The sequence below is a fragment of the Megascapheus bottae genome, chromosome X (genome assembly GCF_031878675.1).
Source record: "Megascapheus bottae isolate mThoBot1 chromosome X, mThoBot2.hap1, whole genome shotgun sequence".
Lineage (NCBI taxonomy): Eukaryota > Metazoa > Chordata > Mammalia > Rodentia > Geomyidae > Megascapheus > Megascapheus bottae.
In genome coordinates this window covers 100,951,656-101,095,834 of record NC_143547.1, presented here as the reverse complement: position 1 = coordinate 101,095,834, position 144,179 = coordinate 100,951,656, and the positions used below count along the sequence as shown (strand labels likewise).

Below are 144,179 nucleotides of genomic sequence, written 5' to 3'. Positions count from 1 at the left end.
AAAAAGCTGGTAGTTTTTAAAAATCCAGCAAGATTGCACATAGGAAGAAAGATCATACCCTGATTTCAATTCTGCAAGAATGTCTTTGTTCCCCTGGTTTCTTTTTATTTACTCTTCCTTCATGAAAATTCTCAAAAGAGGCTGCACTTTTCACAGTTTTACAGAAAAAAAAATAGTAAGAGTGTAAAGCCCTAGTTTGCTACAATTAGAATAAACTAGAAACCCATGTCACAGCGTTCAGCCATCTGAATGTTAGAATGGAGGAAAATACATTGATCTAGAGAAATAAATAAAATTGCATAGCAATTTTAAATATGCATACCTTGAAAATAAAGACTAGTAATTAAAACTCTTTAAAAAAAGTTGGTAATTTTAGGCTTTTATATTGCAAACATTAGTAACATGAAAGGAATTTCTAGATTTTAGAAGTGAATTCTAGATTTTTTTCCAATTTGTCTAAAAATAATAAGTTTGAAGACCTAGATCACCTGTACTGGTGCTTTTTAAGAAGGTTAGTATGCCATAGTTATGTGTAGATATTGACTTATTTCACATGGGTTGGCTTAGATTCTTCAACTGGTATTTCTAGGTGGATCATGTTAGACAAGTCACTTAGTATTATCATGCTTTAGTGCTGTACTTTTCTCACTTCTTCAGTGAACATATATTGTATGTCAGAGTTCTTGTAAAGATTAAATAAATACATAGCCAACATTTAAAAAAATATAGTTCTAACATCCTTATCACAATGTTCAGGATGAGTTAAAAGTATCTTTGTCAAAAGAGCTATGGTGATTTTGATGTATATGACATTTTAAGAAGCACTGACTGCTATACCTCTCATGAGCCTTTCAAACCTTATGGTAGTATTCATTACTCTATTATAAAAGGCAACCAGAGTCACAGTCAATGGAAAAATAGTTCTGGACAATGAAAAGCATAGGAAAAAGTTGATTAACCTGGAAGAGGTCAGTGAAGGAGAGAAGTACATAGAAATGAGGACACACATTACTTTCTTTCTTTTTTTAATAATTTTTATTGTGATTAATAGAAGGGATACATTATATTCACCAGATAGAAGGTGCATAACTTCACAAACATTGATACACTTTCTCACGACATGGTCCCCATTTTCCTCCCACGCTCTTCCCGCTTATCCTGATTTTTCCCCTTCCCTATCCAATTTCAAATAGCCAATTAAGCACATATAAAATATATCAGATAACAAGGTGAAAAATTGTAACAATATGAGATAACCAAGGGATGGCAAGAGATGAGCGATAACATACTATATTAAGGACAACAGTCATTCATTATATGGCTTTTGTTTCCTTATCCTGGAGGTCCTTACATTTAGTGTTGTACTATTGGGGCGAATGTCTCTAGATTTTGTTCTATTGTAAATCTCTGCTAGGAGAGCCCAAGGTTTCTACTAATTATGACAAATGAGGGAGACTATTGGGCCTATGTTCATTTGAGTCTGGCTTACTTCACAAAGATTTTTTTTCCAGAGCTGAGGACTGAACTCAGGGCCTTGCATTTGCCAGGCAAGGACTCTTCCGCTGAGCTAAATCCCCAGCCCCTGGCTTACTTCACTTAATACGATTTTTTCTAAGTCTTTCCCTTTCCTTACAAATGGGGCGATGTCATTTTTCTGACAGCAGCATAGAATTCTATTGTGTATAAATACCACATCTTGTTGATCCATTCATCTACTGAGGGACATCTGGGTTGGTTCCATATCTTTGCTATGGTGAATAGTGCTGCAATGAACACTGTTGTGCTAGTGGATTTAGTATGCCCTAGTTTCTGGATGGTTGGGTAAATGCCAAGTAGTGGAATTGCTGGGTCATAGGGGAGCTCTATGTTTAGCCTTTTGAGGCACTGCCACACTGCTTTCCATAGTGGTTGAATGAGTTTGCACTCCCACCAACAGTGTAGTAGTGATCCCTCCTGGCCACATCCCCTCCAGCATCTGTTGTTATTAGTTTTCTTGATCCTGGCCATTCTAACTGGAGTGAGGTGGAATCTTAGAGTTGTTTTGATTTGCATTTCTTTTATGACCAGAGATGTCAAGCATTTCTTCATGTGTCTATAGGCCATTCTTATTTCTTCTTCAGAGAAGACTCTAAGTTTTTGGCCCATCTTTTAATGGGATGGTTGTTTCTTTGGAGATTAGTTTGGGAGTGATTCAATTTTTTGAGCTGTTGATATATTTTAGATATGAGGCCTTTATCTGTTGTATGTTTAGTGAAGATCTTCTCCCATTCTGTAGGCTTCCTAATTAATTTACTAGCTATGTCCTTTGCCATACAGAAGCTCTGCAGTTTAATGCAGTCCCACTTATCCAGCCTTTCTCTAATCTGTTGTGTTTCTTGGTCCTTATTGAGAAAGTTTCCACCTGTGCCAAGGAGGCCTAGTGTGTCTCCTATTCCTTCTTGTTAAAGTTTTCAGTGTATCAGCTTTTACCTCGAGGTCTTTACATTATTTCCATTTGGGATAAAACCCAAAAAATAGCCGGTTCAAAGAATAGAGCTCAATAAAACATTGAGGCTTTTGTGGCAGAAGTCTTTTATATACGTCCCATCCAGGATACAACATTTAAACTACACTGGGCCCTCCTCCTTAAAGGAGATGAATCCAGAATGAGGATGCAGAAATCAGCGCTATATAACGCCGGAGTTATGTTTGCATTTCTGCTTCCAGAGATTACAGAGACTATGTTATTCACTGCTGAGCTAGTAAACATTGGTGGTCCTTACTTATCCTTGCAATATTCCACTTCTCATTAACTCTCACTAAACTATATCAAACTGTTTTTAGACACATGTACATGAATGGAAAACTAACAAAAAATGGGACAAAATATTTGAAAATCTTCCATGTGAAGAAATGGTTTCCCTCATTCGTCATAAAGAATCCACTTTTAATACTAGCGTCCCATGATTCCTTATTTTGGTCTCCACCAGTGGTAATATCTTACAGAACTTTATTACAAAATCAAAATCAGACATGGGTATAGCACTGTTAACTGGCCTCTAAACCTCAAATACAATATATAAATGACTAAAATTTTGAAGGGAAAATGAAAACAATACAACCAGAAATAGGGTAAATGTTAAGGACCAGCTTATTACCAAAGAAAACTTGGGATGGAAAATGAGCACAGATAGAGAGTTGTAGATGAGCCATCACGAAAGCACACATGAGCCATCACTACCAAGTTTTCAGAAAGGCTAAAGTGATGCTTGTGACAACAAATGTTGCAGAATGTGGGGGGAATCACCTCACTTGCACATCACCATCATGGATGAAAAATGATGCAGCCATCCTCGGAAAAAATGCAAAGGACTTTCTTATAAAACTCAATATTTGTTGAACTTGCAAACAAGCAGTTTTATCACTCACGTTACCTCACCAAAATAAGAACTTATGGCAACATAAAATCTTGCACATGAATAGTCTATCATCTATATTCATAATAATTGAAGACCCCAAAGAACTAAACTTTTCCTGCTACAAATTTTGATATGTAACTATGATTGAATACTACTCAGTCACTCAGTGAATAAATCTGGAGTACATCACTCTGAGTGGGGAACGAAACCACTTTTCAAAAGATTATATACTGTGTAATTGCCGTTATGTAATATTCCTTAAAGGACAAAGCCTTAAAGATAGCGGCTGTCAGGGATAGGAGGCGAGTGGAACCATAAAGTAACAGCACGGGAAAATTCCTCTTTGGAGAAAGAAAAATTCTGTATCTTGATTATGATAGTGATTACACAATTTAAGAGTTAAATAGATGCTCAATATGGAGAGAAAGGCAGACACAGAGACACAGAGAGAGAAATAGAATATAAAAACTAGTTAAGAGTCTGGGCGTCTGGACTAGTGCTTGCCTCGCATGCACAAAGACCCAGGTTCAATTCTTGGCTACCACATACATAGAAAAAGCCAGAGGTGGTGCTGGGGTTCAAGTGGTAGAGTTCTAGTCTTGAGAAAGTCCAAGGACAGTGCTCAAAACCTGAGCTCAAGCCCCAAGACTGGCAAAAATACCATAATTAACTAGAAATCAGACCAGTACTCTTAACACAGTATTATACTACCAGTCTCAACTTTGATATTGTGCTACAGCTATATTAGAAACCACTATAGGGTAGATTGATGAACTCATAATACTCTACTATTATTTTTTCAACTTATACAAATTCACCATCACTTATAACTAAAGAATTGACAGCAACAGTAGCTAAAAGAAATACCAGAGCAATCATATTTCCATCCTGCTGTGAAGGGTAAATTGATGCAACAATTAGGCCATGCATCTGAAGTTTCCCGCAACTTATGCTCTTTAAACAAGTAGGAATGCAATTTTATGTTAATAAGATATTTGTTTAAAGATATGTGAGAAAATAGTCACATAATAGTACTAATTAGTTAGAAATGACATTTAATGTTGGACTCATGTGTAAAGAAAAACAGCCCTATAAAGGATAAAACTTCAAGTAATCAATGAAACCCATAATTTTTGGCAGGTATTTTTATTGTAATTAATAGAAGGGTTTACAGTTATATTCACCAGTAGAAGGTACATTACTTCACACACATCGATACCCCTTCACATGTTTTTGTCCCCCGTTTCCCTCCCCAACTCCCTCCCCTCACCTTTTTCCCCCCTTCCCTTTCCTATTTCAAATAAATAATCTAAAACCCATAATTTCATACATGTGGAAATGGTAGGTAATAATCTCAATATGTAGCCACATTTCCACTATAAAAATGGAAATTATACCTAAAGATTCCCTTGGGATACTTATTTCAGCATAAAAATTAAAATTATGAATGCAATTCTAGTAAAATACTAAAATGCTCATCAAATTTATTTCTACGTGTTAAAATGTCTAGGAAGTTTCTTTACCTGCTACTGAAATTTCCTAAGTATTATATAATAAGCATAAATGACTTTGCAAAAAAAGTTATGTGTATATGCTCACATATATATACATATTTAGTACGATCTAGCTTACTGTTTCTTACATGTATACATGTTTCTACTAAATGTAAATCTGGAAGACTTACATGTTCATGCAAATAAAGATAGGGAACAAGGCTTGAAAGGCATTTGTAACAAATCCTTGCTCTATTCCCCCATTGCTAGTCCATTTAGTGGAGGACAAGTCTAGCTTAGGCAAGCTGAAAGTAATTGAAAGAAGTCCCACGGAGAAAATATTGTTTAATTCATGATCTTTTTACTGAAATGATATAACTGAGACGTCATAACAAACTTGCATCCACACAGCATTGTGATACAACTGCTCCCACAAAAGAAAAAACAGCAAAATTTAGGGAAAATTCTAATATTCTCCAAACTAATTATAAAACGAGGACTTGTTTTAATCAGTCAAAGATTCTCACTCATTAAATTGTACCATGAAACTGTGTAATTATTTCAGAGGAAGAGAAACAGCATCATTCCAAATTACATCTCCTCCTCCCCTGGTCCGCCGCCAGTAGTTGGGCTTGAACCCAGGGCCTATGCACTTCCCCTGAGCTGCTTCTGCTCAAGAGTAGAGCTCTACCACTTGAACCACAGCAGCACTTTGGGCTTTCTTTTAGTACTTTACTGACGATAAGAAAGAGTCTCACAGACTTTCTTGTGCCAGCTGCCTTCGAACTGTGATCCTCAGATTTCAACCTCCTTAGTAGCCAGGACAGCAGGCATGAGCTACTGGTGCCTAACCAAAATAAATCTTAAGTGAATTAAAAGAAGCAAACATTCTGTCCTGAATGAAAAAGAACTCATAGCTAAATGTAATAGATTAATAAGTAATATTCAGATATTTACCACCTACTATGCTGAGTTTTTAATGCATTATTCCATATAATGGTCACATCAAAGTTATGAAGAAAAAACTATTTTTTCTCATATGACTAACAAGGTCACTGTGTTTTTATCCTTGCAAATAAAAATAACTTAGATATAATTTGTCCACATTATACAGGCAATGAAAGCATCACAGATAAGTAGGTTCAGTTGCCCAGAATCACTCAGCTAGCAATACAGAATCCAGTGTCCATGTTGGAGCTACACTCTGCATTGTGCTCTCTTTTAGAAAGAAAGAACCACATATAAATGTATTATTCCAAATGCTGCAAATAAATCTAATTTTTAAAGTATGTAATAAGCTAGCGACCTCTTAATAACAAATGTGCTAAAATGTAATTATTTATAATATCTAAAGCGAGAATAAAATTGGGAAGTAAAACAATAGAATCCTAGCCAAAATAAATATCAAGAGCAGGACATAAAATTAAAATTAACCAAACAGAAAATGTATATGGGCAATGATGATGTACTGTAAGAGGGTGAACTTGGCTAAAGCATTAAAAATAGCTCTTTGTGATTAAAGTATTATTCAATCAGTTACTTTGGTTTTATGTTTATTGTTTTTCACATTGCTTATAATGGATGTTTATTAGTTTTATACTGCAGGTAAAATAAAAGATAACCATCTTACCTAGTTGTCCTCTGCAAGTTCACACTGTTTTGACAAGTTTCTCTAGGTCAATATTCATTTGCTTGATAATGCTCTTTCTTGAACATGTACAGTCAAGTAAGAAGTAAATGAAATAAGCCAGTGTGAGCTTTGCACACATAAAGGTATGCTAGGAGACATAAATTTACTCTGCTTAGTCCTATCATTTTTTTCTTTATAGGCTATCTCAGAAATCTAAATCTACTTAATGGTCTTTAGTAAGATGGTTAAAGGCAGTTAGCACATACTGCCTCTGATTGCCTTTTCTTTTTCATTTTCTGGTTTTTGTGTGCAGTTTCTCTTCTTCCAATTGCTTTTATGATCAAAACATTTGACACAATCAGAAATTGGCATGTGGAGAAATTCCATATAACTTTTGCCCAGTATTCCTAGGTATATTTTTATATAAAATGATAGTATGATATCACAATCAAGATATCGATGTTTCTATAATCTACACCTCTTATTCACATCCCCTCCCTCTCTGTCAGGGTGTAACTATTTTTCTTTCTTGGCAAAGCCATTTCTTAGCTTGTTTTGAAGAAATCTACGCTGCTTTCTATCAGGGTCTCTGCTGGAGATAACAATAGGAATATATACATTCAGTACAGATTTGCTCACTGCACTTGGTGAAGATGGTTCTAATGACATTAATGACAATAATGATGGCATCCTCCAGACGAAAGCAACAATGACAGTTAATCTTCCATAGGAGCATACTATGTGCAAGGCACTATTGGAAATGCTTTACATAAATGAGATCATGTAATCTCCATCTCTATAAAGTGCACATATAGGAATAGCATTTACAATGTTTTTTTTATTTTTAGTGTGTGTAGTGTGGTATCTGTGACCCTTGTTGCATAAAAAAAGCTTCTTCTGATGCTGAATCCAGTATTCATGGGGTCTTAATTTCGATTTGCTTCCCTTTACATACACGTGTGTAGCTCCAATAGAAAGGAGGAGTTAAACTCTGACAATTGTAGGCATATCCTTGGATGCCTGGTCCTCAAAAACCATATGAAGCGAACCCAGGTATTTTCCAGTTGCCTCTTGGTGAGAGGACTTTGTGTGTACAGCTGGAAAAGAGTGACAATCTCAGCATGTTCACATGTGCATGTAGGACCTTCAACCCAGCACTTATTCCTTCTGAGCTTCAGTTTCTCCATCAGTATCCAAGACGACTGCTAAGGTAGTAAGAAATAAAGTACCTGATAATCAATTATGGGTGATATTGGTAGGACCCATTTTCTTTCCAAGGCAGTAGTGTACAGCCACTTTTTTAGCCAACCAAATTCTATTCTCAAGAGATCATGCCTTTAAGGAATCATATGATAGTTATGAGATGGCTCTTAAATTTTTTAATGTTTCTTTAGAAGGGTGCTTATTTGCTGGTTTAACTGTACAATGTTATTTCTGAGGACTTTGTTGTCTGCTTTAGTCTGCCTGCTGTTCCTGCTCCTTGTAATTAGCTCTTGGGGAAAACTTCACAATCTTCTGTCCTTGATCTTAAGCTTACCTTTTTCCACTATATCCTGATGATGCCAGACTCAGAAACACAAGAGTCTCCTATTTTCTCTGTCATGTGGAATCTGAGGCAAGGGAGGAGATAATTACATGAAAGATATTGGCAACTACTGGAGAAAAAATAAGCATTCAAGAGGAAGAGTATGGTATGGTAAGAAAGGATTCTGGGCTTTTGGATATAATCAAAGTATGTTATATGCATATATGAAAACATCACAGTGAACCTCATTATTTTATACAATTCATATGCACTAGTAATAATAAAGAGATAGGGCTCCATGGAAAGTGCTTGCCTCATAACAGGTGTACTCTTGAGGGGAATTCTGAAATCCTGAATCCTTCATTTCCTTGCTCCAGAGATCACGAGATACTGTTTTCTTTACCATAGGTCCAAAGTGATTGTGCCCATAGATGATGGTGTGAAACCTCCTAACCTGTGAACCAAAATCAACCTTTTACCCTTAGGACTTGATTACCTCCAGTGCTCTGTTATAATAATGCAATGAAGATAAAGGAAGATTCTTGGTTTCATTTCTCACTCATTCACACTTGTTTTTCTCTTTATACTCTTTACCTCTCACTCACCAACCTCCCTTATCCCACCTTAAGATGGGGTGTGTGGGGGGGGGGGGTTCTGCAGCTTGTACCTGAGCATTTTTGCTCAAGTTTACTGCTCTACCACATGAGCCACAACTCCACTTCTAGGTTTTTTGGTAGCTAATTAAAGATGAGTCTCAAGGACTTTTCTGCCCAGGCTGGCTTTGAGCAATGATCCTTAGATCTCAGCTTCCTAGGTAGCTAGGATTACAGGTGTGAGTCACCAGTGTCCAGCTGCTCTTCAACCTTTACTTTCTCCTCTATTCTTTAGTTATCTGAACATTTCTCTCCTGCCCTGTCCTCTCCTGTCTATTCTCTCAGCCTGCATATCCAAATGATAGAAACGGATGAATCACCAAACAATATGTCTTCAGAAGTGTGAATTGAATTGTCCTATGTAAAGTCTCTTAGACTATCTGGAAGAAGTGTGGGAATATTCATTCCTCTGTACGCAGGTATACTCCATAACTTTTATTTCTCTGTTTTTTAAGCAGCATTTCAAGGCCATCGCACACCCCTTCCTTGCACAGCCAGAGGGCAAAAGTCATCTTCAGTGACTTTTTCTTCCCATTTGTCTCGTGATTCCCCCAAGCTCAGGTGGCTCTTTGCAGTTGCTCTCCCATGTCTGTACATAGTTTGTCTTTGTATAGGAGTGAGTGTGTGTGGTGAGTGTCTGTGCTCTTCCACGTTCTAGTTTCCATAGATGATGGCTGTCTGAGGAAGATGGTGTATGAATTAAACTGGATCTCTATGGCCTAGGTTTTGCACATACCAGAAACTGCATGGTATTTAAATGATTGATTATATATGCAGTTTCTTAAAAAAAAAAACTAAAAAAAGCAGCATTTCACAATTTTCTTATAGATTCCATAAATGGGTACTTGATTTGTCTTTAATTCCTGTGTTTCATATTCCACCTCATTAGAAAATGTTCGAATTATTTTTTCTTAAAGTATTCATACCAGCTTCTACTTTATTGAAAAGTATATATAATTTTGTTTGGTTTAAGAAAATGATTTCTTAATAGCCAATAGACACACCTGGACTTCTGTATCTCTAAGAATATATAAGATCTTTCCAAGCCTCTTATTTACATGCGGTTTTCATGTCTTCCTTTACTTGTGTGCCACTCCTAGGACTTTAACTCAGGGCTTGTGTACTACCCCTGAGCTTCTGTGCTCAACGTTAGCACACTACCATTTTGAGCCACAGCTCTACTTCCAGTTTTTTTTTCTTTTGAGTAGTTTATTAGATATCAGACTCTCACAAACTTTCCTACCTAGTTTAGCTTTGAACCACAATCCTCAGATCTCAGCCTCATAATTAGTTAAGATTACAAGCAGCATATACCATAGGCTGCCCAGTGTTTTAATAGGAATTTTCTAGGGATTTTTCAAACAGGTCAACTAGTGACAGTTTGTGTGGATAGTATTTTGGAGGGAGGGACTATAAGACCATCATCCCCTTCTCATGCCTGCAAGGCTTCTGAGTTTCCTACCATCTAATAATTGTGGGACAGCTGGATCTGAGGAATTAGGTGGAAATAGAAATCTATTATTCTTACTTCAACAGTTTTCCTTGAATAAACACTCATAATAGCAAGACTTTGATTCTGAAAGAGTTCATTTTGGCAAAAATGTCCATTAACTACTATATGGCTATTCTTTCATTTTGTGATATCGTGTGATTTTCCGAAAGTAATCATGTATTCCTGATATGCACTATGTTGTCATTGCAATGATTTAAATGCAAAACTACTCCAAAATTAATGTTGTAATAACTTTAAAATGTGGAACAATTTAGAAGAGATTAGGCTTGGAGGCTCCTCTTACACGAATGGATTAATTCTCCTTTTCCTTTTGCATTATTCCATAAGATGGCACAGTAAGAATTCCCTGGCTATATTCTGGCTCTTTGGCTTTATCAGTCCCTTCTCAACAGGACCAAAATTCTGTTCTTTATAACTTTAGTCTCAGGTATTCCATTGTAGCAGCAAAAAACAGACGAGGATACTCATGATGATTTATCTTTTTTATATACTGTGGTATACTATTTGCTAGTCTTTAGTTAGACATTTTGCAGTTATAGCAATGAGCAAGTTTGCTCTTGATTTTTGTTTTTTTCAACTACTTTTTGTTTTTCTCTATCAGTATCAAAAATATGCTTGCCCCATGAAGTAAGTTAGAGAATTTTCATTTCTTTTCTCTTTTATAGAATTCTGGGCACAGCTGGTTATTTCTCAATTGTGTATCTGGTAGAACTTGCCAATGAAACCATCTGGACCTGGAGTTTTCTTTGAGGGAGGACTTCTGTTTAATGATTTAACTCCTTTAATTGCTATAGGACCACGTAGGTTTCTTAATTCTCACCAAAAGAATTATATATTCTATTTTAAATGTTTACCTAAAATTTCAAATTCATTAGCACAAAATTGTTTATAATTTTTATCTCCTTAATCTGAAGGATTTATAGTAATATTCTTTTTACTGCTAATGATGGCTATTTTACAGGATGAATATAAAAATACGGGGCCGGGAGTTTGGCCTAGTGGTAGAGTGCTTGCCTAGCATTCATGAAAACCCGGGTTCAATTCCTTGGTACCACATACATAGAAAAAAGTTGGAAGTAGTGCTGAGGCTCAAGTGGTAGAGCTCTGGCTTTGAGAAAGTCCAAGGACAGTGCCCACGCCCTGAGATCAAGCACCATGACTGGCAAAAAAAAGAAAAAATACATATGATTTGTCTCTAGAAGAAATTTTATTAGGACAGCTAAAATTTTCCTAAATATATCTAACTTTTAAGATACCAATGCTTATTCTCATTCTAAAGTGGAGTATTGTTCGACTTACTAGAATGCTGTATTTATGTTCCTATTTCTAAATTTTTATTATCTTTAAGTACTTGTATAAAGTAGGTAACTCTCAACAAAACAGTTTGTGATTATAATGAATCTTGATCTGTGTGCCCCTTTCAGAATTCTCAGCTCCCTTCCACCCACCACTTTCCCTTTTCATAACCTCTGGTACAGACAATGAATTCTTGCCTGTATTCTTTTCCTTTTCCTGTTTCATGTGCCTACCCCTCTCCCCTAGTCCCCACCCTCCTCCTTGGAAGTACTTATTTGTCTTTGCTGATTTTATTGGGCTTTGGCTTTGTCTTTCTACAAAATTATACTGAGTTCTCCATAGAGTCTAGTAACTTCAGTCATTTGTAATATTCCGTTTTACATATGCATCAGGTGAAGATATCTAAGGAAATTATCACTAGCCAAAGACTTATTGAAAGACTTTTTAAATTAGTATTTTTCTAGAAATGATTTTTACTATTCCCCCCAGTCTTCTTTCCATCCTTTTTGTGCCACCTTGCAAACTCTATATTCTTACAATATTTCTCTGATTGCCTGTCTGTAAACCTACCAAGAGAGAGCTGTGCTTCTGCTACTACTTTTACTTGTAAGGCTCCCTGCTCTTTTCTGTTTGCCAGACTCCAAACCATTCTTTTTCCTCCTCCTGACACTAGAGAATTTCTGTCTTCTCCCCTGAGTAACATCTAATGTTGTATTCACTGTGACATGAGTTCAAGGAGGCAGCAGAAGAGACTCAAAATGAAAACAAGTAACATGGAGATTTGGGAGATGTAGTCTGTAAAAGAAACAGAAATTTCATCTTCTCAAATTGTTGTGTCAATGTGTTCTGCTCTGGGTATCTGGAGGCAATCTCCCTTTGGAGAGAACTGTGTGCTTCTGACACTGACATAAGAATTTGAAGGTACCGGTTATTTGTTTCTCAAGCTACCTGAACATCTTGCTCTTTGAGAAAGTTTTGATGCACAAGCAATATCAACATCTGCTTCAAAGATCTCTGCTGGAACTGCAGTTTCACACAGCCAAATTGCCTATGTTTCTATCAAGGAAATGGCGATTTATTTTATGCAGCCATCTGCACTCTAAGTAGGATGTTTTGTCATTTGTAGTGTAGTTTTCTGGCTTTTTTTAAAAGATAAAATTTGATGACTTCATAAACAATTTATAAAGTCAATAGAATATATATATACACACATATATATACGTGTTCAAATTTATGAGTAAATGTTTTCTACATTGTTTACAATGTCACCATGATGATAAATATTTTGTCCTACTACCTTCTCCCAAATTTCCCTCCCCCATCTTCACTTGGATCTGAACATTTACACTTTGTGGAAAAACAAGTTCATAAACTCCACAGGGCCCATATGCAGTTGCCTGAAGACGTTTTGTGGAACTCAGCTTCCTTTAATGAGACAAACTGGAGACACAATATGCTCCCAAATGTGATTCTTCTCTACCTTCCTACCACCCAACCCTCTTCCCAAAGAAGCAGTTTGCCATATCACTTTAATAAACACTATCATCCCGCACAATAGAAACTTTTCTACATCTTTTATATTGGCTTCTAAAAACAAAAGAATTGTTACAAATTACTAGTGCTCCAGAATATAATTTCAAAGGATAAAAGAGATTTGAAAATAATCAATTTATCTTTGAAAATGCGACTGATTGTTGAAAGAAATTTACTTAGTATGATGAGTTTTATAAAGTTTTGCAAGGATGCTGATTTGTAAAGAAAAGACATGAAATCCACACTAACAACACATCATCTTTCATTTTCCTGGCAATCTCACTTACCTAAAATGGAGTCATAAAAGAGAGGGTACATTGAGCGACCTGTAAACAGCCCTAGTAAATGTTCCAGAGTCCAAACCTCAGAGCTAATGGACTTTATTCATAGAAAAGTACTTCACCCATAGTCCGTTTCCTCCCACGTTACACACAATTATATCTGGCTTTCCAGTCCATTGCAGATTAGAAGCAGCCAATTAGAATGGAGGAAGGAGAAGCCAAGGGAGAGTCAGAAATATTATCATTTGGAGACACCAACCTAAAAATTCACAGCATTCAGAATTGGGTAAAAAGCTCTTTACACTTCCACACCCATGACAGCACACTGTTAAACCCAGTGCAATCATCCATGTTCACAGATAACTTAGACTCTCCAACAGGATGCACTATGTTCACGGTTCTCTCTGTGGGAAGACGCCAAGTGAGTAATATATTTTAAGGAGATTTCCATCCTGAATGATTAACATTTTAAAACATAGGGACTGGGCAAGTCTGAATGGCTCATTGAAATCTGGATTACTGGAGTTACTTCCCAGCTAGTCTTCTTCCTCCAGTCTCTGTACCCAACCTACAACTTGTCACCTGAAACAAGCCATCCTTTTGGTTTTTGCAAGATTAATTTGCCTAAAGCAATAGCTCTGATAAAATTAACTGTGCATTTAGGAATCTCCAAGGACTCTCCTTTGCCTACCAATCAAACAAAAGACTCAGTTTATTAAAGACATTCCATAGTATAGCTCCAATCCACCTTCCAGATGTTTTTACTCTCACCCTTTTCAAATATACTTCCCTTTAGCCACTTAGTAGTTCTCAAAGATTCTGGATCACCACTGGACCAAATTTAGTCCCCAGAACTCAATATAAATCACGATAGTAAGGACCATAGAATGTGTCTCATTAAAAGTACAGCCCTCCTCTCAACAGTGAGGGAGGACAGGTTTTTATGGAAAGCCACAGACCAAGGTCTTCTTGATGTTTATGCTAAGGCCTTGGATCTGTTTATTTTCCTATGTGTGCTATTGCTTTTCTAAGTTGTATTCCTTGCTATAGTGGGTGCTTCTTCACTCCCATGGTCAGCAAGATAAGGAAAGGAGTTGGGGTGACCTTGCCTGCAGCTGTGAAGAGATGATTGACTTTCCTCCCACAGGGAAATGGGGAAGAGAGAAGGGCAGGGACAAAGAAATAGAAAAGAAATCTATTGAAAATGTACTAACTGAAAATATGCTTGTGAGTAAAATGAGGCAGTTAATGGGCTGAAACTATATTTGGAAGCACATTTAGATGTCGGTTTCTGTTTCAAATTTCTCCTGGGAATAAGGGAATGATTTCTAACACCACTTGAGGATATCCTCTGAATTTATTGGTAGCTATAATGATGGAATATGAAACAGTCTAATATTCTAGATCTTGTTATAGACCAGGGTCAACTGAGAGGGCAATCCATACAGAAGTGTCTAAAATTAAAGCTAAGTATTATTATTTTTCTTTTTGTGTTGCCAGTCTTGGGGCTTGAACTCAGAGCCTGGGTTCTGTCCTTGAGCCTCTTTGATGGCAAGGCTAGCGCTCTATCACTTGAGCCACAGTACCACTTCCAGCTTTTTCTAGGTATTTTATTGGAAATAAGAGTCTTGTATACTTTCCTGCTTGGGCTGACTTTGAACCATGATCCTTAGATCTCACCCCCCTAAGTAGCTAAGATTACAGGCATGAGCTTTGGGAAGTGAGCTTGTGGGAGTTTGTGTGTGTATGGAAATGTTCTGATGAGACCCTTACTGTGGACAATTTAATACACAGCCGTAAGGAGTGTTGACATCTAACAAAAACCATGTTTCAAAGAGTAATCGGGGACAAATAACTTTGCTATCATTACAAGTAGATGCCAGAGCAGAAGTACAGTACACTACTAGAAAAACTAGACTCTTGTCCTTTCGTTTCAGTCATCAGCTTTATGAGCCCTCTGAACCTCATCCTCTACTGCCACAACTTAAGGGAAACGTATGTAAGTATTTAACTGTGACACACTTCTGTCTCTAAACTAATATTCATTGTTCTATTTAATCTTAGTTATAGAACAGTAAAGATAAAGTGCAAGAACAGCACCAGTATAAGCACAGTTTCCCAGCTTGGAGCCTGTGTTCTAATAACAGCCAGTTGAATAAGGGCCTCCTACTCCCTCCGGTTTCAATAAACAGCAACAGATAATATACAAGATCTAAAGTGCAGATACATTTCTCTCTAGGGACTACTGAATTCAGAAAGCAGAGGAATCAATGGCTCAGAGTAGTTAAAATATACTACATAGCTAGGCACTGGTGGCTCATGCCTGTAATCCTAGTTACTCAAAAGGCTGAAATCTGAAGATTACAGTTCAAAGCCAGCCCAGACACAAAAGTTCGTGAGACACTTATCTTCAATTAATCACCAGAAAACTGGAAGTAACACTATGGCTCAAGTGATAGAGCGATAGCCTTGAGCTGAAGCATTCAGGGACAGTTCCCAGGCCCCATGACTGACCAAATATCATATACATATGATATAACATATCATCATATGTATAAATATATGTATATATATGATAGCATAGCATGGTGTTATACTTTTACCATATAAATTAGATATTGCTTCTATTGCTATGTAGTGTCAGATTTACTCAAATATATTAATATTTAATTTTTTATTATCTTTTAGACTTTTTTCCATCTCCTAGTCACATGGTTATTTTGAAGGATTGGAATTTAAAGGTGATTTTGTAGCTCATACTTTTGTACTTTTTATTCCTTTTATAAAGAAATAAAATTATAATTTATACTAAAAGTACTCAAAATCATCATTTATAAACTCAAAAGTAAATGAGGAAGCACCTTTGGGGATTATCTAATAACATTTAATTTTACATTTAAGAAAAGGGAAGGCCCAGAGCAGATAAGATACACAGTTATAAGCTCCAAATTACAAAATTAGGAAAGTTCTAGACATGAGCTTGATTTTCCTGTCCCTCCATTCCAGGTTCAATCCAATGACAATAAAGTGTCCATGTTTATTATACAGAAAAAGGCACTTCTCATTCTCCAAACCTACCCATGCTTTTTTTCTACAATATCTGATTTTTATTGGCTTCCATGCAATGATTTTTAAGTTTTTATCTCAAAGACATTTTAACTGCTTCTTTCTTTGCATACAAATCACTGCTTTCAAGAATAATGTGGGAATGTTCTTCAGAAAAGAGACAATTGGCAAGTCTTTTGTACAGCTACTAAAGATAGTAAAATATATATTCTAAAAAGAAAAAAATCAAATGTCTAAGAAAAAGATCTATATAGTACTTCAATCTGACCATTTTGAAGTTGGTTTCAAATAATGATAGCATACTTTACCGTTTACATAGCGCTGTTATATCCATTATCTTTGGGATCCTCATCAATCTTGAAGTACGACTTCAAAAATTATCATTGCTTCAGAGAGAGATTCGCTGAGTACTGGTGAAGCAAATCTTCCCTCTTATACTAATTCTATTTTTGTAATTTTTCACTGTTGTGATGATTACCATCATCTTAGAGACTTATAGCTCTATCTATCTATCTATCTATCTATCTATCTATCTATCTATCTACCGATCCATCTATCTATCTATCTATCTATCTATCTATCTATCTATCTATCTATCTATCTATGTCTATCTCTGTACCTATATATATAGATCTTACAGGTCAGATGCCCAAAACAGGTCTTACTGTGCTAAATGCTTCCGGTCAGTCTGTTTCCTTATCTTTTCATGCCCTTTCTTCATCTTGAAAGCAAGCATAGTGTCCTCCTAAAACCCTCCTCAAATCTATCTGATTCTGACCTTCTCACTTCCTTCTTAAAAGATCTATGTGCTTATATGTATTCAGCCCACCCTGATAAAATCAGAATACTCTCCTTCTGTCAAGGTTTGTTACCTTTACTCACATCAGCAAAGTCCCATTTGTCACTAATTGAGTGGCTTAAAGCCACAGACATTTCTTTTTCTAATAGTTCTAAAGGCTGGAAATATGAAATTAAGGCATGGACCTTGATTTCTATGCCTCCAAATTCTTCCTTTCTTTTTCTAGGTTCTCATCCTCACAGGTGGTAGAGGTCACATTCTGGGGTTAGGACAGAAACATATCTTCTAGGAGGACATGATTTAGCCTGTGAGGTAACACATATACAGATTATTGATTAGAATGTACAAGTGTGTAGCAGGGCATTGATTGGCCTTTCAAATTTGGATTGTCTAGCAGCTCCACACCCCCACAGCATGGAGACCTTCAAGCTTTCAGTAGAGAGAGAAGCACAGTGAGGTGTTCTGGAAAGAATATTCCCTGTTCTGTAGTGAAATCTGGACTCCAGTCAGCCTGGGATCCTTGCAACTGCTCAAATAACAAGAAGTTCTGAAAACACCATTAAGGGTGGTACGAGGCCAAGAGTTTAGTCTAGTGGTAGAGCGCTTGTCTAGCATGCATGAGGACCCGGGTTCGATTCCTCGGTATAACATACATAGAAAAAGGCAGAAGTGGCACTGTGGTTCAAGTGGTAGAGCTCTAGCCTTGCGAAAGCCCAAGGACAATGCTCAGGCATTGAGTTCAAGCCCAAGGACTGGCAAAGAAAAAAGTCTGGTGCATCAAAAGTGCAGACAAGATGGTATTTGTTATCATGTATCTCCTATCCCTGAATTTTTAAGAAAGGGAGAAAAAACAAACCCTTCACTTTATATAATTTCTCCTACCTTTGGATTCTACCTGGATATAGGAAACATGGCTTCTGCCTAGGAAGATTAACAAAGCAGCTAGATTGTGACCACAGCCTGAAAAGGGGCCACAAGCATATTGAGTGTTCTATGTAGATCCTTGTCATCTGCTCCTCCTTTCCCTTTATGGTTCTTCTCCTAAACCTGGCACTTGGAGACCTCTCCAATCTCAAGGAGGCCTTGAGGCCAAGGGCTAGGGGACTTTAGTGGAAGTTTTGGTCTCATACTTATTTTTAAGTTTCATATATCTTTTGTTTCTTTTCTCAGATTTGAGGAAAAATGGTAATAAGATTGTATGTATTTAAAATGCACTTCATGGAGTTTTTTCTTCTTTTTTTCTTTCTTTCTTTTTTTTTTAACAGTAACTGAGGTTTGAACTCAGGGGTTGACACCTGCTAGGAAAGTGCTCTACCACTTGAATCACTCTCTTTTTTTTCTTATGTTGTCCAGTCTATGCCTGTAAGTATTTGGTGATAGGTATGTAGTACGGTATTACTTAAGAATGGGCTGCATCTCACTGTTAACCCGGAATATCCTTGAACAATAATCCTCCCAAGGAGCTAAGACTAACATATCTGTCCATGCACATAGTTACCACCTGGTGGTTAAAAAAACTAAAGCCGAGCATGGTGGCTCACGCCTGTAATCCTAACTACTCAGGGGGCTGAGATATGAGGATCAAGGTTCAAAGCAGCCAGGGTACAAAAGGATTTGAGACTGCTATCTCCAGTTAACCTCTAGAAAATGGAAAGTGAGGCTTGGCTCAAGGGTAGGGCGGTAGCCTTGAGCTGAAGAGCTCAAGGACAGCACCTAGGCCCAGAGGTAGGGTGGTAGCCTTGAGCTGAAGAGCACAAGGACAGTGCCCAGGCTGAGTTCAAGCCCCATGACCCACAAAAGAAAAACTAATTAAGATGTATTACAATTAGAAGTTATGCAGTTTCATGTCTACAAGTCACATTAATCATCATCACCCACCTGCATACCTTCAGAAACATTTGGAAGTGTATTCACTTTGAACAATTTCTCCATTCTCTATTCTAGTTTCTAGAGGCTATATATGCCATCATGAAGTATTTGACTTTTTATACCTGGCTTCTTAGATAAGGCCACTTATCATCCCTGATGCAACCTGCTACAAGGGCTATTGTGTGCTGTAGTGATGGACCTCAGCTGGGGACATTTAGCCATGTATAGATTTACTACTGTCCTAACCGTGCTTGGGGGCGAGGGGGTTGCTATTCTCATGTACAGCTTACAGGCCAAACACGCAGCTAAATATCATATTGTGCACAAGACAGATCCCAAAACAAAGAACTAAAATGTCCACTGTGCCCAAGTTAACCAAACCTCATTTGTCGGCCACACTCTCCCATCAGAAGAGTGTCCCTCTCAACCTAACCTGCCTCCAAAGGTCTCTGTCTTCCTCTGTGTGAGAAACCATCACTTGCCTTTTGACTTTGAGTGCCATTTACTTCTCTCCTGTTCAAAATTGCCAATTCAAGGCAGAGTCTTCAAATTGATGATTTCAAAGGTTTCTCCCTCTGCCATGCTGTGTGGCTCCAGCCTGCCTGCAGGGTCAACAGATGAAGTTGTGAGGACTGCTGGCCTCCCTGCATCTAATCCTGAGCCTCGGCAGCCACAGGAAAGGTGGCAAAGGTTCAATAGCAGTAGTTGGCAAGAAGCACAGTAGTGGCCAGGCCCAGCAATGCCTCTGCATGCGCTGAAGTCACTTTAGTAAATCTCTGCTATGTGGTCAGCTTTGCAATCAGGACAAAGGCCTCTGCTGTGTGTGCATTCCGAAGACTTGGAAATGCAAAGCTCCTTTGGAGTTCTTTGCTGGATCATTTATTCAAATGACTGGCTGGGATCCTTTTTACTTTAACTTCTGTTTATTAATATTGGTAGATTAATCTGGAATTCAATGGCAGTGAATTTACATGGCAGTAAAGTATAAAGCAGAACTCTGGATCTAGGCATTGTGTCTGAGCTCTTCAACTCAGGCCATCACTCTAACCCTTGAGCCACAGCATCACCTCTCATTTTCTAGTGGTTAAAGAGAAGAGCCTCACAGTGGTCTTTAGTGCCCAGACTGGCTTTGAACCAAGATCCTCAGATCTCATCTTCCCAAGTAGCTAGGATTAAAGTTGTTAGCCACTGTGCCCAGCTAGATGTGTCATTTTATCTGATGTAAAACGGCTTCTGCATTGATTAGGCTCTAGTCAGAAAAACATAATAAACTACTGATCAGTTTTGTTAGGTTAATGAGTTACTAGATAATAATTACCACTCATCAATTATGTAACTAATTAATTCATTATCGGGTAATACTTGGAAACTATGAAGTGCTGAGTTATATTTAAATGTTTTGTTTAAGCACAAACTTAATTCTGTACTAAATCATCAGGTTTCTATGGTTTTGTTGGCCATTATTAGGTTTGCCAATCAAATAGCAGCTCTGCTTTAGATTTCATTATTTCATCCTACAAGACCAGGTAAATAAAATTAAATAATGAGGTAATTTCTATGACATAAGGAGCTCGACTCCCTAGGAGGGTGAAGTGATGTCCCAGTCAGTCAATGCTACACTACAGAACCCATCTGGAAACCTCTCCAGTCTGTGTTACGGATATGAGCTGAGAAAATGACAGTACCATGTGCTTATGCTGGCTAAGGATTCACAGCCAGCATTCACTAGACTTGGAGACCCAGGTTCTTACAGAACCTTCCTGATGCCTGTTAAATCTCACGTCCAGAGGAATCTCTGCATGCTTCTGTGTTTGTGCCTCTCTAATTTTTGAATGTTCACTTAATGCATTCCAAAAGCAATGGGGACCTCTTGGACAATGAAAACCGAGTACTTACTGTGGTTGACAGGAAGCTTCATCTCTACTTGTTGATTACTGTACCTGGCTCTGGATCACAATGTGGCTGAGACTCTTTTCAGAAGTATCCGTGCTCTTTCTGACCTGTATGCATACTATGTGGACATTACATGTATAATAGATAATTTGTAGTATTTTTCTGGGTCATATTTTAATTTGTGAACTTACTATCAGACTAACTCTAGGGGAAATTATTCATGTGTGAAAGGATACATGAAAATAATTAACCCATACTTGGAAATGCTCTTGACAATAGCCAAAAAGGAATGGGAATATAATCTAATTGTTCAAGAGCAGAAGAAAGAAAGAAACCTACAGTTCCACATCTTACAGAATAAATGGACTGAACCTATATGTATCAACCCAAATACATCTGTCAAACAGTGTTGAGTGAATTCTGTAAATTTATACATGCAAAATGCTATAATTTACATATCTACATATTTACATTCCTGGGGATTGAACTCAGGGTGTGGGCGCTATCCCTGTGATTTCTGTTCCAGATTAGTGCTCTTCTATGTAAGCTTCACTTCTGTTTTTGTCTTGGGGGTGGGAGAAGAGTTATCAATTACAATTAAGAGTCTCCTGCATTTTCTTGCCCATCTTGTTTCAAACTATGATCTTCAGTTCTCAGCCTCCTGAGTAGCTAGGAATACATATATGAGCCACTAGTACCTAGCCAAAAAAATACTATTTAATATTATCTCAATTAAATACATTTGTACTTGGAAGGCAATTTCAAGTATGCAATCTCATTAATAAAGACAAATGTTATCCAGGCAGCAGACGCTCATGCCTGTAAACTTAACTACTCAGTTCCTGGTCAGGAGCTCTGTTCACCTGGGAACTTTGGGGGATGAGAATTAGTAGAGCTAAAAGGAACAGTGGCAGAAGTTGAGTCAAAATTATGATGACCACCAATCTCACCATCTTTCCAGGATTTCATAATTGCTGAACTCTATTACATTTCCCTCAGGGCTTTAATTATTTTGTTCAGCAGATATATTTTTGTGTATATGCTCATCCTTGGGCTTGAACTCAAAGCCTTGGAGCTGCCCCTGAGATTTTGTCTTTGAGGTCAATGCTCTACCATTTGAAACACACTTTTTCTTCCTCCTTTTTGGTTGTTAATTGAAGAGTTTCAAGGTCTTTCCTGAAAAAGGCTGTAATCCTCAGGATCCTCAGATCTCAGCCTTCTGCGTAGCTAGGATTACAGGTATGTGCCACCAGACCCAGCTGACCAGAAGCTTTTAGCAGAAGTGATACATGAGATCTATGTCCTCAGAGTGAGAGAAATACAACCCTAAATGTGCTCTTTCATGTATTACCTGTCTAAGGCTCATATCTTATTTCAAAAATAAAATGCAAATTTAGAATCTTAATAATTCATAAAATATTTTGATTCATTACCCTCAAGTAAAACATACGTTGCAGTTATGCTATGCTTATTGTATATTATAGTTTAGTGATACCTAAAGTAATATTTCCATTAGAACATGGGCAGGGAATTAATGACTATAGGTTCTCCAGTTTCTTACTAGATTTTGTAGACTTTGAAATGAGAAACTAAGAAGATGCATGGTGAGCCATGAAATGTAAATTTCTAAAAGTTCCCCACTTGACCCTAGTGTAAAGACAAGTTTGAAAATTATTCATTTGTATTATCAAGAAAATAAGTGCTTGACATCTAGGACTCTCCTAGCAGAGGATTACAATAGCTCAAAACCTAGGTACATAAGGTCATATAGGATGAGACTAAATGAAAGGATCTCTAGGACATGGAAACAAGAGATTTATCTTGTGTGCTTGTTGTTCTTAATGTACTATGCTATTTCTCTTCTCTTTTGTTGCCCTTGGTTAATCTCATATTGTTACTGTATCTGACTGTGTTACCTGGTATATTGTATAAATGTTTATTTGTTTATTTGAAATAGGAAAGGGGAGGGGGGAACAAGATGATTGAGAGGAGGTGGGAGGGAGGGAAATGGGGACAAAAACATGAGAAGGGGTATCAATGAGTGAGAAGTAATGCACCTACTACCTGGTAAATGTAACTGTAACCCCTCTATACATTACCCCAACAATAAAAAAATAAAATAACAAAGAAATTTACATCAATGTTTTTAAGCTATTGTATAATCAGTTAAACTAGGAATTATAGAAATTACTCTACATTTATAATATCAATTCCTCAGACTACCCGAAACAAGTGATTTTTCAGTACAGGACAAAATTTGAAAATCTATTAACAGGGACCAGGAGTGTCCTGGGACCAGGGACGAAGGACCCCGACACAGGAGTTTGGCCTAGTTGTAGATTGCTTGCCTAGCATGCACAAAGACCCCGGTTTGATTCCTCGGTAGCACATATATAGGGGAAAAAAAGCCAGAAGTGGTGCTGAGGCTCAAGTGGTAGAGTTTTGAGAAAGTCCAAGGACAGTGCTCAGGCCCTGAGCTCAAGCCCAGATCTGGCACAAAAAAAAAAATCTATTATCAAAGAATATACGTGCTTGGACTACAATCCTATTCCATCATTTCTCCAAACAAATGTTTGCAATAAATAATTTGATGTATTTACTGTAGAATTAGAGAGGCAAGTGGTGAAAATACTTTATCAGAGTGTCCTGTATCTTTTCTAAAAAAATAATTTAAGTGATCATTCAGTGCTGCTTATACAAAATGTCACACAAAAAATTTCTTAAAGTGTTTCTACTTTTGTTTAAGTCTAAAGGAAATAGAGCCAACAGTGAGCTAAATTGAACACTATTGAGTAGAAAAGTCATTCCTCATTCCTGATACCATTATCTCATTCCTTCTAAACAAATTGTCCTTTCCAATTTACATAGTTATTTTGTTCCATTTCCTGTCATGTAATATTATAAACAGCTGTAAGTTAAGAAAGGACATAATTCATAAGTTAATGAATTGGCTTTCTTTCCCTTTTCTCTGTTCAAGATAAATGACAGAAATTAGTACACTAAGCAATAATTATATTCAGCATGTGAAAGTCTCACAAAAGTGTGCCATGCTCTTTATATCATTGCTTCATGGTATGTTCTCACCAAAACACAGATAGCAATATATATATATATATATATGTATATAAAGTGTAAAATGTGAAGTCCTTTATACAACAATCCTATGCACTTATCCCACAAAATAAATCAATTTAGACAATGTCCTTTACGGTTTCCCGGATCTTAATGTCTAAACATATAATAGCAAATGTATATTGTAAACTAGAATTGTATTTCACATATTGCTCTGCAGCCTGCTGCTGCTCTTAGATCTCAGTGTGAATGTTTCTATGCAGTATTTGTGAATTCATATCATTCATGGCAACTACATATGTTCTCATTACATGGGTATCAGAATTCATTTCACCAGCTCTCTACTGAGCACACACTCTTACAAAGAACAACTCATTAAGTTGTTAAGTACAAGTAGCTCAAGGCCTTGCAATGAAGAAATGTTTAATATTAATGAAGGAGAAAGATAAAAAGATGGTAAGAGCTCAATGAATATTACTTTAAAACAACTGTAGACTCACAACACATCTTATATATGATTGATTTTTATTATCTTTATTGTACAAGGGGGTTACAAATCAACATGTGAGTCTATGAGTGCAATATACTTGATCAAAGTCAAGCCTTCTAGCATTCTATGCCCATCTCTTATACCCCTCTCATCCTCTCAATTTTCCTACTTCTATTTTCTTACATGTTCATTAAATATTTTTACTACATTTGCCTACTGTTCCTCTCTTGATAAGGTCCTGACAGATCTTAAATGGACATTTTCATTAGTTGGTTCTAATGCATGACACATTTTTGAAAACTCCCTTTGATACATATAATCAAAGCAAGGCATTATTCTTAAAACCAGCTCAATATACAAGTTTCTCGCAGTTATCTGCTGAGTTGCTCCAATGATTTTTTTAAAAAGGGGACCCTGTTTATTAAATTGGAAGACTTGGCTCTTTTTGTAATCACTGACTGACACTGTGATAGTTGAAGCCTGTTCTTGAGCCAAACCAAGAATTTTCCAAAAAGTGGGAGAAACACAAGAGATACTCACATTCCATATTGTTTTACAAATGTTTATGGGGAGAAAATTTTATATGGCTGATGAGCAAATGGTCAATAAGGTGTAATTTTTTAATTTGGAAAATAAATAAAACACATGCAAACAACTATGTGTTTCGAATGTATGTAATTGCTTTATGTGGCTAAAAGCATCCTCCTACATATGTTTCATTTTACTGTTTGTTTGGATGATGGTGAAGTGAGGCATGGCAGAAGTAGAATTTCACATCCATTCACTCTTTAACATATATAATTTTTTTACTGTTGGAGTAATATATATTTTAGATATGAGGCCTTTGTTATATGGTGAGTGAAGATCTTCTCTCACTCTGTGGGCTTTCTATGTAACTTGCTAGCTATGTCCTTTGCTATACAGAAGCTCTGCAGTTTAATGTAGTCCTATTTGTCCAAACTTTCTTTAATTTATTGTGTTTCTGGGGCTTTATTAAGAAAGTTTTGATCTGTGCCAAGGAGGCCTAGTGTATCTCCTATTCCTTCTTGTAAAGTTTTCAGTGTGTCGGCTTTTATCTCCAGGTCTTTGACGCATTTGGAGTTAATCCTGGTGCAGAGTAACAAAAAAGAATCCAACTTTAGTTTTCTGCAGGTGCTTAACCAGTTCTGCCAGCACTACTTGTTAAAGTGGCTGTCTTTCTTCCATTCTATTTTTTTGGCTCCCTTATCAAAGATTTGGCCATAGGTCTGCAGCTTGACTTCTGGGTCTTCAGTTCTATTACATTGGTCCTTAGGCCCATTCTTGTGCCAGTACCAAGCTGTTTTGGTTAATATACCTCTGTAACAGCATCTAAAGTTTGGTACTGATATTCCTCCAGTGCTGTTTTTTTCTGCTAAGAACCATTTCTGCTATGCACACGGTCGTACACACACACACACACACACACACACACACACACACACACACACACACACACACACACACACACACACACACACACACACACACAAGAGATCCTGTATGATGTGATAGAAGCTGAGGGTATTCCCATTGGAAAAATGCTGAGGCATACATTTTTTATACATTTCAGCAATTTGACCAAATTGACCAAAATGGTTCTCCTATTTACAAAAAGCAATTTGTAAAGTGATACAGTCATAGACTTCTGTTAATACATTTGTATAACTTTCACAGAAATATATTCCCAAAGCACAACAAGTAATCCTTTGTTGGCTTTTACAATCTTGCTTCTCAAATCAGAACAGGTCAAGTGATAAAAATGTGTGGAAGAAATCCATTCAACAAACGTGCCTTGACTGCCATCTAGTGGATATTTGTTTCCTTTTCAACATAGTAGGTAGCCCACAGACTGGGAGATCTTCATTAGCCATAAAACAGACAAGGGCCTCATATCTAAAATATTCCTACAGCTAAAAAATAATGAATTTCTCAAAAACAAATATTCATCCCATTAAAAGGGGGGCTAAAGACTTAAAGAGGGGCTACTCTAAAGAGGAAATAAAAATGGCCTATAGACACATGAAGAAAGGCTCTACATCTCTGGCCATAAAAGACATGCAAATCAAAACAACTCTGAGATTCCACCTCACTCCAGTTAGAATGGCCATGATCAAGAAATCCAATAACAACAGATGCTGGCGGGGATGTGGCAGGAAAGAGGGATCTCTATTACACTGTTGGTGGGAGTGTAAACTCATTCAACAACTATGGAAAGCAGTATGGCAGTTCCTCAAAAGACTAAACATAGAACTCCCCTATGACCCAGCAAACCCACTCCTTGGTACTTACCCAAATGTCCAGAAGCAAGGCCATACTAAAGATACTAGCACAATGATGTTCATTGCAGCACTATTTACCATAGCTAAGATATAGAACCAACCCGGATGCCCCTGTGTAGATGATTGTACATAATGGAATGATGTAGATGATTGTACATAATGGAATGTTATGCTGACATCAGAAAGAATGACATCGACCCCTTTGTAAGGAAGTAGATAGACTTGGGAAAAATCATTTTAAGTGAAGCAAGCCAATCTCAAAGAGCATAGGCTCTATGGTTTCCCTCATTTGTAATAATTCCTAGACATCTAGGATTCTCCTAGCAGAGGATCACAATAGCTCAAAAGCTAGGTACATACGGTCATATAGCATGAGACTAAATGAAATGAACTCTACGATATGGAAAGAAGAGGTTTATCTTTGTGATTGTTGTTCTTAATGTTCTGTGTAAAGTTATTTCTTTTCTCTTTTTTTCTCCTTATGGTTAATCTCATTTGATTACTGTACCTGATTGTGTTACCTGGTATACTGTATGTACATTTACTTATTTATTTGAAATAGGGAAGAGATGGGTGGAAAACAGATGAGTGGGAGGGGATGGGCAAGGAGGAAGCATACCAAGGTTCGAGAAGTAATGCACCTACTACCTGAAGAAAGTAACTGTAATCCCTATATATAATACCCCAACAATAAAATACAATTTAAAAAAATAAATTTTCCTTCTCAACACTCCTTAACAACTCACCTAGGTATACCAAATGTTAACACTTAGTTACACCCACTTTACCACTCTACTGACAAACCTACGCTCACACTTCTTTTTCTCAAACCACTCAAAACTGGGCTAGTAGCCATGACCTCCGACAACTATTATTTTAGAAGTTACAAAATCAAAGCTTTTCAGATCAAATTGTTTCTTCTATACTTACTAGCTAGCTGTTCTTTTTATTTTCTGAAGACCTTTTTTCTTTTAGTTTCAATATATTAACATCCTTCCTGTAGGAGACATCCCTTTCTTAGAATGTCTCCTCACTAATTTTAATTTGGAGTCTGTTTTTTCTGATATTAGGATTGTATGTTTTAAAGTAACTTATTTCATAATTTTAAAAAGGAAATTCTTTTCATGTTTAAATTTACTGAGAAAAGCACAATTAGTACAGATTTTGTTAAGAAATGATGGGTTAAGTGTGAATTACAGGATTCAAACTAAGTACTTCAGAAGAGCAGATTTAGCAGCGCCTGAAAAAAATACTACAGCCCCAAATTGAAGAAGGCCCACTCTGAATCAACTGAATTAGAAACTGTGTTTTAAAAAGCATATCAAGGGCCTGTAATGCGCATTGTCTCAGAGCCACTGATGGAGAACACTTTTCTAATGTGAGTAAATTTCCAAATCATCAACAAGGAATGTGTTTACTTTTGCAGAAAATCCAGAAGGTATGTTTTCATTTTTGCCCAGTTTCATGTAGTTCAGATATCTCTAATCATAGACTGGTAATTTTGTGTAAAGAATTCTCCTAAATAGATTCCTTAGTGATTTACTCCTATAATCTCAATTACTTGAGATGCCTCTGTCTCCCCATCCTAGTCTGGCCCTGTGCAAGAACTTGAAAACCAATGATAATATTCAATACATAGCCTGTAAAACTAAGAAAATTGAGAGGGCAGGTTAGGTTGGGAAGAGTAGGGGAGAATGATGAAAGAGTTAACATCAATCAAGGTGCACTGAACTCATAAACTCATTTGTTGAATGGCAATCCCTTTGTATAAATACTTTAAGATAATAAAAATGTAATTAAAAGAAAACTTGAGAGCTTCTGAATAATAAAACACAGGACTATGTCTCTAGTGACACAGCACAGCAAGTTCTTTTTTTTTTTGCCAGTCCTGGGCTTTAGCTCAGGGGCTAAGAACTGTCCTTGGACTTTCTCATGGCTAGAGCTCTACCACTTGAGCCTCAGCACCATTTCTGGCTTTTTTCTATGTATGTGGTACCAAGGAATTGAACCCGGGTCCTCGTGCATGTTAGGCAAGCACTCTACCACTAGGCCAAACTCCAGGCCCAACAGCACAGCAAGTTCTAGATCCTTTATTTCTGTCTCTCTTCGTTTCTCTCCTCTCCCTCTCTTCCTCCCCACCCCCTGCTGACTGCCCCTCTCTGCCTCTCACTGGAAGAAGTACTAGCATATTTACAGGACAACAGCAAAAATGCAATACAGAGCAAAACATTAATAAGATTTAGAGTGTAGAAAATACTAGAATCATGAGCATCAATAAGTAAAAGAGGAGGCATAAGATACACAGGAGGAGTTAGAATGGCGGTCTATGGCAGATGAGACAGGTGGCAGAACATGATCACAAAGAACATGGACAACAAAATGAGGGTCTATAAAATGTTTTACAACTTCATCATGCTCAGTTCAGTAGGAAACGAAACATTAGCTAAGAATGAAGATCAGACACGTTGAACAAACTTGGCAACACATTCTGTGATCAACAATTCTGTGCCTAGGGAACTGTCTTGAGTTGCTAGTAGAAGTGTGAAAAGGAACAAGGCTCTTTAAGCTACAATTAGATTTCCACTGTCTAATGTATAATTTGGCAAAGCACATAGGTAGCAGTCAACTCCAGACTCTTTTTCTAGCTTTGTGGCTCAAAGAAGAGTAAACAGGACATTTGTGGTGTTGTGTTGCTATGTCATGAGATATTGTCCAAATGACCTATTTTGTTATGGTTGTTTCTCTGTTTCCTAAAACTGTTATGTGGTACTTTTGGACTAATAGAGGCCATTAAAGGCTGGGCTCTGATGCTTACACATGTAATCCTAGCTACTTACTAGGCTGGGAGGTGAAGGTTGATGGTTTGATACTAGCCTGGACAGAAATGTCTGAGACTCCATCTCCAATTAACCAGTAAAATGCTAAGCTGAAAGCATGGATCAAGTGGTAGAATTCCAGCTGTGAGCAAACAGGCCCAGTGAGAGCAAGAAGTACTGATTTCAGGCCCTGAAACTGGCGCACATGTGCACACACACACACACACACACACACACACACACACACAAATACACACACAAATATTATAACCAACAGTGCCTGTGGCTCACATCTGTAATCCTAGCTACTCAGAAGGCTAAAATATGAAGATCACACAGATAGAAGCCAGGTGGGGCAGAAAAGTCCCTGGAAAACTTATCTCTAACCATTCAAAAACCAGAAGTGAAGCTGTGGCTTAAAGTGGTAGAGTAATAACTTTGGGCAAAAGAGCTCAAGGACCAGCACTCAGGTCCTGAGTTCAAGCCTACAATTGACAAAAAAAGACATTAAAAAGATAGAACTATAACTGGTATATTCTTTAGGCAGTATAGCTACTGGTTTCATGAGAAGTGAACTGATACATTTGTAGTTTCATTCCATTTACTCCCATGTATAGATGCATTGTAAACATCTTCATACATAAAGTGGTTCCATCATTAGAGTTTCCTCTAGTGCTGCCTTTTTGTACTTCCTCTCTTCCTCTTCTCTAACTAACCTACATTTGGGAGATTTGACAAGAAATGCGCTCACCACTTTACATATGTAACTGCAGCTGCTCTGTACTTCACCCCGACAAGAAAATATTTTTTAAAGAAATACATTGTCTTAGATAGGATTTTCTTATGTGCCTAAAAACTTCAAGAATCATTTGGATAGCCAAGAAATCTCTGACAATTTGTGATAATACCTCTGTTTTGTAGCTGAGTTGAGAGCTATCCATTTGCTTCAGTTCCATTTAAAAACATTGCCGTATATGAAAGCATTCCTGGGGATAGTTAACATTCAAATGTATTTACTCTATTCTTGTCCTAGATTAAAATAAAAACACCTCCTTAGGAAGAAATTTTTCAAATGCTGCTCCAATGACCTAGTTACATGCTCAATAAAACAATGCAATTTGTTATCCACGTTTTGAGAAATAATATTACACCACTTTCTGTCACCAGAGTCCAAAAGAGTAATGGGTTAGAAGTGCTAAAATTTAGATTTTTTTTTCATTGCAAGAAAAAAATTATGTGCCTTATCTAAATCTTCATGGTTTTTCTTTTTGTTCTACATCATCCTTCACTTTCCAAGCCGTATTTCCTATTATATCCCTTATACACATTAATCTCACCCCCAAAAGTTAAATTTGCTTGTATAATTTTCAAGGATATAAATATATGATTCATTTTTATACGCAAGTCATTACCCAAAAGTTCTGAAACTTTTTTTTCACTCTACACGTAGGTATTGTTCCATGCCATTAAACACTGCATCTTTCTCAAGGACTGAATAAGGAGAGTTCTAGCAAGAAAGCAGACTGAATTGACATGGGTCCACATTCTATGCTAAAAAACATACAGAAATGTTGGGTAAATCTAGTATTAAACAACTTTTTGTGCATATCCTATATTTAAAGGCAAGAAAAATCTCCAATAGTATATGGCAAGAAAGAAAGCTAGGACAAAGGCGACTCTTTTCACGTTTAACATATAAAATCTCCAAAAGTATATGGCAAGAAAGAAAGGTAGGACAAAGGTGACTCATGTATAAAGTACTGCACCATAAAAACTCCTCCTCATTGAGAAATGAGTATAAATTATATCTTACAAAGAAATAACAAAGGAAACTGATATAAAATTGTTTTTAGATGCTTTGAGCCACTTATTGGCTCTAGGAAGTGGATACGGTGCTCTTACTTTTGTTCTTAAACCCAATGATTAGTGTGATAATTTTGTTGAATTTTGTGTATGTGAAAACAGCAGAGATTGTCTCTTAGTCTTAAAAGTCATTTGTCTCAAGCTGGGCTGAAATGTGAGGATTGAGGATTGTGGTTTGAAGACAGCCAGGCAGGAAAAGTCATGTCTCTTATCTCAGCCAGGCATAGTGGCTCATGCCTGTAACCCCAGCTATATGAGGCTGAGATCTGAGGATTGAGGTTCAAACCCAGCCCAGGCACTAAAGTACATGAGATTCTTATCTCCAATTAATCACTAGAAAACAGGAAGGGGGGCTGTGGCTCAGGGGTAGGGTTGTAGGCTTGAGCTGAAGAGCTCAAGGATAGTGCCAAGGCCCAAAGCTCAAGGCCCATGATCCCCCCCCATTAAAAAGACTCTTCTCTCATTAACTGTCATATAATTTACTTTTTATAAGGTTAGTGTAGTCGTTTCTTGTTCTTCTTTACCAAGAACTTTTAAGTAATAAACAGATGTTGGTATTTATCTTTTGGTTTCTTCTGTATACTGAATTCATTCATCCAATAGGTATTTCACTTATTGGGTACATGCATTGTGCCATTGGCCTAATTTTAATTTTTTATGTTGGTACCAAGGCTTGAATTCACAGTCTTGTATTCTTATTGTTTCTTACAAATGAAATACTGACTTTTCCTGAGCCACAGCCTGTGAGCCTTCAGATATGAACTATACCTACTACACTCACCTAGTGCTCAGATCTTTGAACTAGAACTAAAATTAAACATCACTTTTGGTACATTTCCAGCTTGCTAACTTATCATGAAGAACTGGGACTTATATGCCTCCACCTACACACTAATTCCTTAGCAGTCTCTTTACTCTCTTACACACACACACACACACACACACACACACACACACACACACACAATATTCTCTATCTGGGGACTGCAGGCAAACACAAGGATTTATCAATAAGTGAAACAAACAAAGTTCCTGCCCTAGTACAACTTACAGTCTGGCAGGGGAATGCAAATAAACAACAGGAAATAATAAAAAATAAAAATAAATATCTAAATTATATAACAGATTCACAAGGGGCAAGTGATATGTATTATTTAAAAAAAAAAACAACAGATCAATGTATCTGAGAGAAAATACACTATAGCCAAGAAGTGAGAGACTAAGGATTAGGAATTTCTGATCAATCAGAGAGCAAAAGCAACATCTAGTTGGCTATAAAGACCAGTGATCCTCTGGAAACCAAGAACAATCAGGAAACTATATTTGTTTCATATAAGCGTATTTGTCTTTATTCCTATTTTGACTCAATTGATCTGAGTGTTGTATTCGTTTTACTCAATTTTCTTTTCTATAAACCAGATAAAGGCAATTTACCTTTTGAATTTTTGCATTTTAGCCTTCTACAAGGTCATGGTTTACCACCTGCAATAGCCAATGAAACAAAGCATCCTCACTGTGAGTGGAAAAGAGGCCCACACAAGACTAGTGATCATGGACATCAATTATTTGTCAACTTATTGATCTATACAACATTGAGCCATCATCACATTTTAATGTAGCTGGAAGAAACAATCAACTAAAGCATACAGGAGGTTGACATAACAATAAATCCTGGACCAAGATGAATAAACCCCAATGCAAGATCACAAAATTGATGAATTAACAAGGCAGAAAATGTTTCTCAAAAATCAATTAACAAGAAGAGTGCTAATGGCTCATATCTACAATAACAGCTACTCAGGAGGCTGAGCTCTGAGGCTCGCAGTTCAAAGCCATCAGCAAGAAATTCTATGAGACTCATCTCCAATCTCCAAAAAGCTGAAAATGGATGTGTGGCTAGTGGTAGAGCACTAACCTTGATCACAGAATCTCAAGCACAACACCAAGTCACTGAGTTCCAACCTCATGATAAGCACAAAAATGTATCAATTAATACAATAAAGCTCTCACCAGTGAAGAGGGAAAAAAATTCCAATGAGCCAAATAAACCAAAAAAGGTTGGTTAATGCAAGAAGTTAACATAGGTTTTAAAAAGTTGATGAGTTAGGACTGGGAGTTTGGCCTAACGGTAGAGTGCTTGCATGAAGACCCGGGTTCGATTCCTCGGTAGCACATACATAGAAAAAAGCCAGAAGTGGTGCTGTGGCTCAAGTAGTAGAGCTCTAACCTTGAGAAAGTCCAAGGACAGTGCTCAGACCCTGAGTTCAAGGCCCAGGACTGGCAAAAAAGAGTAGATGAATTAAAAGAAGATTAGAACAAATAATAAAAGAACATAAAGCAGTTGAATTGAACTAACACAACGCAAGATGAGAGGAACACAATAAGGAGATGAAAACTTTGAAAGAAAATCAAGTTGAGGAGAGAAGGGACAAAAGATTGGAGTAAGAGCATGGAACAACCCTCGCTCTTTCTGATCAAACAGTAATACAGGACCTTAGCACAGGGACTCCAGCTCAAAAGAGAGACAACAAGCAGATTGTAACAGAGATTGACAGCAGCCAAGAAGAAACGTATATGAAGTGCCTACAAGGACAAATAAACAGAAAAGTGGCACCCCAGCAAGGCGACCCCCTCAATGCAGTTGCACTGTAATCCCAGACTCAAACAACAAACAACAAACAACATACCTGCAGCTCCAACGTTGAAGATGTGGACTTCAAAAAGGCAGGCCAAAGACAAAGCAGCTGGATACACCACATTTAGATGCACAGAGTTACCACTACCACACTGCTGCTCATATCTAATCCAGCATCAGAAACTGTATGAATACCCCACCTGGGACTCCTTACCCTGGAGATTAGAACTGGTGAGCAAGAAACTTCCAGAGCAAAACCTTGTCATAAAACTCTCCTCGGCCACACAACTGAGAAGAGTTAAAGAGCCCAAGCTCTTTTGCCAGCTCAGCTCACAACTAGCCACACACCTGGGCCACCAAAGACAGATTAAGCTTTAGCACCCATGACAGTAAATTCAGGCACCGATCTCCACCTGAGAAGCTGTGAGCTGATCCTAGAACTTCAGCCTCTCTAGTGGCTAGCATCCTCTAGGGAGCTACAGAAACCTGGCCACAGCTCTGCCTATCCACACTGGTGAACCATGGTGGGCAGCCAGACCTAAAACTTAACCACCGTCACTAAGAAAGGCTTCAGAAAACAAGCTCATATTCCAGACCCCTATGTGGTTAGTTACACACCTGGAGCTGTGAAAGCTTAGTCCTAGCCCCATCCCTCTACCAGGTAAGACTGCAGAAATCAGTTATGCCCCCAAGTCCTGCCTGAGATTTCAAATCCCCCATTCTACTGGGGTAACCATTAGTAATAGAACCTAACTATGAACTATAAAAGAACCTTCTGGCACTGTCCCCTCCGCTCAAAAGCATGCCGAGAAACACTGAAAGCCACAGCAATCACCAGAATACACTTGAACAGAAATAAAAGGAAGAGGAAATTGTCCTCCAGAACAGGGCCCTGTCCAAGACCCTCCTCATGTCTTGGGTGGGAGAACTCATGCGGTAATCAAGGGAAATGTCAGAAGCTATGACCTCCAGGCTGGAGTGAACAAACCTACCCACATCCCCAAGAAAAACGAACAGCTTAAAAACTTCCAAGCCAGCTCCTGGGGTTGTCACCACCCTGCCCCTACCTAAATTATCAGGCAGATTGGGGCCGAATACAGAGGGCAAAACTGATGGAAAGACTCCATCCCAATTAAACTGGCTCTGGGAACAGCTCTCCAGAATAAAGAATCCTGAATACTTTGAATATGGAACTCTTCATTTTTTTTGTAGTTTATGCAATTGTTCATCTTTGTTGTTATCATGTAATTCTGTATATATGTTTATATTTAGGGGTATGGATATATGGATCATTTTCCTTCTTTTTTCTTAACCCTTTATTGCACTAACGCTCTTTACAAATCGTGAATCCAAACACATAAGTCTCAATGAACAATTGCACCAACAACAGACCAAGGAACCCAGAACACACAGAATAGCCGATTAGGAAGATTTCACACACCTAAATATCAAAACCAAGAACGTGTGAAAATGGGTAAAAAGCATCACAGCAACACAAGAAATATGAGAAAGCAAAGAAACACACCACCACAGAAGGATACGGACTCAGAAAAAAACTTCACAAACTAGATTAAAAGTCCGACTGATAAAAATGCTCATTGAAAAGATAGAAAGCTTTTACAGGCACTTCGTGAAAACACAACGGATATAACAAAATAATATTGGAAGAATTCATGGAGAGCACTAATAGAAAGCTGAATTTCAAGAGATGGCAAAGGAGTTCAATGTAGGAAAAAAGCCACTCAGTTAAAGCAGATGAAGGAAACACAGATAAACAAATCAATGAAGTAAAGAAGTCAACACAAGATCTAAAAGAAGACCTCAATAAAGAGACAGAAACCTTCAAAAACAACCAAACGAAAGAGACAAATAGAAAGTAGAAAGCTTCTGCAGCTACTCCAAGCTACTAAAGCTGATTCTAAAATTTAGTAAAGTAGCAGAATATAAAATCAGCACACAAATACTAATAGTTTTCTGCAGTACAAGGAAAGAGTAAGACATAAATCAGGAAAGGAATGGTTTTCAAAAGCCTTCTATTAGTTTTCTTACGAATCATTGGTGAGTACTGACAGATTCATACAGACTCTCCCTTCTAGTTTTACTGTATTAGGTCTGTTATGTATAGTAAGATTTATATTCTTTCTTAGGCCCAAGCCTTGATTCCTATATTTCTTATACTCTATATACCACTCTCTTCAGCCAGTTTTGTCCATATTTCTTCAGAATATATCATGACCACTGTACCAGTTACCAATGTTACTACCATGGTCTTAGCCATCATGAAATTTCCCAGCTGGTTTTATTGTTTTTATACTTCCATTCTAATTGTTTCTTATTACAGGATCCATAGTGTTCATGTTTAAACAATGCAATGCTTTACTCCTCTTAAAGTCTTCCTTTGGCTTCCCAAGTCACTTAAAGTGAAAGCCAATATATTCAGATCAAAATTGATTCCTGATAAAATGGAGTGCTATCCCCATTCAAGTTTTGTCATTCTCCAGGCTATTGCACTTTCCATGAACTTGGTGCTCTTCTTAGAGCACTATCATATTTATTTGTTACTTGGCTTCTTCCTCTCTGGCTAAGACTGGGAGCTCCATGAAGTCTGTCTTCCTCATAACTGTATTACCAGCACACCCAGAAAACAGAACAAGATCTCAAACGAAGTTTGTGGAATTAATAAATGACAGAGCCAAGGTAAACATTAGTAACACATATATAGAACATAAATTTTAGGATTGAGGTATAGCTCAAGTGATAAAACACCTGCCTATAAAGAAGAGGATCTGAGTTCAATACCTAGTACCACCAGAATAAATGAATACATGAATGCTAATTTTAGGACTTGGACTACAACTGTATGGTATAATGCTTGCCCAACTCACCAAGGTTCTAGGTTCAATCCTCAATACCACAAAATTTTATACTTTAAATGAAGTATATTTAATTTTTGTGCATCATAGTACACTGTACTATGAAAGGAGATATACAAGGTAGCAAATAGTATTTAGCTTTATATAGTGGTATACAGTTGACTTTTTGCTTCTCCTGCAAGTCCTTATTTACATGGTTATCTATAATAAATTTTACTTGTATGTAGAGAAAACAATTTATCAATTAAAGAGAACCACTGTCCTCCAAAATATTTTCTCAAATAAATAGTACTATGCAGAGTAAAATATGCCACTAGTTGGGGCCAGGAGTTTGGCCTAGTAGTAGAGTGCTTGCCTACCATGCATGAAGACCCAAGTTCAATTCCTCAGTACGACATATATAGAAAAGCCAGACCTGATGCTGTGGCTCAAGTGGTAGAGCACTAACCTTGAGGAAAACCCAAGGACAGTGATCAGGCCCTGAGTTCAGTACCCAGGACTGGCAAAAAATATGCCACTAGTGCTTCAATATGTGTTTATTTTTAATTCTTTAGAACTGTTTTAATAAATAAAAACTCAAGGTTCTGGTTTGATGCTCAAGAACAGAACTAGTAACTTTTTTATTTTGGAAATAATTATGACAAAAATAAAACCATTTTTGTCTCTTCTAAAATAGGGCCATGAGGATCACATGGTGAGTTTCCTTTCTTCTGGTACACTCACACACTTCTCAGTCAGAAAACAGTACTGTGAAAAGAAAGTATGGGTAAGTGATCTGAAATGACTAGTTTGTATCAATCACATTTTATTATAAAAAGAACATGTCTGCAACAAAATTCTCAAACTCTAAATATTGAATATTATGTTTAACTTACATATTTTCTTTGCTAGTAGATTATGTAATGTTACTCTGAGGGACACAGACAAAAATATATACCAAATACCATTACAGACATCATTTCTATAAATAAAATTAGCTTCATGCCTACTCAAATCAAGTTTTGTTAGTCTAGTATACAATGTACCCTTATCAGACACATTCCCTCCTACATCACTCTCCCTCATCTCCCTACACACTTACCAAATCTACTTCAGCAAGCTTCGCTCTTTCATTTTCACATGTGCATAAGTGTTTTGCCTGTATTCAGCGTATTCAGCAGCCTACTTTCCCTGCTCCCACTATCACCCTCTGCCTCTCCCTCTACAGGGCTTGTCTTATATATCTGTCATTCTTTTTCTAGTGTAGACTAATAGTTCAAAGAGTTTTCACCATGGTATTCCGCACACTATTATACACTGCACTTTAATCAAGTTTGACCCTCCCCCAACCCCCCAACACACTTCCATTTTCCTTATTGCCATTACTGTCTTTTAGTGAGTTTAATTTTGTTTTCTTTATTCACCAAAAACAATACACCAGTATTGTTTATCCTCTAACATTTTCTTTTATTCCATGTCCCTAACAACGTCAAAAGTGTTACAAATACTTATATGTTCTATCTATCTAATTTAACATTTCTATCTTTAGGTCTACATGAATTTTTGACCAAGCACAGACAAAAAATATGAAAAAAGAAATTCTTAATTCATTGTTTAAAAATCCCACATACACATTAAACAGCTCAGCTCATGAGGAGCTCTCAAGTCAGTCCCTCTATTATGACTGTGTTTAAATCATTATATGACCTGCTGTTTCCATGTCTTTAAATTTTGTGAAAATATGCCTTGCCTAAAGCAAATGGTGTCCCAAAGCCAGTTAACAGGTAATATGCTTAATTTATGTGAAAAAATGAAAACTGTAGATTTGTTGATTAGATAGAACTTTAGGAAAATTGAATGAAGCATAAGCAATACAGTACTAAACTCTAGGTATCCTGAGGATCTACAGCCTTTCTTCAATGGAAAGATTCTATTTCTTTGTACCTGGAAGTACAAAGAAGGTGCCAAATAAGGCAGTATCCAAACAACTTGACACTTGTTTTCCTACTTTCCTAATATCTAAATATCCCCAAGTGATAATATTATTTCAGAAGCTGAGCTTTTTGTGGGTCAAACATCTGTGTATTAAAAAAATAGGTTCAAAAAAAGCAAGATCATGGTAGATATATAAAGAAAAATCAGACTGAGTAATTGATCTTTATATCCTATTACCTTGTGTCTCCTGTTCTTTTTCATCCCCTTCCTCATCCTCCATGGCTGACTCCAATACTATAACATCAGTCTTTTTTTTCTTTTTTTGTTTCTTCAGCATCTTCCATACCTTATTAGCCTTCCTTCGTAAAGATATGGACCATTTGCTGTAAAGTGAAAAGTTCAAGCAAAACTTTATTTCTCAGCAGTAGTGGAGTAATAACAGAGGATGATAAGGAAAAGTATTTGCCCATATATAACTCTTTACACTTTTCCACCAGCTTCTTTTTAACTGTTTAGAGTTAATAACTCTGGTAGGAAATATTTTTGCTTCTTCACATTTACCACTGTAAACATCATTATTACTATTTATAGTTATTCTTCATCTAATTGATTCTCCATAATATAAATTCTTTCTTTTCCTGATATAATTACCCACTGCTCAACGTCCAACTTAGACATTTTCTAGTCTAGGAAGCCTTCCTTCTACTCCTAGTCTAGAGAGGTTTCTCCAGCTTTTGGCCCTTAAAATTAAATAGTGGTTTCTATTACAAAAAGTATTTGCTCTTTTCAAACACTTGCACTTACTATTGTTACCATTAATATTTATGACATATTCCCTTGTAATTCTGTAGCCAATTAGTGCAGGGGTACTTGAAAAATCTTACGGTGTCAAAATCTTGCCTAAATGCCTTACACATTTCATTTCACATTCACAACAATCTTATTTGACAGTGGATTTCTTATTTTATAAATTATTAAAATGGAGCTTAGATAAGATAACTCACCCAAGTCACACATAACTAGTAAATGGTATGCTGCAACTTGTGCATTAGGTCTGCCTAGCTTTACAGTACAGCCTCTCCCCAACTATGTTACACTTGTTTTCCCTCTGAGCTTAGAAGTTTTACTTTAGTTGTGCTGGCAGAACTGGTTAAGCACCTGCAGAAAACTAAAGTTGGATCCTTCTTTGTCACCTTGCACTAGAATTAACTCCAAATGGATCAAAGACCTGGAGGTAAAAGCTGACACACTGAAAACTTTACAGGAAGGAATAAAAGATACACTAGGCTCCTTGGCACAGGTCGAAACTTTCTTAATAAGGACCAAGAATCACAACAAATCACAGAAAGGCTGGATAAGTGGGACTGCATTAAACTGCAGAGCTTTTGTATGGCAAAGGACATAGCTAGTAAACTAATCAGGAAGCCTACAGAGTGGGAGAAGATCTTCACCAACCAAACAACGGACAAAGGCCTCATATCTAAAATATATCAACAACTCAAAAAATTGAATCACTCCAAAACTAACCTCCAAAGTAACAACCATCCCATTAAAAAATGGGCCAAAGACTTAAAGAGAGTCTTCTCTGAAGAAGAAACAAAAATGGCCTATAGACACATGAAGAAATGCTCAACATTTCTGGTCATAAAAGAAATGCAAATCAAAACAACTCTGAGATTCCACCTCACTCCAGTTAGAATGGCCAGGATCAAGAAAACTAATAACAACAGATGCTGGAGGGGATGTGGCCAGGAGGGATCACTACTACACTGTTGGTGGGAGTACAAACTTGTTCAACCACTATGGAAAGCAGTGTGGCAGTGCCTCAAAAGGCTAAACATAGAGCTTAGGCTCAATGGTTTCCCTCCTTTGTCATAATTAGTAGAAACCTTGGGCTCTACTAGCAGAGATTTGCAATAGAGCAAAACCTTGATACATAAGGCCATATAGTATGAAGGTCATTGAAAGGACCTCCAGGATATTGAAACAAAAGCCATATAATGAATGATTGTTGTCCTTAATGTACTATGTTGTCTCTCATCTCCTTTGCTGTCCCTTGGTTATCTCATATTGGTATAGTATCTCACTATGTTATCTGATATATTGAATTTATTTGTATTTGGATATTTGAAATTTGATAGGGAAGGGGGGAAAACCAAGACGGGTGGGGGGTGTGGGGGGGAGGGAAATGGGTACCAAGACATGTGAAAGGGTATCAATGTATGTGAATTAATGCACCTTCTATCTGGCAAATATCATGTAACCCTTTTACTAATTACCATAAAAAAAAGAATCTACAAAGAGTAAGAAAAAAAAAGAATAAGCAACAGGCTATTTCAAATTGGATAGGGAAGGGGGGAAAACAAGATGAGGGGTGGGGCTGGGGGGGAGGGAAATGGGGACCAAGACATGAGAAAGTGTATCAATGTATGTGAATTAATGCACCTTCTATCTGGCAAATATAATGTAACCCTTCTATTAATTACAATAAAAAATATGGAAAAAAGAAAAAAAATCCTATCTTAAGTTCAATGCTGTATTACACACACAAAAGAAGACTTGCACCCTTCCAGTGTTACTAAGCTGCCCAGAATAGATTTTGAACATGTGGGGACCAGAGACAGAAATGTGTGCCTATAAAATGATGGCTTTCATATAATGAATGATTGTTGTCCTTAATGTACTATGTTATCTCTCATCTCCTTTGCTGTCCCTTGGGCATTTCATATTGTTACAGTATCTCACTTTGCTATCTGATATATTGAATTTATTTGTATTTGGTTATTTGAAATTTGATAGGGAAGGGGGGAAAACCAAGATGGGGGGGGAGGGTAATGGGTACCAAGACATGTGAAAGGGTATCAATGTATGTGAATTAATGCACCTTCTATCTGGCAAATATCATGTAACCCTTTTATTAATTACAATAAAAAATATTTAAAAAATGTTGGCTTTGAAAGTAATACTCAGGCTGGGAGTTTGGCCTAGTGGTTAAAGTGCTTGCCTAGCATGCACAAAGACCTGGGTTCGATTCCTTGGTACCACATACATACAAAAAAGCTGGAAGTAGTGCTGAGGCTCAAGTGGTAGAGCTCTAACCTTGAGAAAGTCCAAGGACAGTGCTCAGGCCCTGAGCTCAAGCCCAGGACTGGCAAAAAAAAAGAAAGTAATACTCACTTCTCTCCCCTAAAACTATATTGCTGGATTGTCACTGAGATCTTCTAGGTAAGACAAATGTAAAACAAAGAAACACCTTTTTCTCAATTAATCATAAAAACTCTCCAGACCTAAAGTAAAATAGTGACTTAAGGTCAAAAATATATTTAATATATTTATATGATTTACCTATGGCTTTTTTATGTAGCAATACTATTAACTACTTGGTTTTTTTGGTTAAAGGTGGTGTTCTACCACTTGAGCCATTCTTTCACCTTCAGCCTTTGCTGGTTAACTGAAGGTAAGAGTCTCACAGACTCTTCTTTTTTTCATATATTTTTATTGTAAATAATAGAAGGGTTACATTATATTCACCAGATAGAAGGTGCATTACTTCACATACATTGATACCCTTTCTCACGTCATGGTCCTTGTTTCCCTCCCCTGCCACGCCGCTGCTCATCTTGTTTTCCTCCCTTCTCTATCCAATTTCAAATAACCAATCAAGCATATATACAATATATCAGATAACAAGGTGAAATACTGTAACAATATGAGATAACCAAAGGACAGCAAAAGAGATGAGAGATAACATAGTACATTAAGGACAATAGTCACTCATTATATGGCTTTTGTTTCCTTCTCCTGGAGATCCTTTCATTTAGCTTCATGCTATATGGCCTTATGTCTATAAGTTTTCTTCTGCTGTAAATCTCTGCTAGGAGAGCCCAAGGTTTCTACTGATTATGACAAATGAGGGAAACCATTGAACCTATGTTCCTTTGAGTATGGTTTACTTCACTTAATATGATTTTTTCTACGTCTTTACATTTCCTTACAAATGGGGCGATATCGTTCTTTCTGACAGCAGCTTAGAATCCCATTGTGTATAAGTACCACATCTTGTTGATTGACTTGTCAACTGAGGGACATCTGGGTTGCTTCCATACCTTTGCTATGGTAAATAGTACTGCCATGAACATTGTTCTCACAGACTTTTCTGCCTGGGCTAGCCTCAAAGATGATCTTTAGATCTCAGCCTCCTAAAGTAGGTAGGATTACAAGTGTAAGTCACCAGTTCCTGGCAATATATCATATTTTACTCTATGTTGTTTTTGTTCCTTATTTTCTAGTAGAATTTAGCAAATAACTCAGAAAGTGGACTGAGGTTCTTGCTTTATCAGTACATATAAGTGAAGTATTCATTAACACTGCACCATCTTCTTTTGGTGGTGCTTGGAATCAAACCCAGGACCATATGCCTGCTAGGCCTCTACCCCTAAGCCATCTCTCTTGAGCGAGAGGCCAAATATTCTCATATTCTGAATGTCTAAAAGCTTAAGTATATGGAAACCCTAGACAAAGTAAGAAAGGTAACAGATGCACTAGTTTTTGTCAGTCTTCTATGAACTGTGACTTTCTACTTTAGATATGTGTATATATCCTTTATTACACTTTGCATTCTTTGAGAAGAGCAATATCTTTCCAATATATAACAGGTAGGCGTAGAATATAGCTATTTCTTCAATGAATAGGAATTTCTTGAATGATATGATATTAGCTAATAGCACTATTTTTAAAAAATGAATTTAAAAGGACTGAAGTATGGACTAGAAAGAAAGCAGATCCTAATCCAAGTACATAACCAAGTTGTCATTAGGTACACATATCTTCTTTACCTAAGGGCAAACCCATATATTCTTTTATAACATATGGACCTAACTCCTTAACTCCTAGTTGTCCTAGTGACAACTCTAAAGTGGACAAATAAAAATCCCACATCTTTTAAATGAATAAAAGGGATAGAAACTAAGAAAACAGCCCATGGAATTCAAAAACTAACAAAAAATCATATATTATGATCAAGTGAGTTTCATTCCAGGCTTGCAAAGCTGGTTCAATATATGTAAATATATTATATAATTCCATACATCAACAAAAGCTGAGATAAGAACCCCATGATCATCTCAATAAACGCAGAAAAAGCATGTGACATGATTCAACATCCCTTAATGATAAAACCACTTGAGAAGCTAGTAATCATGGAACATTCCTCACTATAATCATGGCTACACATGACAAATGTATAGCCAACGTTATACTTAATGCTGAAAAGTTAGACCTACTTCCTTTAAAATCAGAAATGGGACAAGAAGGATGTCTACTCTCTTCTACTCTTAAATATAGTACCAGAATTCCTAGCAAAAAAAAGTAGACAAGAAAAACATAAAGGACATACAAAAAGGGAAAGAAGTAAAACTATCCCTCCCTTGCAGAGGACATGATCCTGCATTTATAGTACCCTACAGTTGTCTCTCCCAAGTTACTTGAGTTGACCTGAAACTTTGGCAAAGTAACAGGGTATAAAAATTAACCCACAGAAACCAGTAGATTTTCTGTATGCCAATAAGAAGATCAAAACTGAAATTAGGAAGGAAAGCAACTCCATTTGTAGTAGCCAAAAAACAAAACAAAACAAAAGCTTTAAGAATTAATTTAAACAAAGATGTGAAGAATCTCTATTATGACAATATTAAAAATCTGAAAAAAATAAATCCAATTTAAGGAAATAAAGCTCCCATGCTACTGGATTCAAAGGATTAACACTGTGAAAATGGCAACACTACTCAATTCAATGCAACACTTAAAAATATCCCAACAACATTCTTCAATGATACAGAAGAAGCAATCCAAAAATCCAGAAATTCATATGCAATAATAAAAGACACTAGATAGCAAAAATAATCCTTATAGGAAGAAGAATGTTGGAAGAATATCAATACAAAATTTCAAACTCTATTACAAATCCATAGTAATAAAAATAGCTTTGTACTAGCATAAGAATAGGCCTGTGGCCCAATCTAACAGAATAGAAAACCAAAGACCTATAGCCACCTAGTATTTCCTAAGTGATCCAAAACACAGGATGGAGACCTCTTCAACCAATGGTGATGGCAGAATTGGCCACACACATGTAGAAACCTAAAGCTAGGTCCTGAATCAAATCTAAATGGATCAAAGACTTCTATGTAAGGCCAGATGCCATAAAAATAACACAGGAATGGTTAGAGAAAACATTAAGGCTTCTAAGCATGGGTCAAAACTTCCTAAGTAAAGATACAGAATGGGAGAAAACCACCTACACATTAGACAAGGCCCTCATATCTAAAATATAGTTAGAGGTCAAAAAATTAAAGGTCTCAGAAAATAAACCCTCAATGACAAAACAACCCAATCAATGAATGGGCTAAAGACAAAGACTTTCAGAAAATGTATGAATAACCAACAGACACATTAAGAAATCTTCAACATCACTGGCCATAAAAGGAATGCAACTCAAAACTTCATTGAGATTCCACCTCACTCCAGTTAGAATGGCCATTATCAAGAAAACTAACAATAACAGGTGCTGGCAAGGGTGAGGCCAAAAAGGAATGCTAAACTTGTTCAACCCCTCTGAAAAGCAGTATGAAAGTTCCTCAAAAGATGAAACATAGAACTTCCCTATGATCCAGCAATCCCACTCCCGGGCATTTATACCACAGACCATAAACAAGGTCACACTAAAGCTACCAACACAACCATATTCAGTGCAGAATTATTTACCATAGCTAAGATATGAAATCAACCAAGATGCCTCTTTGCAGATGAATGGAAGAAAATGTGGTACATATACACAATGGAATTCTATACTTACATCAGAAAGATATGTACCATTCATAAGAAAATAGAAAGACTAGGAAAAAATTATATTAAGTGAAGTTAGACCCCAAGAAATATAGGCTGCATAGTTTCCCTCATTTGTCGTAACAAGAAAGTGCCTATAAACCTAAGACTAAACACACTGGATGGTAATAGACCAAAAATACACTTGGACATGAAACATCCGAACTCTAGACATTCACACAGTGAGACCAAAGGAGGATTATTTTTAGGAGAGGATCACAAAGACTCAGTTTGGTCTAGTGATGAGAGTGTTTGCCTAGCATGCATGAAGACCCAGGTTCAATTCCTCAGTAGCACATACATAGAAAAAAGCTGGAAGTGGTAAGTGATAGAGTAAAACATTGAGAAAGCCCAAGGACAGTGCTCAGGCCCTGAGTTCAGTCCCCACAACTGAAAAAAAAAGGCTGCTAGTCAGGCCAGGCACAGTGGCTCATGCCTGTAATCCTAGCTACTCAGGAGGCTGAGGATCAAGATTCAAAGCCAGCCCGGGCACAAAAGGACCTGAGACTCTTATCTCCAATTAACGTCTAGAAAACCAGAAGTGGGGCTTGGCTCAAGGGTTAGGCCGATAACCTTCAGCTGAAGAGCTCAGAGACAGTGCCCAGACCAAGTTTAAGCCCCAGGACCCACCAAAAAAAATCGAAATGAACTCCAAGAGCTGGAAATGAAAGGTTTTTTGCTATTCTGCTTTATTTTTCCTTTTCTCCTTTGTTGCTGTTTCTTTTTTCTGTACCTTTTGTCTTCTATGTAAGTTCATCTGTTTGTGTGGAAGGCAAGAGGGAGCACATAAATGGGAGACAAAAGATGAACAAATGCAGCTGTGATACTCACTGGACACTGTGTTGAAAAATGAACTTTACAACTTGTGGGGGGCAGTTGGAAGAGAGAAACTGGGAGAAAAAAGCGAAAGTGTGACACTGTTTAAAAAGAAATGGGGCCAGGAGTTTGGCCTAGTAGTAGAGTGCATGCCTAGCATGCACAAAGACCTGGGTTCGATTCCTCAGTACCGCATACATAGAAAAAATGCTGGAAGTGCTGAGGCTCAAGTGGTAGAGCACTAGCCTTGAGAAAGGTCCAAAGACAGTGCTCAGGCCCTAAGCTCAAGTCCAGAACTGGCAAAAAAAAAAAGCTGAGGGACAGCACCCAGACTAGAAGTTCAAGCCCCACTACTGACAAAAAAAAGAGAAATGTACTCATTACCTGGTTTATGTAACTGTAGCCCCTCCTTGAACATCACCTTTACAATAAGAATAAAAAATATTTGAGTGAAGTGGTGAAAATAAACTAAGCAATTTATATATGAGGGAGAGAGAAGAGAGAACGAAAGGAAGAGAGAAAGAAAGAGAGGAAGGAAGGAAGGAGTGAGGGATGGAGGGAATCAGAAACATCAAAACAATGATTTGTGAGGAAAGAAATATATGTTCACTTCTGTACATGTTTCATTTCAGGTGCTGAAAGAAAGTTGCCTTGAGTGCCAGTGGCTCACGCCTATAATCCTAGCTACTCTGGATGCAGAGATCTAAGGATCGTGAGTCAAAGCCAGCCCAGGCAAGAAAGTCCATGAGACTCTTATCTCCAATTAACCACCAGAAAACTGGAAGTGGTGCTGTGGCTCAAGCGGTAGAGCACTAGCCTTGTGCTGAAGAGCTCAAGGACAGCACTCAGGCCCAGAGTTCAAGCACCATGGATGAAAAAAAAAAGAAAAGAAAAGAAAAGCTGAAAACTGGGGGAAAATAGAGGTGAGGACTTAAGGATTTACATTTAAGAGCTATTCACCTATTGACTCTGAATATGTGTCAAAAACTACTCCAGAATCTATCTGACTCAACTGAGTTCCAGTGGCTTACTCCTACAAACCTAGCTATTTGAGAGGCTGAGAACCGGATGAACACCATTTCAGGCCAGCCCAGGCAGAAAAGTCTGAAAGATCCACTTCTCAACCCATAGCTGGATAGAGTGATATGTGCCAGACATCCCAAACTGCAGTGTGAAGCTGAAACTAGCAAGTTGCACTTCTTAGCCAGACCAAGCAGAAAATTCTACAAGATTAGCACTCAAAGGAAAGAAGCTGGTTGCATGTTGTCACTGTGATCCCAATCACTACAGGAAACTAAGAAAGCAGAGACTCACACAAGAGTCTACATGGGAAGCAAGATAGTATCTAAGTCAGTAAAAGAAAAAAAACAGGCCTGAAACAATGACCAGACTCATTAGTAAGAATGCCTTTTGGGCAATCAAAAGTCTCTGATTCAAAAGCAAAAAAATTTAAAAAAGAAAACACCACACCATATAAGATCTCTCTCACATAATATATAGACATAGAGTATATGACCAATCTGATTGAAGTACAGTACATACATTTGTGAAATGCCATGTTGATTTCCTTTTGAACAACTGATCATGTACTTTAACAAAAATGAATGTTAAGCAACATGAACCACATCTTATCTGGGATGTGCATACCAGTGGGAGGGGCAAAAGCAAATAGAATAAAGGAGGGAGAATATGGTCAAAATACTTTATGCACATATGTAAAAAAGGATACAATGAAGCTTCTTGAGATTGAGTTGGGTAAGATGAAGACTGGATAAGGGAGAATGGTAGAGGAAATGAGTCAGATCAAGGTATAGTATATGCATATATAAAAAGACATGTCAAAATGAAAGTACCTTGTGCACCTATTTGACACTAATTTAAGAAAAGAGAAATTAATTCAACTACATTTAAGAAACTCAATAGCCAGCTTTGTTTTGGAGGCTCATGGCTGTAATCCTAGTACTCAGGAGGCCAACATCTGAGGCTCAATGTTCAAAGCCATCCCAGGCAGGAAAGTCCATCAGACTCTTATCCCAATTAACCACCAGAAAACCGAAAGTTGTGTGGTGGCCCAAACAGCTAGGCTTGTGCACAAGAGCTCAGAGACAGTGCCTAGGCCCTCAGTTAAAGCCCCATAACAGAAAGGAGGGGGAGAGGGAGAGAGAGAGGGAGAGGGAGAGAGAGAAGAGAAGAAAAGAAGAGAGGAGGAAAGAGAAAGAGACAGAAAGGGAGGGAGGGAGGGCAGGAGGGAGGGAGGGAGGGAGGGAGGGCAGGAGGGAGGGAGGGAGGGAAAAAAAGAAAGGGAGAGGGAGGGAGGGAGGGAGGGAGGGAGAGAGGGAGAGAGAGAGAGAGAGAGAGGGAGGGAGAGAGAGAGAGGGAGGGAGGGAGGGAGGGAGGGAGGGAGGGAGGGAGGGAGAAGGAGGGCGGGAGGCAGGACCTAAGACATATAGTCCATATACCATAAGGTTGCCTTTACTCTTTCAGTAACTGAATTGTCTTCAACATGGATCAAGAAGTAGCTTCATACAAATTTCAAATCTATAGTGATTCATGATATAAGAGATTTTTGGTTTGTTCACATTATCATCTGTTATATTTTATCAAAGTTCTCAGAGTATACTTATATATTTTGAAAATGTACAATGTTTGTCATCTGAATTCATATGTATATAAGCATAGGAGTTTCAAACCTTCTACAAGTTGATTAATGAATATTTTCAGAATAACATTACTAGTTTTATTATGCAGTGCAACGAAGCATACAAATATGAAGACTTAAAAAGACGTAAATGGCTAATTTTAATTTCAATGGGTAATAAATTTTACACTATTTTGACACACTTATCCCATGTTTTATCTTCTATTCTGAAGAGCATCAATATGACTATCAGCATACATCACATAAGACTCACACATCAGGATTTGTGTAAATGTAGAAATTTTCAGCAACAGACATCTGAAAAGTAGCAATACTGAAATACGTAGAGAGAGGACTGTGTTTTAGAACAATCTTGTATCAGATGATTTACAATCTTATTTTTTTTTGTCTGGGTTATGGGGCTCGAACTCTGGGCATGGGCACTGTCCCTGAGATCATCAGCTCAAGGCTACTGTCCTACCCTGAGCCAAGTGCCACTTCCTGTTTTCTAGGGTTAACTGGAGAAGAGTCTCAGGTCCTTTTGTGCCCAGGCTGACTTTTTACTTTGATCCTCAGATCTCGGCCTCCTGAAGAGCTAGGATTACTGCCGTAAGCCACCGTGCCCGTCTTACAATCTTATTTTTTAAACATGCCTCTTTATTAGTTGACAGTACTGGTTTTGTCATTTTTCAGATTAAGTTCTACATTGTTTAATTCAACAAAATCCACTAGCACAACGATGTTCATTGCAGCACTATTTACCATAGGAAAGATATGGAACCAACCCAGATGCCCCTCAGTTGATGAGTGGATCAACAAGATGTGGTATTTATACACAATGGAATTCTATGCTGCTGTCAGAAAGAACGACATTGCCCCATTTGTAAGGAAATGGAAAGACTTAGAAAAAAATCATATTAAGTGAAGTAAGCCAGACTCAAAGGAACATAGGCTCAGTGGTTTCCCTCATTTGTCATAATCAGTAGAAACCTTGGGCTCTCCTAGCAGAGATTCACAATAGAACAAAACCTAGATACATAAGGCCATACAGAATGACGCTAAATAAAAGGGCCTCCAGGGTATAGAAACAAAAGCCATATAATGAGTGATTGTTTTCCTTAATGTACTATGTTATCTCTCATCTTTTTTGCTGTCTCTTGGCTATCTCATATGGTTACAGTATTTCGCCTGCTTATCTGATATACTGTATATATGTCTATTTGGTTATTTGAAATAGGATAGGGAAGGGGGGAAAACAAGATGAGGGGCAGGGGTGGGGGGAGGGAAATGAGGACCATAACATGAGAAAGGGTGTCAATGTATGTGAAGTAATGCACCTTCTATCTGGTGAATATAATGTAACCCTTCTATTAATTACAATAAAAATATATGAAAAATATTCAGTCTACTAGGAAGAATTTGAAAATATATTTAATCTAAATTTAATAGGCATTTTCTATTTTACTACGGCTAGGTATACCTGAAAGGAAAATCACTAGGTAATGCATAAATGTTTAAGGTGTGAACACAGATTTAAACTTTAAAACATTTACAGATTAGAAAGGGAATTTGACATTTAAGAATATTGTTATTACTACTGTATTGTTATTAGTACACTATTACTGTAACAGATATAGCTCAGTTGCCTTCCTTCTCTTCCTCTCTTTAGAGTTGTCAGCTCTCTATCTCAGCTTCCTTTAGTCCCCATTCACTTGATCTTTTCCTTTCTTCTCTAAATCTTCTTTTTTTTGCCAGTCCTGGGCTTGGGCTCAGGGCCTCAGCACTGTCCTTGGACTTTCTCAAAGCTAGAGCTCTACCACTTGAGCCTCAGCACCACTTCTGGCTTTTTTCTCTATGTGGTACCGAGGAATTGAACCCGGGTCTTCATGCATGCTAGGCAAGGACTTTAACCACTAGGCAAAACTCCTGGCCCTCTTCTCTAAATCTTAATCCCACACTGGTACTTAAACCTAATGAAGCGCCTGATCACTATTTTTTTAACTTTTTTGAATGTATTTTTAATTGTAATTAATAGAAGAGTTAAATTATATTCGCCAGATAGGTGTATTACTTCACATACACTGACACCCCTTCTCATGTTTTTGTCCCCATTTCCCTCCCCCCATCCCTATTAATGAGGATAAAAATAGATCTTACATAACCTCGAGTTGAGAATGCTTTCTAAACAACTTTTGTATGTACGTTTAATAGAGCTATTAGTAATAAAGTCTTAGAAAGTTTTTCATTTATGCTATTCACATTTATGTATTTACAGTCAGTTTAAGTAACACTGAATTCTCTATATACCTGGAATAAATAACATTTGTGCTTTCAACTAATAGAAGTCAGCTAGAGATTTATCTACTTATTCCAAGGATAAAATTTAGCTAAATTTTCTTAGAAATGACAAGCAGTCAAGGGACATGTAGTATGGAGAACTCTATCTAGACTTGAAGAACTCTGTGGAAAGGCTGCTTCCCCAGGGAATCCACACCTTTTTTTATATGTGTGTGCCGTCTTAGGGATTGTCCTTGGGGCAGCAATGTTATTTTTTTTTTCTTTTTTGGCCGGTCGTGAGGATTGAACTGACGGCCTGGATACTGTCCTTGAGCTTTCTTAAGACAACTTCTCTACCATTTGAGACAAAGCACCACTGCTGTCTTTTCCTGTATATATGGTACTGAGGAATCGAACCCAGGACTTCATGTATGTTAATCAAGAGCTCTACAACTAGGCTACACTCCTGGCCCAAAATGTTATTTCTTAAACATTTTCACTCAGGGTAAGTGTTCTACCACTTGAGCCATGACTTCATTTCCATCTTTTTGCTGACTAATTGGAAATAATGGTCTCTCAAACTTTTCTGCCCTTTCTGGCTTCCTGAAATTTCAACATCCTGAGTAGACAGGAATATAGTAAGCCACCTGCACCCAGCTCTAATCCAAATCTTGTTCTCCCTTCAAACTCAGCTCAAATGGCACATCTGTGTGAAGCTACCCTGCTTATTCCCACTGATAGTGACCCCCCACTGCTCCAGAACTTGACAAATCATTACAATCATTCATTCCGATCTTTAATTCTGTTTCATTTTATATTGTTTCATTCAAATGTAATTGTAAAAAGTTCTTAAGGTGGATTTAAATTCCGTAATTCAGATGAGATGCTTCTTAACTGTATTAGCTATTTGCGGGACTGAGACCTGAGTATCATAGTTCAACGCTAACTAGTCAGACAAGTAAGAGAGATTCTGTGTCCAATTAAACAGAAAAATGCTGGACTTGAGATGTGGCTCAAGTGGCACAATGCCAGCCATGACTAAAATGGCTAAAAGAAACAGGACCTATATTGGCATAAAATGTAGAATTTATGTCTTAGGCATTTTTTCATCCTCCAAGTTACCCAAACAAGCAAATATTCAATGAGTATGCCAGCCGCAGAAAGTGTGAATCGGACATCTAAAAATGGCACATATTTATTTTGCTATGGAAATGAATAGCCTCTTCACCTAAACTGCTTTCATTTCTCCCACTTGTTCAAATTATTTATCATTGTTCATCTCTCCAAATCTTGTCAGTTGTTAGCTCCTTAAGTGATATGTAACTACAAGTCACTCTCCAGCTAGAGGAAGAATCTTGACATCAGTGGCTCACTCCTGTAACCCTGGATACTTAGAAAGATAGGATCTGAGGATTACAGTTTGAAGCCAGCCCAGACAGACAAATCCAAGAGACTCGTATGTCCAACTAACCAGCAAGAGGCCAGAATGAAGGTGTGGCTCAAGTGGTTAACTTCCAGCTTTTAGTAAAAAAGCTAAACAAAAATACATGGTATTAAGTTCAAACTCAGTATCAACATAATTTGTTTTAAATGTCATTATCCAAATTGCAGATGCAAGGGAATGTCAAAAACTCATTTGTTTGGTTAGCAACTGCAGGATAAGAGATGAGCCTTTTTGCTAAAGAAATATTAAAAGTTATTGTACAGGACAGAACCCAGGAGGAAAAAAAAAAGAAATCATCCAATGCTGAAAGAGTAAAAGTTCTTTCAACAGAGGCCCATATCACATGATTGCAGATCTGTATTTGACTTTAAGCTCCTCTGATTTAGATAAACAACTGTATCTGGTTTCCTATTTTATTTATTTATTTTTGTGTTTGTGTGCTATTCCTGGTACTCGACCTCTCCCTGAGAACTATTAGCCCTCAACTTTTTTGCCCCAGCTCTTCTTGCATTTTGGTGATTAACTGAGAGATAAAAGTCTCAAAGACTTTCCTTGTCTGGCTGGCTCTCAACTGTAGTCTTCAGATCTCAGCCTCCTGAGTAGCTAGAATTACAGGAGTGAGCCTAATGTTTTATCTAGTATTTTATTCATTAAAATGGAGACAGGAAATCATTTGTCCCACAAAGGAGAAATTTCATAGCACTTGGCCTTCATTTCACTCCTTGTTTTGTATCACATATGAGAACTCGACTCTTACACAATTATTTTCAATGCTTCTAACATCAACCTACCACCAAAAGCCTACACTGCCTCATCCACCCTCAACTTTTGTTCTGGAAACTCAACTAAACATCATGTTAAAAGTGTAACCTACTTCCAGGGACAGGATCAGCAGATGAAAATGACAGAAGAACATACCAATCATACACAAAATAGTGAAGTAAGTATGTAAGACGCAGTAAACCAAAACATATGGCACTCAACATCCATACTCACATTGTTCATGTCTGTCAAGTCCTTTGTATTATATAGACAAAATAAAATATAATTTCTACAGATTATCCTTTTGATTTCATTTTTTTGCCATTCCCGGGGCTTGAACTTAGGGCTTCAGCACTGTCCTTGGACACTTTTTGATCAAGGTTAGTGCCCTACCACTTGAACCACACCACCACTTCCTGCTTTTTCTGTGTATGTGGTACCAAGGAATTGAATCCATGGCTTCATGTATACTAGTTGAGCACTCCACCCACTAGGTTACAATCCCAGATCCTTGATTTAGTTATAATGAAAAAAAATCTACATACATAAGAGAGGAGCCATAACGAAATTGTATCAAGCTTTATATTCTACATGTTCTCTAAATTACATGACATAATCCTAGTACTAATTCTAATCCTAATTCTAAGAATATTTCACTTTTATTCACTTCTAACTTTTTTATATAAAACCAAGCTTTGAAGAGAAGAATAGGAATAAAATTGCCACACCTACTCCCAATCATTCTGGGAAGCAAAGGAAAAATTCAGTGAGGCTAATGAGAGCTGAATATCCACTCAAAAACAAAGCTAAATGAAACCTAAGGGAAAAATGATCTCTTTATGCAAAGTGGAAGGAAATAGCTGAAATGCTTTGACTTAACAGTGAATTCCAGTCTAAGTCCTATTAGCCCAAAATCTGATGATATTGATGTTAAGGCAACCTGTTAGTATTCATTTTCCAGTAAAATCTAAACCAAGGGGCCGGAAATTTGTCCTAGTGGTAGAGTACTTGCCTAGCATGCGCGAAGACCCAGGTTTGATTCCTTGGAAAAAAGCTGGAAATGTTACTGTGGCTCAAGTGGTAGAACACTAGCCCTGAGAAAGCCCAAAGACAATACTCAGGCCCTGAGTGCAAGCCCCAGGACTGGCAAAAACAATCTAAACCAAGTAGTTAAATATCATTTTCTCATTAATGTAAACAAAAACATCAAAGCTGTTTAATCTTCAAGGAATTGAAGGAGGTACTTACTCTCACAATTTTGATAGTGTTAGCCCTTACTAGAACAAAACTAAGAATGAGCAGCTCTCCCTAAATGTTTCTAAATGCTCAGCCTTATTTCCTCTACTCTAATTCTGGCTCTATTCCACGTCTTCATACTCACACCATTTTATAGATGAGAAGCTAGTAAATACAAAAAAATCACATTTTCTTTCAAATGTGGAAAGAAAAATGGAATGGGAAGATGAGTGAAGAGCAAAGAAGTAAACAAAATAAAGAGGAGTTAGATAACATAAAAGTATATATGTGAGAAGGTAAAAAACGAAACATAAGCTTTTTAAGCTGTTCTCAAACATGCATTACAAGGACTTCCTAACATTTTTATTAGCATCAATTATTTGTACGTGAGAGTTTCATTTTGACATGCTCATATATATATATATATATATATATATATGCTGATCAGACTTATTACTCTCCAACACTCTCCTTTTTTTCTCTTCTCTTCCCAAACCAAACTCTACAATCTTAACTGTCCCATTATGACACATTTATAAAGTATTCTGACTGTATTCACCCTTTTACCCTCCCCTGTCAATAGTAGCAACACCTCACAAAGAGTCTGTTTTACATTCTCATCATTCTATTTTTAAGTTTATATTCCTAGGGTAATTTTTACTGTGCTCCATCACACATGCACATCGGACTGACTTCCTTACTCTCAGTTTCCCTATCGCCATTACCCATTATTAACAGCTTTTAGTGAAGTTTGCTTTGTCATCATCATTCACACATGAAACTTACTTCAGTATTGTTTACCATCTTGCTCTTTACAATTTTAAGTGAGAAACACCAAAAAAATAAAAGATCCAAAAAGGAGATAATTTGATCAAAATTCAATATTTGTATGTATGGAGATGACAACAGCTTTCATACAATTAATATACATCAATTAAAAGAGAATTAGGAAAAATTACAAAGGACAGATGGCTCAATGGAAACGAACAGTTGGAGGGATGCCTCATTTGCAGTTAATATCTCCCAGTACCCCATATACTTTCAGCTTGCTGATTTGTTTTTCCTTCTGGTAGGGTTTTCTGATGAAGGAATACCCAGAATCTATCTCAGAGAATATCTTCAATTTGTGAAAAAGCAAAATAACTTTAAAATACCATGACAACTCCACTTTTATATTTTGCCCATTGCTTTCCTCTTACCAAACGTAACTCCTGTGTACCTAAAGCATATGAATAAATGTTTTTACACACAAAAATCCACATATGGAGATCCATTAGCAAATAAAAGTTGTATTTTGCTTACCTTCTACGGCAAAGAGAGCAACAATACATAGGTAGACAGCCCAGAAAGATCACACTTATCATACAAATTCCAAAAATCCGAACCATCTGTTTAGGCTCTGTTGGTTTAATCATATTGTTACTTTTATTACTTAAGCGAAAGAAGTATATCTGAGCTATTTCATAAAATCTTCATTAAAAACTATGTTAGTAAAGCAAAATGAGGAAGCATTATAATAGGTAAACATCCTTACTACTCTCTAAGTAACAATTTCTGAAATATGTTTACATGCAATTAAACATGACCCTTTCAACATCTATCCCTCAATGAAAACCTTAGCAAAATGATCCTCTTGCTTTTATTAATAGAATATGATGTGTTGTATGTGTTTCTTCCTGTGACCCTACATGTGCTTCTCCAAGTTATGTATCCTAGAGCACTCAAGAGCAAATTAATCTATGAATACATAACTTGGTAAAGAAATGGATTCTCAAATGTTTATTCCCAAGCTACAAAACACTAAATTAAATAAAGAATCCAGAATTTGCAAATTAATAAACATAATGTAGTTTCATATTCATTTGGAAATGCATTCTAATGTGATTGGGGAATTGGAAGTCACGGTTCAATTTTTTCTCCTAAAAGAACCAAATGTCTCTTCACATACAATATAAACACTAAACTCATGAATGAATTCTAAATAACATGTGACACTGCAAAAAATATAACACTATATTCATGATCAGGTTTGAGTTTTATAATTAATACTAGATATTCAGCAAAGAACTGTAAATTGAATATTGACTATATTAACGTAAGATATGTGTTTACACGCATCTTTTTTGTACTGAATGTGAACTATCACATCAAATTATCAGTGGACCAACTGGTATGTCCTCAATAACCAACTGAAGGGAGCAAAAACAGATGGTCTAGTTCTCAAAACTTTAGATCAAAAATATTTTCAGAATCTAAGTCAGAACAAAACAATAGCACAAAATGAACAAATAAGCTTTAAAGATATACATTCATGTATACTGCTATATGTAAAAAAAATGTGCAGACAAAAGAAATGACAAGCTAAAGATGGGTACTGGTGTACATTTCCTGAGTCCCAACAATATCATGTACTCAGAGTTATGTAGTGACTCAACTAATTAGCTCACTTTTGTGCAATCATACTTCTACATGGCTGTCCATGCTTCATGGAACCTTAGTATGAAAGCGAATTTTTTACTCTGCATCTTCGGGTGTTCATTCTGATTTATCCAATGTCATATGCAACTATGATCAAATAAATGTGTTCTATTTTTCTTCTGTTAATCTGTCTTTACTATAGGAGTGTTATCTATGACCTTTACGGTGATTAGAAAAGGAATTACTCCCCTATCAATCTTTATAGCATCTTTTCCAGGCACTAAAGATTACATATTGTGGAACCTAGAACGCTTGAGAGAAAAGGTAGACAATTACTAAAATTAACAACAACAAAAAATGATACTAATTTGTTGTAGTCACCATCTAATGACCAAGTAAAAATAAAAAGTCTTTGTGAATAGAAAGCTAACTAGCCTAGGACTTCGTAAGTTCAGTATTGCTGTTATTGTCAAATTGAGCTTAGGCCATCATGACTTGTTTATTCAGTTTTTTCTTTCTTGTAATTTAATTCATTTTAAAAGAAATACAAGAAATGAGAAAGGATGAACTTACGGTCTCTTAGAGGGATAAAACATTTCAAATTGGTCTTAAGAGGTGAGTAGCAACACTTATGGTTCAAACATTCAGCCTCCTTAAGATCTCCTTTCTTGCTGCAGGCTTCTACTTCTTGATTTTCCTTGATCATGCAAGCTTTTAGGAAAAATCCAAGAAAAATGCAGCATGGTTAATAAGAACTTTCCTGCTTAAATTAGAGCAAAGTAAAAGCAAAGAAAAATTGAAACTGGTTGATTCAAAAGACTGAATGACACATACAATCAGTGGTGAATGCCCAAAATAATTAGATAAAATAAGAATTAATAAATGAAAATTAACCTAGAATGCCAACTAAGCAAACAAGCTGAGAGCACTCAAGGACCTGAGTTCAAACTAAGTACTGGGGGACCGGGAGTTTGGCCTAATGATAGAGTGCTTGCCTAGCATGCATGAAGACCTGGGTTTGATTCCTCCGTACCACATATATAGAAAAAAGCCGGAAGTGGTGTTGAGGCTCAAGTGTAGAGCTCTAGCCTTGAGAAAGTCCAAGGACAGCACTCAGGCCCTGAGTTCAAGCCTAGGACTGGAAAAAACGAAAACAAAACCAAAACACTAAGTACTGGCTAAAGATGAAAAAATTAAAGATAAATTATCTGTACTAGGTCATAAATTTAATGTAAATATCTGGCCTGAATATTTGCTTTCTAAATAACTGAGATTCATAAATGAGTTTACCATACCTTGTTGTTGTATGTAGTATATTGAATAACAACTTACTTTTAAAATTACTAGCCAGGTTGGACTGAATCTTGAATTCTATGTTCAGTTCTCTCTTAGAGAGGGATGACATAAATATTCAGGACTTAGTCAGAAATAGGATGGGCTTCTTTCACCTGTATATCCTAACATTAGCATTGCTTAAACATTACCTTCCATGGATTTTATAGAGACGATTTAAATAATGTATAAGATTCTACTTCATCATCTGTAAGAGCTTTTCTATTGTTAAGTATCTGTTACTTTATACTTTTTACTGAAACTAAAAAACTTACAGACTCAAATTACTATAAAACATTGTAATTTAAAAGACAACAGAGTTGGGGTTGGAGGCATGGCTCAGGTGGTAAAGCATCAGCCAATGAGCAAAAACATCAGATCAAGAATTTGAATCCTGTTGTGGAATATTCAAAAATGAAAAAGAGAAGAGAGCTGAATTGTTGTGTTATCAAATGCCAAGTGAGGTTCTAGGCCTTAAACAAGAGACATTGCCTAGCTAATAGTTGTTATTCTTTTGAAAGAAGAAAGTGTATACATTTAATATTTAATTGGTATTTTCAAATATTTGGATCAACCTAGACCAGTTCTATATATAAAATATCTGAGGTCAGGCATGGTGACTCATACCTGTAATCCTACTCAGGAGGCTGAGATCTGAGGACTACTATTAAAGATGGTTTTAGTGTTTGTATAATGTATTATTATAGTTATAGTATTTTTAACTATAGAATAATTATCTGGTATTTTCATAAGCTCTAGAGCATAAATTATCATTTGTTGCTGTAACAAACCATTCTTTAGCCTATGCAATATAAACCTTCCAAAATTTATTTTTGTTCCACTCAAATTGGTTGTGGCAATAATTTTAGTCCATATAAAAGAAATAATTGTCTTTGGTAATAAGTTTTATAGTAACTTTTGTTCTTTATCAAATCACTATCAAGAAACATAAAGAAATTTTGTAAGATGAAATAAAAATTTAGGGCTTGGAATTAAACAATAGGATTTAATTTTGTGTTCTGAATGATTTTGAAAATAAGATTAATCTTGACAATTCACATGTCACCAGGCACCATGGCCTGTAATCCTAGCTACTCAGGAGGCTGACATCTGAAGATTACAATTCAAAGGAAGCCTGGGTAGGAAAGTCTCTGAGTCATATCTCCAACTAATCACAGAAAAAGCTGGAAGTGGAGTTGTGGCTTAAGTGACTGCTAGCCTAGAGGGGAAATAAAAGGAACTCAAGGACCACAAACAGGCCCGGAGTTCAAGCCCCAGGACTGGAAAAAACAAGTTCACATGTCAATTTATGAGAAGCTTCTCCTTGAAAGGACACAACATATTGTAGAAAACAAAAGGCGTTTGTTATCAAAAAATTCTCGTAAGTTTTTATGTATTTGCTAAACACATTATTTCCAAATCAAAAAATGAAAATCAAAAATGATATAGCGAGATCTCTAGGATACGTAAACAAGAGCTTTATCTTGTGTGATTATTGTTTTTATGTACTGTTATTTCTCTTCTCGTTTGTTGTCCTTTGGTCAATCTCATAATCCTACCGTACCTGACTTGGTTTCCTGGTATATTGTATATATGTTTATTTGTTTATTTGAAGTAGGAAAGGGAAGGGGGGAAAGCAAGATAATTGGGAGGGGGTCGGAGGAGGGAAATTGGGACAAAATCATGAGAAGGGGTATCATTGTGTGAGAAGTAATGCACCTACTATCTGGTGAATGCAACTGTAACCTTTCTATACCTGACCCCGATAAAAAAAAAACTAAAATTAAAAAATGATATAACTTGAAACCTGGACTTTTATCATTAAACAGAGAAAAAATATTTGGCATATTCTATAACACAGGTATACAGTACCTTACTAAATGTGTTTTTCACACCATGGGATCAGTAGCTACATTGTATGCCATGCCATCTAAGTAAACTGGTAAGGTTTGGGTATTTGTGAAGGAAAAATGTTTTATTTAAAAAAAAAACACAAAATGTGTAAGATGTCTTACAAATACTGTATTAGTATTCATTGTTTCCAATATCCTCATATTAAAGTTTAAACATGGAAGTTGAGAGACACTATATTGTTTAAGGTAAAGGACAGAGCAAACATTCAAACTAAGGTCTAGTTGAGAGCACTACTGCCTCCTTAATACTGAACCGTGATCACAGCTTCCTGTATAGTTTAAGTCTCTAGGACGCAGCTTAGCTATACTGTTTTAAGACAGAGACATTAGGAGAAAAAATATGAACAACTTACTTGTGGGGAAGAAAAAGTCATCCACAACTTCCTTAAGGGAACTTTTGGCCAGAGAATGGCCATCAGCATCTTCATCGTTCACCATGGTATACTTGCTTGAAGTCTCAGAACCTAAGGACCATTAAGGAGTAAAATTATTTATCTCACAGATAAAGCATTCAGCACTTTCACTGCCCCTTTATTAGTAACTGCTTTTGCTTAACCTAATTATGGAAAGTCAAGTAGCTAACAGACATGGCAGTTTAAACCCTTAACTGCATCGATATTAATAATCACAATGTGTTTCTGCTGTGAAAGTCAAGTGTTAAAATTAACCAACATTTAAATCTATGTTCCAGTCCTGGTGCTTGAAGTCAGGACCTGGGCACTGTCCCTGAGCTTCTTTCTCTCAAGGTTAGCACTCTACCTCTTGTGCCACAGCACCACATCTGGCTTTTTCTTTTTAAGTTGTACTGAGAAATGGAAGCCCTGGCTTCACGTATGCTAGGCAAGCACTCCACCACCAAGCCACATCCCTAGCCCAGAAATGTTTGAATCTTCAATCTGACATATTCCCTTATTGCCCTGCAAATTGTTTTACAGGTGTATTTGCTCTGAAAAAAAAACAAAAAACAGCCCTAAAGCTTAAAGACCTAGTAACTGCTGGGTACCAGTAGCTCACACTTGTAATCTTAGCTATGAAGGAATCTGAAATATGAGGACAATGGTTTAAATTCAGCCTGGGAAGGAAAGTCTATGAGACTCTTATCTCCAGTTAACCACAAAAATCCAGAAGTGGCTCTGAGGATATAATGGCAGAGTGCTATCCTTGAGCAAAAAAAAAAAAAAAAAAAGATGCTGAGAGACAGTGCACGTAGGCTCTGAGTTCAAGCCCAAGAACTAGAAAGAAAGAAAAAAAACTGAGCAATTAAAAAATGAAAAACAGCAGCTGGGAGTTTGGCCTAGTGGTAGAGTGCTTGCCTAGCATGCATGAAGACCCGGGTTCAATTCCTCGGTACCACATACATAGAAAAAAGCCAGAAGTGGTGCTGAGGCTCAAGTGGTAGAGCTCTAGCCTTGAGAAAGTCCAAGGACAGTGCTCAGGCCCTGAGCTCAAGCCCAGGACTGGCAAAAAAAAATGAAAAACAAAACAATGTCTATACCAACTAAATCAGACCTTATCACAGACTTAGTAAACAGGTTGATTTCCTTATATAAGAATAAAATTAAAGGCCTTGGTCTTGATTGCAGTAAAACCTTTATCCTTTCAATCTCCTTCTAAGATCCTCTTTTCAGTCATTGTCACATAATTCTCTCTTTATAAAAGAAAAGTCTAACTGGGTTTGTCCATATTATTAAATATTTTCCAACTTTTTCGTTAGTGATATCATAGTATCTTAACATAATACTCCATTACAAGTATTAGAATAAGCTTAGGTTGTCTGCAATTGATTGATATTTTAAAGAACATTACAATGATCATCACTAGCTTGCAATGGTTATTACTGGTGCTATGTGCCTTTTAGCCATGTCTAGTTAATTTCTAGCAAAGATATCTGAAAATACAGTCTTTGCTGGATTTAGTAGAAATGTGCTGCTGGCTCAAAATAAAGATTCTTCATTAAATTACCGATGTACATCCCTCTAGTCATAGTTTATTATAAATTATCTATTGTTTCAATTTTAATCAGAAATAGGAGCAGTGTTTTATCAAATGATTTTAATATTAATTGCTATGATCATATTTCCTTCTACTTTTATGAAATATTAATATATTTGCCAACATTATCTCACTTTGATACCTGGTATGTTGTATACATGTTTATTTGAAATATGAAAGGGAAGGGGAAAACAAGATGATTGGAAGGGGGTGGAGGAGGGAAACTGGAAGAAAAACATGGGAAGGGATATCAATTTTCAAGAAGTAATGTCCCTACTGGGAGTCTGGCCTAGTGGTAGAATGCTTGTCTAGCATTCAATTTCTCAGAACCAGAGACATAGAAAAATCCAGAAGTGGTGCTGTGGCTCAAGTGGCTCAAGCTCTAGCCTTGAGAAAGCCCAACGACAGTGCCCAGGCACTGAGTTCAATCCAGGACTGGTAAAAAAAAAAAACCCAGAATATATCCACTACCTGAAAAAGGAACTATAACTCCTCTATACAGCACCCTGACAATAAAATAAAATTGAAATAAAACAATATTTGAATTTATTGAAATAAAATTCTTGAACATAAAACATTGCTTTACATAGGCATTCATCAAGAAAGTATGTCTATAATTTTCTTTTGAATGTTTTATCTGTAGATTGTGCCATGAAACTTATACCACCTTCATAAAATAATTGAATAGAGTTCCTGGCTTTTTAAATATTAATCATTTATAAAAATAATTCATAAAGCACCTATTTTTTTTCTATGCCAGTACTGGGGCTTGAGTCCAGAGCCTTACATTTTCTATTAGCTATTTCATTCAAGGATGTAAATACACCATTTCTGGATTTTTTGCTGGTTAACTGGAGAAAAGAGTATCATTGAGTTTTCTCTGTAGGCTGGCCTCAAACCACAAGCCTCAAATATCTACTCAAATAACTACTGAGTAGTAATATTCATAGGTGTGAGCCTATGGCTTTCAGTCTCAATCTATTAATAAAGGGGGATAGTTTCTTACGTTTTACCTTATGCTCATGAGTCATTTTCATTATTTTTATTTTCCTAAGAAAATAAACCAAAGTCATGTTCCTAGATTAGAGGAGGCCACTGTCTTATATAACACAGAAAGTGATTTCATTTACAAGAGAGTTCTTTGACAGGATCTTTGTCATCTGTATTTTCCTCTTTTCCCAAATTTGTCTATTGCTACTAAACTCAGCAGAACATTTAAAGTAATATCTAGCAGTACCACACTGTAGCCTCAGTCTCGACTTTAGGTTATATTTAGGAAACTGTGTCTTCTCTGGGGTCCCTCAAAAATAGGCATTGTTTCTCCTAATTTAAATCCCTAAGCTCAAAGTGACCCTATTGTCCAGCCCCTGATAGAGAAGTTTTGTCTGCTCAGAAAGTGAAATATCTGGCTGTCATTGTTTCAGAAAACCTCCAAGTTTCTTGCATACTGCTAGGACATTGCAAGCAATCTAGGTTTCCCAGTTTTTGCTATTACAGACCTTCAGATCACTTCAATGGATACTTAAAATGGAGGGATCATATTTAACATTCTCTCAAACCTCCACACTCTTTTCTATTCTGAAAAACAATTATTTCTATTGAGAATTTTCCCTTAGCATTTTATACAAGAGGAATATCACTGTGACATTTCCATACCTGTATGCAATGTTCCCTAACCAATCTTATCCGCTTTATCCTTCTCCCTTATCCTCTTCTCCCTGTCTTCCTAAAACAATTTCATCAGGTTCCTATTCATGTGTGTATATAAAGCACATCAAACAGAATAGAGGATGAAAATTATTTGTTGGCTTATATATTTAAAATATTTCTCAAATGTAATGTGAGAACCACTAATACTACATGAAAATGTTGATTTTATGTGTATTCTTTGCTATGTATGCATTTACTTACTTAAAATTGGCAGAGAAAAATAGTAGTATTTCAAACGCATCATGACACCAAAGTTAACATTACTTACTATATAGAAAATCTACATAAAATCCCTCTAAACATCCTCCTTTTTTTGTTCCCCATAGTAACTGTCCTTTTTCCTTCTTTTCCTCTCTTTCAAATCTCCCATTAGCCTGCCAGTACACAAATCTTTTTCCTCTCAGGTTTTCCTCTCCACCTGGCAGCCCTCCAGTTTCTTTTCCCTCCCCCATCACTTTTCATATGCAGAATAAATTTCATCCTTGGACTTTAATTTGCATCCTTTATACTAATTAGCATGCTCAGCAAATAAAAAATTATTAAGAGTCAGTTTACTTAAATAGAAGCAGGAGATGGAGAGAACTGATGGTGTTTCTCTGTTACAAAGACTTTTTTCTAATTTCTCTGTTACAACTAAGAAATTTCAGGGAGCTTTATGGAGAAATGGCCCATGCAGTTTTTCAAGGTCTCAGCTCTTAGAGGGATTCCATGCTTAGATTAATGTTCTATACACATCCTAACATGTGTAATAAATTTATGACAAAGATACTTGCATTGTCTGTGCCAGATATATTTCTGATTTAAGACTGCTAGTACAGATGAGGAACTCACTGGTAATGAGTGAGGACACAGTGAGAGCAATGGCAGAAGCTATCAGTGTTAACAGTGTTTCCTGTGACAATATCAAGGGAAGAACACCACTGTGCTGTTTTTCTTGGCCTTGGCTTCAAACCGACATGAATTTGCATTGTGGTTTGGCCGTATACTAACTACTAACCCTGTGCAAGCCTATAAACTTTTCTTTGCTTCAGTTTATTATTTTCAAGGGGATGGTCATTTTAAATTGGTAGGAGAGAACAATTGATAGAGGGAATCTCTAATCTCAAATGTGAAAACCCACTTCCCTCACCCCCCACACTCTTCAAAGGAGGCAACACCTGGATGCACTAGGACCTGCTCAGTGGGTTTGCTGGAACAAGTCCTACATAAATTACTTGATGCCAAAAATAGAATTTTGCAAAGCACATCCTGCAACTTTTTGTACCCTACAGCCACCATCATCCAGGACCCTACTTAAATCTCTTCATCCCTGCCCTCCAGTATGTCTTCAGATTCTAGGAGCACATTCTTAGGAGAATCACACATGTTCAATAACTATGGCCATACGACCATATAAGATGAAGTTAATGAAAATGCACTCCAAGAAAGTGAATCAAGAAGCTTTATCTTCTTTGTTTCTCCTTTGTTCCTATTTTTTCCTATATCTTTTGTCTTGTATATATCTATCTACTTGGGGAAAGTTAAGGAGGAGCTCATAAATGGTAGGTCAAAGGGTAAACAAATGCAGTAGTGGTACACACTAGAAACTACGTTGAAATGAAATATACAACTTGTCAGGAAGGAGGGAAAAACCGGGAGAAAAGGAGGGAAGAGTTCACACTTCAGAAATAAATGTGCTCATTACCTGACTTATATAACTGTAACCCCGGCTGGGAGTTTGGCCTAGTGGTTAAAGTGCTTGCCTAGCATGCATGAAGACCTGGGTTCGATTCCTTGGTACCACATACATAGAAAAAAGTCGGAAGTGGTGCTGAGGCTCAAGTGGTAGAGCTCTAGCCTTGAGAAAGTCCAAGGACAGTGCTCAGGCCCTGAGCTCAAGCCCAGGACTGGCAAAAAAAAAAATAACTGTAACCCCTTTGTACATCACCTTTACAATACTAATACATAAAATAAAATTCTAAAATAACTTGGTCTCAGTACCAATTGGGTAATCAGTTACTGGCCTGAATTCGGCACTTCTGACTCCACAATATTGCAAGAAATGAGTAAGTCTCCAATGGAATGGAAAACGGTCAGCCCAAGTTTTTCCTTCCTTTCTTCTGTCAGTACATTCTTCCTCTCTGTAATCCAGATTCTCTCAGCTGCAACAGTACTTTAAGCAAATTGTTCATCCCTGTGCCTGTGTGGCTGACACAGGGTGGGGTGAGTATAAGCCTTCACCCTAGCCAACTCCTCTAGAAAGGTAAAGCAAGTTTCTTTTCCCTGTAAATGTAGTCATAGCAATGAGATAACAGCCCTGCTCACTTCACCATTTGGAGTCTTAATTTCTCCCTGAAGAGAAAAAAAAAAACTCCCTGAAGGCTTAAAAAAGCCTCCTGGCCTAGGAACCCTTTCCTTTCATTTCCTCCCTAACTGCAGCTATCCAATCACTCAGACATTCTCTTTCTAAGCCTTTTTTTCCCCTGCAAATTCATTCTAGAAGGAATGATGTGTAGTGGTCTAAATATGGATGGAAAATGGATTTTAGGCTCCCCAACCCCCACCTTAAATGCATCACTAACAAAAAGGAATTTTGTCAATAAAGACTATTCGCAAATTCAGAAGCCTCTGTAAGTCCTAAATGCCCCTGTTATGATATAACATGGTGGCGGCTAGAAGAAACACCTATAGAAAACAATTTAGGAAAGGTGCCTCCTCCCTTCTCCAATTCTATCTGCAGGCCTCTACCCATCTAGGGAGTGTTAAAAGTTCATTCTGTGTACCAATGACCCTTGTTACTGCCATTTTTTTTAAATGTACTAGTTTGTTCTTGGTAATCTATACTTAAGTATAAAGATTATATTAAATTCCCTTTGCTGTTAGAAAAAGTTTTGTGTTTCCAGTAGTATTATGTATTGATCAGGTGGTATTATCATACAATAGGTAAAAATATCATTTGACACTGGAATTTCAGAAAACTTGTGGCCAATTTTCATTTTTTTAAAAATCCATACCTTAAAATTTAGGACACAAGTTTATGTGTGTAAACATGTTCAAAATAACTTCATTTTAATACATAAAAACTGTCATCATAGTGTGATAAAGGTAGTCTTTTCTATGAAGCTAAAGTGCTTCTCTCTCATATACTGAAAATTTTTGTTATTGCTATTTCCTAAAATTATTTGCTTTTGTATTTTAATTGCAACATTACCTGTACTGCTTGTGAAGGGCAGCCAAGTTAGGGAGACAAATCTCTAATAGTACCCTTTGTGACATTGGTTGTGGATTTCTAGCAACAGTAATCAAATATTAACTGTCTCTACATGGCAAAAGAAAAAATGGGCAGTTTTACACTCAAATCCCCCAAATAGGTCATCAGATTTGAGTACTAATGTGTCTAAGTTATTATATTACATTAAAAATAACTATTATTTGAGCTAGGAGCAGTGGCTCACGCCTGTAAGCCCAGCTACTCAGGAAGCTGAGCACTGAGGATCAAGGTTCAAAGCCAGCTCTGGCACTAAAGTACATGACACTCTTAATTCCAATTAACCTCCAGAAAACCGGAAATGGGGCTGAGGCTCAAGGGGTAAGGTGGTAGATCTGAGCTAAAGATCTCAGGGAAAACACCCAGGCCCAGAGTTCAAATCCCATGACTGACAAAAAAAAAGAAAGAAAAGAAACAACCAGGTCCGGGAGTTTGGCGTAGTGATACAGTGCTTGCCAAGCATGCACAAAACTCTGGATTCAATTCCTTCGTACCACATACACAGAAAAAACCAGAAGTGGGTGTTGTGGCTCAAGTCGTAGAGTACTAGCCTTGAGAAATCCCAAAGACAGTGCTCAGGCAATGAGTTCAAGCTCCAGGACTGACCCCCACCCCCGCAAAAATGCAAAAATAAAACTATTATTTGAGTTCAAATGTCTTCTAAGAGTGAATTCAAAATACAATTAAAGCTGAAATCAGCAAAGAGAAAAAATAATGTAAATAGAGCACATGAAAAAAAGAGGAAATGAACAGAAAACCTTGGAAAAGAAGTTGAGGAAACAAAAATGGTTTTCTTTGGATATGGAAGAATTTAGGAGTTAAGAAATGTCTTAGTTTTTTCCAAAAGGGAAAAAGGAAAAATTGGAGACTTACTACAGAACATTCTAGTAAGTTGTAGATATTATGAGTATGTCCTAAATTTTATAAGATACAGCTCAAATAGTGAAATTAGTGACATGGTATGTAGTTAATTTTGATATCATTCAAAATTTTCCCTAAGGTCAAGATTAATATACTAATGTTAAACCAGTACCCCATTCTTTTTGTCTATCTATGAAATTAACTGATCATCTTTTAAAGAAGTATGTAAACTAAAATGCTTTCTTTGCTTTTAATATTTGTTTCCCAAATATGTAAGCTGCCTTGTATACAGAGCTAAAAGGATGCCAATCAGGCCTATGTTCCTGTATTCTTCCTTGTCATCAAAAATACTTAGTGACAACTACAGCAGATTCCATCTTAATTAGCATCCTAATGTGCAACACATAATTAAAAATAACTAGATTATTTAATCAGTTGCTGTTTCAAAATTCTTATCGTGACTACTTTTAAGTTTTGCCACTATGAGTTTAATTCTCTGTAGCAACTGCCGTCAGAACCACAGAGGGATAAATAACTCTTACAAGTATTTATTGGTGAAGTTTAACTTTTATTATTAGTAACTTTAATGCAAGACCCGCTTAAAAACTATTTCTATTGATCTCCTTGTTGATTAACTTGGAAATAAAAGAGTTTGTTGTCACTGACTCTCACCCAACCAGTCAAGTCACCCTCCTCCAACACAGGATTCAGCCAACTGGGACACCGCATCCCAGCAACAAGCAAAAACACTAATAGGGACAATATCTCAGCAAGGAAAAAAAATAAAATTACCAGACCTACTAGGACAAAGCTTATCCTGGCAACGAGTGTCCACCCAGAGGCAGGAGGGAAGGGCAGCTCAGATAAGAGAAGATGGCACCAGTTTCTTAATGGAGTCAGTTTTACTTGTCCCTTCAAAACCTGGGAGGTCAAAATTAAAAGAGTTCATAAGCATGTCTATCTAATGCCCATGCCTGTCTAACTGGTCAGGATGTTAGAACACTGCCCTTCCTCTATTTCTATTTATATTGAGGCTTGGAGTCTGGATAATTTACCTTGGCACTTTCCTAGGTCTCCCATACTTATTCAGAAGACATCTTACAGACCCTCAACCACTCTAATCCATTCGAGGTTCTGATTGTTTTATTTGTGCAAAACCGGGTCCCAGATAATATTTGAGTGTTATTCTCAACTAGTCTACCCAGAAACCAGAAACTCTAAACACTTTAAACTTCCTTCCCCTAGTCCAGTTATATAGAAACTCCTCCTTCCCTGTAATGGGCCATAATTGGGTTTGTGTTTTAAATGGACTTTTTCTGGTTTGGAACTAGGGTGTGTACTGTGTCATTCCTACCAATCAGGTCTGGCACCATGACATCCTTTTGCCTGATTTCACAATCGAAGAAGCCATGCTTATCTGGAGGCCTCCTAGACATTCTCGGCAGTCCCCCACTATTGGTAACCCACTTGTTATGGATCATCTCCCCACCTCAGGTACAGTCCTGGAGCCATTAGTATTGGAAAGTCATAGGCTGCCCCAGCTGGTCATGGAGGATTTTATAGCCCTTAGCCAATCGGTACTAGCCTTACAAGAACAAGTTCACTTACTAGCAGATTCCCATTGAGACCCTGAAAGGGATATAAATGGTTGAAGGGCATTGTGATCTTTTCTAGCTATTTCCTGCTGACAGAGGGGCATCAAATAGTCACTAGGGCTGAGATTTCAGGGTTCATGTCTGCATTAGGCAGGATGGTGTAAGTAAAGGCTTAACAGAATGGTCTTGACCTATGTTAACTATTATCCTCCTAAGTAGATGTGGGCCTGACTTAGTTACAGCTGCGTAAAGGGGGACTTTAAGCCTTTTTATAGGAATGTCTCATCATGATGGGAATCACCCCAGTGAACATCCTGGTGGGATTCTATCTGACAATGATACTCCTGGTTAGTCTACCTATTAGGACCTTTAACAGTGATCCTCTTACTCCTTTACTTCTTGGACTCTATTTTCTTAGCCTTTTTTAAAAGTTTCTCTTTAACAGGATAATCAACCTCACCCAGGCAACCACCTAAGAGCAATCCTTTTTAAACTTTAAAAAAAGATGGAAAATTTTGCATTTTCCACATTTTTATTAGTGTGTAATCATTGTATAATGTGTGGGGTTTGTTGAGAAAATTTCATTACATCTATGAAATATACTCAGATCATATTTTCCCTTTCTAGAACTATTTACAATCACACAAACAATTGTTTGTAGGCTTATCTGGTAAGAATACCATCCACATCTCAGGAAGGGCTAAGAGACTAAATTTTGCTGTATTTTATGCCTGAAAATTGCAGTTTTTCTCATTAATGCTTTGGCTTTTTGCTCTGCCTCTACTCCCTCAGTCTGAGAATTTTGCTAGTATTAGTTTCATGTAGATGTTTTGTCATATTAATGATTCACAAGCAGACTTTAGTTTTGTTTTTAAAGAAGCTTGCTGGGACCTACAATACGGCCTTGTGGTAGAGTGCTTGTCTAGCACATATGGGTTCAGTTCTTCAGTACCATAAACACACAAGGCTTGCTTTGGGAACAAAATTATAAACTGTCTAGTTCTTTTATTAGGATCATTAGGAAATACTGCTTTAGAGTTAGTGAAATTTTGGAGAAAAACACTCTTAATCACATGCTTTTTCAATCTTAAAGCCACAAGTATAAAGTTAAGAAAAAGATTTTGTCTTTGGGACTATTCACCCTGTCTGCATTTTTTTCTTGTCCTACGAATTCTTCAATTCAAAGTTATTTCGAAGTTTGTTATCTTAGATGATTTAAAAGCCATGAAACATTCTTTAACTCTTAAGATTCATGTAAAAACATGAAAATATGTCGCAGTCTTTAAAAAAAATCCCCAAACAAGTTCAAAAACTGTGGGTTGGGGCAGGGAGCTTGGCCCAGTGGTAGAGTGCTTGCCTAGCATGCATGAATACCTGGGTTCGATTCCTGGGTACCACATATATTGAAAAAAAAAGCCGGAAGTGGTGCTGTACCTCTAGTGGTAGAGCTCTAGCCTTGAGGAAAAAAAAACAAAAACAAAAAACAAAAAAAAAAAACAAGGATAGTGCTTGGGCTCTGAGCTCAGGCACAGGAGTGGCAACCACAGAAAAAAAAAAGAAAACAAAACAAAAAACTGTGGGTTTAAAGGATCGCAGGCATCTATCTCACAGTGACAAGCTGCTTGCTCACTGTGGCCTCAATTAATCAAACACCTCTGTTTCTGTAAATATGATTACAAATCCAGGATAATAGCCCCTTTGGAGAATCTTCTGAGGTGCATCTCTGGCTCTCACAACAATCCCACTTCCAATTATCCTTTTTTAAAAATCCTCATGCCAGAGAAAATTTCTTAATTTATCCTGTAAGGGCAGTAGTAACATGGTACCAATGCCAAATATACCATAAAAATAATGCCTTAGTAGCATTAATGAATGCAGATGCAAAAATCTAGAAAAAAAAACAGCAGAACAATGAATAGAATGGTACATATGATATTTATCACAAGAATGCAAATGTGGCTCAAAAGAAGGAAGTCAATAGGTACACTACATCAATAGAATAAACGAGAAAAACTCATAATAAGTGATACTGAAAAATGGTTTGGCACAATCTAAGAACTGTTATGGTAATAATCATTTAGCAAACTAGAAGTAGTAGGAATATTCAATATGTGAAAAAGCAGTAGTGAAAAAGCAGTGCAAATGTGAAAGTATTCCCCTTACATGTGTGGGAAACATTATTTTACCAAGGGTCATTTGAAAGCCATACAAAATTATCAATGCAGGGAGATGTGTATGTGTCCTGTGTTATGCCCAGTTATTTTATAGGTCTTATTACCCACCTCTTCTGGCCTCCATAAGCCTAGAAAGGCAGTACTTTCACTGTTGCTATTTAATATTATACAAGATGTTTTAGCCAGAAAAAATAAGCAACCAATAATATATATTTGAATTGGTAAGAAAGAAATATTTTTGTAAATGCAAATAAAATGCATCCATATTTTAAAATGTAGCCGTATATTCCCAAAAACGTACTAGTTAAACAATGTTTGAAAATTGTCAGGCTACTGTAACACATTTAAAACACTTTTATGTACCAGTAACGAGAAACTCATTCTACTTATAAAGACATTCAAAAGAATAAAATATCCAAGAATAAGTTTAATCTATGAAATTAAAGGCTTACATGTTGAAAATGAAATAGCATGGGAGCAATGAATAGAATGACTCAAATATTACCAGGATTAGTATTATAAATACTAGTCAAAGTGATGTATGGATTTAATGCAAACCTTATTATCAGAATTCAAATGGCCTTTTTGTATAATTAGAATAGCTAATTCTAAAATGTATGTACTATAAAAGACATTAAAAACTCCAAAGTAAAGAAGAAGATTGGGAGACTCATGCGTGCTAATTTATAATCTTGCTAAAAAGCTCTAGTAATCAACAATGTGGTACTGACATGTGGAATCCATGTACAACAAGTAAGTAAAATTAGACATCCAGAGATAGCTTAATCTTTGGTCAATGTAATTTCAATGAGGGTGTCAAACCCAGTACATTAGGAATAAATTATCAGTTTAAATAATAGTGCTGCATTGATAAACACTAATATACAACACACACAAAAATTAACTCATAAGTAGGCTAAGAGTTCAAAGAAAAGAAATAATTCCTTGAACTCTCAGAGGAAAATAGAAGAACAGTCTTCATGACGTTGGATGTAGCAATGTATTAACTGTGATACCAAATTTATAAGTCGACAGAGACAAGACAGGTAAGGTGGAGGTTATACTTTAAAAAATCCTAAAACCCCAAAACAAAGTTACATTTAAAAATTAATTTTTGGTAAATAATGTTACAATGAACATTGTTGTGCTAGTGGATTTAGTATGCCCTAGATTCTGGATGGTTGGGTAAATGCAAGTAGTGGAATGGAACAAACGTAGATGTCCCTCAGTTGATGAGTGGATCAACAAGTTGTGGTATTTGTACACAATGGAATTCTATGCTGCTGTCAGAAAAAATGACATCGACCCATTTATTAGGAAATGGAAAGACTTAGAAAAAATCTTATTAAGTGAAGTAAGCCAGACTGAAAGGAACATAGGCTCAATGGTTTCCCTCATTCGTCATAATCAGTAGAAACCTTGGGCTCTACTAGCAGAGATCTGGAAAAGAGCAAAATCTTGATACATAAGGCCATATAGTATGAAGCTCATTGAAAGGACCTCCAGGATATTGAAACAAAAGGCATATAATGAATGATTGTTGTCCTTAATGTACTATGTTATCTCTCATCTCGTCTGCTGTCCCTTGGGTATCTCATATTGTTACAGTACCTCACTGTTATGTGATATATTGAATTTATTTGTATTTGATTATTTGAAATTTGATAGGGAAGGGGGGAAAACCAAGAGGTGGGGTGGAGGGGAGGGTAAAGGGTACCAAGACATGTGAAAGGGTATCAACGTATGTGAATTAATGCAGCTTCTATATGGCAAATATCATGTAACCCTTTTATTAATTACAATAAAAACATAAAAAAATTAATTTTGGGGGTGAGGCAGTAAGAGGGCTTTAATACAGATGTGTGATAATTCTAGTAGGCTTGCTTTTACACTCCTGGTCGTCTACCATTTCTGCAAAAGCAGTATTCTTGCTTTTTGCTAATTAGAGGAGGCATATTGTGTCCTTTGCAGCCCAGGCTGACTTTGAACTGACTGTGCAGATGTCAGGCTTGTAAATGGGTAGTTTGCAGGGTGGGAAAATGCTTTAGGTAAAATTGTGTAAGCAAACTAGCAGAATAAAGGCATAGAAAGTCAAGAGCTTGCAAGCCCAGCTAGACTAGAAGGCTTTGGTTATGAGTCACCATGTTTCGACCCAGGCACAAATATACAAGTGGGAATAGATTGAATACTTAATGTTCCTAGAGTACTGAAGAGAGGGAGCATGTACCATTGACTGACTACTATTTGTACATTTCCGGTGTCCATTCGGCACCGCCGCCCCACCTCTGCGTTCCTTTGCGTTTCTTTCCACACTTTTCCCATTTCGGGGCCTTTTATGCACTCCCCAATTCCGCCATACTGTGCTTCCCTGGAACATGTGTTCCTCTTCCTGTTCCATCCCCTGCTCCCCAGCGGCTGTCCCTCGCACACACCCTCTTCAACTTCCGGCACACCTCTGTCACGTCTACGGCACTTCCTGTGCCATCAGGACAACTTGTGCACTTCCGTCGCCCCTCCCCCAACTCTGCCAAACCTCCTCTTCCGTTACGCCCCTCCCCCACCTCCACGGCACTTTCTGCACTTCCGTTCAAGATGTTGCTCACTTCCGCCGCACCTCCCCCGCCCCCCCCGTTCCCTCCCCCCCCCCCCCTGCATCTGTCCAACTTCCCCAATGGTCGATCTCCTCCATCGTCTCCGTCTCCCCAACACTCTCGCCAGTCCGCAGTCCGCGGAATTCACTAGACTAGTTCGTCCATGTCACTAAATCACGTGCCCTCCATCTGCTTTCCGTGATCCGCTCCCCATTGCTTCCTCCATTTCTGGGCACCCCCCGCCGTCCCAGCGGAGCTCCTCAACCTTCCTCAAATCCCTGCGTGCCCACTCCTTCTTCCCAAGCATGGCGTAAGTCCCCCAGGGCCTCCCGCACTGGAGCCACTTCACCCATACCGCTCTAACCCCACCAGGCCGGCACCCCCACCCTTGTCCACACCCTCGCCCACCGCCCACTTCCCCTCTCCCCCTCCCCACCATGGCCAGAGACCACTCACCAACGTAGAGGACGTAACCGAATATGAGTAAGGTCCACATCAACAGCATGAGGAGTCCGAAGAGCTTGAAGCTCCACATGGTCGCCAGGGTCTGGCGCAGCTCCCACCAGAAGCCTCCCACATTCGGTAGTCGGCCAGGCTGAGGCAGCGCTGCCATGGTAGCTGCGTAATGCGGATTGACAGCAAAACGCCTGGAATATGAGCCAATAGCAGGATTCCCTCCGTTGAACACGCCCTCCCCACTGAGCAGACGTAAGCGAGCACTGCGAACCACCCTGCCTCGAAAGCCAGGCCTCCCGCGAGGAGACCTAGACCCAGAAGGCATGGTGCCCAGCGCCCGTTTTGCTGAGTCACAGCCTCGGTCTGAACCCCCACCAAGCAGGGGACAGGAACTCTCATGGGAACTGAAGACCTCGCGAGATGTGAATATGATTCCCACCTCTCTGAAGTCTTACTCTCAATCCACAGGCCTGCCCCTTTGTCATTCCATGTACAAAGGCCTCCTGTCCACCAGACTGCACATTTTCATAATTGTACACAGCGAATTTCTACACTAAATAGTGATGCACGATTACACCCACAGGACAGTACCATATTTGAGCGACTGCCTCAAAGCTTGATCAGCCACCACACAGGACGAAGAATCGCCCATGGGACTTGAATATGATCCTTTTTCCAGTGATGTCTTACACACTTCCACCTTGTTTTAGTGCATCGTATGCTGTTACCCCACTGAACACCTCTACACTTCCATTTGATAAATGTTTCCTGAAAAGAAAAATGGTGTGACAGGTTATACCCTATATAGCATGACATTGTCCAAACAAATTAAACTTTTCAAACGAAGACTTGCAATTGTGACAAAACGCAACCTTAGATTCAACTAAAAAGTTAATTACCAAGTCAAAAATAACTGGACATAAATTTAAGTAATGCAAAACGTAAGCCTCCTGAAAAATTGCTTTCCGATACCAAGCTTCTTACTACTACAGCTAGCACATGCACAAAAACGGTATTTCACCACAGCCACACAACCACCCTGAGGGCTCAGAACATCAAGCTGCAACACACAAATTGAAAACTCATCTGACTTAAAAAATAGACTTTTCTTTGATTTTTGTTTTTTCACTTATTTGTAGAACTTAAATGCAACTTGTAAATATATGTTTACATTATGATAAAGTACCCATTCTTTTGTATTTTCCATTTTACCTTAAAATTTTGTAAAATCTTACTTTTTCTTGCGTTTCCTACTATACAGCTTCAGATTCTTCCTCCCTATTCCTTACATTCTAAGACCCTACACTCCCAGCCCCTCACTATGCTAATCTTACCATTTCAGGTATGTCACTACTCTGCTTATATATACATATATATTTTTCCAGAAAGCATTCCACATCTGAGAGTCATGGGTGACCTAAAATGGAGCTCACTGCCTGCTGGTTCTGGTAAGTACTCAATGAACACATAAGGATCTCTTTGGAACTCCCAAATTCTGGTGTCTCTTCAATGTCTATTATATAATTTCTCTAGGAGGCTATGAGTTTATGAATCTCAACGTGACAAGCACACAAGATGTAGGCAGGCTACTGAGAATATAGAGAACAGAGTCTTTTCCCCACTAAGTAAGAGGGTCAGTAAAGATAAATGCATTTGGGAACAATGTTTATATTCTTTCACATTAGAAACCACATACAATCCATGAAGGGAAAAACACAAGAATTGCCTCCATTTCTCACCTGTCACCCTCACCCTAATGTAAACCCTATGACCATTAGCAGACCTTAGATTATGCCCAGAAACTACAGGGCAGCTCAAAAGACATCAAGCCACCTCCCCGTGACAGTGTAAAACTCAGAATGAAAGTATGTCTTGTGGACAAAGTGTATGTCATGGAGACAAATCTGAGGAAAGTCTTCAATCTATCCTTACACTGTCAGGATGTTTGTGTGTCATGTGTGTGTTCAGCATTTTTTTCAGTTCTTCATCTGGATTATTAGATGAACTGATGTGTGAAGTGAGGGTTTTAGCTACCCTCTTACCATCTCCACTGTTGTCTCTGCCACTAGTGGAAGTTGGCACCATCCAAACTGGTATTGTTCTGGAAACGACTTCAAAAGTGCTTCTCCTGGGATTTTCATTTGATGTCCCCGGGGTGAGGCAGGACGGTGCATTGGCCATAAGGTCCAGCACTGCATAGATTTTTGCTGTTTGACCATGAAAGACTATCATAATGGCTCTTGTTGAGGTCTTTGTGGACGCAGTTGCATTGCAGAAAGGTCTTGTAGCAGCTGTCCACATACCCCTAGAGCCGCGTGGAAGCTATAACATGATGCAACAAGCATGACTGAATGATGAGTATGGAGAAAACCTCATGCCAGCAGAAAACAGATTTGGGTATTTGTCTTGAGTCTACTCACACTATTTGTGACATTCCACAGTGATCCTGTCACAAGATAAGTGCCTGTGTGTACTTACCTTACTGCTTCCTGAGGTCTTAACTGCCCCTTGGAATATGCCCTTTAATTTTTAACCAAATCTTCCCTAACATATTTACTGACCTATTACAAGGAAAAGATGGAGGCGATTGTGCAGTTTAAGTGACTCGGTCTATTGAACTCATTCCTCACCTCTCATAGTACTAGAAAAGTTTTATTTATATGGATATTGCTGCATGGATGGACAGAACCAGCACAGATTCATGTGCATGCTCACATGGTTCTTCAGATCAGTTGTGGGTGAAATATGCACCACACTGCTGACATTAAAGTCTCTTGTCTGTGCTTCCTCACATGTACTTTGAGCTCATCCTATTCGGTAGACTTTTCAAAATGTTCTATTTGTATGGCTTCTCTCCCATGTCTGTGTACGTAGGTTAATGGTGCCCTGAATAACCTTGCAGATGGGACACTTGTAAAAGCTTTAGGGCAGAACTCTCCTACAACCAGGGCAGGTACATGTTTGCCTTCCTATGAACCACTGACATACTTCAAGTGTTAGTCCATGATATCCTTTCCATCCAAGCATGATTCTTTGTTATGGTGACCTAATACTAAGGTCTCTTCTAGACCCACTTGGGCTGCAACTTCGGCCCAGCATAATCACATAGTCTTCACACTGGACCTTGACCCTGTTGCTTGGCTTCGGGGAGTACTTCAGATAGTGAGGTTAGGTTAGCAATTTCTCCTTGGCCCAGCCTAACCGCTCAGGATGCACAACATGAAACTACAAGGTTAAAGTTTGCCTGGGTTTCAGTCGTATTTGCTAACCTCCTCTTTCTCCCTTTTGGAACGAGCACATTTACTCAGTATTTATGTTGGAGATATGTAACTTGCTTTTGAGTTTACAGTATCAAACTTTCAACTTGGGTGTTTAAATGAGGTTAGAACGGTAAATATTGTGGGGACTGTTTAAGATAAACTTGTCATGAGCCATGGATGAAATGTTATGGTTTAAAAAATGGTTTGGGTGTAAAGGATGAAGAGTTGACTATGGTTACTCATGAGAGTAAACATGAGAAGCACCTAGAAAATCATTGAAGACCTGTGGGTTTATCATTATTAGAGGTCTAGGGGAGAAAGGACCCATCCCAAAAGTAAGCAGCAGCATGACTTAGGGTAGGGGTGGTCTGATGGAAAGGGGGAAAAAAGTAGTTTCACTAGTTTACGCATTCTCTACTTCCTGGCTGCCATGATATAACCTGCTTTGCTCAGGCACATTCTTTACCATGACAGCCTGAAACTTTTCAAATTGTGACCTAAAATATTCCAATATTTACTCATCTTAAGTATTTGTCATGGCAGTAAACAGCAAACTAAAATTGGATATAGGAAATCAGGAAGCTGGAGATCATTGCACATTCAATTTTGAGGCTTAGTATTTAATAACAGGCAATGTGAGACTTTTGAAGTCTTCTTTTCAGTCTTCTCATAAACCTAAAACTCCTTAATAAAAAGCATATTTTGGAAAGTTCTGAGATAAAAAGCCTCTCAAATATCCTTTAAGAAAGTTCCAGGAAAACATACTGAGTAAAGAGACACTCAGTTTAAATCCTGGGACCTTCTGAGCAATCATGACAAGCATCTGGTAATGGCTTTTTAAGAATTAGTGGTCAAAAATAACAATGCTTATCAGATATATCCAAATTTCCTAAGGGAAACATGGCCATTTATGATTATTTAACAGGTTCAGTAGGTATCACACCAGTATACTGAGTTGAAAAGACACTACACTAGGAATTCTAAGATGAACAGATGAGAGAAATGTCTTTAAATGAGCCAAGTTGAGTGTCAAGCTGACTGCCACCAATACGCTATTCCTGTGCACTGGTGAAAACTATGAAACTAGCTATTGTTCAACTGTGTTCAACTAGGCAAAACAAACAGCAGAAAACCAACAAAGTGCTATAGTGAACAGTGAAAACATCTGAAAATACAAGGTATTTTTCTGAATGACAAAAAAACTAAAAATCATTTTATAAAAGCATCTTAATATAGGAGATGTGCTTGAATTATTCCAGATTCTAACAATGAACTATGAAAAGTTGTTTCAATCTTTATGTGCTCTTTTTAGCGTTGTAGGCTGTGTTTGACTTTCCTGAAAGGACCACAACAGCTAATTCCTATACTCTAATTCTATTACTGAGAGGTAGACATTACAACTTCAAAGATTCCTTAAACTTCAGGAACTTGTGATATTCCTGACTCCCTTCCCAAGCACTTGGGATTGGTATGTACAACTGTGTCCAGTAATAATACTGTTAAATATGTTTTAGTGGTATCATATGTACTGAAAATTTGTAAGAACAGAGAATTTTCAAATATGATCATTTGTCTTTTAAGGGCAACATAAAGGTCATCTGTAATCACACTTGGTTTGCATGACAAATATCTCCCCACATATAATCATCTTTGTTGTTATTTCAGAAATTCAAAACCGGGAGTAAACGTGTCAGACTAAGTTTTCGTGTTTTCATAAGTGCAACTTTTTAATAAAAATTTACATCTAGATAAACAATCTTCAGATTTTTGAAACTTTAATAAGATTTTAAAAACATCATGACTTTGAACTGAAAAACATACACATTTGCACACAAATATTGTAATATGAATCAACTCCAACTCCATTTGAAAACATGTGAATCAAATTACAGTTTTAGAAGTTAGTAGTTCACATTTAAGCAAGTTAGCGCCTTGCTGAATCCAGCCTTTGTAAAAAAGAGACTTAGTGCATATTGTAACGGTACATTGTATTTCTGTACCACATTGTTGGTTTTTTCGCTTTATTATTAAACAAAATTAAGTTTTCAAAGTTGGTAGATAATGTTGGTAGATAACGGCTAACTTCCTACATGTGAAATTTCCAATGGTAACAGTTACATTTTGTAACAGAACAACTCATAGATTTCTTCTTTTCCTATCTTAAAATTTAAAAAGCAATCATTGTAAGATTGCATCAACATCAATTTAGCAGAGGAAGATCAAACTTTATTAAAACTGCTTGCATACAAAATATATTGCACTATAACCAAACAAATGTCAACATAAAATCCAATCTGTTGTCGCTAGTATGTACAGAGAATATTGCCCAAGAGCAGTTACATTACAAGGTCATTCTACCTTGGTTAATTATCTACAGTATTTAAAAACCGAACAGCTTACAGACGATGCTGTGTGCAAGGTACCAATTTCTGTTTTCAAATACTATACATTCCCAGAATAAATAACTAGAAATCAACATTAATGTTTGGCAATACTTTTTAAATGACTTTTTAATATCTGTGAAATCATGTGCAGTTTGTTGCCTTTTTATATGCTTATTTGTATGCAAGGAAAAGTAACTGCAAAATGAAAATGAAAGAAACAAACTCACAAATACAGAACTTCAGTTTGTACGGCTCTGTACAGATTCAGTGGTACCCCTACTTGGAGTTATTTTTATGAAAAATATAACATCTTAGGAGTGAAGGTCTTTCACATATTTTTCCTCAGTAAATTTTTTTTCATTAAAAAAAGCTCAAAACCAAAACCAAAATCACATCAAAACTAAAAAATGGAAAAAGAGTATTACTGTTAATTGAGCCTAGTATGCTTTTCAATTCTGCGTATACATTAGACTTTATATTTAAAAGTTAACAAAACATTTAACCTGCTTCCAATGTTTCTTAGACAAAGTACCTGTACTTCACAGGGTTATAATGTATAGATGAAAACAACTTTCCTATCTCCCCCAAAAAAAGATTGATCTTAAACTATGAAACTCTTCACAAAATTTGAGGAGGACAAAATAAAAAATGGTTCTAAGTTAAAATTGGTCATCAGGCCAAAGAGCAGGCATATCCCACTAACTTTCAACCAGGAAAATTCGTTCCTAGCTGAAGATATGTTAGCTCCTCTCAAATGAAAAATTATTTCTTCTCCTGTCTATACAGAAAAATTACACATCCCTTTCAATAACACTATTTGTCAAACTTCAGTGCAACAAAACATAAACAGAAAAACAAGTCCTATTCTTTACTGCCTAACCTGATGTTTACGTAAGGAAAAAAATATGGAGAGCATGCATTCTATAAAGTCCTAATGTTCGACAGGGTTTGCTACATCTTTAACATTTAGTGTTTCCAACTTATGTTCCCTGAACTCTGCATCCAAATATAATATTCCTACCTGCCAAGATATAAAAAAGGCACAGATCATACAACTTTTTTTTTGCTAATGAAAATGACAAATGTCACATCACACACATTTCAGGGTCCACTAAAATAATGGAAAGTGGACCAAAACATGAACCGACACGGGACATGAAATGACACGCATTTCATGGAGACTTCTATGTGAGATTGAAAACAGAAGTCTAGTATGATTCCTATAAATGCTGTTTTTTGAGAAAAACTGAAACGTACTGGTGAGTTATTACTCAATGCAGGAAAAATGGTCCAAATGAATAAAGGACATTACTGCTCAGTACTTTTAAAAGTGTAATTAAAATCCTGCCCTGAAGTACTAAGTATACTTAAAAGCAATGTTTTTATTTGAAGATCATTTTGTGCAAATTTGAAAGATTGTTGCTTATGGCCAATATCAAAAAATAAATTCTTAGCAGAATTTGTGTTCATTTCATGCCCTGTGCCATCTTGCCTACTATTTGTCTTTGGCCTAACAAAGTTTTCTAATATGGAATAAGAATTACGGAAATGGTATAGGAAATACAACTTCGGAATTATGCAGTTTAGGGTACTCCATTCACGAGTGGTTGCTGACCATCCACACTGTCTGGCTTTTCCTTCTTCTGGCTTCGGTCTTTACCCGGGCGCAGCCGATTACCTTCACTGGAGGCATTCTGTAAATGTTGTAATATAGATACTCATTATTGCGTTCAACTCTAATTATACCACATCCTACTCATAAATGGTAAATGGCCTGACAAGAAATATAGGCCTGGGCAGGAGTGTTGCCTAGTGGTAGAGTGCTTGCCTAGCATGCCCTGGGTCTAATTCCTTGTTACCACACACAGGAAAAAGCCTGAAGTGGTGCTGTGGCTCAAGTGGTAGAGCGTTAGCCTTGAGAAACCTCAAGGACAGTGCCTAGGCCCTGAGTTCAGGCCCCAGGACAGAGAAAGAGAGAGAGGGAGGGGGAGGGGAGAGGGAGGGAAGACAAGAGAGGGGGGAGGGAGAAAGGGAGGGTAGACAGAATTGGAGGGGGAAAGGTGGGGGGAGAAACAGAAGGAGGGAGGGAGGGGAGAAATGTATCAAATTGAAGTAATACAGGCTCTTTATTTGGTTTACAGATTTAACACTTTTAAAACTGAAACACATGGTCATCTTACTACTGAAAGGGAAAAACTGGCACTCCTACAGTGTCTTCTAAGCATAAGGAAAGTGAAAATATGAATTAATCATCATAGGTTACTATGGGCTTAGTGCATATATACACACATGTAGCTATTTACATAGATGTAATACACATATGTGTATAAATACATATGTACACATGTAATACTACATGTCATGCTAACATTATACTTTAGAAAATAACGGTTTATTTTTTTAAACTATCTCTAGTTACTCACAGGAGGAGACACTCAAAATATTTTGGCTTTATTAGGATGAGACCTCAACTCATCCATTACTCTTCATTTTATACTTTTATACTTATCATATGCATAACTGTCTTTCTGAGATCTACCATTGTAGATCTGAATAGAAAAATGAACTTTGATTTCTAGCATCCTGCACTTCAATAAGACATTCAAGATTATCCCATAACTTAAAGCTTAAAGAAAAAAGGCATGGGAAAATTGGCAGACAATAATTTGTAGATGAGCTGGAACCCTAAGAAACCCTGAAGTTTATTGTATTTAAACAAAGAATATTCTAAATGTTACTTAATATATTTTAAGTTCCTATGTTCAACATTATTAACAGAATTCTGAAAGAGGAATATATTGAACATTGTGTAATAATTTAAAATATGGATGTGCTTCAGGTACAAATGCTGAAAACATCCTCAAATGGCTGACTGTCCTTTTAAAGTATACTAGTGCTGGGTCTAGATAGGCATTTCAAAATCTTGCTGTCAAGGAATCAGTATGTTAATTTGTATTTTCATATTTTCAAGAAAAATAGAATTTTTACTCACTAGTCTAACTCAAGTATCATTGTAAAAACTATGTAGTGTTTCTGACAAATTCATGATATTATGTCACTAAGCTTATTAAAACTGGTACAGAAATAGTTTATTTTGTAAGTGATATACTTTGCCAATATTCTCATTTATGTCTATGTCCTTTTCAACCCTTAAGACACTGCCAAAGTTAGTACTGAGAGTTACCATGAATTTGAAGAACATTCTATAAAATATCTTTTGTCTTGGAAATTCTCTTTCATAACCATCAGAGATAGTTCCAAACCAAGCCCCATTCACAAAGCTACTTGGTTAAAGAATTAAGAGTTAAAAGTTACCAATGAAGTATAAGAGAACATGGGTACAGTTAAGATGAGAATTAGACACGAGGGTTTGAATATCATTCGACCATATGCTAGCTATGAGTGTGTGGATAAATGACTAGAGCTTCAGTCTATTTACCTATAACATGGACAATTAAATTATTTAAGTAGGCTCCTGTAAGATTAGGTGAGATAAAATAGACACGAAGCACTCAGTAAAGTTGCCTGGATGTGCTCACAGAGTAATTTTAAATTACTTAACAATGAGTTTAGCACTGGCAAAAGCAATTTGAGATGGGATCCTCAGAGTAGGCTCTGTCTGTAATAAACAAGTGACTGACTAGATAAGGAGAAGCAACTGAACATCACAAGCTCTTGGATACTAGTCATAAGTGAGAGGCATACCTACTCTGCCCTACTTTCTCCTATCACTACAATTCAAAATAGAAAGGACTTATATAGGACTTACTCATATCTCTTAATATATTTCTTTCCTTGGGGAAGTTAGTTGTGAATCTCAAAATGTGGTCTTTTAACTGTAGTATGGCTACTGAAATCTTTATAAATAAATATTCTGTAGAGAAATCCACGTATCATATATTACCACAAAGGGCCAATATGACCCACAACTGTGATGCTGAAGGAAAAATATTTCATCTATGTCAAATTTACAAACATGCTTAAAAATAAAGATAATCTTATAAATTTCAACTTGTGTTAAAGCAATATGGATATAGGAAAACATATTTAGTTTTACCTGAAGGGATCCATCAGCTGTTCTTCCTTTAGCCTCTCTTGGATTACGCTGACGATTATCAGTTCGGGAGTGATCGTCGTTTCCTATGTATTTTTAAAATGTGTAACGATTAGAATCTAGTAGGCCTAATAGAAATTCTTTATTCTTACATCTACTAGCATGAGCAAACATAGAAACTAAATGTAATCAGCAGCCTACTGATTCCAATATTACATTAGAGTGAGCTAATAATCAAATACCGATTAGAATCTCCAAATATGCTGAACTAGTCATTTTTTGGGGGGGGGCAGTTGTGGGGCTGAACTCTGGATGCTGTCTCTGAGCTCTTCAGCTCAAGGCTAGCACTCTAACACTTGAATCACAGAACCACTTCCAGTTTTCTGGTGATTAACTGGAGATAAAAGAGTCTCACAGAGTTTCATGCCTAGGCTGGCTTTGAACCATGATCTCAGTTTCCTGAGTAGCTAGGATTTACAAGCATGAGCCACCAGCACCCAGTTAGTCACTGATCTTTATTTATATATTCTACATAAGCCACAAAAAGCCAAGACTGATATTACATATTAAAGGTTGGGCCAATCAGTACAAAACAGGTGCGATGGGATGTTAATATGTAATTCTGTTGTCAGGTATTTTTTTTCATGGGACTTCACATATCTGCTAAAAATCACCTCTATTTCACAATAACGAAAATGACTATACCTTTGAAGCCTCCTCCTCGTCCTCTTCCTCCTTGTCCTCTTCCTCCCCCTCCACGCCTCCGTCCATCTCCTCTGCGCAGGAAGCTCTCCCTCTCTTCCTCTGTTGGAGCTAATGACCAATCACTGAGTTCGTCTCTGTGGTCAGATTCTGTTTCAGAAGCATTTGATGCTTCAGAATTAGTTCCTATCGAGAGTTAAAAGTTATATACCATTGTCTGACTTTAAAAAAAAAAGTAAACAGAAGCTTCCAGAGACGAAGTTTCAGGGGTAATCCAATACTCTTCCCATTTTGAAGCCCATCAGAGACTATTTTGTAAGACAAGTAATTTCAAGTTCAAAGTGAAGAAGGGTTTTGTAATATGAGATTGTTTTGGTTATGAAGTTTTTTAAAGGGTATTTTATCAACTACCTAAATTCAAACCTGAATGTGCCATATCTTTAAACAGCTATATTCTTTAAAACATCTGTGCTCTCTGGAGAAAAAGTTGTTCACAAGAATTAAAGGCAAATGTTTGATAAACAAAACTTCAATAAAGAGAGCTTTTTGACAAGATTGCACTGGGGTTCAAAGGAAATGTACTCATTTTGTTCACGTGTGAAAGGGTAGCAAAAAGGCTACCATGGCATCTGCTGGAGGGAATGGTCTCTGTCAAATTAGCCCCAGTGTAGGGGAATATACTTGACTGATGCATGGTTCACAAACTTCCCTCCCACTCCCACTGGAATAATTCATGATTTAATAAAACATTGCTATAAAGCTCACTGTGCCTGAATTGATGAAAGGCACTGGAGATGGGAGTGGAGGAAAAGAATTTCATAGTAAGGCAGAACTTCCTTGGTAAAAGAACAGGTGTTTTGGGAGAGGGGTTAGGGGTTAGGTTCAAGGTTGGCCTTTGGATCGTGTGTCTTTCCCCACTCCAGTATTTCAACTCTACTACCTCTCTCTCTTCCTCTGTTGGAGCTAATGACCAATTATAGCTTCACCATTATAGCTTCATTCCTGTGGATCTTGAAGGCTTTTCCATCTTAAAGAGTTCCTTTTTGAAATGCAAATATTTGTGAGATGGATTATACCTTATACCATCATTAGCAAGTTACATAGTAGAAACACAGTTGAGCAAAAAAGACAGTAGGCTCTGGTGGTTGGGACTGGGTTCTCAGAAAGGTACTGCGAGAAAAGAAGCTCAGACAGAAGAGCTGAGAAGGCAAAGAAAAACTTTGCCTACTTCTAGACTGTGCCTACAGCTGACTCTGGCCATGCCTCTAATTATCTCATGAGCCACAGGATTCAGCCCCCTGATTAACACAGTCCATCCAGCAAGTATGACCAGCACATGTCTGACAAAAAATGAGCCACAATACACCGATGAAAAGTTTTGGCTATATAGTAATAAAATCAGGAGAGGTCCTAGGTTATCAACACACAAGGGCTTATGCTACTCTGTATGCTTCTTGAATAACAATGTGACCCATTGTCAATTGGAAACCATGTAGTGGGAAATTGTTGTTATAAGGGAGTTTTAATGAGCATCAGGTATTAGCAGCTATTAAATCTAGGAACATATAAAAGTTACTGAGTAAAATGCTTAGTTTGTACCTGAAGTATATCCAGGACCGCGTCTGCCGTGCCCCCTATTTCTGTAAGGTCTACTACCTCGACCCAGTCCTTGACCATCATCAGTCACATAGCTTTTTTCCTTATCTGTACGATTTGGTGGTGGTCTAGAACTAGCTCCAATCTGTCGCAACTGCTCATCAATTTGTAATCTCTCCAAACGCAACTGGTCTACTTCCTATTTAAAATATACAAGATAACAGTAAAAGTTTGACATTTTACTTAATAATATCTTTCTCCTTTTCATCAGATAAAAAAGTAGACTGGAAATATTTCAATTTCAGCTCCAAATTTTACAGTAAGTACTGTTAACACAGAATTATCAGGACATTGAATGAATGGTCTCCTTTAAAAGAAAATTACTAGACACTAGTTATTATTGTCCAGAATTAAAGGCATACTACTTAAGGTACTTCTTAGTGATAGGATACTGAACAAACAATACTAAAATGTATAAATACAGATAAATGATATTTAAACAAATCACATATTATAAATGTTCTTAATAAAAATGGATCTGCCAATTAATATCTTAATTCACAAAGTACTGAGACTGGGCCAACTTTTGTATTAAAGAACATATGCCATCTTTGGATGTGATTACATGATTAAGAAAAAAATATTTTCCATAAATTGAAAATGTAGACATTCATTATATAAATAATAATAACAACGATTTAGAAGCTAACTAAAATAAGTCTCACATCATACCTTGGAAACCACCTAAAATCTCCAATTATGCTAAAACAAGTGCCTAGTTGTATAGTTCACTTAAACAAACGATACACCATGGTCTACTAACAGACCCTTATACAGAGTGCTTTCAATAAGTTAGGTTCTGCAAAATCCAGATGAAACTTCTTTTTAACCCATCTCTCCCATTTACCCATAAACACCTCATTTTCTAAATACAGAGAATCAGATCTGTAACTACAGTTAGTGGATGTCTTAGTCAGCAGAGAGACAGTCTAAATGAAAAGTCACTAGAGAAACTCCTGGAAATCTTTTTCTAAAAATTTGGAACATATCACAGCATCTGGAAAACAATAGGTTAAAAATTCCAAAGTGAGTTTCATCTGTGCTCGGAACCAGGATCTATATTATACTGGCTGGGAACAAAACAGATCGGAATGCTAAGGTTATTCTAGAACCACCTTTTAGTTAGAGATGCAAGGGAAGATCTAGTGACAGAAAGAATGCCAATAAAACAGCTGCTGATAACCAAATAAAATATTCAACAGCGAAGAATAAAGCAAAAGATCTAAGAAGTAACATTAGTCAAGAGAACAAGAGATGACACAAAATATAAACTTAACTGCTGAGGTCTCCATAATTACTTAAGCTAAGAGTATGAAGAAATATGCATGCAACATATTCCACATGAAACACACTATCAAATAAAAATATATAAGAAAATCAGATATCCTATCCATGCTAGCCTTGCTGGATAAAACCTTCCCACTTTTAATTAACTAACCACTACGAAGAATAAGTGAATTACCCAACTATTACATTTTTTCTTCCTTTCATGCTTATTTACATACAATGAAAATAATTTAGTTTTATTTAAACCAGCAAAAGAAAAAAAAACTCTTAATTCTATAAATCAACCAAAGTCAGACTGCTGCATATGGTATTCACCAACAACTACATTGCAGTTTTAATAAATACAAATAAAAAATGCAAATTATGAAAAAGATTGATTCTATTTTACTGAAAATTGTAGGACATTTTGGCCAAAAGAAATTTCAAATAGACTCTATATAAAGTGACTTGCCGTTTATTATTGCAATCTAGTGATCTTTCCATGACTTACAGCCTTCTTGTTCTTACATCATAGCTTGCAATAAAGTTAAGAAGAGGCAAAATCATAGAAGCACTAACTAAAGATGAAACAATTTTTTTAAATCATGGAGTAAAAAAAAATATAAAAGGCAAACACTGAATCAGAATACTTTATGGAATGCTAAGATTGCCCTGCTAAATAATATAAAAGGGACAACGAAGTGTTACAGACACAAAATTTTACCCTAGGAAAAAAACTACAACACCTAGAAATAATCAAAGACACTACATACAGGATTATTCAGATTGAGTTTAAGCATGAATGATGAGTCAGTGGAAAAACAGGAATTCACTGAGAATTTATTAGTCTACAGATTTATAATGAAAAAGTTTCGTTTCAGGAGGTATACTAGGTGAATAAAGAATTTTTACTATAATCATTTACAAGGTTATACATTGTTATGTGTGGACTAGAATGAATAGTAATGAATGAAAATTAAGTTTTTATATTTATTGCAAAAGAACTGGTCTTCTTGTTCTTACCTTTAAGTAGTTCAGATGATAATCCAAAAGGACAGTGGCATTAGCGATGCTGTCTTTTGTTCCCACAAAAACAAATGGTACCATGCCCTGAAAAAGAAATTTCAACAATGAGCTCAAAAATATTTGTGAGAATTAATTTGACAAAACAATGATTAAATTCCTAGCACAGAGTCTGGTAACAATAGGTATAACAAATGTTTGTTGAAAAAAAAACAAAACAAGTGTTTGGTATATTTCAATGTGAATAAGGAGAAGTCAATATAACACAAACATTCTTGGTGCCAATTCTGGATTTGAACTAGGGGCCTGTGCACTGTTCCTTGGTTTTACCTGCTGGTATTCTGCCACTTGAACCACTGGCTTTTTGAGTGGTCAATTGGAAATAAGAGTCTAATGAACTTTCCAGCTTTGTACCACAATTCTCAGATTTCAGGCACCTGAGTAGCTAGGATTATAGGCATAAACCACCAAGGTTTTAAAGAACACAAGTAAATGTCAAAATCACGAAAATCTTAAAGTCATTCTAGATTTATTATGAGATGTATAAACAAAATGAAAACTTGAAAATAACCCAATCCATTTATTTCAAGTTTTACCTAAATCAGAATATTTAGAAAAGTAACCCAAAATTATATACAGGGGATAGGAAAGTTAATACGATACAAATAAAATGCTAACAAAAAGAATTGGGATGAATAAAAATATAGGAGTTAATTTGTATGAGAAAGAGCTAGGTATTTCCATGAGCATAAAGTTTAACAAGACTATATACAGTGTAAAAACACATTCATTATTCTCTAAAAGTTTTATCTTCTATGCATACCACTTTATTATATTAAAGAATACTTTCAAATGACATAATGTAGAAATCTGCACACTTATAGCCATCAGTATGAGAGAAAAGATATTACTTAACACAAGCACTAGAGAAGCCCACCATAGTTGGGCAAATAGCAGGTCATTATGACAGTCAAATTTGAAAACAGTCTACTATTTGGAGAAATATGCATGCTTACTGATAATTACCAACTAATCCAAGTTATTGTGGTAGTTTTTTTTTTTGTTGGTCCTGGGGCTGGAACTCTGGGCTTGGGTGCTGGCCCTGAGCTGGTCAGTTCATGGCTTAACATCTTACCCTTGAGCCAAGCACCATTTCCCATTTTCTAGAGATTAACTGGAGATAAGAATCTCAGGTCCTTTTGTGCCAGGCTGGCTTTGAACCTTGATCCTTAGATCTCAGCCTCCTGAGTAGCTAGGATTACAGGTATAAGGCATGGTGCCTGGCTCATTATGGTAGCTTTGATATGGATACATTACAAACATTAGGCAAGGTTAAAAACTGTGAGGAGCCAAGAAACTGTACCTTTAGCAAAGCACCTCTCTCATTCATTTGGTAGGTATGGTTACCACTGGGCTGCTCTTGTTTGCTTACATTTAATGGACTTGCATAAGCTTTGGTTTTTTTCCTATACATGAACATAGATGCAGATGGAGAATGAAACTGGACATTTAGAATGTACTACTGAAACACTGACCTTCATCCAGTAGGTGAGACATTGCCTACTATTACTAATGACAATCTGAAGAATCAGGTGTCACTGAAAACCCATAGATTTCTTATGGATAATTTTGCACCAATACATAAAAGTATCACAATAATGAAGCCTATAAATAAAATCTTGCATGAAAATACTATTTTGGCTATTGTGTTTCTTCCCCAACTAACTTTGCTACAAACCTATTAGCCCATATTATTTCACAAAACATAATGTGATAGTATGCTACATTTCTCCAAATAATCACCAAACTAAGTCTTCAAAGCCTATGCTACAGATTCAGATAAACTGACTATGCAGAAAATCATTTAAAGACATTTTCTCTAAACTGGTGGACTAACTAAGGGACAGTCTAATTTAAGCATCTTGTCAGAAGATCTGAATCAATTCCAATTAAGAAAGGAGAAAATAGAATGTTGCCTTCAATTCCTATACTAGAAAAAAGTGATTCCTTATTCTAGGATAAGAACAGAGCTTCCCAGCAGAAGATTACCCAATCTATTTGCAGTTATAGTTCTCTGTAAAACAACATTTTTAGTTTTAATCTCCTGAGTCATAACATCTTTCTCATACAGTTTTCATAGATCAGGGAGTGGACCTTCTAAAAGTGTTATACTGAGGGTGTGCATAGTAGTGAGAGAGAAGGGAGGAAAACTATGGCAAATACACAAAGTTTTACAAGGAGTAAGGTCAAAATGGGGTGGCAAATGAGGGAGACAGTGCTCTAGGTAAACTCACAGTGAGATTTTTAGTGCATATGTCTAGAAGCATCAGAATATGATAATGTTCATAGAATTCCAAGTACTTTAGTGTAGCTCAAGTTTCTCTAGAGTATAAGGGGAGAGACTGGTAAGACATGATACTGAACACATGAAGAAAGTACTTGTAAGTGGTTTGAAGGCACTTGAGATTTATCCCAAGGCAAGGGATCCAAATAGCCACAAACACTCCTCCAACAGTCTACAACTTTGATGCTCATTTGCACTCTTTCTTAGCAAAGGAATAAACATTGAAAAATAAATTTAAATGTATTTTTCAAGGAATATTTTCCTACCTGCCAAGCCTTGAGTTCAGGTTTCTGGGATTCCCCTGCTATAATTGATGAAACCACTAACACCTAAAGCAGTATAAGGAATGCAAGTGACGTCATTAACTGTAACAAATGATACACAGAAGCCTGAACCCAGGACTTTCATTGAAGGGCTTCTAAATTCATTTCTAAATTGTTAGGTTAGTTTAAATGGTGGAAACTAGATTCTAAAAATGTTCTTTTATTAGTAGTGTATATTAATAATAAAAAATAATGGGATGTTGAGTAACTGATGTATCTAGAAGAAAGTATATTTTGAGCTATTGTACCCTAAAAAAATTAAAGAAAATACAGCAAAAGAAAAAAGTCTACCCTCAGCAGGAACAGGGAACCCATATTCTAATAGCAAAAGATTTGTCACTGTGAACAAATTGGAAAGTATGCATCACTTTGGGCCTCTAGTATCTTATAAGCTACTAATCAGATCTGTTAATAATAGAAAATGAGTAGCCTACCAGTCTAACCAGAAATAGACTCAAAATACCAACTGTTACATCTGAGTTGAAGAAATTTTAGTGTAATTCAAAGTGACAAATAGTGCTTACCCTCTGTACTTTTGTGCTGTTAGGCTGAGAAAAATGGGCACTGTTTTCCTTTATATCTAAATGCTTTTTTTCTTCAGATGAATTGGATCCAATCCTTGAATTATTGGAAGGTAGGGAATTTGGTGGCATTATTTCCTGGATTAAAAAAAACACACAAAACAGAAGTTTTCAAAAGGACCAATTTTGGGCTGCAGCTCTGTTACCGAAAGCAGTAAACATATTACAAGACCCACCTCTTCCTCAATGATCATTTCATACAATCTTGCATATAAAACTACTGAATTCAAAAATTATGTAATAAAAACAAAAAGATTAAATTTCAGATAAAAAAACACCTTCCACAAAAGACTAAACAATATACAAAAATGACATTTTGGAGGGACAGTATCTTAAGAAGACTAGTATTGCCCACAAGGCTATGACCTCATTTTCCCTGTGTCATACCACACAAGTACTGCAAGTGCTGCTAGCATAAAACATAATAGGAAGATAAAAGTATAAATGATAAAATTTTTAAGATGAGAACATGGGGGAAAGTAAAATATACTTGTCGGAAAAAAATTTAAAGTGTAGAGAATATACACATACCGTAATTCTCAAAAGTAAAAATACGAACAGTAAAAAACTAGAAAGCTTAACTTGTGTTCTAATTTTGTTTTTGTCAGCAACATTAACATTTGGAAAGTGCTTTTCACATGTTATTTCATTAAATTGTCACTAATATTAGCAAACTTACCACTATCCATTAAGATCAAAATACATAGCAGGTTAAAGTTGATAATCCAAAACCACAACGTCAGAATAAATATAGTCCACTATCTACTATTAAACCACAAATAATATTAAGTTGTGCCTAACACAAATGCACAAAGCTCTGCGTTTTATTCCCAGCACTATAGAATGAAGAGGTTTTCCATTAATCTCCTGTGAATTTCTATGTTTCTAAGTTAATATGTCAAATCAAACAATAGAAAACTTTCAAATCAAACATTAGAAAACTTTATTAGATGAACCAGAAACATATGCATCATGACATACCTCTTCTTGAGGGACATTTTTCTCATTTTCAGCCTCAATCCTCACCCTTACAACTCCTGACTTGTCCACAATTTCCTGAATCAGTTTTCCATTTTTTCCTATTACTTTACCTAAGAAATGAATAATTCATGTTTGGTTTCAAAACATATCCCTCAAATACTGTAAGCACATCTCAATTATTGTAAACTATAAAAACACATACATACATACATAGATACGTACATACATACACACACACATAGTGAACTGTGTCAAATTCAAAAGAAAAACACTTGATTTTGTGACCTGATTTTGTAAGGTTGAGTTTATAAGATAGAGAAAGCTTATTATACTGTATTAAGAGGGTATACTTTGTCTTGCAAGTACTGTGGTATGTATCACGCTGAGAAGTTATACAAAATGAATTAAGAGGATGACAGTAAAAATACTTGCTCATTTGACAATTTCCATTCTTATCTATATTTGATTCAAATCTTATTTCTCGATAGTAAGTGTATTTACAGTACATTTGTAACAGCCAGTCAAAAGAAGTGTAACCAGCTATACAACTATTTGAAAAGAATATAAACTTTTTGGGTCAATTTGTGAACAGAATATTATTAGTGTGCATTAGTCACAAATTGTAGAATAGATGGAGTAGTCAAGAGTATAAGATCAAGAAAGCACACTATAAGTAAAATCACAATGGAAAACTTATTTAGAAAACACTCCAGGGGCCGAGATTTTGGTCTAGTGGTAGAGTGCTTGCCTAGCATGCATGGAGACTGGGGTTCAATCCCTCAGTACCACGTACATAGAAAAAAGCTGAAGTGGTGCTGAGGCTCAAGTGGTAGAGTTATAGCCTTGAGAAAGTCCAAGGACAGTGCTCAGGCCCCTTGAGCTCAAGCCCAGGACTGGCAAAAAAAAAAACAAAACAAAAAAACCCACATTCCAATAAAATTTGTTAAATCCCCGAAGATTTCAAGTATTACTAATAAAAACTTCTTTCCTTAACTTATAAAGCTAAAACTTGCTATGCTATCTCATGGAAGAACCCATGTTTCTAACAAGCAGAGCACAGCTAATTACACTCTTACTTTGTGTCACTGTCAAACTCATTCACTCTCTCTTTACTCTGAATATCAGTCAGGGCACAGAATGGATGCTATTCAGCCAGACTCTGGTAGCTCACACCTATAATCCTATCTACTCAGGTACAGAGATTTGAAGATCCCAGTTTGAAATCAGATTTTTATTTTTAATTAACCACCCAAAAGCTGAAGTACAACTATGGCTCAAGTGGTAGCATAGTTGCATGCCCTAAAAAAACTAAGGGACAGCCAGACATAGGTGGCTCACGACTAAAATCCTAGGTACTCAGGAGGCTGAGATCTGAGGATCATGGTCGGTCATGGGACTTGAACTCTAGGCCTGGGCACTGTTCCTGAACTTTTCGGCTCAAGGCTACCACCCTACCCCTTGAGCCACAAGACCACTTCAGGACCACTTCCTGATTTCTGGTGGTCAATTGGAGATAAGAGTCTCACAGACTTTAGTGCCCTGGCTGGCTTTGAACACCAATCCTCAGATGTCATCCTCCTCAGTAGCTAGGATTACAGGTGTGAGCCACTGGCTGCGAGACTCATCTCCAGTTAAGCACCAGAAAACAGGAGTGGGGCTGAGGGTCAAAGTGAAAGAGTGCTAGCCTTGAGTGCAAAAGCCCAAGGACAACACCCAGCCCCTGAATTCAAGCCCCACAACTGACTAAAAACAGCAACAAAAACAATCATTTCTTTTTTCTTCTTGTCCCTTAAGGTTTATCTTTGTTACCGTATTCGACTTTGTTATTGCGTATATTGTGGATACATTTGTGTATTTGAAAATGGGAAGGTAAGGGAAAAACAAGACAAGTGGAAATGGGTTGGGGGAGGGAAAGTGGGAGAAAAACATGGGAATGGGTATCAATGATCAAGAAGTAATGTACCCACAACCTGATGAATATAACTGCAACACCCCAAAATAAAAAAAGAATTAAAAAACAAAACAACTAAAGAGACGGTTCGTAGACCTTGAGTTTGACTCCTAACACTAGCACATTAAAAAAAGAAAAAAAAAGAACTGATGTTATCAAATCAGGACTCCTAGGACCTGGCCAATTATTTATGCTCTTCTTTAAATGAAAATGAGAGGAGTAAGAGACACTATTCATACCTTCCCACAGTGTGTTTATAATTTATAATACATACTTATGAATGCTGATTTTAACAGTCTAGAAGAGTAAGGAAAAAGTGAGATTTTATTTTATTTTCTATTGAGATTGTACCTTGACTATTTTGTATTAACTATTGCTGACTGAATAGTTAAATTCATTGTCAAAGGTGGTGAAGAACAAGCATATTTTAAGGACAACAAATCACTGTACATGCTCAAGAGATCATTAGTCATATTGTGAGACTCTAAGGAAACTTATGCAATACTGATAATGACATCTTCCTGAAGATCTGCACAAAAATATTTTCTGAAAATCTCCAAGAATCCCAGTATTGCAGTACTGCCTCAAAAGAATTCTCTCATTGGATCTCCTTTGTTCTAGTAAGACCACAAGCAGAATCTAGATTTACTACTTACTAACAATCCAATTCTCTATCACAGTTATTCCTAAAACCCAAAGGTCAACTTACTACAATCCTGCTCTACTAAACACAAATACCTGTTTAACAATTTGTAAATAAGAAAATCCCATTTACATCCTCCAAATCTTGAGGCTATCAACCTCTGTATGAGTGACTCTTTTACACAACTGGCATGTCATTTTTTTCAATAACATTAGTGATCTTCAGTCGCTTACAGAATAGAAGGGAAGTATTAATTTTGCACTATTTCTCTGGTATTTGTATTTTATCTCAGAGGTATTTTCAGAGGAGAAAGAAATAACATTGGCTTATGGTTTTTCAATGTAGCACAACCAAGCTGACCTTGAATTCCCCATCTATCTGCCTCAACCTCCTGAATGCTGGGACTACAAATTAGGTATGTGACAGCATGCACTCATTACTAGTGCTTTCCAATGACATTAGAAGATATTCCTAATTCTATGCTGACAAAAAAGAAGATGAAATAGCTTTGAAACTATGCATATAAAATGTATGAGAAAGCCTTTTCACCATCTTCAAGTTTTCTCAAGAAAATAAATTGACTATAGGTCCCAATTATAAAATCCTATTTGGTCTCTTGATGTGGTCTTAATATGCTCAACTGAAGATAGCTGCAATGTTTGGAAGTGAATCTCCCAAAGAAGCTCTATGTATCTCTTGACATTCATGATGGTGGTCATGAAACAATAGCACTCAAGTCAAATATTTGAACTTCTAGTTTGGAAGATTTAAAAAGAAGCCTACATTCAGATCTTCATCACAGAGATAATTCACATGCATTCTATCTGAGTCCATTATAAAGATCAGGTCTCAAAGTATTCCAAATTATAAATAATCTTAATATTTTTTTGAAAATATTTTAAGTTACAAAATACTACAAGGTAAGGAAGCTGGGCAAAATGTATTATTTCAGGTATTAATAGCTATGAACCTGCAAAAACAATCTCTTTTACGCTTCCATTAAATTATGTTAAGTGAAGGAAAATGAGATTTTATTAGCATAAAAATTTGTTAACCCTAATATCTTTGCAATCTGTATCAATGATTATTTCTGACTTACCTACTAAATTTCTTGGAACTTGTATTACATCTTCAGCAAATTCAAGAAAGCTTCTAGCCTTTTTTACTGCATCTTGATCCTAGCAAAGAGAAATTTCAGGACAAAAGATCAAACTACTGATCCGTATTTTTTATTGTTTTTGACAGTCCTGGGCTTGACCTCAAAACCTGAGCACTGTCCCTGTGTTTTCTCAAGGCTAGAGCTCTACCACTTGAGCCACAGCACCACTTCCGTCTTTTTCTATGTATGTAGTACCAAGGAATCAAATCCAGGTCTTCGTGCAAGTTAGGCAAGCACTCTACCACTAGACCAAACTCCCAGCCCCAAAACTACTGATATTTTTGTGGGGAGAAACTATGTAGGAAAATATTTACCTCTCCGTAAATATGAAATGTGCAGGTATCTTCGTCTAGATCAATAGCAGTGACTCCAGGTACCTTTCTAGCTTGCTGAATATTAGCACCATGAGTACCAATAGCTAGACCCATCAGATCTTCTCTAACGATAAACTGTTCATGAAACCTTGAGGCAAGCTGCCTTGAACTCTGAAGAGAAACATACATCTGATGAATATGCATTATTAACTATTAAAACAACTGAATATAGGTCAGCCATGTAAATTATCTTGACCCTGTATATCAGGGGCCCATAAACTGATTTCAGTTGAAAACTAATTTTAGAAATGATCTCCCATAGCACAAGTACTTTCTAGGTTACTGAAGGTCTATGCCATATGATTCACTTTTGTTGGTAAGAATAGAGCTATTGTCAGTTTCCCAAGGTAACATGAAAACCTATTTGCAAGGCTGCCTTAGTTAGCCAATGGCATCAACAATGTAATAATTAATTAGAAGCAGATCAAATGTTTCCAAATAAAAACAGGCTCACTGGGTCTGACAGACTCAAATGCTATTTAGGTGAAAAGATAAAAGAAACCCCTATTGAAATCATCACTTCACTTCTCCCCAGACCTAAGCAAAGGAACCATAAAAGTTGCTTGCTAGTTAAATGAATGCTTACAGTAAACAAAAACTAAAACAGCATATTGTAGTAGTCTGAAATCTATAATGAGGTAGGAGTCTGCTAGACCTTGTGACCTGGATCTGCAAGTAAAATAAGGTCTTTAAAATATATTCAGTATGACAAAATTAAGTTCCACTAATAACTAAATTTTTGGGCAATTACTTTAAATAGTATATCAAAATTTGATGTTTAGTTCTAGCATGCCATTAATGAATACCAAACACATTAGTGGCTCATGTTGAAAAATGGGTATTTCTTATAGGAGTAAATGAATTTTTATTATTTATTAGTAGTGAAAAAATAGGCATGCACACTACTTTCAGAATAACTAATAATTTGAAAGAATGAATATACCTGGTGTATATAACCAATTTTAAAAGTATAACATCCACTGTTTAGAATATACAATCTACTTTAGAATTTACAATCTACTTAGGACTTTCCAAGAAAGCATTTTTTTTGCATATTGGTTCATTAGCCCAATTCATTCTTTTCATTGATAACTCAGTGATAAATCGTAAACTAAAGATATGGCAATAGAGCATTTAAGAACTAGACGTTTAAGAAGATGCATTAGTATACTGCCATAATATTCATAAAGACGCTACTCTGGACTAAAATTATAATTATATCACTGAAGAAGCCACAAAATTGTGAACATAGGGACAAAATGAAAGGACAAGCAAAAACTGATCAAACAGAGCTACATGGCCGTAAAAAAAACCATAATTTTTTTCTTTGCTACTAAGTGTTGAGAAATTACATGTCAAGGTGGTAGAAGGTGGCAAATTTTGTAAGACTCTCTATAAAAAGAGCCTTGACCATCTTCTCTCTGTCAGTATGCACTTTGGAACTCCTTTGTTTTCATTGATGTTTTCCTCCTAATGAAATGAATAAGGATGAGGAATTCTGATCTACTTGAGCTGGCACATTAAAATAAAATCCACTTCGTTTCTATGGTAATGGATGGAAGTACTAAATGGTTATCAATGAAAATAAATGTATGGTGATGGAAATTATTGGAGGATTAATAAAAGTAGATAAAATGCACCTTAAGAGACGAAATAGTAAAGTTAGGGAAATAGCCTCTGGCAGGAATCTGAAGACAGGAGTTTTAAAGAATGACAACCAATTAGAATGAAGAAGTTCTACATCCTTTTAAACAGAGATAAACATACATAATGAAAGGAATATAATTAGATATTTAAATACTGTCCAGTACTCTAATGATAATGTTATATGGAAGAAGCATTGCATCATTTTACAGCAGCTTTGAAAACATGTATTAAAAATCAATTGACCCTAACACCCACAAAATGCTGTTTAATTTTGAAACATAAGCCATAAGAATTTTAATATGATTATGCTTTAGACATTTAATCTTCCAAATTATAAAGAATTAAAGCACAATGCCCATATCCAAGTTTTGAAAAACTACAACTGTCATTTGTAGGTAATCTAACCAACAGTGCTAGGGAACATGACATACCTCCAGTTGCTTACTGGCCTCTTCATTTCTCAGGATCAGAGATAACTTAGTGCGGAGACTCCGAAAGTGCATGTCAATCAGCATATGTGCTCGCTTTGAGGTGACTTCATTGATGGACTAGATAAAGTTAACAACATCAGTCTCAAAGACAATTGCTCTAAATTACATAAACCAAACCTAGACACTGAGAAAAACTCACCAAAATGACAAGCTGATAATTTTCTGGATCGTAAGATACAGAAAAGGCACCAACTGCCTTTTTAAAGTCTTTATGTGCAGATTCTTTAGCACACCTAGAAATTTGAAAAATATTCATTGTTAAGGTGAATTATCAGTCACTGACACATAAATACACTAGATTTACACATTAAAGGATCCCGGATTAATACTAAACTGCAATTGTACAAAATAATATATCTACTTAAGATATAATTCCTTGGCTATGTATCTTGAATCAAGCAAATGAACTATTTTCTATTATAACGAAAGAGGAAAAAATAGTTCATGCTCTTAAAGTATTACTAATAGATTTTTATAGTCGTATTTAGGGGAACTATTCTCCTCTGGAGGCTATCCAATTTTGGTTATATGGAAGTCAGTAGTTTTTTGGTAGGGAGTTTAAACTCATGGACCTGTACTTCCTACGCAAGCATTCCATCACTTGACTCCAATCCTTTTTTAGTTATTCAATAATGTCTCACACTACTGTTTGAGGGTGGCTTTGGTCTTAGATCTTCCTATTAGCACTTCAGCACAACTAGGATGATAGGACCACCATGTCTGGTTAGTTTGTTGAGAAGGAGCCTTGTCTTTTTCCAAAGCTACTCTTTAAACTATGATCCTCCTGATTTGTTTCTCAAGAGTAGCTAATATTGTTGCACCTGGCTTTGTTTCTTCTTTTGCAAAGAAAAACAGCTGGCCTCTTGAAGGAGAGGAGGAAATACATATGAATGAAAAAGGCACAAAATTTATATTCACAACCTATCATCTATTCAGAACTATAATTCAGTATTTCAATGAGATTCAAGATGACTACATCAGATTTGCTACTTTTGGAAACAAATCATTTTTGACAAAATCCACTGAATATAAAAGCCAACGTACTATTTTAAAATTTATATTCTTTTAACTTAATTGCCTATCACTTGTATATCCTCAGTGACCACTCTCAAGGGACAACTTACATTTGTCGTAAGTCTTCTGGTACATCTAGCTTGATCTTATGGAAAGTATCCTTCGTAGCAGGTTTGTTGGGATTCACAGATCTTAGGCGCTCAATTGTGACAATTTCATTGTATGTAGCATCACAGGCTGCATATTCTATCACATAAAACTGACAAAATAAATAAAAGTCATTCATCTTTTAAAGCAAAAAGCGAAAAAAGTTAAATACCTTACTGTTTTAAAATAAATCCTCCAGAGGTAAACAAAACTTTAACTAAAATATATGAAGTGTCCTAATTATACAGTGAAATATTTTAATAAAACGACTAAAATTAGATATGTGAAAAGAAACCTAAACTACAATGTAGTCTTAATAAGGTTTATGAAAGGGAAACAGTATAAGAAAAAAAATTAAGCATTTTCTTACCTCACCCTTTATCATCCTTACTTTGGCTAACCACCAACAGCAAGGCTCCTTTTCATTTGCTCTGGAATAAACCTACAAAAAATTAGAACACACAATATTTTGAGATCAATGTAAGTTGATAATATATACATTATCAGACATTGAGAAAACTTCCATGAAATTCCCCTCAGCATCATTTAAACCATATACCTTTTAAATCATATGCCTTCAAATCGCACTTTTGTCTATGCTTTTTTTTAAGTGGGAAAAAGATGTATATTTATAATTAGCCAGCTGGATGCAGTTTAGATGATTCCAATTTTGTTGGCAACATTTAGAGAATCATAGTCAAGAGCCAGTTGAACATATGCCTTCTTCCCTCCATCAAGCCTGACCAGGGTATTGACCTTAGCCACATTAATGTCATAGAGCTTCTTCACAGATTGTTTGATTTGATGCTTGTTGGCTTTTACATCCACAATGAACACAAGTATGTTGTTGTCTTCTATCTTCTTCATAGCTGACTCAGTGGTCAGGGGGAACTTGATCATCACATAGTGGTCAAGTTTGTTTCTCCTCAGAGCACTCTTCAGTGGATATTTGGGCTGCCTCCGGAGCCGCAGGGTCTTGGGCCGCCGGAAGGTGGGGGAAGTTCGTATCTTCTTTTTGTGGCTATGGACGCCTTTCAGCACTGCCTTCTTGACTTCCAATGCCTTTTCCTTGGCTTCGGCTTTAGGAGGGGCAGGAGATCCCTTCTTCGCTTTTAGTGCCATCTTGGTGAAAAAAGTTGTCTATGTATTCTAAGCTAGACAAAGTTGCCTAATCAGAAGTTACCTGTGACTACTTCAGAATAAGCTCCCTGTTAAAGTATTTTTCTTACATCTCTGTTCTACTTTATGTAATTAGTACTCTAAACATGGATGCTTAGGAAAAGCTGATATTAATACACATGGATCTATTTTCCTTAGGTAGCACTAGAGATTCTACCCTGGCCTTCATTTCTATTGTATACACTCCACTAACAAGAAAGAAGTCACACTGGCAGTCTCAGAGTATCACCTTCCTACTTTATCGTACACTGGATTCATTCTAAAGGATTTTTCTGGAGGATACTAGCAAGTAAATGTTAAAAGGGAAAATGTTGTTTATATGGGAAAAATGGGAACACAGAGAAGCACAAAGGAGAAACAGAAAAGAAGAGAGAGGAGAAGAAACCTAGAGGGGGAAAGAAAGAGTAGAAGGCTATAAGCAAGTCAGGTTCTCATTCATCTCTCTTTTTACAACCAAAGCTAATGGTTATTCAATAAGTTGATTAAAATGTAGCCTAAGTGCAACTTGTGGAATCCATCTTTCCCTCTTACCTTTATAACTCTCAACTCTTAAACCTACTCTACTGGCTCACTGTTAGATGGCTCACTGTTAGATAATGTAGTCAAAGTCACCATGGCAATGGTATCTCAATAGGCCTTTTTCACATTTCTGCATGCTATGCCATGTGATTAAGATGAGAAACTAAAGATTTTATCTCTTCATCAAACACTATGAGTACTTCCAATACAGACAGACCAAAGGACTTAATCCCTGTCTTCAGAACGCTCATGGTGTCCTGAGGAAGTGGACACTTACAAGTTCTTGAAATACATTAAACATTTCTATTTCATTAAGATTGCTTTTAGAACAAGACCTAAGTTGCTTATACCTAATAGCTATACAGTGTATTTTTGGAACAGAAATAAAACTTTATTCCATTTTCATTTATAAACTGTGGAGACAATACAAACCTAGACATATAAGAGACATTCCTGGCTACTCTCCAAAACACTTCAGCCTTGTGTACTGTTACCTATTTTGCTTTTCTTCATATGACTTTCACATTAGCTATCCTCATGACTAAGTGACTAAACTAAGGCACAAGTCTATCCCGTTTTGCGTCATTTTTAGCACTCAGCGCAGAAAATGAGAGTATAAGCACTTGGTACCTTTTGCTTTACCTCTACAAACTTTTCAAGAAATTTCCACAATGAAAATAAAAGAAGTGGAGTAAGCCAGACTCAAAGGAACATAGGCCCAATAGTCTCCCTCATTTGTCATAAACAGTAGAAACCTTGGGCTCTCCTAGCAGAGATTTACAATAGAACAAAATCTAGAGACATTAGGCTAAATAGTATGACAATAAATGTAAGGACCTCCAGGAGAAGGAAACAAAAGCCATATAATGAGTGACTGTACTGTTATCTCTCATCTCTTTTGCCATCCCTTGGTTATCTCATATTGTTACAATATTTCACCTTGTATCTGATATATTTTATATGTGCTTAATTGGTTATTTGAAATTGGATAGGGAAGGGGGGAAATCAGGATAAGCGGGGGGAGGGTGGGAGGGAAATGGGGACCATGTCATGAGAAAGGGTATCAATGTTTGTGAAATAATGCACCTTCCATCTGGTGAATATAATGTAACCCTTCTATTAATTACAATAAAAAATATATGGCAAAAAAGTAAAGCAAGTAGCTAAAAATGCAATGTGTAAAAGGCTAAGAGATATTACATAAACTATAACATGAAAATATCTTTTAAGTGTGTATTAATAAAAAACAAACAACAATTCCCAATGAACAGAGAATCACTAACACAATGATTCTGATCATGGGTTGAGTCCCTATAGCAGTATTTAGTCAGAGTTCCATGAGAGATGAGCATGGTTCAGAGTATATACTGTGAAAAAAGATTTTACTATATATATATAAACTAAAAAGTATATGTTCAAAATATGTATCAGGAAGATTCACTGCTAATAAAAGAAAATTTAGGTTTCTACTTTATTTTTTCCTTTGTTAAATTAATTTTCCATGTCTATTTTATTTAAAGTGGAAATCAAGTTATAAATGAACAGTATATCATCCAAACAAACATTTAGAGACTCAAGGGGAGGGGTGAAACATCCAACTAAGGAATAAAGGAACCTGGGACAGTGACTTTTAAAAATATTCCCTGAGTGCTGCTCTCAAATAGTCCAATCTAAACATTATATATCATTTCAACTAATATGAAAGTGGGTTAGTCCAAACCGTATCACATTAAGGCTGGAGAAAAAATACAGTAAAATGTATACAGACACATACACACAAGCACATTATAGCATCAAAGCTCTAGTAATATCCAAAGTAGTTTAAACACTGCTGAAGGCAAGGTATAATTAATCATCGTAAGCAAATTAAGTATTCCCCACTCCTTGAATATTTAATAATTTCCTGACATTGGTAACTCACCTCAACTTCGTCACTTTCATTTATATCTTTATTATAGCCTACAGGTGGTGGGAATCTCACATCATGGAATGGGATCTGCCTCTCTGGCTGCCAACTGAAAATAAGCAAACAAAAATTTGCCGTGTTTCTGATATATAATTCAAACAATGACCACTTTGCAATCAACTGGATAAGTATGACTTTTTTTCTGGTTTAGAGAAGCAAATGCTTTCAAACAGCCAGTTGTTGCTGAGTGGAGCACAATGAGAATATACAGACATTTCAACAGTCTGCATGCAACATTGCAGCCTTGTACTTCCATATGAAATTTTTCTCTAAACACACTAGATCAAAATTGAATTTCAAAAATATTTATTCCAATAATTTCAATTTGTAAGAGTTTAAACACAAATTCACAACAGAAATAACATCAATGCTTAAATGAAATGGTAGTTATCAGCAAATGTTAGTAATATCAAGATAATTCTATTTGCAAAGAAAATTTAGACATTCCTTCAACCGCCAAAACTTCCCTCTAATTCTCAAGCAAAATGGAGCAATCAGCACATTAGCAATTCACAACTCACATTTACCCCATTAAATTTTAGATCCCACGAGGTGGTCAATTCTTGCCATGGGTAGCCACTGCTGATCAGTTTGACGCATCAGCATGCACTGGGTTGGTGGGGTGTCCTAAACCACAGAAACCCAATGGAGACAGCCTACAGTAGTTCTTTTTTTTAATTTAAAATGATATGGAGCGACTTTAAGACACCAAATTATTCTTTTGTTGCTATTTTGTTGGTTGTGCAGCTTGAAAGCTTTTGTGCACAAGGGTAGCGCTCTACCACCACTTTGACCTACAGTGCCACTTCCGGTTTTCTGGTAGTTAATTGGAGTCTCAAGGACTTTTCTTGCATGGCAGGCTTTCAAACAAGATTTTCAGAGCTCAGTGTCCTGAGCAGCAAGGCAGAGCCCCCAGCACCTGGCAAATTATTCTTTTGCACTCACCAAAGATCTAAAGTGTAGTAGAAAAACTGCAAAAACACTAAAAGATTCAACTGCTGGAGCAGTAGCATATTATCCACACAGGCATCTGGAGAGTCAAGACAAGGAACAACAGAACCTGTGGAAGTTGCTTTAAAGACATTGCCTGAGTGCTGTTCAAATAGCTTATTTCTATTGAGGAGTGGTCATTTTGTTTAAGCTTTTGTTTTTAAAGAGCTACTACATATAAGGACAAATAAGAATTTAACTGTAAGGCTGAAGTTAGACTAAACATGTTCTGACTTATTATACAAACAAGAAAACTATGAATTTTTAAAATATTTATTACAAAAACCTTTTTACATATTGAAAATCAGTGACTTTTAACATGTGACAAATTCATTGATAAATGTGATTTGCAGGCATATATTAACAAAATACAAGTTTCTTGATTTGAAAGAAGAAAAACGGACATTATTTAAATATGCCAAAAAAATCAAGTCCACTATTGAAAAAGTATGAAATATAAGGCTGGCACCAGTGGCTGTAATCCTAGCTGCTCAGGCTAAAATCTGAGTATCTAAGCAAGCCCAGGCAGGGAAGTCCATAAAACTCTTATGTCCAATTAACTAGCAGAAATCTGGAAATGGGGCCCTAGCTGAAAGTGGTAGAGCACTAGACTTGAGCAAAAAGATCAGAGAGGGAGACTAGGCCCTGGTTTCATGTCCCACAACTGACAAAAAGGAAAAACTATGAAATGTAGAATGTAAAAATAAAGCACTGAAAACAACTGATTATTAGACTGACAGGCTTTTCTTCATAAGTGATAGGAAAAGGTGAATATCACTGGAATTCTAGCTACTCAGGAGGTTGAGATCTGAGGAGAGGATAGTGGTTCAAAGCCCACCAGGGCAGAAAAGTCCATGAGACTCTTAGCTCCAATTAACCACCAAAAAGCCAGAAGTGCAGAAGTAGAGATGTGACTCAAATAGAAGAGGACCAGCCTAGGTCAAAAAAGGTAAAGGACAGCACCCAGACCCTGAGTACAAGGCAACAATACCAGCACAGAAAGCAAAAAAAAAAGTGGGGGGAGAGGAAGGAAGGAAGGAAGGGAGGGAGGGAGGGAGGAAGGAAGGAAGGGAGGGAGGGAGGAGCCAAGGGGAGAGGGAGGGAAGGAAGGAAGGGAAGGAAAAGAAGGAAGGAAGGATAAACAGGGTAAAACACAATCGTCAAGCTCTAAGGAGTATTGTTAATGTGTACGTTTCCTTCCTGCATTTCTTTTCTCTGTCAGTTGTAGGGCTTGAACTCTGGGCCTCGGACATTGTCCCTGAGTTTTTCAGCTCAAGGCTAGTGCCATAGTCCTGGAGCCACAGTACCACTTCTAGTTTTCTGGTGATGAGTCCCATTTTAGTGACTAAAAGCCCAGGAAGGCTTTGCACAGCCTTAGATTTCAGCCTCCAGAGTAGCTAGGATTATAGGAATGAGCCAAGCCCAGCTTCTTACTGCATTTCTGACATAAAGAAAACAGAGACTACAGTGGTAGTCACTTATCAAAGATTATTGTTATGCTCAAAAGTCAGTGTAGTATCTCATACTTGAAGAACACAAAGAAAGAGTGTGCCTATATTTCAGATTTCCAGGATGATAGCTTGCAAAGAAATTTTTATGCACAGGAGATTAAATAAATTAGGAAGTCAACAGATGGAACACTTAAAGTTTAGGGTAGAAATCTGAATGAAAACCAAAATGAACTTATGTGATAAAGCAATGTATTAACTAGACACATGCAGAGAGAAAATAAGTGTTTGCTTAATAGCTGAGATTACAGATAAGAGAAAACAGAAGCCTGAAAAATAAAGATAACTCTTTTTTGTTATAGGAAACAGTGTTTGCCTACTTTACCAAGCAAATAGATAGAGTGTAATTACAAGAAAAAGTACTATCAAAGTTATGAAAGAGTCCTCTGCTAGAGGTGTGACGCTTTTCTGCCTAGTGTATAATCAGACACTTGAAATAGCTAAAAGGTAAATCGGATTTTTGGCTTTCTATACTCGAGAAGAGTATTTATTTATTCAAACTTGTACCCTAAACTACTATTATTAGCCTTAAATTCTGAATATTAAGTGCTGAATATTCTCAATTGATCTCTGCCCCTCTCAATGTGTTTCACATCTAGAAATACTTTGTCCCTCTGTAGGCTAAAAGAATGATTAAGGTGATTTCACTCTAATAACAAAACTTTCTAGATGCTGACAGGCAAGCTTGCCCTTAAGAGTTTTAGAAACAAGACATTTTTGCTTATGTTCATTATGTCTGGTTCACGTATTTTTAGCAGATTTTCTGACATACATTTCTAAAGCCATAACTCACCCATTTAAATATGTATTTCAATGGTTTATAGTGTGTTCAGACACACCTTCAATGTTTTACTTTAATTGGAGATAAGAGTCTCAGGTCCTTTTGTGCCCAGGCTGGCTTTGAACCTTGATCCTCAGATCTCAGCCTCCTGAGTAGCTAGGATTACAGGCATGAGCCACGGCACCCAGCACACCTTCAATCTTGACTAGAGAACTTTATCACCTCAGAATGATATATTAGCTAAGGCTTCTCCTCAACACCTGAACAAGTACTAAGGATCCAGTAACCCAGATTTTTTTTTTGGTTTCCAACCATTTATAACAAAACACTAGTTCTCTTGGTACCTAAAAGACCAAAATTTTTAACTCATTTATAATCACCAGAGTTCAGCAAAATCCTGGGATCATGGCCACACCTATATTATGACTAAAGAGTTTACATGTATTTCAGTATTTTGAATGGCTACTTTATTAATATTCTACATAAGAAGTCAATACATTTGCCTTGCCCAATAAAATGATTCTATCTATACTACTGATATTTCCTTACAACTCACATTTCTAGATGTCTAAATATTTTTATTTTATGATCTAACAAAAGAAAGCCAAAAAGATCAGTTGCTATTGTAATAGATTATAAATATACAAAGGACAAAAATAAGCTAATGGGCAAATCTTATTGTTTCTGATAAAGTATACTAGGATAACTAAAGTTATCACTTAAGATTTAATGACATGAAAGACTCATACATTTTAAAAGTGCCATGAATGCTTTCATTTTCAACTTCCAAAACCATGCAAACACCATTCATACTTAAAACTCATAATATGGTTTCTGCATTCACAGACAAAGAGATAAAATAAAGGTCCATTTTCAACCATTCTATTCTACACTCTGACCTTTAAAGATACTAGATGAAGCAGTCATTCTGTTGTCTAATTTTTGATTGTTTAATACTGTCTTGCTCAGGAACTTTTGGTCAGTAATAAGAAAAACACTCAAATAGAAGAATTAATTTTTTGACAATGAGGAGTAGAAAGAGGAATGTGAACAAATTTTTAATGATCCTAAACATTAAAATTGTGTTAACACACTTACTTGTTTTCAAATGCAACTGTTATTGAATCTTCATGAACATCCTTTACAAATGCCTATAAGAAAAGCACAACAAATTAACTTTTAGATATAAGGACCATATTCAGTTAAATTTTAGAGGCAGTAAACAGTCTATGTTTAAAAATAAAATGAACTTTGAAAGTCAGTATCTGAAGTTTGTTCAATCATGTCTATACTAACATATACTGTATGCTAGGCCCTGGGATAAAACAATAAGCAAAGAACAACTATTTCACTGAGTCTATCATGTTAAAGAGAAATAGTGTACTGAAAATTACAATGCAGTGGTATTAGAAGTTTCTTTCTAGACTAGAACTATCAAAACTAAGAAACCTGTTACAGAGCCATGTCTGTTAGTCTAGGTTTATGGTAACTTTTCCACAGATGCTATAATTCCTTCTTTTCTGTCTTTCCCTTCTTTTCACCTATTTCCTACTGTATCTATTAAGGTTTCAGTTCAGATATCATTTTCTATAGAAAAATCCAGAAGAACAGCAGGCTAAACATCTGTCCCCCGCATTCTCATGGGATCCTGTTCTTATTCATGTATTACATCATTTACATTTTCTCTCTGTCAATAAGCTTTGCCATTTTATTCAGTTAATCTTCCAGAGTACTTAGTATCAATGCAACCATAACAGTTAAGTGGCCCATAGCCATGGAAAAAAAGGTATATGTGAGTGGTAGTAGTTGGATGAAGGAATATATGTTGCAGGTGATATTCCCACTGAACCAACCACAAAGGATAAACTGGAATTTGCCAAGCTAAAGGACAGGGAAGACAGTGGTGGAGAAAACGAGGTATTCCAACAAGGTGAGAAGCAGCCAGAAGAAAGTTTAGACTGAGAAGCAGCTTAGAGTATGACAGAGACAATTTTTTTCCCTTTTTGCACTGAAGCTTTTATTTTGTAAATAGAGTAATTTGGTATGCAACAATCTTATTTTTAAAACAGTTTGAGAAATGTTATCTTATATAAATTGTGATAATTCAAAAATGACACAGAAATATTACTGAAATACAAATAATAGCCACAATCTACAAGTCTGAAATTTTTTTTTCAATTTAATTTATTGTCAGGGTGATTACAAAGGGGTTACAGTCAGGGTGATGTACAGAAATGGTCGTGAGTACATTTCTTCTTAATAAATCTTTTGCCAATAAAACCAAAACAAATCAGAGGGCACAAGAGTACTGTGGGAATAGTTGTACATCCGCATGCAAAATATTAAACTGTAATTCATCACATACTGTATAAAATCAACAAAAATGCATTGGATATCTAAATAAATGTAAAGGCTAAAATGATAAAATTCTTGGAAAATATAGTAAGTCCTCACAAATTTGGATGCATGTTATTGGAAAATAAGCTGGCATTAAGGCCCATCTTTGTCTTCTATGCCTTCAGCAATTGGCATAATTTCTAGTTATTGTGGGTGATGAATAAATGTTTTAAGCAAACAAATGACTGAGTGCAAAAGGATTATTTGCTTTCGAGCAGTACTGCACGTAAATTCAAGAGCATTGTGTTTGGAAGCTAAGACTATGAAGTGAATCGACTTTACTTTATCATTTCTGCATCAGTTTACATTTTCAGATGGGGACTTTTGCTGAAGAATAGAACGCTGAATTGCAATAGTTAGAATAGCAAATATGTACTTTTTACTAACTTTCTGCTAGCTTCGAACCATTAAAATCCACCTTTCAGGGAGCAAGGATTATAGGTGTGAACTACCACACTCACTCCAAAAAGGATCTTTTGATGACTGTCAAGTAACTAGTTAAGTCATGTGAGTCAAAACTGCTTTGTTTTGAAAAGCTACAGAAAATAAGGCAGGGCACTGGAAAAAACATCAATACAGAAAGAACTTGAACCAAAACATCAAACTTCATTGATGACTGGTTGAAAAAAAAAGTTATGCTAAAACAAAGTTTTCTTGAAAGAAACACATTATGGTTTAGATAGTAAATGTTCCCCTTAAGGCACATGCATTGAACACTTGGTCCAGTCCTTAAGTAGTAATACTACTGTGGGAGATGCAGAAAACTTAAGTCGGACTAGCCAGAGGAAGCAGGTCACTGTGGTGTGTTCTTGGGTGCTATACTTTGTCTGTGGCCATTTCCTGTCTCCTTTTCTTGCTGGCTCCCAAGAGGTGAGAAACTAAGCTCAGTCACGTGTTCTTGCAGGTATGTTCTACCTCACCACAGGCCCACAGCAATCGAGTAAGCCAGCCATAGAATAAAACCTCTGAAACCATGAGTCAAAATAAATATTTTCTCCTTTAAATGGCACCCTCACATTACTTGTCAAAACAAAGAAAAACCTATCACACAGAATACTGGTACCACTGAAGTTGGGGTCGTTTTATGTAGCCTTTTGAACTGGTCTGGGGTAAGAATTTGGAAAAGGCTGGAGATGCAGACTAGAAAAGCCCTAAAATGCCTTAAGAAGAGTTTATTGGGTGATTCTAGTGGAATATGAAGAAATCTAGTCTCATAAGGTTTCATAAGAACAAATAAACGAGAACTAAAGGAAGAGGCTCTTTATCTTTTATTCTGGTAAAGAATTTGTCAACATTTTGTCCCTGCCCTAAGACCTTGTAGGGGCTGAGTTTAAAGATGCTGGACTAATCTGATGAAGAAAATTTCAAGATACTCCAGCAACCAGGATGTGGCCATGGGTATTGCTGGCTGCTTTTAGCAGGTTTATAATGAGACGTGGGAGCAAAATCCAGAGCAGAAAGACTTTTTGGCTAGTCCTCGGGCTTTCTCAAGACTAGCGCTCTACCACTTGAGCCACAGCACCACTCTGGGCTTTTTTTATGTATGTGGTACCAAGGAGTCCAATCCAGGTCTTTGTGCAAGCTAGGCAAGCATTCTACCACTAGGCCAAACTCCAGGCCCCCAGAAAGATTTTTAAATTTGACAATACTTGGGGCCCAAGGGCAGTGCTCAGGCCCAGAGCTCAAGCCCCAGACTGGCAAAAAAAAGAGAGAGAATTCTTAATGTTGAGGCTAAGGGACTGGGCATGGTGGCACACACTTGTGACCTAGCTACTCAGAGTACTGCAGACAAGAGGTTATCAATTCAAGACTAGCCTGGGAAAAGTTAACGAGAACATATATTAAAAACAAACTAAGAAAGACTTCAGTGTGACTCAAGTGACAGAGTTCTTACCTAACAAATATAAGACCCCGAAAAAAAATTCAGCTAAGTATGGTTTCTGAACAAATTAGGGCCAATGAAAAGAAGTCACCAGGCATGGTGGCTGAAGCTTGTTATCCTAGTTTCTTGTGAGTCTGAGACTGAGAACAACACAATTTGAAGGGATTATTAGCTCCTGAGTTTCAATTTCAACCAACAAAAACGTTGTCTGCCACTCAACTGCAATAGGAAGCATAAATAGGAGGCCGACCTGAACAAAAAGCAAGACCCCATCTGAAAAATAGTCAAAGCAAAATGAGATAGAAACATGGCTCAAATGCCTGCCTAGCAAGAGCAAGGCCCTGAGTTCAAAACCCTGGTACTAGGGCTGAGAGTGGTAACTCAAGTAACAGAGCACTTTATTAATTAGCGCAAAGCTCTCACTTCAAACTCCAGTATCAAAAGAATATTTTTTAAAGGTAAGTACTTTGTACTAGGACAAATGAAAAGATGACTTGTGGGAATCTGCAGTGTAAACTCTTTTGCAATGAATCAAGCTTATTAAGCCCTTTCCTTAAGAAGATAACTGCAGGGAACCCTGCTCACACATGACCAACTATTTTTCTTCAGGATTCATTTCAACATGAGTCACCTCACAGGCTGCTTCAATGGTCACCCAAGTTAAGTACAGCTGCTGCTGAAGCTGATAGCAGACATTAGTATAGTCCATGTGATGCTGGTATTGCAAGCATGCAAAATGCAAGAGTTGGGTAATGGAGGCTTCTTCTCATATTTCAAAGGAAAGCTCTGGCAGCCGAACATGCAATGTGAGGTAGGATTGGAATATCTTCAGGGACCCTCTGAGAGTGGTGCATGAAGGTGTGTGAGTAAAGCTGGTGATGCAATACAGACCCCAGGACATTGGAGATTCCGGAAATACAGAATGACCACCAAGGAAAGCTACAGACAGGGAAATGAAGCTGGTCCAAGAGTGAATATGGGGCTTGCAGCTGAACAAACTTCAGGTACTAACTGCACTTCATGTGGCCTAGATAGTGGACATGCTGTCCCATCGTCTTGCTTTGGATGCAGCACCTTCTTCCCTTTTGGTTTAGTAATGTTAACTCTGTGCCACCATATGTTAGAAGTATCACTGATAAGATCATTTTTTTTTTGGTTGGTCATGGGGCTTGAATGATGGGCGTAGGTACTGTCCCTGAGCTCTTCAGCGCAAGGCTATTGTCCTACCCCTTGAGCCACAGCATCACTTCTGGTTTTCTAGTGGTTAATTGGAGATAATAAACTCACGGACTTTAGTGCCTGGTCTTGTTTTGAACCGAGATCCTCAGATGTCTGCCTCTGAGTAGCTAGGATTATAAGCATGAGCCACTGCGCCCGGTTTCACTGATAGATTTTGACTGCAGTGGTTTTTAAAGTCAGTGCTTCCTGCTTGCTAGGAAGGAGCTATGGCACAGCACTTGAACCATGTCCCCACACCTGCTCCAGTTTTCTGAAACTAGACCTCAACACACTGTAGCCAAGAGAGCTCTCGAACTTGTACTCCTCCTGTGTCAGGTTTCTAGGTACTACCATACCTAGCAAAAAATGCAATTTAAAAAATAAACACAACTGAGTTGGTACTAAAAAAAATCTCATTTTTACATTTCTAAAGCAAAGGTATCTATTATTTGTTGGATCTCAGATTCAGTGACTTAGCCAAACAAGAATTAGTTCACAGATCCTTATAATGAACACTATTCCGCACTTAAAGAACATTTTCTTATTTGATTTTACAGGGGCTTATGCTGACAGTTGGCCTTGAGCTCGGGGGAAACATCTTAACAATGCTGGAACTGTTAGCACTTTGGGAGATTACATGTATTTGGGAGATGGATATGAATCTATTGGTTTCAAGGAGCAAATTTTATGGTTAAATATGAAATTTTTCCCACAGGCTCATTAGCTGAACTTGGTCCCCAGTTAGTGGTGCTTCTTATAGGAAGGGTTAGAATCATTTGTTGGTGGGGTCTAGCTAGAGTATAGGACACAGGACATGACCTAGGGGCTACACCTATCTTTGGTCACTTCCTGTGTCTCACCCTCCTTTGCTGCATTTCCCTTGTAACCTCTTCCCCCCATGCTTTTTGGTTGTGGTAGAGTAATTTTGCTCAGTCACACAGAGGTCAACAGCGAATCTTTCTAACTTTTAGGCTGCTCTCTTAGAATTTACCATAGATACACATACAAAAAACCTGCCTGAATGATTAAAGTGGACCATAAAGGCATCCATGGGTTCTGGTACAGCCAAGGTGGCTAAATTGCTATTTTTAAGTTAATTATGTGTTTATATCCTTATAGCTCCTGGCTTAAAAAGAAGTTCACATTTTTCTTCCTATTACTCTAATTTTATTTTTACACAACTATATTTAAATTACCAACATTTTTCTCCAGCATATTTAAGAGCTCTAGTTTAGACTGACCATGATGCTTTCAATACACTACATTACAAAAAGATGTCTACCTCCAGTGTTGTAAGGGGGGGTTCTTTACTATTATTTCAACAAAAAGGAACCTGATTTTGAATGAAAAAGTTGCAGAATTGGTCACCCAGGCTCTTAAGTGTAAAAGATTATGTAAGACTATGGAGAAAAGAAAAAAAAACTATCTTCACCCTCATTTCTCCCTTTTCGTTACACAATAAATAGCTAATGATTTACTTTTGGGTGATGTTATTAAGACTACTGATTAAAATTAAGAAACGTATTAAGTGACTGATACCTTATTTACCAAAAAAGGCTACTGCTGCTGCCTTAATCATTGTCTGCATGGAGTATGAAGAAAATGTTAACCTTACAGAACTCTGTTAGAGTTGGGCTAAGAACTATTCGCAACAAATTATCTTTCAAATACAGATATACTTTGTCTAATTCTCTTTGTATGGCTATTTAAATTAAAATTAAAGTCAGGAGGCTGGGAGTTTAGCCTAGTAGTAGATTACTTGCCTGGCATACACAAAGACCTGAGTTCGATTCCTTGGTACCACATACATAGAAAAAGCTGGAAGTGGTTCTGTGGCTAAAGTGGTAGAATACTAGTCTTGAAAAAGCCCAAGGACCAGTGGCCAGGCCCTGATTTCAAGCCCAGGAGTGTAAAAAAAAATGTTAGTCCCCCTTCACTTTGGCTGCACTTTGAGTGTTCAACAGCCATATACCATTCAGTGGCTACTGTGGCAAACAGTACCGATTTAAAACATTTCCTAATGTTGGAGATTTTTTGGCTACATCATAAAAGCACTCTTAAAATTCAGCCTTAGCCTCATGAATACTTTGCTTTTTTCTTATTTTTCCCCATTTGTCTAAAAGTTGTTGTCCAGTTTAATCATATTCATTCACCACATTTGCCTATTTTCTAAAATCGAACATTCCCTCAAAGAAGGAAGATCACTGAGTATAACTATTAAAAAATGTTTTCACCAGTTCTGAATGTGGAATGTCAAAAATGGTTTGAGTAATCATCACAGCCCAACAGGGCTGATGCCTCTGAGTTAATGAGGCTTATCTGTATATAGGTATTTGCATGATTGTTTCAAGATCAGTCATTTTAGTCACTGTTTGCATATTAAGTGAATATGTAATACTTCTGGCTGCATCATTAATAGAATATCTACTCATCAGTTGCCTCTAGCCTCTACACCAAGGACAAATACACTCTTAGTCTTACAGCCCTTTAGTAAAACATCAAAGAGTACATATCTTGTTCTATCTCAACATATGCTTTTCAATAACCCTCTTTTTGTCCCTCTCTGACAGACATACCTACATTCTCTAGCTGACTTCCTAGTGCTATCTTGCTATCATCTATATATCAACCTGCAAAATGTGTATTTCTGTGATCTTTACCTATTAAGCCACATTATTTGTGGAGAAAACATGCTAAGATTACTAAAATGTTACAAAGGCCTGCAGAATGATTATAAGTAACCAAGAGAGCTTCACTGAATTGGATAAAAGTGCTTTCACTGAACTGAGTCCACTGTTACCGGACTCAGAGAACTTAAGATGTTATATTTTGCTGTTAATCAAACCTAGGCTCAAAATTTTGGCTCTGCCCCATTAAGAGCTGTGGGAGTCTCCAGGAAGTGATCTGAGGACCGCAGGTTCCTCAGTTGCAATTAAGAAAGTGGAGCACTCTTTTAAAGCTGTTGTAATGAAATCACATACATTGGTGATTTTAAATAAATGATTAAAGTGGAGAGGAGCATATCTCAAATAAGCTGCAGAACTATTCATGTTTTTGCATTTACCAAAGTTAAATCAAATCCCAATAAAAACACACTTTCTAAAAGAGGCTTTACCCAGGTGCTGGTGGCTCATGCCTGTAATCCTAGCTACTCAGGAGACTGAAATCTGAGGATCATGGTTCAAAATTAGGCTAGGCAGTAAAGTCCTTGAGAGTCTTTATCTCCTATTAACCACTCAAAACCCAGAAGTAGAGCTGTGTTGCAAATTTGTAGAAAGCTACTCTTGAGAACAAAACAGCTCACAGACAGCTTGCAGGCCCTGAGTTCAAGTCCCATAACCAACAACAAAAAAGAGGCTTTGGTCAGACACTAGTAGCTCACACCTGTAATTCTAGCTACTCAAGAGACTGTCACCTGAAAATCTCCATTTGGAGGCAGCTAAAGCAGACAAATGAAACACCTAAGACCAAGAAGTCTAAAGGGTATGAACAAAAACTGAAGTTCTTCAGAGAAAGTCAGCTCACTCAGTAGTGCTGTTTTCCTGAAAAGATACAAGATTTAGTCACTCTTAATCAGGACATAATCTATGTATATCAAAGACTAAAATAAGCTGTAAAGTTAGAAAGGAAAAGAGAAGGACATTTCAACCAAGATCTAGAGGTTATTTAGACTCTGAGAAGAAAAAAAAGGTGCTGAAAACATTTGGGGTTTGAGAAAGGTGATAAAATACAGTTAAAACAGACACAATTTTCACCAGAGAAAATAAACCGAAAATTAAAGTGATTATAGAATCCTCAATTTCCTGGTAACAAAGTCAAGGATGTAATATTTACAAAATTATGTAAGGATGAGATCTACCTAATTCAACCACAAGATGCAACAAAGACAGAAAATCCATCCCTATTTAGGAGAACTCTTACTCTCCTAATGTACTTTACCCTTTCTTAGCTCAGTAAACTATTTTAAAAATAAGAAGTCATTGGTCACAAGGGACTTTACTGTGTACACGTTTAACTATAAGCCCCTAGTCACCATTGAGTACAATTACATCATCAGCAGATTTCTTCCAACAATCACAAAGCATATAGTGCTATAATTCTCCCTAGAGAAAGCTTACAGCATTGTAAAACATCTCTACTATAGGTAAGGAATAGGGGCATTCATAAAACATAGTAAGATCCACACCCAAGGCTTTACATATAAAAGTCAATTACCCACTTTTTCTCTTTCAATGCGTTTAGCACTATGGAAGAAAACAAAGAAATAATACTGTAAAATTACAATAAATCTTACCAACAATCCTAACCACAACACATCTACAAAATATTTGACTTCATAAGGACCATCATGACAAATTAATCTGTAATTTTTCACTCAACTCTGATCATAGCGCTAACTGGGTTAATTTTCCTTCTGTGTATGTCCTATAAGCTTTGGACACTACAGCTTTTATGAGCTCCCTGTGTAATGTAATTAAAGAAAATGTCCCAGCAAGTCAGAAGTTTTTAACTTCACCTTTCCTTAACAAGCATTGCCATGAAGAGTTGTAGCATACATGTCAGGGTAATAAGAAAAGGAAACTGATAAATTATCTTACGTCTTTTGGAAGAAACTTGAATAAAGGTGTCAATGAAGTTTATAAACTTCATCAAATGTTCATAAACTTAAATTCATGATTTTAAATGAAAGAAATTCAATTTTTCTTTTGCCAAAAGCAAAAAATGTTAACCCAACAAACGTGGTTAAGAAATACTAAGGCAGTGTTAGCAATTTCAATAAAATTGGACACTGGGTAGTAAGTCAAATCTAGTTGATTTCTTCAAGATAGGATTTACCATTTTAGAAAGTCAAATGGTTGATTTCAAGTCACAGATCTGAACTTTTAGAATCTTCACTTACTGGTTTTGTCTAACTTTTACAAGCATCTACATTCTTATCAAAAAATGGGGAAAAACAGTATTTGAGTACTAGAGAGAGAGGGGAGAAAAAGTACAGAACATAGGTAAAGCAGCTAGTATACAGTGCCTGATATCTTTTGAGTACTCAACACTTATTATGAAAACCATCATCCTAATCATTTTTAGTGCCATTCTGTAACACAGAATTTTGCATTTTATTATGTAATTTGGAGACTATCAACATACTTAGGTATGGAATTGAGAAGTGTATATTTCAAAAAAGGAAAACAAAACATTGTAAAAGATATCCAATGATAAAAAGGAGAGGCATTTTTATAGTATAAAATATGATAGACCTAAATAATCTCTCCAAAGTACAGAAAAGTAACTTGAAGCAAACTTTTCTGGGCATAGAGAAAACAATGATTCAGGTTTTTTTTTGTTGTTTGTTTTTTTTAATGCCAGTCCTGCGCTTGAGCTCAGGGCCTGAGCCCTGTCCTTGGACTTTCTCAAGGCTAGAGCTCTTCCACTTGAGCCTCAGCAACATTTCCGGCTTTTTTTAATGTATGTAGTACCGAGGAATCAAACCTGGGTCTTCGTGCATGCTAGGCAAGCCATCTACCACTTCCCAGCCTTGATTTAGGTTTATGAATATTTAAATGAAACTTATAAACTTTTAAAATTGAGTCATATGCAAATTTTATTTGCAATAAAACTGATTTTTGTAGTGGTACCTAGCTTAAACTCAAGACCCTTAAGCTCTGGCTTGGCGTGCTTGCTCACTGCTGACAGCTACTTGCACACTTGCAGTATTTTGCTTATTATTTTCAGAGTCTCATGGACTTTTCTGCCTGGGATGGCTTCAAACTGAGATACTTTGAATGTCAACCTCCTGAGTAGCTAGGGTTAAAGGATTAAGCCACTGGGCACCTAGCTAGGAAGACTAATTTCTAGTAGAAAACTCAGATAAAATGAGAAGTGAGGCCTCAATAAAATTGTCCTCTTCCTAGGTACTAGTCGTTCACATCAGGAGGTTGAGATTTGAGAATTGAGGTTCAAATTTAGACACACCACAGACTACAAACTAGCTAAAACAAACAAACAAACAAACAAGCAAAAAACAAACCCTCCTAGAGCGGAGGTGCTGCTCAAGTGATTAAGCTGCGGACAGTGCGAAAAGAAAAGACAAAAGAAGAGTGCAACGCCAGAGTTCAAGCTCAAGGACATACCAAAATTCCCTCTTGCTTGTGCATTTTATTACGTCACTACTGTTTATCTTCAGACACTGAATAACTGAAGGAACTTCCTATCAATTTCAGATATTAAGTTTAAAAAGTTATATCGGGCCCAGGAGCATGGCCTAGTGGTAGAGTTTTTGTCCAGCATGCAGGAAGCTCTGGGTTTGAATCTTTGGTACCACATACATAGAAAAAGCCAGAAATGGTGCTGTGGTTCAAGTGGTAGAGCTCTAGCTTTGAGAAAGCCAAAGGACAGTGCTCGGGCCCTGAGTTCAATCCCCAGGACTGGCAGAAAACAAAAAGTTATATTACTCAGTTGTGGTGGTTCATGCCAGAAATCCTAGCTACTCAAGAGGCAGAAATTTGAGGATCGTGGTTCCAAGCCAGAATGAATGGGGAAGTCTCAGACTGTTATCTACAATTAACCACTAAGAATCAGGAAGTGGAATTATGGATCAAGTAATAAAATGCCAGCCCTGAGCAGAAAAAGCTAAGGGTCAGCACCCAGGCCATGAGTTCAAGACCCATTACTGGCATCCAAAAATTATGTTTAATTATAACACAAAACATTGTAAATTAGCATAATTATATCATATAACAATACTTTAGCTATTAGCCACTAGATCGAGAAAACAAGAATATTTTGTTTCATGTCTTTAACATCTTATTTATCTTTGGCAATTTTTATACTGGTACACAAATACACTAATGTTAGAATCACAAAAAGTCTGCATCTAAAATGGAGTTAATTCATTACTATCTTTAACACATGAAAACTGCTGTTCAAAGAAAACTATACTTAGGGTACATGAGTAGAATAAAGACCTTATTTCATCATTATTTGTTTAGGCAATGCTTTGAACAGCATGTTTGGGAACATAAATCAAATGTTTTCATATCCTAAATAGCACAGCCGCAGGGCTCACCAACTAGTATATGTGAACAACTATTTTTCTAAGTTAAAGAAACAGCTAAACTAAAATTGATTAATAACTAACTTCAAAGTTGTAACGCATTATGTATACAAAAAAGAAAAAAAAAAGAATTATTACAATCTTACCCCTTTGGTTTCATGGTCTTGTTAATCCTGAGTCTTGAACTTTACCTATTTTTTAGAGAAAGACTCAAACCATTTCTAGCACACATTCTAAATAGTTTTTACAGAAAATATGGATACCATGTTCAGGAGATAGAGCAATATTCTTTAGAATAAGGTAGTTCTATTGACATGAGAGATATCAAAAGTGTGAAGTCAGTTATACTAAAACTGTTCGAGTTCTTTCATTTTGAAAAGTATTTTTATCAGTTTGGTAATAAAGTTACCATTTTTTCCATAAGGGCAGTACTTCTAAATTGTTTATTTTGTATTAGTCGTATTTCCCTACCATCCTAGCAGACAGAATTCAATTCATTTCTGAGTTATTTTACTAAGTCATAGCAATAGTAGAAATATTCTTCATTAAAGAAACTATTCTTCCATCAATAAAGACATTTGAGATTTTCTTTAAAAACCAAGCTTAATTAAATATAACAATAACTGTACATACAGTTACTATAGGACAACTCATTCCTTTTTAGCAAGTTGGTTAAAACCATAAAAAAGAGAAAGGAGTAGCAGTAAAAAGGGCAGGCATTTTTTATATTTCCAACAATTTGCAAGCCAATAAAACCTTCAAGACCAGGCTACATTACTTGCCTTCTACCATGAGCTAAGTTCATTCAGTGACCTCCAATCTAGAGTAATATCACAGATCAAAATTCTGCCTAGATATTGTGACAAATTTATAGTGACAAAAACTATGGATATAGGTGTGGGATAGTGATTCCATCTAAATGCACTAAAGTGTCATTAAAATTGGCTAAATAACAGTAAGAAAGATCTTTTAAGTTGGAAGGATTCAGAAAAAGAATGCTAGCTTATTATTTCATACGTACTTTTACAACAAAAGGGTTTATGTGTTTGATGAGAGCCTTGAAGTATATTTTCTAGTAAAATGTTAAATGTTGGTAAACCTATTATATGAAAGTTGTCTTTATACAATTGGGCAATGAATTGTTCAAGTTATTTTACATTAAATTATAAAAGTTGTGTTAGACAACAGTGTTCAGCTGTTTTGTATGTTTCCTGCCACGTGTACCTTCTGTTGCTAAAATACTTTAGTGGGGTAAGATATTACTTACAGAGGTTGGAGATACTAGGAGATAAGGAAAAACTCAGATTGTTAGGTCTACAGTAAACTAATACCAGAAATAGAGCACTTCTGCATAGCAATATTTCAATGTTTGAAAAGACATTAGGTGATATTCAATGATGTAAGTAAAAACACAGTAAATGTATAAATGGTTATTTAAAACCTGTACGATATAGCCCACTGCAACACGTTAAAAACTGCAGAGAAAATCGTCAAGTTTGAGAGCATAAATATTTCCAAACACTCCCTAGTAGAATTCCCTTGTAGTCACATAGTCCTCGTTAATTTCCTGAAGTTCTCTGGCATATATTCAGGTTTTCAAGCACTTAAAAGACAAAAGAATTATTTGAATTGGCCGAGTTGGTAACTTTTTTTTTTTAGACGCGGCAGCATGTGTATTCCTGAACAGATCACCATTTATCAAAAGGGCAACGGGGCCGTAAAGATCACCAATGGCTAACTTCTTGGAGGCATCTTCTCAGCTATGGTTGGTTCTTCCTGAAACTTTTGGATTTAAAAATCTCCTGTGAAAGTCACAAAGAGAGCACGAAATTCCAGTTGCTATTGTGATAGGTGCTGGACTACCGCTTCTTACCACTCTTCCGACAACCCCCCTCCCCAAAGATCAGGGAAGCCGTCCAAAGTCCCAATGGTAGAACAGAAAACTGGAGTCAGTAGAGACCTGAAGCCCTCTGGGGGAACGCGGTCCGGCTGAGGCGCCTTCCGCTCCCGCACAACTCCCCGCAAGGCAGGCCCCAAGCCCGCCGCAGGATTCTTTGGCAAAGCGGGGTGGGGGGGGATGCGCCTTCGCCCGCACTTAGCGCCGATTCCGCCCTTCTCGCCGGGATGTGGTACCTGCGGCCGCCGGTGCCAGCCCAAGCCCGCTCCCCCCGCGGGGCTTAGCGGCGGAAGGGACCGGTTGTGCCCCGTCCCTCCTCATGCTGAGCATGGCCGGGGCCTCTAAATGGGAGCCTGAGCGGAGTTCTAGGGGCTTCCTATAGGCCCCAAGTCCGGTTTTCCCTCCCAAATAACATCGTGCCCGGCGTGTCCTGGCCGGCGGGCGCGGCGCTGCTTAAAGGGGCCCCAGGCCTGCCTCCTACCGACACTGAGAAGAAAAGGGAAGGTAGGGAGGGTGAACATGGGGCCTGCCCTACAGCCAAGTACCTTATAGAAAGCGCCATTGGAGCCCCGCACTTCCACCACTAGCTCCTCCATCTTCTCGTCAGCCCTGCTCACGCCGGGAGCCCGCCCCCGAGAGGTGGGCTGTGCGCCCTCGAGGCCCTGCCGCTGCCGCTGCCGCCGCCGCCGCCGCCGCCGCTGCCGCCGCCGCCGTCGCCGCCGCGCTGCCGCACGCCCCCTGGCAGCAGCGCCGCCGTCACCACCGCCGCCCGCGCTCGCCGTCGGCTCGCCGCTCGCTCGAAGGCGGCCCCTCACCGGAAGTGGAGCCGAAACCGAGCCGAGCGCCTGACTGAGGCCGAACGCTGGGGCCGCTCCTCGTGTAAACAGTGAAACCGGGTCACGTGACTGGCGCCGCCCCTCCTCCCGCGGGCTCAGCCCCCTCGGCCCCGCCCTCTTTCCTTATAGGTTAGGGAACTCGCGCAAGCGCTCTGCTGACAACCAGCTTTGGGTCCGACGTAAGGCCGCGCGGGCTGGACGTGCGCGAGCCCGAGGGACAGCGGGAAGGCGCGAAGGGCGGTGACTGGTCCCGCAGTCTTGGCTAGAGCCGGAGACCTTTCTGGTGAAGGCGCTAGCAGGATTTTAAGGAATAATCGACCTCTTACAATGATGAGCTACATTTATTTGTCCACAAGCATCTCGACCTAACTTGGACTGCAGGGAAGCTATGGTTTGGTTTATTTTTATCCATGCTCTCCCAGTCGCTGTTTCAGCTGGATGGACGTAAAGTAAAGCAGGCAGCAAGAACTAAAATACATTACATTGGATTCTTTCCACTAACCACAGAAGCTGTGGGAATCACCGTGACCCACACTTCTCACAGGTACAGAACAGAGTAAAATCCAACCTCGCTAACATAATTGGGCTGTACTGCAGATCCATTATATGTCTTTTGACAAGAAATGTGTTGTGTCAAGAGATCCATTACTTCACTTTTCCCAATTCACTTTCATACTTTTCACATAAAAAAAAAAAACGCTCAAGTACTTGTCAATTTCTTTACACATCATCTCTGCTTTTTCTCTGTTCTCACCTTGTCACCCTGTTCCAAACACTGAGGACAGTGCCCTGTGCCACTTCACTGATCAGCATCTTCGTAGCGCTCCTCATTTTGCTTCTACAAAACAACTATATTTTTTAAAATTATTTATATACTGGGGCTTGAACCCAGGGACACAACTGCATGGCTTTTCTGCTAACCTGGCATTCTCCCACTTGAACCACACCTCCTCTTCTAATTTTTAAAGTCCCTTGGCTTTGTCCCAAGTACCCTCCAACCTTACTCCTCAGATCTCAGCCTCCTCACTACTTAGATTACAAATGGAAACCACTTTTATCTACTTTTTCTTATTTCTGTCTTCTTGCCTCTTGAGACTTAATGCTCTTTGTGTGGAAATCTTCCATCTGAAAAGTTCATGGAATACCTGCTGCATACCAAACTCTATAAAAACACTGCTAAACGGCAGGAAGTTTGGCCTAGTGGCAACAATACTTCCCTACTATGCACGAAGACCCAGGTTCGATTCCTCGGTACCACATACATAGAAAAAACCCAGAAGTGGTGCTGAGGCTCAAGTGGTAGAGCTCTAGCCTTGAGAAAGTCCAAGGATAATGTTCGGGCCCTGAGCTCAAGCCCAGGACTGGCGAAAAAAAACAAAAACAAAAACAAAACACAAAAAAAACCCACTGCGAAACTAGCTACTGGTGGCCTGTACCTATAATTCCACCAACTCAGAACATGGAAGCAGAAGGATAGAGTTTTAAGGTGAGCCTGCATAGAGTTACTCAGACTCTCACAAAGAAAATACACAAAACAAATCATGGGGTTGTATTAGATGCTCTGAATTTAATCCCCAGTAAGACACTCCCTCCAAATAAAAACACACTTGCCAACATTAAACTCGAACCTACAAGAGTATGTAGACATCAAACTATTACAAAAAGTAAAGGAATTCCAACTATGATAACAGCTGTACAGAGTAGGATCAGCTATGATATTGGGATATGACAAAGTCTGGGGGCAGACACAGAGATGGAAATAATTCCAACTAGTATGTGACAGGTGACAATTATCTACCCTCACGTGGTTAGAGGCACCAAGGAAATTGCCCAAGGCAAGTGTTGTAGAATGAGAACTAACATGGGCCTCCATATCCCTTCCCACCTTACTCCCAGACTTGTAACATTTTTTACTGCTGGTGGAACTCCAGATTTAAAACAGAGGATCAAGGGTCACAACTCTGAGGCAGCAGTAAACAACAGTGAGTCACTGGACTCAGATGTTTGGAAGAGCCACACTCTATGTACACCTCAACACAGATGAAAGAATCTCATCTCAGCTGCATGGGACGAGACTGTATCTTTCAATTCAGTGAATATGGGGGTATATTTATTAGAAAGATTACATCTCCACCTGTAAACTATTATATAGTTTTCCCAGGACTTTCAAAAATGTCAACTCCTCACAAGTGGTACTGTCATAGCATGCAATTCTCTGCCTGTGTGTCCTTGCACAGGCTTTACAGGCCTTGGAAATGTCCTTCCTCTCTTAAAGTTATTAGCTAGATTCACAGTCTGTAGTTATTTTACTTCAGGTACAAAGAGTTAACTTTTCTCCTCAATATTCAACACAATTTTCAACTGTTTTTCCATACATAGCCCCTCTTTTAATACTATTTTCACTTATATTATTTCCCTTCATCTTTCATCAATTCTCATTCTTCTACATATAGTTTGTAATACATTTGACAGAGATTCTTGATAATTGAAGACAGGTGGTGTTTCTGTGTCTTTTCCAGTAATGAAGATACTATTGTACTTCAAATCTGTTTCCATCTGTTTACATTCAACACTCTGTTTCTCAGATAATTCCATATTGCTTATGCATACCTAGTTTGATGCTCAGTATTCTAGACGTTTCATTAATGCATATCCCTACTGTTGGTACAGGTAGGTTGCTCCAAGCCCATTGCTGTCATTCCACTGTGGTGAAAATCCTTGTGAATCTTTTCATGAATCTTTGTGAGAATGTCTTTGGTGCTTTTACAGACCTGAGTTCATACTTCCTGTTGGATCATTGTATTGCTCATATAGCCGGCACAAAAATGCTGAGCACTTCTACCCTGAAGCATATTTACTAGAATTACTTTCATTTCTGTTTCCCTAATTGGATTGCTAATTCCTTCCAAGCAGAGTGATATCTTGTTTTTGTTGATTTAAAAGTAATTTATTTCAATATAGGTCCAATGAAAAAACAGGTGCTTGATTTTACAATTTGTGCATACTGTGACTTAGTCTTCTTCACTCGTCTTACTCTCAATCTGACTTATGACCCTTCTCTTCCAGATGCTTCCTTCTCTGCTACAGGAAGCTTCAGTTAATTGCTCAGGCCATTTTAAACTGATTCATTTAGTATTGAGCAAAATAATCCAAGTAAAAAATAAAAAATCACGCATATTTACTCATAGGTAGAATCTAAAACTGACATGATGATGACGATGAGGAGGAGGAAAAGGAGGAGGAGGAAGGGGAGGAAGAGGGGGAGGAGGAGAAGGAGGAGCAGCAGCAGGAGGAGGAGGATAGGTCTTAACCATGAAAGACTTTCTATGGAGAAATCAGGGTAGGACTATGGGAGAGAAGTGATTAGTATGTAGTAAATGTTTTTGAACTTTATTATATTACAGATACAGGTAGGTAGCATAATGAAATACCACAATAAAATACATTTGTAAAATTAATGTATGTTAAGAAACAGTAAAAATAAAACTAACTCATTTTAATACCCTCACATGCATCAAAAGCAACAGCAAATACCTTCAGAATCTAAAGTATACTTCTAACCACTTGTATTTAGAAACTCATGATATCCAAGTCCTCATTCTCTCTTACCTAGATTATGGCAATGGCTTCTTCAAGGATTTCTCTGTAGCTACTCTTGTTCTGGCAATTCTCAATAGAAAACTTGAAAGCACCTTATCCAAGTGTCATTCAAGTTATTCTACTATTCAAAATACTCTAGTGGCTCTCACTTGCTCAGGAAAATGCAAGAGCTATTATTCATTCTAGTCTAAGTGCCTAAGGAATGCTAGCCTCTGTTAATGTACTCTGTCTTACCTTCTGCTTTCTTTATTCCATTCCAGCCACAAGTTTCTTTGCTGTTTCTTGAAAATCCCTGGCAGTTTTTTTTGCCTTTTTGTTGTTAATTGCTTGTCTTCAGTGCTGTATCATAGGACCTGCAACATAGATGATTGCTAAATATATATTAATTGATTAAATGAATAAATATGTATTGCAGACTAAGGACAAGATTAAGTTTACTCCCATATCTATATATATTGAGTATTGGAATTCTGCTTCAGAACTTCTAGTTCTGCTTGGTCCTCTATCTTCAATTAATTGCTGCCTGTTGCCTTTGCATTGACTTACTCTGCGTAATTTCCTCCTCCTTTGTTTTTTTTTAATATTTTTATTGTAATTAATAAAAGGGTTACATGATATTTGCCAGATAGAAGGTGCATTAATTCACATATATTGATAACCTTTCACATGTCTTGGTCCCCATTACCCTCCCCACCACCCCCCCATCTTGGTTTTCTCCCCTTCCCTATCCAATTTCAAATAACCAAATACAAATATATCTAATATATCAAATAACAAAGTGAGATACTGTAACAATATGAGATAACCAAGGGACAGCAAAAGAGATGAGATAACATAGTACCTTAAGGACAACAATCATTCATTACATGGCTTTTGTTTCAATATCCTAGAGGTTCTTTCAATTAGCTTCATACTATCTGGTCTTATGTATCAAGGTTTTGCTCTATTGCAAATCTCTGCTAGTAGAGCCCAAGGTTTCTACTGATTATGACAAATGAGGGTAATAAATAAAAGATTTGTTTATTCCTTAACTGGCTTTGACTGTCTCCGAAGGGACCTTGGCCCCTCTCTGTGTGATCTTATGTGCCCTGACATAAGTCACACACAGTATTTACCTCGATGTGTCGCAAACAGATAACCATCTGCAGCAGAGGATCATGGAACCCACAAGAATGTGCAGTACTGTCAGGAATAACTAGTCAACAGACCATAATTCCTGGCAATCCTACATTCTGCATTTTCTGGATTCTAAGAAAAGCACAACAGAAGCAGTTAAGAGACCAACAGCCTCACTCTTCATGGGGTCTACAACAGAACTCCCATCAAAGTTATGATCCTTCAGAAGATGATGAGGTTAGGGTCTTCCTTGAGTAATTAAACTTTTTTCTTTTCTTCCTTTATTCTTTTATTCCTTCCTTCCTTCCTTTCCTTGCAGACTAATAAGATATATTGGATGGTAGTAACTGCATGATTTGAATAGAGAAATAAAGGAAACGAATACAAGAGCTCACAGAAAACATCTGACTTCAAGTACTGTAGCCATCCCAAGACTATGGAAAATGTTTGGTTTGGTGTGTGTCTGTGTGTGTTTGATAATGTTTTTCCTTTTACAGTTTCATGCTTGTCTTTTCTTGACAAGGAGATATGTCTTTTTTTATTGTAATTAGTAAAAGGGTTACATGATATTTGCCAGATAGAAGGTGCATTCACATACATTGACACCCTTTCACATGTCTTGGTACCCATTACCCTCCCCCCCAAACCCCCACCCGTCTTGGTTTTCCTCCCTTCCCTATCAAATTTCAAATAATCAAATACAAATAAATTCAATATATCAGATAACAAAGTGAGATACTATAACAATATGAGATAACCAAGGGACAGCAAAGGAGATGTGAGACAACATAGTACATTAAGGACAACAATCATTCGTTATATGGCTTTTGTTTCAATATCCTGGAGGTCCTTTCAATTAGCTTCATACTATATGGCCTTATGTATCAAGATTTTGCTCTATTGCAGATCTCTGCTAGTAGAGCCCAAGGTTTCTACTGATTATGACAAATGAGGGAAACCATTGAGCCTAAGTTCCTTTGAGTCTGGCTTACTTCACTTAATATGATTTTTTTCTAAGTCTTTCCATTTCCTAACAAATGGGGCGATGTCATTCTTTCTGACAGCAGCATAGAATTCCATTGTGTACAAATACCACAACTTGTTGATCCACTCATCAACTGAGGGACATCTAGGTTGGTTCCATATCTTTGCTATGGTGAGTAGTGCTGTAATGGACATTGTTGTGCTAGTGGATTTAGTATGCCCTTTTCTGGATGGTTGGGTCAATGCCAAGTAGTGGAATTGCTGGGTCTTCTGGATCTTTTTCATGCCTTGACCCCTTTTGAAATGCCTTCTGTCCTTTTCAACTCTAGAAATCTTACGTATCCTTCAGAACTTCTGTCACAATACTTTTTCAGAAAATTTCACTTCACCTTGACTTCTTTGAACTAGATATTAGAAAAAATAGAATGAATACACTTAGATGTATGGAAAAATGTGCAGACAGTTCAGTGTTTCTGTGTACTTAATATTCCCTGCCCTTGTATAAGCTTTCCCCTTTAAGTTCACATCCTGCATTTATGATGCATTTATCAGGATTAATACATCAGTATTAGCTGAAGTCTACAGTTTGCATTAAGTTAGTTCACTGTGTTGTATAGTTCTTTGGGTCTTGACAAGTATTTAATGTACCTAGCATTACAGTGTCATACAGAATACTTACTTGCAAAACTCCTATACTCTGCCTATGTATCTGCACTATTTTTGAACCATTGTTCACAACTTAAACCTTTACTGTGTTGTTTTATTATTTCTTGAGTTATATTAGGATTCTATAGTTTTTAAATTAGCAATGTACATTTAAAATTCATTTATGTCCTTTTATAGGTCGATTCCTTATTCTTAGTTATTTCTACCATGAAACAATCATCTACTATATGGGTGTACTAAAACATATATAGCCACCATCTGAAATAAGGACCCAAACTTAGTATTTTCTCCTTTAAACTGTTTCTCCTATGTATTTTTTACAGCAGTATATAATATAATATTCACAGTTCTAGGATGTTTTCTTGCTCTCTGTTCTTAATTACTTTTACCTTGTAATAAACTTGGAAAGTTCTTATTGACATATCTTTGATCTAACTAGTTTTTAATTCTGATTGTTTTATTGCTTGTTCCCAGTGTTCTAATGATCCCATCAAGGCATTCTTCATTTCTATTACAATATATGTTTATTTCTATCATTTTACCCATTCGATTACAATGTGTGTTTATTTCTACCATGTCTTTTTATATACTTTCTTGATAATACTACCCATTTGTTCTTGCATGTGGTCTAGTTTTTATTAGAACTCTATATTAACATAGTTATTTGAATCTCTCTATCTGGTATTTCCAAACTAGTGTCATGTTTCGCTTGCTTGATCCTTTAAGACTGATCTTTTTTGCCTTTTTTTGCATGCATTTTTGTGGAAAGTTAGGCATGATGTATTAGGTGACAAGAACTGAGGTTATTTAACTTTCAGTTTCAGGTTGTATGTTAAACTGGCTAGGAGTTGTGCTGTTTTAATATTTGTTGCAGCTATAGGTGCCAGATGCTTCTGTTTCCTTTAGAGTTTTTTTCCCTCCTTTGCTATCATAGTATTTTCCTATGAAATCTTTATGAAAATGTACCTGTTTTGTGAGAGTAAAGGAAAGGCCAATTTCAGTGCCATAACTTTGTGATTATTATATTATACGGCAATATTTTACTTTTCTCTTCACTAAAGTATAACTTTTCAAAATGGTTGATGGCAAATATTTTCTATAATCTGTATGACATAAACAAAATAGGCCTAGACTCTATTAAAAAATATAATGGGGGGGTTGGCCTAGTGGTAGAGTGCTTACCTAGCATGCACAAAGACCCAGGTTCGATTCCTGGGTCAAGGAAAGATGAACAAATGCAAACAGATGAGGATACTAAATGGATCTGCTGACAAATGTACTGCAATATCTTAAATTTAATCATGGAAGACAAAATGGAAAATTTTGGGGAAACTAGGGAAAATTGATTGTCTACTTTTTAGTTAAAAATATACCTTTGCTTTATTAGTTGTGGCAAATGTAACATGCTTGTGAGGCTTAAATGAAAACTGTACTTTATCTTTGTACTTTTAGTCAATTTTAACTATTCTAAGATAAATGGTTTATTAACAATTAAAAAGACTTCAAGCACCAGTGGCTCATGCCTGTAATGCTAGCTACTTAGGCTTAGATTTGACGATTGTAGGATTGTAGTTCCAATCCAGACTAAGCAAGAAAGTCAGTGAAACTCTTATTGATAGCCACATACATATGACCATATAGGATGATGGTAAGCAAAATGAACTCCAGGATATTGAAACAAGACATTTATCTTGGTGGTTGCTGTTTTTAATGTCCTATGTGAAGTTATTTCTTTTCTCTTTTGCTTTTTTTCCTTTATGGTTTATCCTCTGTTGTTACTCTAGCTGACTTTGGTACCTGGTGTATTGCATATATGTTTGTTTATTTGAATTAGGGAAGAGAAAGGGAAGAAAAAGTTGATGAGACAAAGGACAAATAGTGAACTGCAATATTTACAAGATAATATGTTGGAAATGAACTTTATAACCTGGAAAGGGATAGGAGAAGGGAAAGTGGGAGTAAAACACAGGAATGGGTATCAATGTTGAAGAGGTAATGTGCTCACTACCTTATGAATGTAACTGTAACCCCTCTATACATCACCTAAACAATAAAAAATTTTAAATGGAGGCTTTTTGACATTATAAATTTCTAAAAATTCTTATAATATTCTTGGAGGGACTTGAGGCAACTTTTAAATTTGGAAGTGAATTTATGGTTTATACTAGACAGTTCTTCGATGTTAGTACCATGCAAAGTTTTGACGTACATTATGCACAGTGTTTCCCATCCCAGCCTTTCTGTCTCTATTTGTGACTAACAGATTTCCCACTGTTGGTTTACATGAAATCTTGGGCTTTATAGGAGAGAACTGATAGAAAAGATGAGAGGAGTGTTAGATGGACAGAATCATACAGAAGGGAAATATATTGCATTAACAATTCAAAAATAGTTCTGTCATTGGGAACACAGGAGAGCAATAAACTTAGCAAGGCATCAGGGAATCCATGTCTTCCTCTGTCAGATTACAGTGGACAGCCAGAACCAACTCAAATGTCATATGCTATGGATCAGTTAATGTAGTTGTACTAGCCCTACTCTAGGATTTGGAGGAAAGGCTAAATGCAGACACATGGAACATTTGAAATTAGGAAATAAATCTTTTCCACAAAGAAACTGGGAGGGACAGGCTTGACTGAACCCTGCCTCCATGTCAGATGACAGCTGGAAACAGGTGCCAATTGGACATGGAAGATGAGAACTGCAAGTGTTACCAGTCTCAACAATACGGTGTATCTGAAGCAGTGAATATCCTGAAGAGCACATTATTGGCTTTGGGCCCACCCACATATGATTAGCAATTAACTCTCTTAAGATTATGGAAAAACTATATTCCATTTTTAAGGATGTTATGGGTTTACCAATTAAGGAATACACTTCATGACGCAACAATAAGCAAGAAAATGGGGCTATTTTTCTTTTTAATTGAGCTTTACAATATATAAAATATGTTTTGCTGGTTTTGGTACATGGATCCTTGAATTCTAACAAATGGTCACATTATACAACCACAGGCCTCCTCTCTCTAATACCTAGTGCCTAGCAACCACTAATCTTTTTTATTCTCCTGAAGTTTAAACATTTTCTAGAATATTGTTTCAATGGAGTATACAATATGGAGCCTTCTTCGTCTGAATTTTTCCACAGAGAAAATGCTTTGAAGTTCTTCTGCGTAGATGCACATATTAGTAGTTTGTTACTCCATATTGCTTAGTAGTAATTTGTAACCTGAAAATATACATATACATGTTCCATAGACTATTCATTAAAGGACACTGGGTTGTTTCCTGTTTGGGCAGATTATGAATTAAACTTGTAAAAACATTTGTATAGAATATGTGTAGGAAAACAAATTTTGGTTTCTTTTAGGAAAACATCTAGGCCTGGGATTCCTAGATCATAGTGTGTTTAATTTTGTAAACTTCTGAGTTTATTATTCATTTGTGTGCATTTGTGTATATTTTTTTATTCCCAAATCTATTCCCATTTACATTTTTTTCTTTTTCTTATTACTCTGGATACATGTCCTTCAATAGGAAGTATGTCACTAATGTTTTTCTCTTTGCCTTCAGTTTTCTTAAAAAAATTAAATGGCTGTTTCAAAGAGCAATCATTTTTATTTGATATCAAGTTTATGTAGTGTTCGTACACTGTGATTTGTGTGTTATCTAAACATTTACTTCCTTACCACAAGAGTCTAAGCATTTTTTTCCTGTGCGATTTTCTAAACATCGTATAGTTTTAGTTAAGGTTAGATCTATCATACATTTCGATTTCTCTTTTGTATAAGGCTGCTGGTATGTGTCCAGCTTCCCTTTTTTCAAGGAGATAATCCACACAGTTGTTGCAGTAAGAAATGTAGAGGTTGTGCTAAAAGATGGAAGGTAAGAAAAACACAAGGCCTTTTTAAAGTGTGAGGAGAAGGGTAAAGTGAAAGTATCTTGAGTGTTTCATTTCACTGTTCTATGGAAAATGAGAAAAGAGATGGAACATTTTGACGGAGGCCACATTTAATATCTTATTGCAAATAAATAGTGAAGATACATATTCAACAAAGATAGAAAACAACAATACAAAACATATAGCAAATATAAAGGAAGATTCAAAACAAACAAGGCATATCAGACTATATTTGAATGGACTGATATTTTCCTTTATAATACAGTGAATTATATTAAAAATGAACTCAAAGTGATACATACTGAAGTTAAGAAAATGGGAAAATATTACTCAAAGATAAATTTTAAAATCTGGGCAAAATTTAAAGTTTATAGCAATAAGAAAGGGAAATAATGGCTCTTTGTGACTCATGCCTGTAATCCTAACTACTGAGGAGGCAGACCCTGGGACAATCATGATTCAAGACCATCCCAGGCAAAAAGGTCTCAAGAACCTATCATCTACCCATAGCTTGTTACCCCAGTTTTGAGGGCAAATGTCAATGAGAGGATTATAGTCTCGGCTGGCCCTGGGAAAAAAGCAAGACTATTACAAAAGTAACCAGAGCAGAAAAGGTTAGAGATTTGTGGCTCAAAAACTACAACACCTGATTACCAAGCATGAAGCTCTGAGTTCAAACATAACACTGTCAAATACAAACGATAAATCCAAACTTTATATATTGTAAAAATGCATGACTATACTAAATGTAAACATAAAACTGTATTGCATAAACAACATAACTAAATACAGGAAGTAGGAGCAGTCAACACTTTCAAAATATAAATAATTGGATGGGAATTCTATAAAACTGTTTAAGGAAGGCTGACTCCTGGAACTTTACATGTAATGGTTAAAATGGACACAACTGTCTTATGCCCATGAATAACTCGGAAGAAAGCATAATAATAAATTGAAAAGCAAAACAATTAAAGGAAACCAAAACATTAGTGATGAAATGGAACTGCAGCATCTGTCTTAGAATATTAGCTGTCAGATTTGCTTTCAGTGTGTAAAATATCTATCATGTTGAACTTATTTGGTTTTTATTCTCTTTTTCGCAGTGGACCAAAATTTCTGTCCAATACACAAAGGACATGATTAAAGGGAATGTCATACAAACAGGAAAATACTCTGTAAATATTACTATTTGTATAAATTTACCTGTTGTTAGTTTCTTTCCTTTGTTTTTTGTGCTATTATGAACTATATCACTATGAGCATGGTATATATAGATAGAATAGGTATGTATTTATGGGCTATATTCCCAAGAGTGGAATTGCTGGATCAAAGAAGATATGAGTGTTACATTTTTCTAGCATAGTGCCAAATTATTTTTCAGGATGTATATCCCAGAAACATTAGATGTTATATTTGACAAGCAAGTGCATACAAAATTAGATCCAATTGTAGCATTGGTATTTCTCTGATTACTAATGAGGTGAACACTCTTTTTACATAGTGTATACCATTTATTTTTATCTTCTATTTTCTCTTCTATGCATTGTCTGTTGATGCTTCATTTTTCTTTCATTTATACCTATAAAAGTATTATATTAGTTCTGCTTTGTAAGAGTTTTTGACATCAGATGATGCAAAGCATACCTTCGATATTCTTGAATATAGAAAAGTGAGACTAAATATATTGAGTTTCTTTAAAAATCTGTTTGGGCAAGAAATTAATTATGAGTGACTGTTGTTCTTAATAAACTATGTTTTTTTTCTCTTCTCTTGTGTTGCCCTTTGGTTAATCTCATATTGTTACAGTATCTGACTTTGTTATCTGGCATATTATATACATGTGTGTGTGTGTGTATGTGTGTGTGTTTATTTGTTTAATTGAAATAGGAAAAGAAAAAAGATTAGGGGAGGGGGTGAGGGAAGTAAATGGGGACAAACACATGAGAAGGGGTATCAATGTGTGAGAAATAATGCATCTTCTATTTGGTGAATGTAACTGTAACCCCTCTGTACATTAAAATAAAAGAAAAATAAAGAGACTCTTTTTGGGTTTTAGTTGAAATTACATTGAATTGGGAATTACTTTACCATGGAAGGCATCTTTTTTACCTTTTTCATTTTTGCCTTTGGGATAAATTCTCACAGAATCTTCTGCTTTGACTGGCCTCAAACTGCCATCTTTGAGATCTCAGCTTACTGAATATCTAGTATTGCAGGCATGAGACACTGGTGTCTGGCTATTCCTTTCCACTTTAACAGTTTTGTTAATGTATTAAGGGTTCCAAGTCAGCGAGAACACAAACTCAGGGCTCTCTGACTGCCTTAGTCACATCCATATGAAGCTTAGCTTACCCTGTTTACATCCCTTCTTCCTATGTAATCAGTACTGCTTATATTTACATTCTGTCCAGGAACTATTATGAAAAGCTGATAGAATGGGAAAGAAAGCTTAAGCACAGTATTTAAAGTTACCTAGGTAACTACAAAGAAACTAAAAATAACAATATCAAAAGTTAGGAAGGTGAAAGTCCAGAGGGATCATCTTTCATATCAGGGCTATGCGGGTATTGATAGATACATGGCAAGAAACAGAGATCTAATAATATTATTCATAATTCCACAGAACTGCAAAAGAAAATTCAGACTCAAAGAAATATAGGTTTGATGATTTCCTTCATTTATTGTAGCTAGAATGTGCCTATGAACCCACAAATAAATACACTGGATGATAAGAGACAAAAACTTACCTTGTATATGATAACTTATGTAGGATTCTAAACATTCTCACACAATGAGACCAAAAGAAGGTATTCTTGGGAGAGGATCACAGGGGCTCAATAGCTAGGTGTATACGATCATAGAAAATGATGTTTAGGGGCCGGGAGTTTGGCCTAGTGGTTAAAGTGCTTGCCTAGCATGCACAAAGACCTGGGTTCGATTCCTCGGTACCATATACATACAAAAAAAAGCCGGAAGTGGTGCTGAGGCTCAAGTGGTAGAGCTCTAGCCTTGAGAAAGTCCAAGGACAGTGCTCAGGCCCTGAGATCAAGCCCAGGACTGGCAAAAAAACCCCAAAAACAACAAAAAAAGAAAATGATGTTTATTGAAATGAACTCCAACCAATGGAAGCAAGAGGTTTTTTTTTTAAGTATTTTGCTTTTTTCTCCTCTATTGCTCTTTTTGATTTCTGTTCTTTTTGTCCTATATATAAGCTTATCTGATTCGAGGATGGTAAGGGGGAGCACAGAAATGGTGGGACAAAGGGTAAACAAGTGCAGCTGTGATACTTACTGAGCACTACATTGAAAATGAATTATACAACTTGTGGGAAAGGTTGGTTGGGAGGGAAAAGCTAGGAGAAAAATGAGAGAAGAGATGATAGTGTTCAAAGTGAAATGTACTCAGTACCTGACATGTAATCTCTGTTATCACTTCTATAATAACAATTCAAAAGAATAACATAAAGAACTGTATTAAATAACTAAAACAAAAGAGTATGCTCAGAGTTGAGGAAAGTTGAAGTGGGAGTTGGCCTGTAACCATTTATTTATATTTGTTATTCTGATGAACGAACAATAAAGAGGTGAAATGCTGCTTTTGTATGTGTTGTGATAAGCAAATATACATGAATTACTGTAATTCTCCTTTAGCTGAACTAAAAGTGGTTGCTTTTTAAAGTTGAAAATAAGATTGCAGTCTTAGATACTTGTTTGTAAAAAGACCTAAATGTCTTCTGATTCTCCTTGTTTGGATATTTATGACACCATTTTTTCCTATTTAGAAATGAGGATAACAGGTCTTGCTGGTGCTGTCTTGGCTATGTAGTGATAGGGAGTTAGATTGAACTGGTGCCATCTTCCCTTCATAATGAATGAAGGAAGTCCACCTCCCAGGTGATAGGCATGCCTGAATTCTTAGAAGCAGTCTTGGGGTTCTAGATGATAGGTTACTGGGCCTTTCAGTCTTGTGCTTTGAACTCATGAATTTCCTGTGACCATGAGCCCTAATTGTAACTCTGTTTAGGCCCAGACCAGCTCAGGAGTGGGTACTCCATGCCTTTCAGCTCCATATAAATGTCTCAGTGTCTCCTGGATCTCCTCCAGTCAACACTGCATCCCACTTCATCTTCCCCTTGGAGCTGATATGATTTGCTGATATTGTATTTATGCTCTTTCCTCTCAGGCTCTCATGGGTCAGTTTTCTAAAAGTGTTAAGTGTATTCACTGGGCTGCAGATCTTTGTGACAGGGGTCCATCAGCAGACCATCGGCACTCAATAAAAATTCCAAGTTCAATCTCTCAAAATGGACCTTCTCTGTTTTCTTGCCATACAACAATTTTAGGTTGTTAAATGGCTTAATCTGAAACAATGTTTATTGACAAGAAGATTTTAGTAGGTCACTGACATTTACAAACTTTACATTGAAGAGATGTGGCTCTTAGGCTGAAGGAGCATTTTTTGAGGAGTAACTAGCTATTTTCAGAGAAGGCACTTTCAAAGCAGCTTTCTGAGTTCTGGGTACTAGGAACAAGTGTTAAGATAATGGGATGACATATTTAGAAGGTCAGATTCTGGTTCTTCTACTTATTAGTTGCAAAGCCTTTTGCAAGGTTTTTCATTCTTTCTAAAATTTTTCAGTTTCTTTTTATTATCTTTAAGTATTTTCCACAGGAGTGGCCATTCATCAAAATGGTTTATGAATACAGTGCATCTTGATCAAAGTCACCCCTTTCAACGTTCTCATCCATTCTCCCCAGTCCACCCCTTCCCTCACTTTTAGCAACTTTGAATGCTGGACTGCATTTTCCCCTTCTTTTCCTTCATCTACTCTCTCCCCTTTATCACATCCCACCATTTGGAAGTACCCATTTCCTGCTGTTAATTTTTGTTGAATTATGCTTTTAAATCTTTGCCTACATTTTCTTCTTAAAAATATTTTGTCATATCTTTACAAGAGGGGTTTCCGTGTGATATGCCATACGAACATGGAATATACCCCAGTGAAACTCTCTTTGTCTATCTCTCTCCCTCATCTCCTTTCTAAAATGTGAATCAAAACAGAGCTTACCACAAAGGATTTGGTGGCCCTGGAGTATAATAAATTCACAAATCATTTAAACAGTGCCTAAGGCAAAACCACTATATAGTTTCTATAGATCTTGGGGCAAATATCTTTAAAATACTTTCATTTATTTAGTAATACTGAGAGCAGTCGGAGCTTGTAGCTTTGCACTTACTAAGCAGGTACCTTACTACTTCAACCATTCTTTATTCCTTATACTTCTAGCTTGTTTTTAGGCAGTATCGTGCCGTTTTTCCAGGGCTAGCCTTGACCCCTGATACTTCTATTATTACTTCTCTAATAGATCATTCACATTCATTTTTATCAAAACAGTGGTGCCAGATAGCAGCATTTTCAAGTATTTTCTTGAAAAGTTCATTCTGAAGGCTCATGGTCTGGGGCTGGGATGCAGTTCACTGGCAAGGCACTTAACAAAACGTGCAAAGTCTTTGGTTTCATCTACAGAACCAGAAAGTAAACACAAAAAAATAAAAGCCAGTCAAAAGAAGGAATATCAAAAGAATCATGGTATTATGGAATGTTGTTTGATTTTTAACTAACCTGAAAATCCTAGCTGACTACAAACTCAGTAGTGAATAATATGTCATGAAGGCTCAAAAATCAAGATCGGTTATTCTGATGGCTCTAAATCCATTTTAAATGACAAATAATATATCTAATTTGAGTTACTTCTTCTCTTCGTCACTCTCATTTTCCTCCCCTTCTTTTTCATTCCTTTCCTTCTCCCTTTCTTCTTTTTATAATGAAAAAAGCACACACATGGTAAGTTTCTACATAGACACACAAAAAATACCAAAGTCTCACAATGTTCAAGAGGTAATGTACCCACCTGATGGATATAACTGAAGCCCTCTGTACATCACGCCAACGATAAGATAAAATAAAAAAACTCACACTAATCTGTATCTCATATAACTGTAGTGTTTAGCAACAGTATTTGACAAGAAATTCTCAGTTAATTCTGAAAATATGCTTTGAGGACTATAAATAGTAAAAGATAAGGAACACAAAATAATGTTTGGAAAATGTAAGAGATTCCAAGTGATTTCTAAAATTTGGCAGTTTAGTTATAAACTCATCCTTTCAGATATGTGTGTGTGTATGTGTGTGTGTTAGAACTGAGATTTAAGATATATGTCGTTTCTGAATATAACACTACCTTAAAATTAACTTTTGCACATAAATAATTAATGTTGAATTACAGAGAACTATTTGATGGACTAATAGAATTTTATTCCCTTAAAAATTATTAAAGTATAAGTACCATGATTTTTATAGCTATTTGCTTGAATTCCTTGTGTATCCTAGGAAATCTTGTAAGTATTGAGTTACCCTTGAGAAACTGAAACAAGTTAGCATCTTCTGCTAGATTACTGTTTCGTATAATTTTCTAGTATGAAATACCCAGGTAATGAATTAATAGGTTAGTCAAGATTCTTGGTTTTTGCAACAGAAATATGTCTCATATGAGATTAATTAAAATCTGCTACTTTGTACATGTTTGAATGATCAAGGGTTGATCTACTTGTAATCACTGAAATAATATTTTAGGAAGTGGAGCTGTGGCTCAAAGTGGGTAGTGCATTAATCTTGAGTGAAAAGCTCAGGGACAACACCCACCCCTGAGTTCAAGCCCCATGACCACCACCACCAAAAAATAATATTTTATTTGTGTCTTTCTATTCCTTGGCTCAAGTTTTCTTAGTGTTGGCTTCATTGTCCAGCAGACCTTTCATAAAAGCTGTGAAGTTAGGCTCTGGCAGCTTCAAGTTTACCTTTACTCTTGTGCTTATAGTCACAGAAAAGTCCTTATTTTGAAGAATTTCCATACTGCTTTCCAGAGTGGTTGGAAAAGTACATATTCCTACCAACAGTGTAGTAGTGATTCTTTCTGGTCACATCCCCACCAGCATCTGCTGTTACTAGATTTTTGATAATGGCCATTCTAACTGGAGTGAGGTGGAATCTCAAAGTTGTTTTGATTTGCATTTCTTTTATGGCAAGAGATGTGGAACATTGCTTCTTCTATTATTGGTCATTCGTATTCCCTCTTCAGAGACGTCTCTATTTAGCCCTATTGTTAATGAAGTGGTTATTTATTTCGGTAGAATTTAATTGTTTGAACTCTAAATATACGTTATATTTGAGGCCTCTGTCCATTGTATGGCTAGTGAAGATCGTATCCCAGTCAGATAGCTTTCTGCTTATCTTGCTAGCTATGACCTTTTCCATTCATAAGCTGTGAAGTTTAATGCAGTCCCATTTATCCAGGCTTTCTTTCATTTTTTATGTTTCTTGGTCTTTATTAAGGAAATTCTAATCTGTGTCAAGGAGCCCTAGTGTTCTTCCTATTCCTTCCTGTACTATTTTCAGGGTAACTGCTTTTATATTGAGGTTTTTTGATCCATTTGGAATTGATTATAGTGCAGGATGATATATAAACATCTAACCAGTTTTCTACACGTGTTTAGCCAACTTTGCCACTACCATTTATTGAAGAGGCAATCTTTCTTCCATCCTGTATTTTCTTGTGGATTTTTTTTGTCTCCCTTATCAAAGCTTAGGTGGCTATAAGTCTATGGGTTTATTTCTGGGTCTTCAGGTCTATTCCATTGGAACTCAGGTTTGTTCCTGTGCCATGACCAACCTGTTTTTTTTTATTACAACAGCTTTGTAGTAGAGTTTGAACTTAGGTACTGATATTCCTGCTAAGTAATGAGTTATTCAGGATCAGTTTTATTCCATATGAATTTTTGGATTGCTTCTTCTATTTCATTAAATAATGAAGTTGGGTTATTGTTGGATATTGCACTGAATTTGTACACAGCCTTTGGCAATATTGCCATTTTCTCAATGTCATTCCTCCTAATCTAGGAGCGTGGAGTGGGGTTTCTATTTCCTTTTATTTGCTTTAATTTCATTTTTCAGATTTTTAAAGTTTTCACTGTATCAGTCCTTCGCTTTTTTGGTAAAGTTAATCCCTATGTATTTTATTTTGTCTTGTGAGGCTATTATGATAGGAGTTGCTTTCATGATTTCAGCCTTGCCCTTATCATTGTTGATATTGGCATATAGAAAAGCTATTGATTTTTTGTAGATTAATTTCATACCCTGGGTATACTTTTCCAAAGTTTCAGATCAGCTTGAGTAACTTGAGAGTGGAGTCTATGGGATTCCCTAAGAACATGATCATGTTATCTGTAAAGAGGGGGGAGTTTTACTTATTTCACAATTGGGATTCTCTTTGTGTTTGCGAAGAGTCATATTATAATATATATCTATATCAATCCCTGAAAAAGAGGCGAGTGTGGCTTTACTTGTGAAGTATGAATCAGTGTGCTCAGGCATATGACATACACTGATCAACTTGATAGAGTGTATGTACATCAGAGTTTGGGGAAGAAGAGTATTATGATGATAGATTATCTCACCAATGGAACAGTAGAGGCTTCTATAAGGAAAAAGTGTAGGACAATTAAAAAACCTTACAGAATCCTTTAAGACTTTTGCTTTGACCTGGATATTCTAAAATTTCTCAGTGACTTTACTTATGTAGTTGTATCATCGATTAGCTTGACCACTATTTTGCCTCTTTCATTCTTGAAATGTACCCAGCCTTTATTGTGGAATTTTTTTGTATATTTTGATATTTCATCAGACTCCTCTTGCTGTCACACGTTGTGTTTTCTCATGACCATGCCAATTTATGCCCATCGCTAACATTGTTCTTACAATATGACTTTGGCCTCTCTTCCTGGAGGAATTGACTTTATATTCCTTTCTGTTGAGCATGGGTGGACCATTGCAATTGCCTAAACTGGTAGGAAGTGGTAGAATGACGTAAAAGAAGATAGGATTTCTTCCTAGATATCTCTGTATCTCTATTAAGTTCTTTTGAGAATTCATTCCTTTAATTGGAGATGACTATGTTCTTAAAATCTTTCTGTGATACTCTGTTTGCATGTGTCTGTATTCAAATTACTCTTTTCCTCAATATACCAGTCATATTGGCTTAGGGCCCATCCCAATGACTTTATTTTATTCTGTTTCTTTAACCCCTCAATCTCCAGATACTCCTACTCTGAAATACTCTGGGTAGAAGTTCAACATAAGACTTTGGCACGGGGACACAAAAGATCTGTTACAAAAATGTTTAGGTTGCTCTTCTTGGCTTCATCAAATTCCTGTCAAACTTATTCCTGGAAGCCATAGCTGTGGCTACTACAGCTCTAGGAACTGAATAGGGGAGAACAGCTATGGAGAAGGGAGCTTCAGCAATAACTGCTCCTTCAGCCCATAACTGTGTGTGATGGCTCCCTGTCTGGATACTCATTTTGTCTTCTCCAGAAAAATAAGCTAACTTCTCCTGGGGCTGCAGAAAAGATCTGGAGTTCTAACTGTTTTGTAAGTAAACTTTCATGCAACCTTTCTTTTCTCCCTGAAGCACTTCCTTCTACTAATCACGTTATCATCAACAGTTGAGATTCTATATTGTAAATTGTATTATTTCTGAGCTTTTTCTTCCTACAGTTTAAGATTTCGCATTTTCCATTTTACTAAGCCACTACTGAAATGCTTTCTAGCATCCAAAGTCATATTGCTGTTTTCCACTCTCCAGTTATATTTTCCTTGTAAATTTGCATCTTTAGAAAGTCTTTTATTGTTGTTTCAGTGATTTTTTTCAGGGGGAAGTAAAAGCAATTGTGAGTTTTAATCTATCATCCTTACTCAAAAGTCCCACACAGTTATATTTTTAAAGAAGCTCACGCTATAAGACTGTTTTATAATCTGCTTTTATCATCAAATTCTAGTGAATACTTTTATTTTTATACCAGTAAATAGAAATCTACACAAGTGGTTCTTAAACTTGGCAGCACATTGGAATGAGTAGGTGGTGGGGGTGGGGGTAGCTTTAAAAAGTACTGATGCCTGAGCCCCCACCCCCAGAAGTCCTAATTTAACAGATTTGGGATATGGCTGGCACTGGAAATTGTAACATTTCCTTAGGTGATTCAAATATGTGGTAAAGTTTAACAGCTACTGATGGCTCATCATAATGATTCAGTATTCTATAGAAAGGCTGCCCTGCAATGCATTTAAACCAACCATTTTCTTGGTCATATTTGCTGCTTCAAATGCCTTGCTATTAGAAACAAATGCTGTATGAACACTTTTAGGCATAAAATATTATCTACATGTTTTATTTTATTGTATTCCTAGAAGCAGAATCACTCTGATAGAATATCTGAATAATTATAAGATTTGGAGTATAAATTGTCCATATTTCCCTCCAAAGTGGTTTGGGTAATTTAGATTCCCTCTAGTGGTATGTTAGAAGTCCTATGTTCCA

At 36.9% G+C, this 144,179-nt stretch overlaps 2 protein-coding genes and 1 pseudogene across 5 annotated transcripts; all 3 read right to left on the bottom strand.

Moving 5' to 3' along the window:
* Positions 1-37,586: 37,586 nt before the first annotated feature.
* Positions 37,587-75,614, bottom strand: Fmr1nb (FMR1 neighbor). Its single transcript, XM_090326308.1, has 6 exons — positions 75,257-75,614; positions 60,984-61,094; positions 57,959-58,096; positions 56,270-56,366; positions 39,150-39,295; positions 37,587-37,745 (listed from the first exon to the last, which is right to left on the bottom strand). Exons 1-6 carry the CDS (start codon positions 75,579-75,581, stop codon positions 37,729-37,731), a joined length of 834 nt encoding a protein of 277 aa, XP_090182434.1. The 5' UTR covers positions 75,582-75,614; the 3' UTR covers positions 37,587-37,728.
* Positions 75,615-81,008: 5,394 nt separating this feature from the next.
* Positions 81,009-123,497, bottom strand: Fmr1 (fragile X messenger ribonucleoprotein 1). Of its 4 annotated transcripts, none has more exons than XM_090326648.1 (16): positions 123,190-123,497; positions 109,298-109,350; positions 104,876-104,969; positions 101,627-101,698; positions 101,220-101,368; positions 100,235-100,328; positions 100,036-100,152; positions 97,898-98,068; positions 97,524-97,602; positions 93,831-93,940; positions 92,793-92,927; positions 89,602-89,688; positions 87,256-87,451; positions 85,660-85,842; positions 84,958-85,040; positions 81,009-82,594 (listed from the first exon to the last, which is right to left on the bottom strand). In XM_090326648.1, the coding sequence occupies exons 1-16, from the start codon at positions 123,238-123,240 to the stop codon at positions 82,484-82,486; spliced, it is 1,785 nt and encodes a 594-aa protein (XP_090182774.1). In that variant the 5' UTR covers positions 123,241-123,497; the 3' UTR covers positions 81,009-82,483. The 4 variants fall into 4 exon arrangements, with proteins under 4 accessions (XP_090182774.1, XP_090182771.1, XP_090182772.1 ...); XM_090326645.1 differs by having other exon boundaries at positions 85,660-85,806; positions 123,190-123,327; XM_090326646.1 differs by having other exon boundaries at positions 85,660-85,767; positions 123,190-123,326.
* Positions 101,886-102,378, bottom strand: LOC150041657 (large ribosomal subunit protein uL23 pseudogene; annotated as a pseudogene).
* Positions 123,498-144,179: the final 20,682 nt, after the last annotated feature.

Excerpts from the sequence above, each read along its gene's own strand:
- Fmr1nb (XM_090326308.1), bottom strand. The coding sequence starts at position 75,581 with ATGCCTTCTGGGTCTAGGTCTCCTCGCGGGAGGCCTGGCTTTCGAGGC. Across the intron at positions 56,367-57,958 it reads TTTTATCCCTCTAAGAGACC|AGCCTAAACAGATGGTTCGG; the intron begins GTAAGTTCATCC and ends TTAAACCAACAG. Across the intron at positions 39,296-56,269 it reads TGCTCTCTTTGCCGTAGAAG|CAAATGGTCCATATCTTTAC; the intron begins GTAAGCAAAATA and ends TTCACTTTACAG.
- Fmr1 (XM_090326648.1), bottom strand. The coding sequence starts at position 123,240 with ATGGAGGAGCTAGTGGTGGAAGTGCGGGGCTCCAATGGCGCTTTCTAT. Across the intron at positions 100,329-101,219 it reads CCAGAAGACTTACGACAAAT|GTGTGCTAAAGAATCTGCAC; the intron begins GTAAGTTGTCCC and ends TCAAATTTCTAG. Across the intron at positions 82,595-84,957 it reads CAGCTGATGGATCCCTTCAG|AATGCCTCCAGTGAAGGTAA; the intron begins GTAAAACTAAAT and ends CAACATTTACAG.